Source organism: Megalops cyprinoides, chromosome 2 (genome assembly GCF_013368585.1).
Source record: "Megalops cyprinoides isolate fMegCyp1 chromosome 2, fMegCyp1.pri, whole genome shotgun sequence".
NCBI lineage: Eukaryota > Metazoa > Chordata > Actinopteri > Elopiformes > Megalopidae > Megalops > Megalops cyprinoides.
The window spans coordinates 11,865,204-11,987,099 of NC_050584.1; the positions used below are offsets into that span (position 1 = coordinate 11,865,204).

The window sequence follows — 121,896 nt, forward strand, 5'->3', positions numbered from 1 at the left end:
AAAAACAGAACTTATACTCACCAGACCAGGCCCACTCCACAAAAGGTTGGCCATTGTCTCTTCTTTTTTCCTTTAATATTATTAACATTTGTCCTCTTTTTTGTCCCTTAATATTATACATAATCCCTTCTTTTTGGTCTGGCCTTTTTGGTCTGGTCTTCAGTATCCAAAATTAAGAAGTAACAACGTGCAGCCAAAAGCTGAAGATTTCAAGGTATTACTGCCAAAATACACATGTCAAAATATTTACCCAGATTGCTGTAATTCAGTAGTTAACTGTGGTACATCCCTAAACCATGCAAGTGCAACATTATGTAAATTAGGACATAAAAAGCATATTGCCAGAAATCTACCCACCATTTATTAAATCCTGGATCACTCTATTGTACACACCCAGTTCTCCCCTCACTAGTCACATTTTAAAGCAATAGTAAAGAGAGTAATTTTTAAAAAATATTACAAAGTGAGGCAATAAGCATTTCAGGGGGACCAGAATTGCATAGATCAGGTATCGTTATTAAGGGGTCATTGGTTAACAGAACCACTTTTACATGGGAGAAAGCTGTCCAGCTCTCAGCTTTCCTCAAAAACATAATATGAACAAAAAGGATCGGTTTTTGAGGTATGTTTGTAATGGTGCCCTTACGACATCATTTCATTTGTAATACCAGTATTAAGTCATCTTTTAAATATTTTTACCAGGAGCATTTTGTTAAAGGCTGAATGGGTGTAAGGCTGTACCTACAGAGTTTCAGTTTGAATAATGTAAGCACAGATTCACTGAGAGGCGGCCATTAAGTGCTGGCCTCCTGGGCAGGCACACATTAATACTTGTGTGGACGGCTTTCACTCCCAGAATAGAGGGCTCATTCCTGCAGCCTGATATTGACTTGAATCTCTGACCACTGGTTTCATTAGTAGTGTGACCTGCGATCGAAGGTCTGGGTGTTGGATGAGATCGGCGTGCAAGTCTTTGCTGCCTAGGCTGGGTGGAGCGTGTCTGCATTCGGTCTGTGTTTGGTGCTGGTTGTGGGAGAGGGGTGTGTATATGGTGTTGGTTGTGGGAGAGGGGTGTGTGTGTGTGGTGCTGGTTGCAGGAGAGAGGAGTGTGTTTGGTGCTGGTTGTGGAAGAGGGGAGAGTGATTGGTGCTGTTTGTGAGTAAACGGAGTGTGTGCGGTGTTGGTAGTAGGAGAGGGGAGAGTGATTGGTGCTGTTTGTGAGTAAGGGAGAGGGGTGTGTGTGTGTGGTGCTGGTTGCGGGAGAGAGGAGCGTGTGTGGTGTTGGTTGTGGGAGAGGGGTGTGTGTGTGGTGCTGGTTGCGGGAGAGAGGAGCGTGTGTGGTGCAGCTAATGGGAAAGGTGAGTGGTCCTGGTTGAGTGAGGATAGTCAGTGCTCTGTGATATGCGATGATGTTCCAAGATATTTGAGTGTGTGCTGCAGGCAGTTATGGCTGATGTTGAAGGCATTTGTGGGGTTGGCTGGAGTGTCTGTCCTCAGGATCTCTCCCAACAGCGACCTCAGGAGCCACCTTCAGAGAGAGAGAGAGAGAGAGACAAAGAGGGAGAGAGAGAGTGCCTTCACTCTCCCTTATATGCATACACCAGTATTCACTTCATATGATAAAAGTACTCACATTTCTTTGTCAGTGAATCTGGTCAAGTTTTCTTGAACATGACAATCAGTTCTTAATCACTGATCATTTAAACTGTGACAGCTAAAAATCTGTCAAATTAATGGCATCTTAAATATCGGTGACTTTCACATGGTATACAGCGGCATACATTTGTATACCAAAAGTAGTGATAAACATATCTGTTACACCAGTATGTCCCTCACCATATTTCAGGTATTTTTAACCCCCCCCCCCCCCTCCCCTGCAATGCCCCCCCGCCCCTTCACACATATATTACCGTCCTAAAGTCGGTGTCCGTCTTTTAGTCAGCCAAAAAAAAACTCACCCTCTTTTTCTCTCTCTCTTTTCCAGGGGCCGAGGGCGATCGACATCGTGGTATTCCCCTTACTAATAACCCCCCAAACTCCCTTACTTTGAAACCCCCCCCTTCCCCCCAGAAAAAAAAAAGAAATGAAAAATGCCCCCAAAAAGGAAGAACAACCAGAAGAAAAAAAAAAGACAAAAAAAGAAAACAAAAAAAAAAACCCAAAACTTCTCGTGGAGAGACAGACAGACTGGCCGCGGGTGTGCGATTGTGTGTGCGTGCGTGTGCGGAGGTGGTGCGGTCACCCTGGTAAGGTATTAATGGCCATGGGGGAGATTTGAAAAGATGATGTAATGTCAGGCTGCAGATGTGTGTCCTCGTCTGGCTGTGACGCACGCCACACAGTTTGCACATGCTCACACAGAAAGCAACAAGTGGGGATGGAAGAAGTATTTTTTATCATTTGTATGGAATTGAAATTTCGAAGGCGTTATGTTGTTGGTATGGGTTGTTGGTATTGTATCACCCTTCTTCTGTTCTTTGAACAGTTACTGCTCACTCATCCTCCCCCTTACACATTGCCTGTGTTCATCCGTCTTTCTCTTCCTGATGCCATTTTCCTGTCATCTGTATCCAGTATCTTCTGTGCCTGCGTTAGTCAGACAGTGCCATGCTCAGTGGGTTACACTTGTCTCTGAAGGGGTTTCGGGGTTTTGTGTTTTTTATTTATTTTATTTCGTTTTTTTTTCTTGAGAGAGTGACAGAGAGAAGGAAGCCTGATGTACCTCAGTCTGATTCACCTAGAATGCATGGCCTGTTTTTTTTTTTTTTTTTTTTTGCTTCATGTCTTCTCCCTCCAACTTCTCTCTAACCCCCCCCCCCCCGCCCTTAAGGTTATGCTGCTCCCTCATCCCTCCCCATCCCTCTGTCTCTCTCTCTCTCTCTCTCTCTTTCTCTCTCTCTGTGTATTAGACCACTTCTTGTCGTTTCAGGTTTCAGGACCAGTGGAGGCTGACTACCCCTCCTCCCGTGGCCGCGGCGCCCCCCACTGTCTCGGCAGCGTCCCTCTCTCTCTCTGCTCCCGCTATGCACACTCACCCCATCCTGTCTGTGTGGGGGGGTGGGGGAGGGGGTCAGGCGGACCACAGGCCCACCGCGGGGGGGATTTACTATAACAACAAGCGCTGAGCTGCACACACGAGGCCCGCACACAGCAAACACAACACCACACCAACCACACATATTTATATAGAGAGAGCGAAGATAGCAGCTGCTGTTTCAATTATGAGAGAGAGGAAGGCAGATACAGAGAGGGGGGGTTCCAGAGCCCTGGCCCCTGCTCCTCAGCATAGAGTGCAGTCACTGCACTCTGAGGACTCACAGAGGGTAAAGCAATGAATTATTTAAAAGTGAGGGGGCAGGGCTTTTATTTCGGGAGGGGAGGGGAAAGGGGGGCGGGGGGGGGGGGTGTGGAGAGGTTTTGTGTTTTTGGGACAGGGAGGGAGGGAGAGGGTTTGAACAACAAACAAAAAAAAAAGAAAAAGATGTTTTGCTTTTTTTAATTTTATTTTTATTTTTAACCCATAAAAAAAGAATCTGTAATTAGAAAAAAAATAAAATAAAAAAAGACCTTGTGTAAAAATGATCTCGGTGTGAGTCTGGTAGTGTTTGGCTTCGGTTTCATCAGGAACAAGCCACAAAGAGGAGCTTTATTAGAAAAGTGACAAATGTTTGTGTTGCTGACTGCAGGGGACAGAATGTTCTCCTCTGAACGTCATGATTGCTAATAGAAATACAAGTTGCTCAAGTACGTTAAGAGGCATGTGCCTGAAAGGCTACAAGAATACAGTCTACACATAAGTGGCACCAAACAGGGTTCTTGCCAAATGTGAATCTTTAGTGAAAGGATTAATAAGAATTGAAATGGATTGCAGTTGTTGCAGTGAAGTTTACTCTGCATTGAATATGAAATTGTGGTCTTAAATTTTTTGCGAAATACTTAATGCATTCCTTTCACACACGTTGTATGCACAGACATGCTGTTGGTGCAGATCCTCAGTTCGTTTTGGGTTGTGAGCATGATGGGCAGTTTGTTGGCAAAAGCAGGACGTTAACATTGCCAAGCTTCAAAGAAAATGACATCGTGACTTTGCAGGAAAGATGGATGTATTTCACTAGCTGGAAAAAATCACATTCCATTACCTTTCAGGGATAGCAAGATGCTTGACATCTAACTCAATGACCACTTTATTAGGTACAACTGTACACCTGCTTGTTGATGCAAATATCTAATTAGCCAATCATCTGGCAGCAACTCAATGCATAAAATGAAGACATAGTCAAGAGGTTCAGTTGCCGTTCAGACCAAACATCAGAATGGGTAGGAAGTCTGATTTAAGTGACTTTGACCGTGGGATGATTGCTGGTGCCAGATGGGGTGGTTTGAGTATCTCAGAAACTGCTGATCTGGGATTTTCATGCACAACAGTCTCTGGAGTGTATAGAGAATGGTGTGGAAAAACAAAAAAACATCCAGTGAGCGGCAGTTTTGTGGGTGAAAACGCCTTGTTAATGACAGAGGTCAGAGGAGAATGGCCAGACTGGTCCAAGCTGACAGGAAGGCGACAGTAACCCAAATAACCACACGTTACAACAGTGAAAAGCATTTCTGAACGTACAACACGTCGAACATTGAGGTGGATGGGCTACAGCAGCAGATGACCCCTCTGGGTACCACTCCTGTCAGGTAAGAACAGGAAACTGAGGCTGTAGTGGACAGGCTCGCCAGAACTGGACGGTAGACAATTGAAAAAACATTGCCTGGTCTAACGAATCTTGATTTCTGCTGCAACATGCAAATGGTAGGGTCAGAATTTGGTGTAAAGAACATAAATCCATGGATCAATCCGGCCTTGTGTCCACGGTTCAAGCTGGAGGTGGTGGTCTAATGGTGTAGGGAACATTTTCTTGGCACACATTAGGCACCTTAATACCAGTTGAGTTTAAATGCCACAGCCTACCTGAGAATTGTTGCTGACCGTGTGCACCCCTTTATGACCATGGTCTACCCAGCTTTTAATGGGTATTTTCAGCAGGATAACACCAGGCCACAAAGCACACATCTCAAATTGGTTCCAGGAACATGACAATGAATTCAGTGTTCTCCAATGGCCTTCAGTCACCTGATCTCAATCCAATAGAGCACCTTTGGGATGTGGTGGAACAGCATCAATGTGCAGTCGACAAATCTGCAACTGCGTGATGCTATCATGTCAGCATGGAGCAGAATCTCTAAAGGATGTTTCCAGCACCTTGTTGAATCTATGCCACGAAGAATTCAGGCCGTTCTGGGGGCAAAGGGGGTCCTACCCAGTATTAGAGAGGTGTACCTAATAAAGTGGTCACTGAGTGTATATTATCTGAACAAGGCAATATGGATCCCAGGGACATCGTACGTTTTTGGGCACATTTGGCAGTGTCGAAGTGTCACCTTGCTGACGTTTCATGAGAAACAATGGGGAAGTCATGGAAATCTGAGGGAAAGCCCTCAAACTAGGGGTAACTGTAGTTGAGAGCACATAGCTTGTGGTGGCCCAATGTCCCATTAAGACACTGTTGGTGGTTAGATATTCTAATCGCCAGTATCTCCAACCAGCAAGCAATCCCTCCATAGTTGTCTTTACTTTACAGCATAGCCAGATGACATGGGGCAGACTTTGTGATGATAAAAAATTAAAAGTATTTGCTGACCATTGGAACGCACTTATACTGCATATAAAACCTGTCAGTGAACTGTGCACACTTTTCACTGTTTTGTTGCTGACCCTTTACCCTAAAATTGGTGCATATATATTTTCTTAAAATTTACATACAATATTGGGTCCAACTATTCATGTGGACAAAGGTGCAAACCAGTAAAAGCTCAACATAAGGTACATATATTTTCTTCAAAACCTAAGTAACAAATTTGCATAGGAAGTTTATTAACAGCACCATAAACATGAATGAGTTTTAAAGACACCAGAAATAATGTTAAACAGACTGCAAACGACCTGGATTTTATTTATTGTGCCATTTCAAAGAATCTGCTGGATGTTCCCATAGCGATCTTCTGTGACCTGGGGTCCGTCGTGTTACACTCCTATCTGTGTTTCTTGAAAGCTACAGAGGAGAGACAAATAAGGAATTTAATCAACGGATGACACTGAGCCACAGCAGCCTTGCACTGTTAACTGCAATGGAGACCGATGGGCTGACGGTCACTTCCTGACCTCTCTTTTTAGTCTTCTTCTTCATTAGTTTCTTCTTCTTCTTCGGCCGAGGGTTCTCAACATCCTAAGGGAAGGCAGAGGTTGAACGAAGAGGACGGTACCATTTTCATGCACCGAGAGCAGAGTTTAGCGGAAAAAAAAACACATTATTCGTTACAAATTACTTACTGAAGAAAGATGACATTTAGAGTGAGCGGCCCTGCCTAGCCTCTAAACCACGAGTCTAGCACTTCAGAAGAACGTCTGCACGTATGTCGTTCCACTGTGATCTGTACTCACCTGTGCCTCCCCTCCGGTCAGGGCTGTGATGTCACTGAATCGTGTGATGCTGTTCAACTGAGATGACATTCCCAGCGTGCCCCTCTTCCGTGCGGTCTTCTCTCGTCGGGGCACGGCCAGACGCACCATCATAGACTCCTCGTACTCCTTCCTGGGGGTTGGGGGGGGCACACGGGTCATTTTTGACATTTGGAAACCCCGGTACAGAGGGACACTTCATTTAAAACAATCCTGACAACCAAGCCTGCGTATGACATTAAAACAGTGTCTTTTTTTATATTTATTTATTTATATTATTGTCGTTTGTATTTTTCCAGCCTGGGTGAGAGTGAGTTCCGATGAAAAATAAATAATGCTTGCAGACTACCGCCCACATAATGCCCGTGACATTAATGGGACACGTCTCTGGCGGCGGGAGAACGTTAGGACCGCCTCTGACCTGTGCAGCTCCTCACGGCTCTGCCGCTCCGTCTGGAAGTCCCTGGAGTCGCGGATCTCCTCGGGAGCATCGCTGTACTGCTGCCGCAGCTCCTGGATCAGCGTGCTGCGCAGGGCGGCGCGCTTCTGCCTGTCTGCCTTCTCCTTCTGTCTGTCTGCCTCCGTCACGTCTCCCTCTGCAGGCAGCGGCGGACAGACGAGCACACCTGTGTAAGCTGCCCGGCATGCACCTCCCCCGTCCCTCTTCACTGGCGCCTCAACTGGGGAAACTCTGGCTCGCAAAGCCCACATTTGCAACAACGTGCAATCTGCCTGTTCTCGTCGTCAGCCAAGCTGGCGCATCACAGACCCTGGCAGGCAAGGCTGGTACTCAAGAGGACTCAAGTGTATTCAGATTCTTTTCAAGCTTACATCTTTGTAATGACTATTCCACGCGTGCTGTCCGTTTCTGTTTTTCAATGGGGTGTCATGGCCGACATACATGATTAAAATACAGAAGTAAACAGTGAAATATTAATACACTTACCATAATGCATCGCAGCAATTCTTGGGGGCACGTATTTCTTGCTGACACCAGAGGATTCTTTTTTCCCAGAACCCTTTGTTGTTCCTTCTCCTTCATCCTCTGACTCTTCAGATTCACTGAGCTGAAAACATTGCAGACAAAAGAATAAATATGAAAACTATAGTAGATCACGGAAAAATTTCATATTTGGTTTGATTTTTTTGATGTAAGATAAATACAAACAGTGGATATGTTTGTTTTAAATTCAGTTTTACCTTTTGAGATTTGGTTCTGTCAATAAAATGACAGTTATTTACATAAACAGTAATACAGACAGAGGAAAAAATAAAGGCTTACTTTGCTGATGAGATTCTGAGGGTTGGGGCGAAACTGCAGCGGATCATTTTCAGCTAAATGAGAAACACATGTGTATTTTCAGGCATGGAGAGAGAGCAAAGGAATGCATTAATGTCATTCAATCAGAGGACCAATTTCATATGGTGTATGACAGAGTCTTCACTTATCACAAGGAATACATTTTAAAAAGTTATCTAAATCGCAAACGCAACAAGCATGTCTTACCTAAGCTCCCAGTCAGTGCTGTGCGCACTAGTTTGTCAATCTGGTATCGCAGCTTCTGATCCAGGGGACGCATCTTTTCCAGGACCTAAGAGAGAGAAAATACATTAAAATGAGACATGACATATATGTGAACCACGATTTTTAAATATGTTTTGTTTATCTAATGCTGTGAAAACAAAACAGATGGCGTCTTACTGTTCTGATTGTGACCAGCCTGTGGATGGCGCTGTTGTCTTTTATGCTCCCTCCCTCTGACTTGATGCTTATCAGGTGTGTGACATCTTGAAGGTAGAACAGCAGCAGCTGGTAGCGCAGGTCCAGAAAAGACAGCCCCTATGAGAGAGGAACATAGAGACAAAGGTGGAATACATGGGGGGAAAAAAACACACCACCACTGTTTTCAGACTTTGGGAACATGGGAACATATACAAGGAAAGGAGAATCTAAGATTATGTGCATTAATTAACAACGTCCTGCCAGGTGTCTGAAAAACTTTCATTCAAGCCTAGAGCTGTAGACCTTACACCACACACATTCATTTATTAGTCTTTTCTATTATTCTAAAATATGGAAAAGAGTAAAAAAAACAAAAACCCTTCTATGAGTAGGTGTGTTCAAACCTTTGACTGGTGCTGTGTGTCATAAGTATGTGTATGACTACTGTGAGGTCCTCATCTTGCTGGACTCTGACTGCTTACCTTGCTAGTTTGGCATGCTCCATCTTGGACTCTCTTTATCAAACCTTGCACATGGCTTGTCACTGCAGCAACCTGAAGTTGAATATTCCACAGGACATTGAAATTTGAAGAATTTGAAGTAACTGCAGTTATTAATCTAACTGATCTGATGCAACAAATCTACATGGTGAGCTGAAAGTCAGGAGTGGTGAACAGCGCTAACATTACACGTTTTTAAACCTCGATTATTTTCTTGAGCCATACCATTAACACCATCGTAATTACCTCTAGCAAGCTAATTCTTTACAAATAAAGACTTACGACATAAAAATATAAACACAAACCTGCTCAGTGAGACTGTTCAATAGTTGCACTGCACGGGGTAAATCACTATCCACAAGGTCCTGAATAACGACAAGACAATTTATTACAACATGTGATCTGTCTACTTGTGAAGATTATTACAGATAACTTGAACTGTAACTCAGACATAACTCAGTACAGTTTTACCATTTCCCCAAAATATCATTGTTGTAATTAAAAGGGTACTTTTGTCGCGATAAAATTTAGCTAATATCAATACCATCACAAAACATTACTAGTTAATGTATGGCTATGTATCCCGGGAGCAAGAGAACCCTGTCTGTTACTCGAGGAACTGCCGTCAAATTTCTTACCTAGCTAAAGTTAGTTCATTTTAATCAATCATCTATGGACCCCATTTTAATTTTTCCCTAAATTATTTCTACAGTTACACGGGATTTTGACAATTAACTACCAGCACAGTATGAAAAAGAACAAATCACAAATACTCACGCTTTCCACGACGGGGGCCGCCATTTTGATGGTACACAGAAATCCGGAAAGGTAGAGCAAACGAATAGGGACAAACCTTGCGACAAAAGCAAAAGCGTTTTAATGTTAGGTTTCCTGCTTTGGGGGATGTTAGTAACAATTTTGACATGTTCTTTTTTTTTTTTTTTACAGTGAATAACTTTTTATTGAAAGGCGATACATTGATTTCAGAAAATTGCGCTGTCATCTGCTGAACATCGCAAATTGCAGGTTAGGCTAAGTTTTAATACACGAAATTAACAGACTTGATCAAATGATCAAATGAAAATCATACGTGATGTCACCTTTTCAAATTTCACATAGGTTGTATACTATTAACAGATTATTACAATAGACTCCTAGATCACCGTTCGGTAGATTTAGTAATTCAATCATTTTTCTTAATTTGTCTCATTGGGATAACATTCTTGATTCTCTAGTCTCTATTCCTCTGAACACAATTATTCCCAGGATAGTTTTCTGACATAACCCTGCAATTTAGTCTTTCCAAAAAAATTCAAATGAACTGTATTACAAAACTACATTTCCATCAGTTATAATGCATGTCATGAACCGAAACTGAACGATTTCATAATACAGAAGAGCAAAGGTGTCAAAATACATTTATAATTTGCTTATATTTGACAGACACGAAGGGGTGTTGAAACAAATCTCTGAGGTTCTCAGGGTGATATCAGAATGAATTAGGAGGAAAATAAACAGCAATAAAAACTGTATATATTGATCTTATACCTGTTGTTGTAATACAACCATTTGTCAAATAATTGTACGCTTAACTTTTCATATGGACACAGTTTCAAACTGCATGCCATAGACAACCCATTATTTAATTACAGGAGTGAACTACAGCGTTACATTACATTACTGTCATTTAGCAGATGTTCTTATTCAGAGCAACTTACACAAGTGCAACTAATGAAGCAGTATGAAAAGTTGCACCATATCTCTAACATCACTAACCACATATGAACAAGTGTCAGTGCCAAACATAGCGCTGAGATCACAAGTGTGTGTCCAGATCAACATGCAAGTGCAACACAGTATGCATGGCCTGAGGACTATACCATTCCAGATACAATGCTAAAACATACCCTGGAGTAAACTTCCATAGATGTAATTACATAAAACCCTGAAGTACACTTCCAACGTATATAATTACACATAAGGGAGATCAAGCTTAGGTAGGGAGGCTCCGATGTTGCCTGAAGAGGTGGCTCTTCAGTCTGTGACGAAAGATGGCCCACCACTTGGGGACAGGCAGTGGATGCAACCTGTGATTGGGGTGCAAGGTTACAAGGCAGGGGAGAATCAAGCCTCCTGAAGAAGCTGAGTACAGTAGTCTGGCCGGTGTGCCGGGTTGGATGATTAATTGAAGATATGAAGGAAACATTCCTTGCACTGCATGGCAGGCTGATACTAGCAGTGAAGGGAGATCGGGAAGGGTGAGACATGGGAGAATTTGGGATCACTGTGGACCAACCGAACAGCAGCATTCTGAACAAGCTGCAGGGTCTTGATTGCACATTTGGGGGGGGGGGGGGGCGGGGCGGGGGCAGCGAGGACAGAGCTGCAATAGTCCAGGAGAGGACCCGGGCTTGGACTATGAGTTGGGGTCTGTAGGTGGTGAAGACGGGGCAGATTCTTCTGATATTGTATTGGAAAAATCTGCAGGTCCTACTGATTATTGCTATGTGGCCTGCAGTGTCAGATCACTATCAAGTGTTACTTCAAGGGTATTACCAGGCTGGGAGGCTGACACTGTGGTGTTTTCCGGGGAGACGGTCAGGATAGAAGACTTAGCTGGATTATGCAGAAGCTTGTTCTTGGCCAAATGGAGTCTCAGGTGATGGTTAGACATCCACAAGGTATCATCAGCTAGGCAAGTCAAGACACACAAGGAAACCTATTTATCAGACAGGGGAAAAGAAAGGAACATTTGGGTGTCATCAGCATAACAGTGCTATGACAAGCTATCAGAATAAATTACAGAGCTAGGTGATCTTGTATGCAAGGAGAATAGAAAAGGTCTCAGGGCCGAACCTTGAGGGACACCTGTAGAGAGGCTCTGAAGGGTTGATATGGCATCTAGGGTCTATAGGAATTAGGACAGCAGATTTTGAGGCTGCCTTTGCACAGAAAAGGGCATTTGTGGGAAAAAAGTAGAGCCATTTCAGTGGTGTGGCCAGCTTTGAGGCCATACTGATTTGGGTCATGCAGGTTATTCTGTATGAAAAAGGTGATTAAAGGTAGCATGTTCAAGGGTTTTTGAGATGAAAGGAAAAAGGTAGACGGGACAGAAGGGTCAAGTGTCAGTTTCATGAACAGATGCGTGACACAAGCTACCTTGAAAACAGAGGGGAGTTATTGGTAAGTGATGTAATGAATATGAGAATGTCAGATGCTATCTTATGGAGAAGAGGGTAGTGGGTCCAAGCAGCAGGTAGATGAGTAATGAGCCATCAGGAGTTCGGAGGTGTCTGCGTTTGTGAGTCGGGTTAATGTGTATTGTGCAGCATAGGTAGTGGAGGGCTGTTGACTGAATGACTGGATCATAGGTTGAGGAGTCACAGAGGGTGACAACTTTCTCCTCAAACTCATAGGCAGTGAGAGTGAGGGGGGGGGGGGGGACAGAGCAGGAATGAAGAAGTAGAAAACAGTTTGTGGTGGTTAGTGGATGATTCCTAAATGTTAACAACAGTAAATGCAAAAGCAGAATGTTTTTCAAAGATAAGTTTCCCAGTGTTTCTTTTTGTAGGTATGAGGGCTTTATAAGTCCAGATGTGTAACCCACATATAATGGGGTATGAAGTACAGATCAGAGTATGAAAAATGCTCTGATCTGTTTTCCTCTGTACGGCTTAATGGCTGGGTCCTTCAGGGGTAACTATGGGACAACATCAGTACATTGAAGATGTACACAGTCAAATCATTACAGCCAGTCTCACATCTCCTAAATTTTAGCTTTAATATTTTAAACTAAATATAGAAATTAATATTATTATCAATTATTTGGATCCAAGATTGATACCCCCCATTAGGTCAGACCTACAATACTCGAGAATCTTTCCATTTGATATATTTTTGTTGCTTTAGGACTACACTGAAAAGCCCTTCGCAAAAAACTCCAAAATTAATAATTTTGCAATGCATGTGCATGTGTGATGCTAATGAGAAAATGCTGAATTTTAAGGTAGTACCTAGAAATTTAGTTCCTTTTAAGAGAGAGGAGTGCTGAGAGAGATATGAGAAAGGGTTGCAAAACATACTGGTCAGGTAGTGAAAAGCGGATGAAAATCAAGATGCGAAAAGAAACTTGGAAAGAATATGCACCACAGTGCGGGTAGTGTCTGAAACTGACAGTAGCAGATGAACAGCAACATACTTATATCATAACAGAGAGAGAGAGAGAGAAAGAGAGAGAGAGGGAGCGGGAAGTGTTTGAGGAAGTTATGTGTGAAAGAGTTGCCTTGCCTCAGAACAGCACTTTTAAGCCGAAGACAGAGAGAGAGAGAGACATTGAGAGGAGAAGACAAAAACTGAGAAAGAAGGAGAGGAAGAGAAAACACACTGCAGAAGGGGTAAGTGTGTCCTCTGTGGTTAGATTTATTCTTCAGTTGCGCCTTCTTTAGAAAAAACAAAAACAACAACAAAAACAAACTTCAGGCTAGTTTACAAATGTATTAAATGGTCTATAAAAACCACTTCCCAGACTCTAGTGGATTCAATGGGTTGTGTTGTCCTGACTGCAGTCACAAGAGGTGTCTATTCTCACATAGTATAATACTGCTTATAGATACCTGAAGTAAAGTTGTAGGCATAAAAGGAATATCATTAAATATGACTGTGAAATACAGTATATGTGAGCCGAATTATTTTTTAATTTGGATGGATCTCGACCTTTACCTATCCCAATCATTCATAGACACTTTCTACTCTATCTACATACTTCTTTGAAGAGTACATATTTTGTTACAAGGATGGTTGCTGTCATGAAACATTGTGGAAATGACATGCATATTTAATTATTTTTAAAATTATTTTGGAAGCGTCTCCAACAACACTGTAGTGCTTTATTGTGGCAGTACCATTATTACTACTATGGATTTCAGACTTGCACCGACTCCCTATCTGAATTTCCAACAGATGTCTGAATCACAGCCTTCTGTCATCCAAGAGTGCAGTCCCCTGCCGCCATACCTGTTCTCCACCTTCGACCATTCCTCTCTCCCGGCTGCCACCCCAGCTTTGAACCCCGACTCTTCCGCCCCAGCCCACAACCCATCCGTTGGTCACATGCCGCGGACAGGTGGGGCACCATACAGCCAGCCCATGGGCGTTCAGGGGTCGATGCGGACGGCAACAGACAGAATGGCAGGGCAGATTATGGGGTACCCATACTTGCCCTACTCCCCATGTCTAACCACCCCCACCACTGAGAGACCTGGACAGCAGAGTCACATATTACATCAGGTGAGTGTGTGTGTGTATGTATGTCTATGGCACTTAAGCTCACCAGTTGCTTATCTATATTCTTATGTAGTAATTTCCCTTTCAATTAAAACTAAATATACCGCAACGTGCTATATGCAAGTTGTTTTTCAACTCGTCTTTTTTATGTTTCTTTCCCCGCATTTTCTGCCACACACACAGGAGTTCTCCTCCTTTTTACCTCCTCCCCCTCCTTCCCTCCTGCGTCAGCCCGTGCAAAAGAAGAGTGTAAGTAAGGACAGCATAGAGTATCGCCTTCGCCGGGAGAGGAACAATATTGCCGTGAGGAAGAGCCGAGATAAAGCCAAGCGCCGTGTGCAGGTCACCCAGCAGAGGGCAATACAGCTGCAGGAGGAGAACCGAAGGCTTCAGATGCTGATTGGGCAGCTGACGCAAGAACTGGACACTCTTAAGCTCATCCTGTCACAGCGCCACCTACGGGAAAGGGATGAAAAAAGAGACGGAGAGGAGAGTTGAGGGGATGGAGGATGAAAAAAGGAGGAGAAGAAAATCATTTCAATGGAAGTGTGGCCATCTCTGATAGAGGGGGTTTGGAGTTGTTTTGGTATGGAAAAGGTGGAAAGCAAAATCTTCTACATGTTTTAGTGTTTTATCTGAAAAGGTGTTTTCCAGATCAATGAAGGGAATAGGACAATGCAAGTGTAATGACTGTTGCAAAAGTGCTTTTATAACTTCTACCCACAGTGTCTGAATCAGAGAGAATTGCTTGTCCAAATGCTAAAAAGGTGTGTAAATACAATTTCAGGCTTCTGTAGAAATTTGTACTTTGGTGGAGATTATCCATGATTATTTTGATGTAGTTAAATACATTTTATTTATTTTGTAAATATTTATTATCGCCCTCTTCTGCAATTCTTTTCATTTCATGTCATATCGTTCGTCATTTTCATTTTAAGCATTACAATATTTTTCCTTTTTTAACATGGCTTCTCTGTATACTGGTGAACATATATTAATGACAGCATTTAGATTAACAATAAAAAACAACAAAAGCTTTAGTAATAAACAACAACAATATCAATAATACCAAAAAGATACAGATTAAATACAGTTTGTTTCATTACATTGCTCCTGTTCATGTTTGCAATGATTCACATTCATTGAATTGTGTGCTTAGGCCTCTTTACAGTTCATTCACACTTTTTGAAAAGATCCTCTTGGCCCCTTATTTTGTGTGCTGTATTCCATCGTGTATGCCTTGGTAACCGTTTCTTCCATTTGCAAGAGTTCTGGTCCTCAGATTTCAACCATTTTCATGTGAATTGTTTTGATTCTGTGATTCTTGATATTCTAAGAAGGTGTTTGTCTGCCTCTGCTGCGACATCCAAGGCGGAGATATCCTAAGAAGACAACTGCTGGCTGGTGATTATTCGGCATCATTAGCTTGCATTGATTTTTGTATGTCTGACCAACAGTATTTAAGTCTTGGACAGGAGTAGAATATGTGGGTGTGGTGTGCTTCCATTTTGCCATTGTGTCTCCAACATTGTGATTGTATTTTGATTGAGCTGTGGGGGTTATAACCTGTCTTTGAAGTATGCTCTTAGTTTGCAGTTTCGTATTTATTTCCATTTTTTCAGTCTATGAGTGAAAGTGGGAGTGATGGTTTCTGCTTAATTTATTCCCCCGTTTAATTTCAGTATTTTAATTTCAGCCTTGAGTCTTCCTTGTTGGAATTTAGTAGACATCTCCAGTAAAGTGTTTCCTACATGCTGAGAGAATACATTCCATGAGAAGTGTGCAACAAAGTTGGTTGGCGACATGTGATAGTCCTTGCCTCCGTTTTTGGCCTGCTGCCACCGTAAATGAGGAGCAATAAAATGACAGATAAAACGAGATTGTGCCTATGTGTCACGTCTTGAAATAAAATACAGCTTTTTTTATCCCACCTTCTAAATGTCATGATTACAATTTTTTTTGTGTTTTTCTAACAGTGTTTTTTGAAATGTAAAGCAAAAATTGAATCCGCTGAAAATCTTCTTAGGCTGCCGGCTGAGGTCTTGACCAAATGAGTAAATATTCAGAAGTTGATTCTGGATTTTTCAGCTTAATTTCATAAGATACACATTGTGGTGCCAAATCTTCAAGCAGGTAAATCAGGGCATTACTTTGCTATAATATTTGGATAAAATAATTTGATGTTTTGCATAAGATTAATTACTACACTAATTCATTAACATCAATTTCACAGGCTGTATGATATCCTTTGTCGGATTGTAAATGCCAATGAAAACTTGTATTTTATTTAAAATGATAAATCTAATATTTATCATTTGTAGTTTTAAAATTGTAGATATAAATTAAACATTAAACATTTAATATAATGTCAGACCATTACTTGGGCAGCTAAACAGCCAATCTAATTTTCCATGACAAATGTAAATGTGATGTGACTGTAGGCAATATTAAAACAAAAATATATGATGGACTGAGACAGAATCTGGCCGGGACATATAAATCTTCCATGTCAAAAATTTGTCTTTCTGGACCATAATTCAATAGTTCAGCTCAGGTCTCTTTTGGGAAATTCCTGTAACATAACGTAACATCAGAGGCTTCTGGGTAAATTTGAAAATTGACATTAGGGTCAAAGAGGTTCACCGTTTTGGTGTCTGTTTTACATACTGGGGCTTGATAAAGAAGTCAAAGATAGATGAGTGGAAGAAGAGCAAAAAATCTATGTTGTTATGTATTACATTTCAACTAAACTGTAGCATTTATGAACAATAACTTGTAAAAGAGGGAAGTGTTTAGATTTTACACCCATACAATATCGCGATAACTTCAACAACCATCTATAGTGAAGGTGCTCTCTCTGCTGCTCTTTCTTGCTTTCTCTTTCTCTCAGGCCGTTACAAACAGACACAATGACAAGGATGTTTTTGGGGGAAGAGAGCAGGGTCAACTTAAATGGGACGGGTAAGATTTCAACACAACGTGGGACAGAGAACAAGATAGCATCAGAACAAAGGAGTGCAAGAGCCTTCCTGTGGGTTAGATTGCAGTCAAGCAGTGGCAGACAGAGAAGGAGCTGATATACAGGCACATACAGCACTGACATTCATTTAAAAGAATCGCATCCATTAACCAGTGACTTTAACATTTAAAGGAACGTACGTAGTTGCACCTTTGCATTTGATACTGCCAAAACGTTGCTAAGGTGCATGGTTGTGCATGGGACAAAAATTTTTGTACTTCTGTGTGTGTGTGAGAACAACAGAGAGGGAGAAAGAGGAATAGAAAAAGAGAGCGAGAGAGATCTATTCTATGGAACGGGTGTTTCTGCTCTTTCTCTCTGTGGGGCAATCTGCGGTCCCAGGACTGTAACATCCTCATACAGTTAGGAAAGAGGCAATTTCATCTCACTGTGTTACTCAACACTGTGTAAGTTAGAAACCAGAGATATAAAACCTCAGCTGAGGACCCGTGAACTGAATATGTATATATACAAAAGTTTTTGAAACAGCCAAAAAAATCTCAATTAACAGCCTTTTCAAGCAACCATTTCTTATACATGGAAGTGGTCAACAAAGTCATAAACACCTAAACTATATACTGTATCAAGTTCAAAGCAGAATAGTGTTTTTGCCCCCATGGTAACCTAAAGCTCAGGACAGACAAAGCCATGTATACTATAGTCTATATAGAGGGTGATATAGGGTGAAGTTGCATCATAGTGCAACTTCAGTTCAAAAAACAGTCAGAGCAGTAAAGTTATAAAGACCCTTGGAGTACTGAAAATCTTGTGTGAGCAGGTATAGAAAGAGTGCTATATTAACCCACTACACCTCAGTCTATTCCAGAGAATTTAAACACATCATTTCTCAGTCAGGCAACAGTCACATGGTTCCTGTGAACACAGGAAGGATCAGGTCAGGAGGTATTACAGGCCCAGAAGAGAGTGTGGTTTTACTTTACGCTCATAAGTACAGTTTTGTAAATTCATAGCATTAAAGTCCATATGGAGGACTATGTGGACAGGTCTGTTGCCTCAGAGAACAAGAACAAGAAAAAAAATATTTAATATTTTCTGTGTGTCAATATAGTTAATGTCAAAAGTAATTTTTGGGAAAAATTCCTATGCCAACAGGTATGGATTTGTTTAAACTGCAGAGAAGTATTCATGTGCAGAATTTAATAATAAAAAACCATGATGTAGTGAAGGTTAAATTCCCATATCAGATTTAAATGACCCAACTTCCACCGTTTCCCCTGCTGACAGGTAACACATTTTTGCCACTCTGTGTCTCTATGGCGGCTGTTGGCTTCATTGACTCAGATGATGAGAAAACATTTGTTACTGATGGAGCAATATTCAAAAAGGCTGGCATATTTGTATTCTGGAAAATCAATTACCATTTTCATGTTTGTAAAAATACTGCATATATATCTGTATTGTGGTAATAACATCACTGTTACAGTAATGACAAGAAAGGGCTATAACACAAAGAACGTCTTCCACAAATTTGCTAAAGCAATAATGGAAAAATTCTAATATATCCCTTTTCTGAAATATCCTTTATTAAAAATCTAGCCAAAAACAAATTTATACTGAATAACATTGTCATCTGCTACTCCATATGCTTTTCACAACAAAGAAGAGAGAAAAGGGGCTCAAACATTTCACTCTAAATTAGGTTAACTTAATCAATCATGCCTTGAGATCTTACAGTAATCAGCTACATCTGAAATATGTTTGAGAGAGATATCCTACAGTCTTATTCAACAAGATGTGCATAGTTGTTTGTATAAATTATATGTTTATAATACATGTAATATCAGAATCATACATCAGTGACATATTGAGTGTATATGATTAGCAGGAAGTATATGAGGAACAGGGGCAAGGGCACGCAAGTGGAAATGGTGGTAGCAGACAAGAGAGGCTTCCTAAAACACTTAACCAGTTGGGCTTTCGTGTATTATCAATAATGCCCTTCCTAACTCCTGGGCCAGTTCTCAATTTGCCATCACTCAGCTCTTGACACAGTTAAGTTTGGGAGGCATACTGTGCGTTGTAACACAGGGTGGAGGTGTGTGCGTGCCATCAAGTACACTAATACTGCACTATCTTTGCTAGTTAGCATTTCCATGAAGACTCTTGTCAACTGATGCTGCAATTGCCCAACCACACGTATAAAAGGGTTAAGTATATTGGGATAAGCAGAAGCACAGTTGTCTCTTTCTGCAACAGGATGCTTAAAAATCTCTAAAGATTAGTTAAATTTCCAATAGAATGGGATTGTGAAAATGTAGTCCAAATGGGGTCAAGCTCTTGGAGCACTTAGAGAGTGGTGTTGCCCTCTTCTGCACAGCCTGTACTGCCCCATCATGATTCTGGTTGTGAACATATGGATGTGAATGGGTAAGAATATATTAGAATGACCTTGATATTTTGTATCTATAAATGCTTAAGAATAGGCTTTAATGCATTGAGAGGTTTGCATTGCAAGTGCAACACTGGTCAAAATTTGGATTGTAATTATTTAAATACAGATTATGCCTTCCAAATTACATGTATTAAAATTCCTCTCTTTGATAAAGTTGGTCCTGGTTTTTCCAACGTTTGCTCCATCTGCATTAAATAATATTTGCCTAAGATTTGTGCATCTCTTTGTTACTTGAGCAGTCTGGTCACCTTGGCTATCTGCAAAACAAGGTGCTGTTATCTGCTGGGACCCCAAGAGACAGATCAGTGTTTTGTGTCACCTGGCAGTTAAGTCTTTGAAAAATGTGCACTTGGCAGTGTATTTGTGCTAAAAAGTTTCCATTTAATTTGTTTCACAGTTTTTGTTCATTTCTGTCCCTTACTCAATTAGAGAAACTGCATCAGTTTCAGTTATGATGAACTGGCTGTTTGATGAACGATCAACTGAACCAGCAGTCGTTCTTCCATTGAAAGGAGTTTGAAATCTTTGTTCCACAACATATGACTTCACTTTTGTTTCACCCACTTGATAACATACTTTGGGGCTGACATGACAAGCTATTATGGGCCATGAATTGAAAAATGAATGACAACTGGCCACTACAGGAATATAGTCATGATTACCCAGGGTGATACCTTGACTTGGAATGGTCAAAATACAAAAATTACAATAACAGATTTCCCAGTATTAGAGACATAACTAGAGAAACAGCAGCAACTGACCTCACTAATACTGGTGAGGATATATGGCTACTACGAGCTGGACAAGCAAAGAGATATCAAGGTAGCTGTGATCACTGCTTGTGTAAGCTGGACCCAATATCAATTACCCCATCTCAAACCCAAATTTATAAAGTGTGTGTCATCAAAGGTGACATTTTTACTGACCCAGCTAAGAGCTGTCAAATACCTGTCAACAATCTTAATCATTTATTAACATTTATAAATAACATTTATTAACGCACTGCAGTATCTAGTCAACAACTTCGTTACAGTTGCATTTCTAATGCGTATCAGACTTTTTTTTAAATTGTGTATCGTTTTTTGTTATTTTATTTTTTGGATGTGTGACATCCCTCAACCCTGTTAGTCTTACTGTCAGAAGAATACAGCAGCTGTTCCTCCTGCATCTTCTCATAAACGGTGATAACATAGTTCTAGTCTGACACCACTCTGTGCACCATTGTCCCCTCTCGGCTCAGGGACATGAGCAGGGCGACGGCTGAAGCTTAAGGTCACAGTTAGCAATCCTTGTGGTCCCATTGAGGTCTATCAAAGGTAGTGGAAAAAGCAGTCAGATCATTATTTTGCCGCGGGTTCCATTTCTGACAGTAGAAAAGGGGCTATGGGCCTGCAGGGCCGGCACTGGGGCCAGGATACACTGGTCTGTATCATTGTTTGCTTCAGTTATCTGACATGCATCAGGCCTGACAACATGTCTGGGGACAACCATGCACTACACTGAGATGCTCCCTGAGTTTGAGCTGTCAAAAGCAGCGGGAGTTTTACACACTCACTCAGTCCACTGTGGACATTTCCCCTTATATACAGGGCGACTGGGTAACTGGTAGTGCACCACCTCATATAGAAAGTTAGCCGCACTGCACAGTTGATGCGACTGGTAAACAAGGGCATATTAACTGCCACTCTTTAATCTGCCCAAACATTCAAAGTATAGAAAAGCGACAGTTACACGATAGTGGTCAGTACTTTTAGGACAACCAAAAAAGAGGAAATTTCGCAACTGAAAATCAGATGGGAATATGTTGCTAAATCAGATTTCTGGAGAAAAAGTATTGTAATGTTAAAACAGGAGGCATCTTTTCAGTCAGAATAACAAACAGAAACAGTGTGATACAAATGAGTGGTTCATGATACCTTATTAAACATGTTGTGCCAAACAGAAGTAATTACAACATGACACAGAATAAAATTTCATCAGATATACCTGAAATAATAATATTTGATCATTTCATGGAAGATGACACTATTTGATTTGGGAACTGCAAGCTGGATGAAAATATTTGAGAATTAGCATGAGTGTTTCAGTTAAAACAAAAAAAGGCATCGCTTATCTTCCTGTGTGTGTATCTCATATTGTTAGTCAGTCAATTAAGCCTCCCTGGCAGGTACCCCCTTTAGCTTAATCTTTAATTTTGTCAAACCATTACAGAATTTAGGAGACAGTTAACAGCCTCTCAGGGGCTGAACCTCTGTGTCCCTGGGGCTACAAGAGGACAAAACAGCTGACCTGTTTGCTAAAGGTACGCTCACACTTGGAGATGCACCTTAGGTGTACAGTCATGTACAAACATGTAAGACATGTGTAGTGTTCCATTCTTTTTCCCCAATGTATTATGAGGTCTGTCTTAAAGAGGATATTATATCTGACAAAGATGAAGATATGATGTGTTTCCAGTTTAAGGAGGGTCTGATAAAATGATTATATTCAGAATATTACAACCTCTTTATATCCAATGCTTCTGAGCAGCTGACCCATGTTTCATAGCAATGTTTTAGCAGTTTTTAGTAGTTAAAACTTTTGGAGCTCAACAGTTTATATGTATTCATCTAACAGACACTCATATCCCAAGTTCAAACAAGATTTTACGAATTTAGAAAACAGAAGGAGCACGTTTATGAAAAGTGTTTTCCAGCAGATTTAACAAATCTTCTTTGCATAAGGATAGAATGATGTTAGACACTGCGTTTTTTGCCATAAAATGCCTTTTCAAGTTGACGCCGAGCATATAAATGAATTTACAATTTTCGTGGCGCTAACTCCACACCGACTTCTCGACCAGCGTTCTCACCCTCCGCCAGCTCGACAGTTATTTTTGTCGCTCTGTCTCCGCCGTGTGGCTACAGGCTGTTCCTGCAGCGTTAAATGGTGACGTCATTAAACCGAAGGTATCCGATTGAGCTCGTGTTTCCGAAGGATCCCCGTAATGTTGTCGTTCTTTCCCTGTGCCCCACTGAAACCGGCTCTACCAGTGCCTTCCCCTTTAAAATCATGGTGTTGTAAAATTCAACTTATTTATTTATTTATTTATTATATGTCGGCGGACATAAACTTGGGTCGCAACAACGTTAGTAATCAGCGACGGCAGGAGTCCAACATCAACCTGTCTGTCTGCACAGCAAAACGGATACATATGCAGTATGACTGTTGAGAAATGAGATAAGAATGTATTGCGGCGGTAGCTACAGTTTCTACAGCTGAATATTCTGGACTCTTTCTAGACAAAAGGGGTGGACGACAAAATAATAGACAAAGCCGACCGAGAAAGAGACGCGGAGAGAAAGGGAGAGTAAGGGGAATGCAGTGAAAATAAGCTGAATTCGGAGTCCGGCTGTATCCTTCTTTTCTTTTTTTGACCTTCTGAAAATTTCCAAGTGTATGGTTATGTCAAAGTAACTGACACCGACGTGCGGTTCACATCTGTGAATTTATCTTAAAAATAGCTATTTTCCCCTTGACGCATACAAGGGTAAGTTAGCTGCTGTGGTTAGCTTTTTTGCTCCATTGTTGTATGTATCATTCTGACTTTGTGGAGAAAGTGTTTGTTGTGTTTTCGTGGCGACAATTACGTTTCGTATGTTATGTGACTGTCACTGTTGTCAGTTGTGTGTCCGTGTCTGGTAAGTGCTGGTGACAGTCATTGTGAGTGTTACTGCAATAGACTGGGCAAGTTACAGTCTGAATGTAAGTATTATGTTAATGTGTTGTTGTCACTTGTGTTTTTTCCCTTATTGTGGGAGCGATCCGTCTAAAGAATATGTTGGTTCTCATACTTCTATCCAAGTATCCATTTGCAGTGCCTTTACTGTCTGGAAATGCATTATGTAACACGGTGGAATTTCTTCAAAAGCACTTCCTGGCCCTGTGGTGGTCCATTATTATAGCATTATTATGGTGGCAAGGACCCTTAAAAGCCACATTCGACTGCTGTGTGTGGTAGTCAGTAAGTGTGATGAATATGGACAACTCTGTTCATTTCCCTACTTGCATTAGGTTGTTGGTGCTACAGTATGTATGACCTGATAGTGTGTGGTATGTACTAGTCCCATAGTAAACCTCAATTGATATTTTCTGGGTCTGCTGTGCAGACAAGAAGAAGTATGTTCTCCTGAATAAAGTTGGGTTGGTAGTGACTCTTGACATCTGTTTTCTCTCTTCCACAGATATTTCCTTTTTCTCTTTCTGGAGACTGACAGAGGAAGGGAGAGAGGGAGAGACACAGACAGAGGTCTATCTTTCTCTCTCTCTCTCTTTCTCTTTTTCTCTCCAGGCAGACGAAGAGATCGCCAGAGTAGCACAGCAGGCAGACTGCCGGGCTCTGGGACACCTGACGGACAGGCAGACCACAGCGCCCGTGCACCCCCCCCCCACTCCGCACCCTCGGTCATGACCTCCCCCTCGTCACCCCTCCCCTCCCCGTCCCCCTGTCCCCCGCCACCTCCGTCCCTCCCGTCCTCCCCCACCCCGTCGTCTCCCGCCCCCTCCGCTCTCCCCCCTCCTCCCTCCCTCCCCCCCACTGGGGAGGTGATGATCCTGGCACTGGGGCGGAAGAAGCAGCGCCTGCTCCTCTGCCTCTCGGTCCTGCCCAACCTCTTCCTGTCCTTCCTGCTGTCCTCCGACCCCCTGCTCACCCTCTCCTCGCCTCACCACTGCCGCCTGCCCGTGGCCTCGCCGTCGCCCGAGCTCCTCAACTACTCTCTGCCCTGGGAGAGCGGCGCCCGGGAGGGTGACAAAGGCGGCTGGTCTCAGTGCAAGCAGTACCAGTTCGTCAATGGCACCCAGTCTGGCGTGGTGAACTGCGAGGATGGCTGGGACTACAACGTCACCGAGGGACTGAGGAATAACATCGTTACAGAGGTAACCGTTACTTCAGCTGTCACCGCTGTCTGCGGTTTTGAATGTTTTATTGTCAGGTTATATGACAGAGTATTGGTATTGTGTGTAGATAACAGCTCTATACCAAGACATATGTGTATTTCTTACTCTGCAGTCATCGATATTAAAGGGAACAGCACCAGTACAGTGCACCAAAGAGTATGGGGTTACTTGTGAATGTGAGGATGCTCATGTTGCAGAACCAGTTGTACATCTCATTTTAGGAACTGTAAACAAGCAGTTCTTTTGAAGTGTATATATGAAGGTATTGTTTATATGTGGAATTTTCCAGAGTCCCAGTGTGAGTTGAGGTTACATACAGAGTGGATTACATCAAACTGGGATAATACCTTACTGTCTGACTACTTTGTGCTTTGCATTTCACTTTTGCCTGAGCTGTGTGGGTGGAAAATTAAACGTCAACAAAGACACATGTTAATTAGTTCTTTCCTCTTATATCCGTACGAGCTCAGTGGAGTTACCTCCTACATCAAACCTAATCTAATTATAGTGCTACATAGATAAAGAACACCTGGAGATGTTTTTTGTGGTCTGTCAATTTTTACTCTAATTGTAGTAATTAAGAGTGCAAACGTGTTTACAGAAGTATATTCAGTGTTTACAAAGGTATTTCCTGTATGAAAAGTCAGCAGACCTAATGAGTTGAAATGGGCTCTTTGCAGGGGTTTTCTACTGTATGTTACTCTCTCTGATGACTAGTTTTACTCTATGTAGTTGTGGCCATGACTGCTATTGTCTTACATTTACTCTCTATTGTCATGGCAATGGCATTTTGGCATGGTTTATTTAATGGCCATTAACGCTTCTCTGCTGTTGTGGACAATGCGTTGACAGTTGATCGTGTCTTTAAGAGGATGAGTTTGCCGCTTCACTTTGCCTGACTTGGACTCCATTCAGAAGTCGACCGTTTGAAATAATTCTTTTCCGAGGGGCCAGGTCACAGCCATTGTCTCTGCACTCTTTTGAGATCAGCCAGCGCCCACACCTCTTGATGTCACCTTTTTCATTTTCCACTGCGGAGGTATCTTACATTTACATTTACATTTATATCTCCACTGCAGAGATATCTTGGTTCCAGACATTCCTTTTGTCCTCCAAGCCCCCCTAGTTACATGTTATGTAGCGAAATGTCCACAAGAGTCCCTCAGAGGAGGGCCTTCCATCTGAAGCAGTCTGGCCGCAAAAGGAGGATCTGTGGGTCACGACCCACCAGAGACAGGAGTGCGGGGTCCTGTGATGCAGCATGCATCTGGCTCGGCTTCTTCATGCTGGGGCGCCACCATTGCTGGCTCGGGAGAGCCGGTGCGGAGCTGCGCTCAAACCGGCACCCTAATGTCCTTGCCCTCACAGCAGGAAGTGAGTGAAAGAGGTGAATGTGCGTAAAACATACATTTCTCACTGTCAGTTCAGAAATGTCTGGGTAGAATCGGCTTGCCCTTTGATGAGGAGTTCAGCAGTGTTTTCCCTTTGAAGGGTCTGTTGTGCTGTTGATGAATCACAGGCGGCACTCGACTAAAAAGGGGGAGCTGCTTCGAGTGTAAGCGGCAGATTTCGCGGAGGCCGGGTTTCGACTGTGCGGCAGTGACATGGAGGTCCCCGCCTCCCCTGTCATGCTTGAAAGCATTAGTTCCGCAGACAGGGATTTGTTACAGTATGCACTTTGAAAGGCATGACATTTCTTCTTGCAGAAACGATCCACTTTTGGTGTAGGAAGAAGGGGCAGAACTGCAGCGGCAGCAGCCGGCAGCATGTCGCACGGTGTGATTTATTCACTTTGCAGATGTCCATTGCATACCTTTCTAGATATCACACATTGCCCAAGCTTTTAATACTGCTGGGCATTCGCCGTAGTGTTCGGGGGAAACGCACTGGTACTGTTCCAGGTGCCATCGTTCTTACCAAAGTAATAACAATAATTACGGTAATAATGCTCATAATAGTAACAGCATCTTTCATTGATCTCAGAAGACGTTACTCTGAGGGGAGGAAAATACACCTCATCCACCATCAATATGTCGCAGCCACTTTGATGATGTATGGCAGCCATTTTGCACCAGAGTGATCACCACACATTAGTTGAAGTGGAGGGGCTGAGATTTATTTAGCCTATTAAACTGAGGGATGATTATATGGTCAGATTTAGCAAGCTAGAATGTTAGTTTGGGCAGAACGCTTAGCTAAACCCCTACTCTGCTGCACTAAGAGGCCTGGGGTCCTTAATGGCCATTTAAAGGGGTGCTCCTCTCTAAAATTCAGAATTCATGAAATGGCTTATAATCTTGAATATAGTTTATATTGGACTGAATTAGATTTTATTTTTTGTGACGGTAAGTAAAGATATCCAAACTCTTGAGTTTCTCCTGTTTTGTTTGGGTGTCTTGTAAATGAATGGCTGTCTATGAGGATTGAACTAGATCCAGGCAATAGTCTCTCAGTATGTTGATTGTGGTAGTGCTAAGTGCTCAGTCCACATCTTTTTAGGATGAATTCCTTACAAAGTGGCATAAGTGTGTCTATGAACATACTATTTTTTGAACGTCTTTGAAAACACAATCAGAGGTCGGAGAGAGTTGCATGTATGCGCCCGCAGAGGTTACAATCCAATTTTCATTTTTTAAAGGTTTTACCCAAAAGGAAGACTGTCCTCTACTGTCTTACCAGTGCCATTTCTACTGACAACCTGGTTATCCCTGCTGGGCTCCCATCCAAGTACTAATTAAGCTCTGCTCTGCTTACCTTTAACTGTATGACAACAGAGGACCACAGGGTGTTTGCCTTCTCTTCCCCTTGGATATGTTCCCGTGTCTGGCTGTCTGAGCAGCACATCGTGGGTTTGTCCCTCATTGGTCAGCCATCTGCACTGATGTCAGCCTCACTCTCTGCACGGTCAGCTAAACATGCAGTGATCTCACTCAGCCATTTGAAGAGTCCGACGTCTTTTTCAGCATGGTCACACTGGGGAATGGGTGATTTGTCTGCCCCTATGAAATTCTCTGCAATTAGTAATAGCCGTTGGAGTGCTGTCCTGTCATTTAGAATTGTAGATGTGCCAATCTGACGTATACCCTTCCACTCCTGTGCATAGGCTCTGTATTAACACGGCAGTGTACAGGACCTGCTCGTGGAGGAAAATGGAAGTCTCTCTTTAGAAGTTTATCGTGCTAGGTTAGACAGTTTGTATTAAGTGTATCTAAGCGAATGTGATGGAAATCCCTCAGACAGCTCGTAAGACTGTCCACCCCTGTTTAAGTGCCCTGAGAGTGCAATGTTTGAATGGCGTGTCCATGGCAGTGCATCGCCTTGCCTTTTTTCCTCATGGAAACCCAGTAGTGGAGTGAACCACCTGTTACTGTCAGAGCAGCAGACTCTATATCTGTCTTTTGTTTAGACCTCACCTTGACTCCCAGACTTTGGACCAGTCCTACACCTAGCAGCTATGCTTCAGCGAGTTCTGATATTGTGCAGTGTAGCTATTTCAGCTCAGTAACTATGTGTATGACAATATTCAGCTTGTGAATGCTGTCCTTACAGATCATTGTCTGGTACCATGTAAAGACAGCCGTAAGGTAGTGTTGCTTTGAAGGTAATTATTAGGCCCTATGTTTACTTTGGTATGAAGCAGATATGTTCCCCTAAAGGATAATTGTTTATCACTATGTTTTCTTACCATTTTTCAGTGCTGTTTTAACCATTAATGTCTGTTTACTCCAATTGTGGCTGCTCTGTAACCCGTGGTGGTTGTTGTTCTTTCTGTCACCTGCATTTGATGTAACATGCTATATTCAATTCATTAGCCTCGTGAGTCACTCAGGAGAAGAGTACCTGCAAAATGAATGAATGAATTTTTTTTAAAAAAATCCTTAGCTTTGGCTCTACTTCGAGGATTGTCAGAACCTCTCTGTCGACATTCCAGTGTGTAATGGCAGAGTAGAGAACAGGGTAAGGTAAGGGAGGTGCAGGGATGCCAAATCAGCAGTATAGTCACTCTTTGTACTGGCCGGGCAAACTGGTTTGGTAAGGTGCAGTGGATGTTTTTACTTCCCTCCAAACGTTCCATCCATGTGACTTGTTACGCTGTGAAATATTGTTGTCTCGAGTGCTGTGTGGTTTGTCGGTCTGTGAGCCCGGGCTGATCGATGATAGGTGACAGCCCTGTACACTTGAATACTCTGGGGTCAGTTATATTATGTATTGTTAGCTGCAGCTTCCGTACTGTATAAAGAGACCTTATCCCAGTCCCATCATTGCAGAAATATGCTAACAGCAGAAGCAGCGGCGTTATTAGAGGTCGCCATCGTGAACGGAGCGAGGCTGCCGTGCTAATAAAGACAACGATTCCGGTAATGACAGTCATTGTAAAGTGATCGTGCAGTGGAAACAACAGCGTTGTGCGCGGTCGCGGTCGGACAGAAAGTTGCCGGCTCCCCCTTTGAGGAGTATCGTGTGTTACTGAATTATTGATCAGGTCTAACAGATACACCCCCCTCTCTCCCTCTGTGCTGTTCTTGCCCGCTCTCTCTCTTTCAGTGGGACCTGGTGTGTGGTCAGTACTGGCTGGTGCCCGTGGAGGAGGTGTGCTTCATACTCGGAATCCTGACCGGCTGCCTGGGCCTGGGCTACGCTGCTGACCGGTGAGGGGGAAGGAGGGCTAGAATTTTTGGGATGAGGGCCATAAGAAAGGAACAAACTGTGCCACTTGCTGTCAAGTCTGGTTCATGTTAGTCCCCCTCTATGCAGCCCTGCTTTCTTCTGAATGGCATCATTTTGTACTAGCCGTCAGCCGAGCGGTGTGCAGTTGGCTGTGGAACTGGATTAATATTTTCTAATTGAATCGCTCTCTGTCTGTCCGTCAGGCTGGGCAGGCTGAAGACTCTGCTCACCTCCCTGACCCTGTCAGTGATTTTTGGGGTGCTGGTGTGCGTCTCTCCCTCGCCTTCTCTCTTCATCATCACGCGCTTCTGCCTGGCTGCGGCCACCGCTGGAGTTTACCTCACTCTGTACATCACCCGTGAGTGAGGGAGCGCGGCCTGGAGGGGCGGGGGTGGGGGTGGGGGGAGCGGCACAGAGTAACGATAATGAAGGGCGGGGAATGGAACGGGGCGGAAGAGAGAGCGAATGAAAACATTCTCTATGAAAAGGATGATGAGGATGAGTAAATTGAAGGGAATGCTGGCACAGGTGTTAGGACTGCAATTCATCTGCATTCCTGCTAATCACTGTGAACTGGATATTGTATTAATAAATGTAACTTTTAGACCTAATCAGGAAACACTGTTTTAAAAACAGTAGTACTGCTGTGTGTTAAATATTTGAGTTTAATCATTTGATGTTAATGTAAAGCTGTGGGGCTGTCACAATTACAATTATATTATCTCTGTTTACAGCTATGTATGTATGTATGTATGTATGTGTTTATATGTCTGTCTGTCTGTCTGCTAACCACTTGGTCCCAGTCCTGTGTTCACTGTCCTGTTTTTTGACAAGACTCGTCTACTCCATCAGCACAGTTTTCTTGTTTTTCTCGCTTTTTAATTGACAGGTCTGGAACTCTGCGACCCATCGTTAAGGTTGCTGGTCACCATGGTGGCTGGCCTGACAACAGTTGCTGGGGAGTTGCTGCTGCTGGGTGTGGCTCTGGGATGTCAGTCTTGGAGGGGGCTGCTGGGAGCAGGGACTGCACCGCTCTCTCTGTTCCTGAGCTATGGGTGAGAGAGCATTAGAGCCTCGTGTGAAGGGAAGAGAGAACACAGTTTTGGGGTGTGATTGGTTTGTCAGTCTGTGCTAAGCCCTCGTTAGTGTCATGATGTGTTGATGCTTAATTCATTTGCAAAGGTGTGTTCGTGTCACACGTCTAACATGGCCTTACTGTCGCTGCTTCCACATCACCTTTTCTTCCTTTCTGACTGCCTAATTGGCATGACAGTAATACAATTTATTTAACAAATCATATGCACAACTGACATGGACTGAAAATTCAGTTCTGATTAACACCACCCCAGAATGTTAATGCTTTGTAAACCACAGTGAAAGAATGTAAAGTATTTTAATAGTCTCAGCGCTTACACGGCCTCCCCCTCCCGCTCAGTGTGCCCGGGGTGTTTCCCGAGTCTCCTCGCTGGCTCCTGCTCTCTGAGAGATCCACAGACCTGCATTCCTTCAGCGAGCGGAGAGAGAGAGAGAGGGATGATGACAGCTTCACAGGTACAGACAGGCAGAAGGGATTTATCTGTTTATTACAGATTTTTTTTTTCCTGGTGTGAATATGTCAGGTTGAATTTAAAAATATCAAGCTGACATAATTGTTTTTACACTTTGAAACACGTACTCAGGGAACGTATTGGATGTTTTAACATTTCAAAATGTGTAGGCTGGACGTGGCTAATGTAGTTTTTAAAGACAGATGCTTATTTTTTCTGTCTAAATGAAAGGCACGGTAGTGATGGGGTCCATATTTTCACAGTGCACTTTCAGTGTCATGTGTGTTGTTCGCCAGCATCGAGCTATGCTGACACCTGAAGTGTGTTCTGTACAGCTATTTTAAGGACATTGATTTCCCTCTGCAGAATAATTCCATTCTTCCTAACGAGCACCACACAGTTCTATATGTGTTCCAGACACAGGACCTTTCTCACATAATCTGGTCCAGAATGTTCTACAATGCATCTGTTGCCCAGTGTACATATGAAACATTAGAACAGGTGCCTGTTGCACACAGAAAAAAGTTTCCACCCTCCGTTGACACTGACATTTCTGGCAACAGCATGGACATAGCTTGTTCCCTGTTCTTTTTTGGCAGTTTTTTTTTTTTTTTTTGGTTTGTGTCCGAAGGGAATGTTTCTCTGGAATTTTGTACCCAAGGTAGCGTTCATAGCCACAAGAGAAAATATGTGACAGCTACACCCTATGTGCGTGTGCAAGGAAAACACGAATGTACGGAATGTCGAGGTCACGTGACGCAGGTGGACTATGTGAATGTCATGAATGAAATGTTTTACGTCTGTGTGTAGAAGAAAAATCCAGCACTGGATGCATGTGTATATATTTTCCCATATGTTTGTATGATATTCTGTTGTCACCTTGCACTGCTGTATAAGATTGTGTTTTTGTGTACACAGAGCTAGAGTCGGAGCCGCCCCCCTCTGGACGGCCCCACCTGTCCTTCCCCGAACTTTTGCACAGCAGGAACATCTGGAAGAACATGTGTGTGCTGGGATTCACATCGTAAGTCACCTTCACGCGTGCTTCGCTGGAGTAGTCGGGTCTCCTTTTTTTTTCTCTCATCAGAGGGTGCTTGAGACACTGTCTTTGGACAGTTTGTTCTGGTGTGTAACAAACTTCTCTCTCACTATCTGTTCCACCTTTCAAACATCACTGTACTGGGCATCACTTTGTGAGTACACTTTCACTGTCTTGTGACTTAAATTCTGGGAATCAGAATCATAGGTTCCTGCCTGGTTCTTGTTTGTTGTTTTTTGTCTGACATAAGCTCTCTCCATTACTCTGATTTCATGGACTTTAGTTATAATAAGTGGCCCTCTCTCTCCCTCTCTCCCTCTCTCTCTCCCTCTCTCCCTCTCTCCCTCTCTCTCTCTCTCCCTCTCTCCCTCTCTCCCTCTCTCTCTCTCTCTCTCTCTCTCTCTCTCTCTCCCCCAGATTTATCTCTCATGGGATCAGTCACTGCTACAGTTCTTTCCGTGGTGATGTCCGAGGCACCGCCCCCAGTTTCTATTGGACTTACCTGCTCTCTGTCTGTGCGGGTGGCGGAGCCTGGCTGTTGCTATGGGCAACTGTGGACAGGTGTGGTCGCCGTGGCATCCTGCTTCTGGCAATGACGATGACAGGTTTAGCCTCTCTTATTCTGCTGGGACTGATGGAGTGTAAGTAGGACTTGATTAAACTTGAATAAACATTTAAAGCAGTTTTTGGTTATCCTGATCATCAGTACTTATGTGTACTGCCCATGTTGAAAGTGTGCCCGTTTTTACAAAGTCACTGTCGCCACCATGTGGCCACTTTGGTGCATTACATTAAATTTAATACATGTGTGTGTGTTGCCTCTATCTCGCCTGTGTGTTGTGCTTGCATGGTCAGTCTGTTTCACAGAGTGAATGTGGCATTGCGTCTCTCTCCGTGTCTCTCACAGATCTCAGTGAGTCGGCCATAACGGTGTTCTCGGTGCTCGGTCTCTTCTCGTCCCAGGCCGCAGCTTCCCTCTGTATCCTCTTCACAGCCGAGGTCATCCCCACAGTTATCAGGTAACGGTCTCCGTCGTCTCATCCTTTTTCTCTCTGTCGTGCAGTTACATTACCTCTGTCTGGCAGTACTTTAATGTTTGCTTTAGTCGTGCCTTTATCAGACATACATCTGTTATAGTATGTGTATAGTATCTTGTGTGTATAGTATGTATCTTGTGTGTATAGCATGTGTATAGTATACTATACCATTCTCAGTGTTTATAGTATCTCACTGTCATTGTTCATATGGTTTCTGTCTTAGTGTGTATACTATCTCAGTTTCAGTGTGTATACTGTGTCTCTCTTAGTGTGTATAGTATTTCCCTCTTAGTGTGTATAGTCTCTCTGTCTCTCTCTCTTAGTATGTATACTATCTCAGTCTCAGTGTATAGTGTATAGTGTGTCTCTCTTAGTGTGTATACTGTCTCACTCTGTGTATATACTGTCTGTCTCTTAGTGTGTATGCTGTCTCACTCTGAGTGTGTGTAGTGTCCCACTCTCACAGTGCATCTGACTCTCCTTTCTGCAGAGGCGTTGGTGTGGGTATGGTGATGGCCCTGGGCTGTGTGGGTCGCCTCAGTTCCCCTCTTATGGACCTGCGTAATCACTATGGCTACTTCCTGCACCACGTGGTGTACTCGTCCCTGGCCCTGCTGGCCGTGCTCTCCATCCTGCTGCTGCCCGAGAGTAAGAGGAAGCCCCTGCCCCAGACGCTGGCCGACGGGGAGCAGTACCGGCGCCCCCCGCTGGGCCGGAGGAGGAGGGACAACGTACCCCTGCTGGCCACACCCAACCCAGAGACCTAGTACCTGCCCGTGCTTGTCCGCCACAGCCATCCGCCAGAGTAACGGCACGTCCGCGCAGAACAGAGAGGGGCCAGCTGAGCCGCCGGGGGGGGGGGGGGGGAGGGAGGGGAGGATGGGGACGGGCGTGGAACTGCACAGTCTACTTCTGACACTCCCCATAACATATCACTTTCTGTTTATTAATAACATCGACGGGTCACGCGTCATCACGGTACGTCAGAGATTGCGCGGGTGTGTGTAGCCTCAGCAGGGCCTCGTAGAGCGGTCTCGCAGCGACACGTGGCGAGCTACACACTGCTTACCCCCCTCAGCACTAACAGGTACTGCCCTGTCTGTGCTACAAGCCATGCCTCAGAGGATAACACTGCTGCTTCGTACCGCATCACCTCTACACAGGGCCTCACTGACATACGTACGATATGTCAAGCATTGGATAAAGCATCAGGAAAGTGTACATAAAGAGCATCAGGGTGGAGAGCCTTTTGACTTTCCACCTGCTAAAACCCTCCAAAGGCAACATCAGAGGACACAGGGATCCCGTGGTGTAAATATAGTAGACATAGCCGGCAGTTCATGCGGGAAGACTCATCCAGTAGAAGCCCTGTATACACACACAGTTTCTGTTCTGTCTATGAAGGAGATGCACGCTGCTTCTTACTGGAGGTGCAGTGCATAGTGCTGAGTATACGGATAGCACTCAAACACTGAGGGTGGTTACCGGGCTCACACAACCATCACCTTAAGTCACTAAGGCTCGTCATACCAAAAGCTGCACCTTATGCATGAAAGGCTGAAAAACCTGAATGCTGAGCAAAAGATTCTCACCACTTGCGAGTGTTAAAATACAGTTCTCTAAGTTTTTCAAGCCTGCTGTCTGAGAATAAACAATCATGTGTCTCTTCACGGCAACAGTAATGTCTTATTGTTTCCCCGTGTTCAGTTTAAGTTCACTACTCTGTGCCCTGACTTTCTTGCATAAGGTGGACCTTGTGGCATAAGAGGCCGTTTTCAGTGCAGAGCTGAAAAGCCTTTTTTGTGCCTGTGTTTCCCAGGTTGTGACTCTGTTTGTAGCAAGTCAGTCAAAATTCCTTAAAATCCAAGTCTTTTTGCAAAGAGTTTCAATGATGATTGGACATAATTAAAAATAAACAGCAAATGGAAAAATTCACCATAGAAGTTTAACAACATTTGAACATTGTGTGTAATCTCAATAACCTTTACAAAGGTGACAAAAAGTGGATGATATCCTCTTCATTTGGTTTTTAAAAATCCGTAAATCCAGTTCCCGTGATGTCATAGGTGGAAAATATTGTGCTTTTTAGAACCAGTTCAGGTGTGTGGTTCAAACTAATATAATTAGGTAAGTAGCTATCAGACAGTGACTGAAGAAGCTAGAGCAAAAGTATAGCTTTACACCTTGTGTACTTATAATCTTTTCTTGCCAAATGCAGGCATCTAATGACTATACCTGTACTAATGACTTTGAAGCCATGCATTGATAAGGTACATTTATTCAGTTTCTCTCTGTCTGGCAGTTTAACGGCTCATCTTGTTCTCCCTAGATCAGCTCCCCTGCTAACCAGCATAGATAACAAGTTCTGTTCTAACATTTTCAGTCAATAAAATGGAAAGAGGTTCATTCAGACTCAGAAATCCCGTTTTCTGTCTGGTCTGATGGAAAGAAGAAATATGACAAAAGGGAAATGGCTAAAATCAGCTGGCCTGTCCACTTAGGACAAGTGTACTAGCCAGCATGTTTGCTAATTAACAGTATCTAACATTATCTGAAATGTATCTGAAATTGCATGGTTTGATATTTGCTGAAGTCACCTGTCCTCTTGTCAGTTAAAATTAATGACTGGTAAACATTTTCTGTGACTAGCCTAATCAGATAATAAAAAAAACGAGGATTTAAATTTGGTCAGGTGAAAATTTGTACAAGGAAAAGTGGGTTGAAAATGCATTCATTTGTGCTGATGGTACCAGTTAGTAACCAAACCCTAGCTAAATTAACTATTAGGTTTCCATGATGAGCAATCTGTACCACAGAGAGCACAGTTTAGTCTACCCATGACACCCTGTTTTCATTGTGCTCTTACTGGGATGCACTTGAAATTTGACTTTGTTTTGATTTATTCATTGAAATTTTAATTTATTCATTTAAATCACTATCATACTATCATACCGTTATCCTATTCTAATGTAATATATTTGTATATACAGCATATAACATGATTAACTTGGGTGAGACTTGGAATTTAAGAGAAAGCGCTGGTACGAAAATGCAGAGTGTGTGCAGAATTTCAGTTTTTGAAGTATGCTGATGTGCCGTGACTTTAACCTTCATTTAATGTTGTCTAGACTCGCTGTGCCTCGGTTGAACCATGTAAACATCTGGAGGAGAGCCATTTGTCTAGGTTCTTCCCCAGAGGAAATCATTTGAAGTGTCTCTTGACACAGGTTAGAGTGAAGGTGTAAGAGAGACTCCATTGAGTCTAGGGTGTTTGTTGGATAAAGGCGGGCACCTTACCTTCATCAGGTCCTCTTTCTGTCGTCTTCATTAGTTTCATTTCGATGCGCTCATGTTCTCAAAACCTTAATAATGATTAATAATGATGATAACAGTAATAAGGTTGTATTAAGTATGACTACAATGGTAATTGTTACAATAATATTAACCATGAAACAAGCGATGTAATTATGTTAATAATTCTCTGATCTGACTTAATTGAAAATAAAATGCGTAGAAAACTGGCTTTGCCCCTTGTCTCGTTGTCAGTGGGTAATGTTCACACATGTAGCGACAGTGTACTGCTTTTCAATAACGATGTAAAACATATGCAACCAGAAAAGTGCAGTACTATATTCATATTTCTCTGTTAGTTTAGGCACAGTCAGTGGCCTCAAGAGGGAGCAAAATTTCCAATTGTGTGTTGACAGACCTGGAATCTCCAGAATGCAAAGAAAAATAATCAGAATAAAGGCACCCACGTAACTCAGACAGTGAAGCGGAGACTGACCGCTAAGGGCTGTGTTCAAAACCATCTGTGTTATTTGTCAACGGTCAGTGTCGGAGAATGCGCAGGGGTCCTTCAGTGAAATCTTTAGGGGTACGCCTGCCCTTAAGTTGGCATCTGCCCCATGCGGTGTGCTGTGGGAATTACAGTGTGAAAAATATCTGCAGCCTGTGTCCAAGAATATCAGAGGATTGCACTCACCTTGCTTTGGCACTCTTGCGTGAGCACACCGGGCATGTGAGTGAGCTTAACACAGTCCATTGAATGTGAAGAGTAATATTGTCTGCTTCCTTTGTTCTTTGTTCTTTTCTCTTTAAATTTCTACAATTTCTTCTTGATTTCCTGTGATCCCCTAAATCACCACCAACCTCCTTGAAACTGATCTTTTTTATCACATCTTTTATCCTTTCAAAGTTGAGGCAGCCAAAAAGCTATCTCTTCCAACTCCTACACTAACATGGTGATAGTGCTCATTTCCGTTGTAGACACGCTACAGTACCTATTGTGACAGACTGAAAAGGAAAGTGAATGGCAAAATAACAAAGGAGACAATGTGAAGAAGGAAAACGATGATGTAAGCATATAAAATGTTTCTCTCCATTTTTCAGCTACCTCTGAACAGGCTTGGACATGAGTAAATGTGGAGGTTTTAGAGGCATAAAAGCTCAGTAGTTACAAAAGCCACACTATGCATTTGTCCACATTATGTGTCCTCTATGAATCCAAGGCCAGGTCTTGGCTAATGAAGTTACATTTAAGATACTGATTTCAAAAGGCAGCAGCTGAGCTGCCTACTTCTCATTACTAGTCAAACCACAGAAGTCAAATCTCACCACGGTTCTCATTGGTAAGTTCTCGGAAGCATGTCAACAGGTATTAGTTGTGTGGCAGGTCACTTGTGATTCAAACCTTGGTGCCTTATGGATGCTAAGTTCACATTTCCTTGACTTTGGTAACTTGCCTTGCCTCTTGCATGTATCATTACAACAAGCAGCCCGATGTTGGCAAATAACATAATGCGTGTAGGTGATACTAAGCATACAGAGGTCTTATATTGGCCCAGAACTGGCTTGCTAAAATTCTACTAAAAAAGCTTATTAGTAGCATTTTCAAGGGGGCAGGATGTTCATAGTCTTTGATTTGTATGTATAAAAGACTATGGATATCTTGCCTCCTTGAAAACACTAGTAATTACTGGCTCATTTCAGCATCTTACATATATTGGAACCCAACCAAACCACCTCCTTTTCAGTAAAACTGAGTGGGCTGAATGAATAAAGGTCTGTACAAGGAAAAATGAATCATATAGTATGTAATGTCTATCATCATAGCATATAAACACAATACAGTCCATCCTTCCAGAGAAAACAGCGCACTATTGTTGAATAAAGTCTGTACAGGTGACCATATAAAACTGGGTAAATTCCGCTCAGCAGGTCAACAAAACAAACAGTCCTTTTGCATTATTTAACAGAGTAAATAAATTAATCTTCCACTCAAGCTTGATACACATGATAACCATATAAACTTTAATTCGCTTTGTGCGTATGGCTTTCATTCAAATGAGGTTTTAGCTGATGTTTTAGACAGCTGTACATTCAAGACTGACATGTTTTCATCAGGTCCCGTCGGGTTGCAGGGCTTTGCTGTCTCGGTCTCAACAGTATCAAGTATACTTTATATATATATAGCATATGACAACATTTTTGACACAAGGCGTCTGTTAATTCTGATGACAGTTTAATTTATGTTCTGCAAAGCGTGCTGACAGGAGAATAGAACAGATATTGTGAGCAAAGAGGGGAAAGAAACCTCCAGCTTAGGACACAAAGTATGGTATGGCTGGTGTAGTGAACTATCTCCCATTGTTATAATAAGTCAGGTTTGAACAGGTGGGGACTATTTTGAACTCTTGAGTAAGGTAGCCAGGATAAATATCCAGCTGTATAAATGGAAGGCAAGTAAAATGTATGCTATGTAAGTCATCCTTGATAAACAGAGTAGGGAATAATGGGCAATCATATAAATATTAACTTTTTCATTACTTCATCTAGAAAGATTGTGTTCTGAGATCCACAGTAATTGTTAGTTAATAAAGTACATATATTGATATAAAACATCATTCATTAGGGTGGGAAAAGATGGAGAATTCCCAGTAGTGGTCAAAGGATGGCATGCATGCTAAATACCAAGCGAATATCCCATTTGTTCTTGTCAGTCTGACAGTGCTCGTGAATCAATATGGCACCTCGTTGACCCATGCTCCACGGTGTCAACAACTTTCAAACACCCTTCTTTGTCTTTTAGATCTAACTTAAAGCCTCAAATTCGACTTTCATTCTTAAGTGGTAAAATCTAAACTTATGTTTCTCTCTCATGTTGACCTTGGGTGTATTTTTGCACTTGCTGCTATCCCAGTGTGCTAGCCTTCAACATGAAACCCCTGACAAAAGCATTACTTTTTCTTTCTTTATTCAGTAGAGCCATCACCAAAAAGCTTTTTACAACACATTCATTTATATGACTGTTACAATGGACTGGAAAAGTAGACTTTGGTAGAATAGTTCAAAAATACTGATTTTGTTTATTATAGTTTATCTTTTAAGTAAATTATTTGAATATCTGTTTAAAGAATAATTCTGTTGCAAATTCTAATGTAGTTCAGAAGCAATATCAGCTCATTTGCAATAGAGTAACAGTATCTAACCATGAACCATGAAGAAATTCACACAGAGAAATTCGGTTTCAGTGATTATTGATTTTTTATTTTTTAAACACAAGTGAAGAATTTTTGGCCACTGGGTCTTCATAATTATAACATAGAATACTTGAAGTTGTCAAAATCCACATGTGGAAAGCACACTCAAATAGAATTATTAATACTATGTTCATGAGTTACAGGGATTTGTCTTGTAAAATAAAAGGAGTATACCATAATGTGACAGTGTAGCATAGTGGTTGAGGAGCCAGACTTATAACTGAAAGGTTGCTGGTTTGATTCCCAGGGGAATTGTGGCCTTGGCTAGCATTCATCAAAATATAGCTATGCCGCCTGTTCAATCACATATTCAACACAAAAACAAATATTCAACAGTATAATAGAAATTACTAATCTTCAAATGACACTTTGAAAACAAGAAAAATAACAACTATTTACTAGGGGGAAGTGAGTAGCTACAAATCATTTATCTTCTATAAAACTACAGAATTGCCATAATAATTAAAAAAAAAATCTTATTAATTCAAGAATTTAGTTCTTGAATTGTGTGATCTTTTTCTATAAAGTCCTTTGCTATGGGAGAAGCTGGATATCCATGAGATCTGTATGGAGAAAGTAAAAAGTAAACAACATAGCATGTAATACAGGATTTAATACTGTAATTGACTTTGGCAGGGTAGAGAGACATATAAGTTTGAGTGGACCATGGTATAACTGCCATTCCTGCTGGGGAAACAACCCCTAATAAAAGACTTAATCTATGATTTCAGCTCATCCAAGCTTGTTTATTATGTTTTGAGGGTTTTTATAGCTGAAAACAGGGACAGGAACTGTAATAGCAGTAAAAATAGATGAGTTAGATACAACAGGATAATATACATGCTTACATAGTTATTTGAACATTTTTATATTAGGGGAAGCGCAGTCATTTCAACCCTGTCTTTTTATAACAAAATGTATTTTTAGATGTTTTAAAATCATTGAATACATTTATTTCTAATCATTATTTATGACTAATCTGGAATTCATCTGTGGACCATTTATAGGGTCCAAACCATAGTTTGGGAACCACACTGGGTTTGAATCGCACTGGCTTTGGTATAGCCAGTCATGCAACAATAAAAAACAATCTCAGAAAATGAGTAGTTCAGCTGCACATTTTAACTGAAGTTCAAGGTGACCAGAGCTGCTTTATTCAGTCAAGTATATTGAGTTTTGCATGATGAAAATTAATGTCTTTCAACACAGACTTAATTAAAAATGAAATGTTGCCTCATTATCTCTGGTCTTTTCTTTATGCCAGAGTATCACCACTTAAGACTGTGTCAATGACAATACTAGCACTCTTTGGTGATGAGAGTGCAGTCATGTGGAAAAGTGTCTACTCAGACCAAAACCTACTGCCCTCCTGCCCTCCTGCCTAACACCTTAACAGTCACAGCACATTGTCATTGAATGATAGTTTGCTTCAACATTGTTGGTCTTTCAGCTATCATTTAATAAAAATTTAGGAACATGGTGGGATGTAATTGTAGCACAGAAGCAACTTTATATTCACCATGAAGCCGCTGAAAGAAAAGAAAGCCAAAATATGGTGCATGACCGATAGCAGACAGCTTAAATCCAGTCAAATAAATCCACATGTTGCTGACCTTTGGAGGTCCTGACTCATTGTGCTCATTAAAGATGCTGTGACATGTATTACACAGAGAGGGGGGTTCCCCAGTGTGCTGACCAAATTTCACATCGGGCCATCTAATCACCCACCAGCTTAATTGACTAAATATATTCCTCCCTCCCCACCTCAGCTGATGTACTGAGTGATCTGATACCAAAATGGTCACTGCAAGGAAGAACTGTTCAACTGTCTTTAACACCAGTAACGTAACTGTGACAGAGATGTCACCACTCAAGAAAGGAGAATATAGGCGGTGTTAATGTGTCAACACGCAAGTGATTTTGTTGCTGACCTTTTCGGCATGCATTTATCTTGGAGGCATCATATATCCCTTGGTGTGTTGTTTAGCATGTAGCCTAAAGATGTAACCACCTGGGGCCTTATATCAATCAGCAGATTGTAGATTCATTTCAGAGCAAAAGGAAAGGAAAAGAAGAATCAGATTAACCAAGCTGATAGTTTCTGCATGGTGCTCTACTGATGTGACAGTGAAGGGAAGAGTTCATTTGAGCACAGAACAGAGTCTATTGTTTGCACGAAAGCATTCGCCCTGATAGGCAAAAGTAATCTTGAATAATAACACAGTGAATAAATGTGCACTTGAGTTGTAGATAATAAGGGTTGTGTTCTAGAAAGACAAAGACCAGGAAAAGGTAGGTGAAAGGAGTTGGAAGCAAATGCAGATAAGATAGGAAGCATTGCAGCTCATGAAAAAGACATATCAGTGAAGGGGATGTATGGAGGGCCAAGGGGCAGAGGCCAGCATCTGTACTGTATGTATATGATTCACAGAAGAGACAGGCAGGACTACTGGCCACCGTGTCAGACAGTCACAATGCATTTGGTGAGCAACAACAGAGAAGCAGTGGCCCAGGAAAAGTCCTGGATGGGAAACTGAATGGGTCACCCAAAGGAGACAGGGAGGGGCAGGAGGGGACCATTGGCAACATTGTCCTTGACCTAATAGGGCAACGCACCCAGAGAGTATATATAGGACCACTGCCCAGCACTTGGTCCCGCAGAGCAAAGTTCAACAGCCTGCCCTGGTTTTGGTATGAATACGATGTTAGTCTGTATGTCTGTCCTACATGTCCCCTCTGTCATTGTGTGCTTGTGTGTGTGTGTGAGTGTATGTGAGTGTGTGTACAATTTGTATGGTTGGATGGTGCTCTAACATCCATCTTGCTGTTTGCTCCTCTGTTACTGACCTATAAAGATGACTGCATTCTTCAGTGGGCTCCCTGTCAGTGTCTAACTGTCATCATCTCTTGCCTAAATAAATGTGAATACCATTTACTGGCTAACCATTGTAATGGTTGTTGCCTATCTATCTGTCAGTGTCAGATTTTTTTGTGTCATCACAACTTCCTCACTGCTTACCCCTAGCCCTCTGCTCTCATTTTTTGGTGCTGCCTCAACGTACACGACACTGGTCAAAGGGTAAACTGGAGGTCGCCAGTGTCTTCTCAGATATGAGGGCCTTACTACATGCATTAACTCCTCCCATGACCACTAACTGCCTTCAAGACACACAGTGAGAGATGCCGGGGATTGTGACCCCCCCCCCCCCCCCCCCCCCCCCCACTTGTGCAAGTGTCTGGAGATGCACACTTGCCCAGGTGTTTGGAGATGTTTCCTCAGCATGAAAGCAAACTTTGCCCCTGAGGATCTGGACAGTGTGAAGCACCCATTTCCAGCTGAGATGGAGATAACGTGACTATCGAGATGCACAGCTAGAAGGTTAGTGACTCTCTCTCTTTCTCCGTCAGTGTCCAAGTGTATGTCTGTGTTTCACTGCAGCAGTATTTCTTGCCAGTCTGTCAAGTGTCAGAATGACCTCAATGTCAGCATATCTGAAAGCAAACTTCGTAAATTACACGTGTGGCGTGTTGCCTGCCTGGTGACCAGTTAGGAGACCTTCCAAAGAGTGTGGGCAAGCTCCTGGCCAGAGAAGGGTTAACTGAGTGGCCATGGTTTATGTTGGAACTAATGACGAAGGTAAGAGCAGAATTGATAGTAGCCAGTATGGGATCATTAAATGAAACGATTTCTGCTTTATTTCTATGTTCTTTTCAAAACCAAGCATCACTTCTATTCAGTCAAGTCAATAGACGTATAGACTCTCAACCCACATCAAGGGGGTTTGGATGCCTTGGAATATAATGGTAAGCCAATGCCCACCTTACTCTTGAATATTCCCTGTATCAAAGATTTGGCAGAAATAGCCCTAACAAAATGTTTAAAAGTTCAAAAATGATTTAAATGTACAGGATAAGGGGACAGCAATAGACAGCGCAATGGCATGCACTTATGCCAACCTGTTGGTGGGCCTTTTAGAGCTGTCCCTATCCCATATAGGGCTGTGTGATGTTGTACAGTGATGTTATACAACTGGCTGCTTTTCACAACCTCTTGAAAATAAGTAACAAATGTCTAAGGCTTATCATGGATTTTATTCATTCTAGTATCAACTTGGTCAATGTTATGATGAGCACCTGAAAATACATATATTTATTTTGTGTTATCTATACTTGACTATTTGATGCAGGCCATATTTGTTGAACTAGCAACAAAGATTAGGAACAGAACCTCTACAGCTGTCTTTGGAATTCTTCTGACGCTACATGTGGGCCCAGAGAAAGACGATTTTACACAGATGTTTACTGTAAGGGTACAAAAACTAAAATGGAGAGAAATAGCAAGGTCACCTGTACATAAAAGTAAAATGAAATGTGGATGAAATTGCAGTAACCTATCCAGTAAATCCTAGCAAGGATTAATTGGGTGAAATTACTGGTGGAAAAGAGAAGGGCCTTAATACACCAACATGATATCGGCCACTGGTATCAGATCATCTTAACACAATGCTCTGACAGAACATCAAAGAAGCCAGGCAGGAAGTGTAACTTTAATGTCCTCTCTGTTAATGGAAAATATAAATTGGGTAAGCTCATTTTAATAAGATAAGACAACATTAAAGGAACATTGACTGGGTAAAACTTTAAATTGTATGCTCAACATACTGTACAAAAGTACTGTACACAGTAGCTGAAATGCTGTATAAAAAGCAATGCTATACAAAACATATAACAGACAGTCCAGAGGGTAATAAGTTAGCATTTCATAAAATATATGCCAATGTTTAAAAAAGAAATAAGGACTGGCTCTCAAGTGGCTCAACCAGTAAAAGCACTACCTGTCACAAGCGTTATGGCCCAGATTCAATCCTAGCTGTGTTATCACCTGACGATGATCAGGCGCCCATAGTGATGCATAGCCCAAAGTGAACTGGCTTGGTCCGGATACAGGGGAGGGTAGGATGGCCTGGGGTTTGGTCAGTTAGCAGTGTTAGACAATACAATTCACGGAGGAGAGTACTGTATTCTTCTGGACAAACTTAAGATAAATCATAAATACAGTTTCCAATATTGTCCTCTCTAACTTCCAATATTAACCTCTCTAACGTCCTCAATATTGTACAAGAAAAAGGTGCATTAGAGAAGAGGTTACTCAACAGTGACTTTGTTGAAAGCTTCAACAGGGAAGAGACCACATATTTGCCTAAGATTAGAGATGCTAAAAAGAAAAAACAAAACATCAATGAAATATGTCAACGGGCCCCAATGAGAAAGAGAGGAGATGGTACTACAGACTACTGAGTTTAAATTGAATCCTGTGTAATAATGAAATATTTTGAAATATCATAACCCTATTATGATGGTTAGGTATATATTATCTCTGAAAAAAGAGTATAATGGTCATTGAGAGTGACCATGACCTTGATAAGAACATCAGAAGCAAGATAACAGTAAAGTGGTGGAGCAAACAGTTGGGCAGTTACTGAAGTATTACAAGAAGGTTTAAATAGAACACCGAACTTGGCAGACACCTGGGAAATGAAATTCAACGTCAGATTATACTTGGGTGGAAGAGCTTACCCAGGTTCATCCGAAACTAGATTTGGTGTCACAGAAAATGGGATATTGAGATACACAGAAAAGCATTATTGACAGATATGTGACAAATATGTTACAAATCAAAGTTTATATTAATGTTAAACAAAGCGTTTGTGAAACCACATTTAGAAAACTGTGTCTAATTTTGGACACTACACATAATAGGGTCATAGGAGCTCGTCAAAAAGTAGACAGAAGGGCAACGAGATTGGAATTCATTAGTGTCTTCTTATCTGGATTTTGTTCCTACGTACGAACGTATTTCATGTCTCCTGACACAGCACCACAGATGCAAGTACACACATTTCAGCAAGATGTTTTTTGTCATTCCGATAAACAGTAAAAAGTTAAAATAAATTACCCTTTGCAGTTGAAATACAAAAACGCGATTCAATTTGCAACGAAAATATAGTAGGTAACTAACCAGTAATCCTGAGCAGAGCGTGGAAGGAAAATTAGCAATGGTTTCGGTCGAGCGGCATTCATTAGTGCTATTCTCGTTAATGGAGCGCACTATCGGCTTTTAGTTTTTGGACACAGCAGGAAGCATGATTTGGACACAACAGAGAGGGTGTGCAAGACAACGTTGGTGTGCTGGGTGGTCGACAACATGGCCATGAAACATAGATGCCACCAGATGGATGGCAGCGAAAGGATCCTATGCTCGAATCGCTCCAGGGAATTTCTTCACGATTCAGACTCGCATAGAATTGATGAGCGTCTTTGATTTAAGGTACGAATTTCACGTATCCGTGCACCTTTTATTAGGGTTTACATCTGTAAAATTAATTTCCTCATACTTTTTATATGTCGGATATGAATTTCATTGCTAGACAACACAAGGACAAACTTCTTAATCTAAAATTTGATTTAGATAACCCTACTGTACTGCTTTCAAAGTCGTGCTTATTTCGACCAGTGATTTACCGATGTTCCGGGCAGTCCACTGTTCACAATACTAATATGTTTTTTCTTGCATCCACCTCTGTAAGAATTGATTACATTAAAAATCTAACTTTTCCTCCTTCTCTTTCGGCAGCATCGGCTATAGCTGCGACTCGAAAGTCAGAGTCCAGTCATATTGGATTTTTGGACCGTTTATTAGACCAGCGTTTCCCAACCCTGCTCCTGAAGGCACACCGTCCTGCATATCTTCTGTCTATCCCTGCTCTACCTACCTGACTGAACTCATCAGTGGCACTTTTGATTAGCTGAGCACACCTGATTTAGTCAAGCAGGAAGGATACATAGAAGATATGCAGGACAGTGTGCCTCCAGGAGCAGGGTTGGGAAACACGGTATTAGACAATGTGCACGAGCACCTAACTTTAGAACAGTTGGGATTCATCATCGGGAGATGATGGGTAACGAGGGTATGGACAAATTGGGCATTTCAGGACATTTCATGAATCCAACGTGACTTTTTCGGACACGTTTTCCAATGAGCAAATTATTATGATTTCAACGAATGTTTTTATGAACGAGACCTTAATCCTTTTGGTCTCAGAAGAAAATGCAAGGGGATTTGGTGAAGGTTTTTAAAAGTTTAAAAGGGATTAACAAAATGGACAATAGAATATGTATTAAGATGAACTCTGGGAGAATAACAACAGCAGGTAGAACTGAATCAAAGAAAATTTTCTTTCTTTAAGATTTTCACTCAGAGAGTTATCATTGCATGTAATACTTGACCAGTATTGATACTGGAAGCAGAAACCCTGAATGGATTGCAGAGAGATTCTTAGTGGATAGTACAGCAGATCATAGGCAGTATGAGGCTTGTTAAAATTATTTAACTTACTGTGTTCAGATGTCCTGTGCCCATATGTATGACCGTTGTGCAGATAAGAATTGTAATTTGTGTCTCACGAATGAATTTAGAAATCCCCTACGCACCAGAAAATGGGGATTTGCGCGCATGCACACTAGAAAGCAGCCAATTTTGACAAATACGGATTGCTCTCAACCTCCATGTTAGAGCACGGTCATGTTCATTTGCATATAGAAACACCCCTCAATTAACCATATATGGTAGGTAAACGTTCATTTAAAGGCCATACGAAAATAGGTTGCGGCACCAAAACATATAAATAATACAACGCACTTATAAGGAAATATGAGAAACCTTTCAGAAACAGAAATATAGGTGTTAGTTAATGAAGTGGGGTCCAAACAATAAGGACGTTTTGGATCACTTAATGCAAGCAAAATGAAAAAAGTGTTGCGTGGGGGCCTGCTTTTGTAGGATTTCAAGTACGAACAATACGTTAATGCTGAAATTATGCATGAAAAGTTGTATCGTGTCTATTGACTGTTGACTGTGTTGTGGTTTCCCTATTGTATCACTTGGTACCATTGTAACAACCACCCTCTACTATAAAAACTATGTGCGTATCTCAGGTTGCTCTATCTGTGAAAGTTAGAGGGTGAAGGATTAATGCACAGGCATGTTGTGGTGCATTTTCCTGAAAGATTGAAATCATTTACAGAAAAAAGTATTGGATGGATGTCAGACTGGAGTGTTTAACAGAAAGCATTACAAACATGCAATGTACAGTTTGTTTTATCCATTGTAATTAGTGGTACACATGTATAGTATCACTATAGTAATGAATGCTTGACATCGGTTTTCAATTTCTGAACTCATACTATTGATAAAACACTAGACTGTATTATCTGTAAGTGTACACACAGCCATTTTCTCTTCAGGTAATACAGTACTGTTATTTATGAGCGTTAGACAAATAATTACTTACCTCGGACCCTCCAGAAGTAATACAGCAGAACTGAGAGCTGTTGCTCAGAGCAGATCATCTTCAGGGTCTCTTACTGAAGGAGGCTGAGTCTGTGTGTGCCAGCAGGAGTCACAGGGAGGAGTGAGAGAGGCTGGATACTAATTAAGGACTCAGTGTCCCTTGGTGTGAATCTTCACTCAACTGAGTTACTACTCTGATTACACATTTCATTCAGAGGTTTCAATCACTACAAAACATCCTCCACTGACACAGGTCTTCCTCCTCAGGGAAGGTGAGGTAGCTGAGGAGGATTTTACTTTGGCCTTGTCAGTTGAGAGTGAAAACAAAGAATTTATATTATTATAGTTTACATCTTAATAATAGAGGAATATTTTCAACCTAATGTAATATAATCATGTGAAATTATTTTGCACAACACTGGAAGGACATAATTGAAAAAGTATTACTTGTTACTTCTTGTAGTTTTTTTGGTTTATCATTGTAGGTAAACCTGAAATTAAGAATTAAAAAAGAAGTATCATACAACAGTTATTTCAAGTAAGTATTCGTTATTATATAAATCTAACTGCAAAGCTGCATCATTGCCATATGCTGTCCTATATGTCCTAAGTGGCTACAGCCATTCTCTAAAAATGTCTACCATACTAATGCAACTGACACAAGAGGTGAGATAAGGTAATTCCAATTTGCCCCTCTGATCAATAAAAAGAACACTCCATGCTAAAAAAAGACAGAACAGTCTTTACAGATGGTGACAGGTGAGCTGTGGTGATGCCTTTTGTCGGGGTGAATGGATGAGTGATAGAACGCTTAATGCAGGAGCGATATGGACAGCTGTGAGTGGGTGCTCGAAAATGAGCCAAGAATGGGAGGGTCAAGGGCTAGGCTCATCAAGTCGTTAAGTACTGAGGAGGGGCTCTCTCCATTAGTGAATTGTAATTCTTTATCAGCAAATTTACCTGTTTAGAGTGGATACCTCAATGAATTATTTAATCTTTTACATACACTGTAGTTGGGACCTTATGTTAACTTGAAGGGTTTCTCTCTGAATGGTTCTTAACAGCAGTAAGTTATTTCACAGCCTTGTTAAGCATCTGCCACTGTGACACTTGCCTCTGTGGAAAGGCTGTCAAAGTGAAAATGATCTGAGCTCTCATCACAGTCCCTTGGTGCTTGGTTTATGTTTTGACTTTTGTTAGCCTATAATTTGGCACTTCAGATATTATAGCTGTTAGGATGATTCATATTTTATTGGCATGATCACTTCTATGGAGTAGGATCTTCCAAGATCAACAGTGTAACACAATATAGTATCTAATTTCATAAGGAATTAATAATTGTGCTTTTAAATTGTGTCTTTTAAATGAATTTACTTTCAAATAATTTCTTTTTCTTTTTTAAAATTCTTTTTCTATGCTTTTCCCCCTTTTTGTGAATATTTTGGAAAGGCCAACTATACTGTAGGCTTGTCTCACCACCACAAACACTGCACCCACATAGGAGCACTGAAGTGAATGCAGATGCAATCCCCCCGTTCACTGAAATGTAGCTACCAGTCTGGCTATTTTCGCACTGCAGGTCACCTGGTGCCCTGCAGTGGAGTGGAGGATAGGCCCTCCTCTGCTGACATTATCCGAGTAGCTCACATGCAAGCGACTACTGAACCCTGTCCCTGGTGGAACAAAGCCAGTTTGTTATAACTCTGTGAGCTCCGGTTCATTGTCAGCTGATAACATAGTTGTGATCAAATCTGGGCCATATAACATAGCTTGCGCTCAAATCAGTTTTGAAAAACCACTCCTTAAAACTGGTTTGCAGTTATTTATATGGATATATGGTAAATGTATAGCATGTAATATTGATTTGACAACTTGTTGAAAGCAGGTTGTGTGACACATAGCACAGCAAATTATAATGGTATATTTTATATTGTTACCCCACATAGTAAATATAGAGAGAAAGCATAATCTGCACCTCTTCATGATGTTGAATATATCCATTTTATTGATTATACAGGACATAATTCTGTAAATAAAACATTACTCATACACACACATACACAAACTGCTATATCTTACCTTTGCATAAAGTTTTGTGGACAGCTGTACTTTACATGAAAGAAATACAATAAGGTCAAATGCATGTTATATTTTGTGCGTGGCAAAGTTCTCAAAAACAGATTCCCATTAATATCTGAGATCATTTGCATTTCATATTGAGCATACAGTTTAGGTGGTTTGTGATATGATGACATTTTGTAAGTGAAAATAGTCTTATCACAGCAGGTTTAATCTTGTTAAAGTGAAATATCATAATGGAAATAACACTGTGGGACTTTAAGGACACCAGCACTATGTGAAGCCTGGTAAAAAAAACCCCTCCTGTTAATGAGAGTTAAATAGAAAATGTGACCCATCATTTTTGTTGTGTGACAACAGCATATGGAGGATGTTAACCACCATCATCACTTTCTAACCACTGACCCTTGAACTGGCATTTCATACCCCACATAAGACAGTGATGAGACCAAGTATATGTTCGTCACTCTGTCTTTTTTTATGGGGAACAAAACCTTTACCGGCAGGTCACCTGCTACACTTGATCCTACACAAATGGCAATGACTGAATGTGCCTCACAAGCTGTGCTTCTCAATCAGCTGAAGGCACTCAGAAGGAATTTCACAGGGCTATCTTTGTGCTGAAGGACAACCAAAAGGAAACAATGCAATGTCAACAAGATGGAACTGAGGGTAGAGTTTTCACTGATAGGTGACCTTGGCCTTGCCTTGGTCCACATTAGGAGACAGCTGCAGCCCTGCATTACATTAGCACTGTCGTCAAGTGTGTCCAAGCAAAGATCTGATATTTGTGATATTTGGCGCTTGCTGCCCAGTTTATCCTGCTGATTTAACAGTCTGTATTTAGACTCCAGGCTATTGGTAACTTTTTATTGTTGCTGATGCTCCCATGAAGCCTGGGTTATAGAAGCCTGTAACATGATCACTATACATTTTAAATCTGACACAAACACTTCTGAGCCACCAGTGTAAACGTGATTATTTTCAACAGATTCACCGAGATCTTCATTATCTTTTTTTCAGCTATGTACCTTCAGAAATACATGAAATTCATTTTGAGCATGGTCAAAACCATGACTTTCAAAATGCAGACCTGTTCCAAAGCATATACAGGATGTGGGCCTGAAACAATTGTCAGATATGACGAGGTGAGGACCATATCACCCAAGATCCAGTCACAGAATTCTCCGTTGATAGGCAATGGTTTGCTGAAAATAAAGAAGGTAACAACAGCCAATATCTGCCCACTAAATCTTTCTTCCCAGTAGAAACAGATTTCCCTGGGGATTCCAAGCTTCAGTCCTGGAATCCCATAGGATTTAAATTCAGAACCAACTGTTATTCTGTTAAAAGCATATAACTATAACTGCTTCACAAATAAATATTTGATCATTAACATTTCTAACAACATTAGTTACCTATTAGGTGTGAAAGCTTCTGGTTTAAGTGTTATCATTTTTCTTGCGATCTTAAGGAAGACAGACATTTGAAAATTACTACACTTGGGATTATTCCAAAATATCCCATATATGGAGACAGCTGATATTTACCATATTTATTTATTATTATGTTTCCTTAAAGGTTGCAGTTATAATTACTGTTTCTTGAATATTGTACAGTATTGGTGACTGACACTTATGTATTTATTTTACCAAATGTGTCCTGTAATTGATTCTGTAGTTCAGCTGTGCATTACTTTGGAGGAGGATGCAGTCATGTGTGGTACTCTAGGGTGCATGTACCTGATGTGTAGTTTACTTTCTAAATGCTGGATGCTCCTTTCTGTGCCCAGTGTGACATCTGTCTGAAAGTCACTGCTACAAGGAATCCCTAATATGGATCAGGATGAAAACCTGGCACTGGTAAGACTCTCCTCTGTGATTTCTGTATTGCACCCCTTCTCTCTAGATCTGATTGGTCCTGCTCTTGAACACACATTGCATACAACAAAAAGACAGCCACTGTACACCCCCTCCATCCTGCACCCCATCTGAGACAAAAACATTCCACCTCCATATTTGGGAGAGAGGCAGCCTTTATAAAAAGAGAACAGGGTTTGGAGGCAGACAGGTCACTGCAGAATTAGACGGTAAGCTGTGATGTAAATTCACTATGGGCCATTACCTCACACTTACTCAATAAATGTAGATACATCACAATATTTCAATCTAAAACCAGCACTCAATAAGAAAAAGTGACCAAAATTTTGCACTCTCTCGTCTCCAGAATCAGTCCCCTAAAAAGTTACTTTCAAAATTTCTTTGAAAGGACTGAGACTGTCTTTGTTCTGTCCACAGGGCTGTCACTCCACTGATCTTCACTGCTGGGGTCACATTAAGGTAAGACCCACCAGATTCAAAATAATTGTGTTCAAACAGCTAACAGGAGTTTTTTTGTTAAGAGGTTAGGCATTGTATGTCTGGGGACATGGTACAGTTATGCAGGGTCATTATTGTTGAAATCGGAGGTAAGACACTGGAGTTCTGAAACTTACCTGATTTATTTCGGCAAATACCCACCTGTAGAAGTGAATAAAACAAATAAGTAAAAAAAAAAAAAAAACCATCAGATAAGCACCCTACTACTCAACATCCTGTCTTCAGAGTGAATCATAAATTGTTTAGTGTACATGCTTTTGCATTTACAGTCTAGTTGATGCAAAAATAACTGTATATGAAATTACTTTGTGTAAGGTAAAGCATGGGAGATGCCCAGATGAAAGAGTTTGGGGCGGCAGCCCCATACCTGCGAAAGTCGGACAAGGAGCGTCTGGAGGCCCAGACTCGCCCCTTCGACATGAAGAAGGAGTGCTTTGTCCCTGACACTGACGAGGAGTATGTCAAGGCTACCGTTCTTAGCAGAGATGGAGACAGAGTTACTGCTGAAACTGAGAGAGGGAAGGTAAGGTTTATCAATCTTTGCTAATGAGCAATGATAGCAATACATAACTGACATCTTGCCTGAGAAATTTAATTTTTTTAATCAAAATGACATCTAGGATGTAGCCAATATTACCTTTGCACCTGGCAAAATTCCTTTGTAGCCATTTAAAAAACAAAACAAAACTGTGTAAGACAATTGACAGTTCAGTAGGTTCAGTAGTGTCCTGGATGTTGGTCTTTTAGGGAAAGATTTTAAGAATTTAACAGTGATCTCCTGAAAGGTGTTGCACTCAGCCATATTATTAGTCATTCTGAAATTAAACTTTAATTATGCAATGCTTGTCTTTGCTGCTACTGGTGAGTCTGAATTGGCTGTTTATAGATAAATGCTGTGATGTTTTTATTTGAAAGCTTGGATAATGTGCTGTCTGTTGTCATGTAACTATTTCTGTACTATTTCTCAGACTGTAACTGTGAAGGAGGCTGAGGTCCACCCTCAGAACCCGCCAAAGTTCGATAAAATTGAGGACATGGCGATGTTCACCTTCCTGCATGAGCCTGCTGTGCTGTATAACCTCAAAGAGCGTTATGCAGCCTGGATGATCTACGTACGTGTGTTTATTTATTTTGCAAAGGCTCTTATCCAGCAACGTACCAAGGCCTGTATGGTGGACACATTAAACTCACAATACAACAGCGACAAGCACATAGTTAATGCATGGTCAGTAAAAATGTAAGCGTCAATCTTAAAGACAGTGCTACAGTAGATGCATACAGAAGTAACTTTTTAGTTACTGTAGTAACAGTAACAGTGTTGACATATCATATTTCTATTATCCTTAAGAATACCACCAGCATCATACTAATGTGCTCATAGAACCTAAAGATGAGCTATAAGAATGTCATGACCTCATGGCTCCTTACAAAAGGCTTACATTTCTTTGCATCGTGCTCACACACAAAGTGCCAATCAGTGATAGGATCCAGTTTCACCCATGGTTTGGTGTGATCATGTATTTGGCATTAGGTGGAGAATACACCTAGCCAGAGACCACGCTGGGATGTAAAATCTGATGGTTAACTAACAGTAGGGAGCTGTGCCTGGGCTGCCCAGTAGACTGGCAGCAGGGTCTGGAGTATGATGTGAGTTGCAGTCAGAAGGTTTAAGACCAGCCAAGCAACAGTGTTCTGAATTAGATTAAGTGGTCTTTTGGTGCTAGGTGCAAGCAAGCCAGCAGGGAGCTGCAGTAGTCCAATAGTAAAACAGAATAGTAAAAATGACCTTGGTGAAAAATGGACTCTCTTATGTACTTGAGGAAGACCTTGTAGAACTAGGGTATCAGAGGTATATTTTCTGTGATGGAGAGCTTGAGAGAAATACATAGGTTACAAACACATTGGTTGTAACATTGGTTGTTTGCACTCATCCAGAGTTAGTGAAAGATGTAGAGAGGCTGAATTTAAAGGTTATGGTTCCTCATCCAGGTCTCAGCACATACAGCAATGTGAGGGGACCAGTGAGTCAGAGAATGCTTCACTCATCCTCACTTGATATAAACACCCTTGAATAATAACGCTGAAATAAGTATGTCTCTGATATTTACTGTCAACTTTAGGTTTCATTTTCTGTTTTCCTTTGGAGTTGGAAAAAAACAAATTAATATAATCTACAAAAATGGTAAATATAAAATCTTGAACAGCCTCAGTCTCTGAGAATCAGTCGTACCTTCTCTTGCAGACCTACTCTGGCCTGTTCTGTGTCACTGTCAACCCCTACAAGTGGCTGCCAGTGTACAATCAGGAGGTGGTCGTTGCCTACAGAGGCAAGAAGAGGAGTGAAGCTCCTCCTCATATCTTCTCCATCTCTGATAACGCCTATCAGTACATGCTGACAGGTAAACTCACATTATTAAGCCTGGATGAATAATATAATTTTTTTGGAAGGGAATTCTTTCAGATTTGTTCTGTCTCCAAAATTGATGTTCATGGGAATTAAACTGGTTAAAAGTTTAAATATGAGAAACTGTATGGCAGTGAAGTCTACATTATGCCAACCATATCACTCTTTTCTCTTTCAGACAGAGAAAATCAGTCTATTCTCATCACGTAAGTCTGCCCTTCCTTTTGTTGTGGTTTCAGTTTAAATCTGTATTTCATCAAACCTAATCTAGTGTACTGTGCAATCAGATGACTTTGATTTTTGATTCATGTAGTTCTGCTTCCATAGCCATGATGTATACCTCAGAAAATCTGCCACCATTCACAAATTTTGTAATTGCATTTTGATAAGAAACTAACTGAAGAAGACAGTAAGGGTCTGGACTTAGTTTAAAGCAATGTAATTAGATTAAGTGGCTAATTAATCACACACTACAGTTCACGTATCTACATTTTAGTATGTTTTATGGTGTAAAAATTAAAAATGATTAAATATATGAGCAATAACAGCAGGGACAGAATTATTTTGATGCCTTGGCTCAAAATGCAGCTAAACTGGTTTGCAAAATTGCTAAAAATTGAAGATTAAAATAAAGAAAGAATACAAAATTTTTCATTTTCAAATGTTTCATTTTCGAATGAAGAAAGAATACAAAATTTTTCATTTTCAAAAGTAACTGTATTTCTTCTGTATTGCCATTTTTTAAGCAAGCTGGCGGTGGCAATACAGAAGAAATACAGTTACTTTTGTCTCTTATGGTTTGACTGTGATGAGTATTAGGTATACAAGTGAGCTGAGCCAGCATGCTCATAGTCACTCTCTGTTGTACTAGAGAAACATGTAACCACATATTACTGAGGTGGCCACACTGGTGATATGGTGACATAGAATAAGGCTGTAAATCCAAATGCATTGTGTGCAGCGACCTCCTCCGGACTAAGAAATCTATCTGCCACATTTTCCTATAATTCAAATGAATAAAAGAGGGTTTTCTCTCCAGTGGAGAATCTGGTGCTGGGAAGACTGTGAACACCAAGAGAGTCATTCAGTATTTCGCAAGTATTGCAGCTGCAGGACCCAAGAAGGACGCTGCATCTGAAAAAAAGGTGGGTCTGACTTGGCATTTACCCTTGTCATAACCCAAAAGCAAGTAATACACAAGTCATCCAGATATTGGTAATCACTACACAATGTATGTCTGCTTAACTGCTGTCTTGCCTGAAAGCCTGGGTGTTTCTTCTCAGGGCACCCTGGAGGATCAAATCATCCAGGCCAACCCAGCCCTGGAGGCCTTTGGAAATGCAAAGACCATCAGAAATGACAACTCCTCAAGATTTGTAAGTATCTTATGGCTGCCTCTGCAAAGTACCTATTTATGTTTTATGTACAACTAATAAACAGAACATATACTATGCTTTTTTTAAAGGGCAAGTTCATCAGAATTCACTTTGGGGCAAGTGGAAAATTGGCTTCTGCTGATATTGAGACTTGTAAGGAAATCCGTCCTATATAAAATGTCCTATATTACTATACTGGGAACTACTTCAGTAATCACGCCTTTGATGCCTGCATGGTTTATTCCTTTCCAGATCTTCTGGAGAAGTCTCGTGTGACTTTCCAGCTCAAGGCTGAGAGAGACTATCACATCTTCTACCAGATCTTGTCCCAAAGGAAACCAGAACTGCTGGGTGACTAGAACATTGTTTTATATACAAGGGGTTTCTAAACAGTTCTATACTGCAGCTTACATTCACACTAACAGAATGAATCTGACAACTCTGTTTCCTATTCAACAGAAATGCTGCTCATTACCGCCAATCCTTACGACTACGCCTTCATCTCCCAAGGAGAGACGACAGTAGCCTCTATTAATGATTCTGAAGAGCTGATGGCCACTGATGTGAGTTACAAACAGTGGTGTAATGAATATACCAAATATACTACATAACCACACATACAAACTAGTCATTCCTATCTTTGTTGTTCATTGTGGTAGATAGATAATTCCTAATATGAACATGATGATTTAGTCAAATTTCAGCAGAATTTCTTTGTCTCACATACAGGAAGCCTTTGATGTGCTGGGCTTCACTCAGGAAGAGAAGAACAGCATTTACAAGCTGGTTGGTGCCATCATGCACTACGGCAACATGAAGTTCAAGCAGAAGCAACGAGAGGAGCAGGCAGAAGCTGATGGCACTGAGGGTGAGTTTGGCTGTTGCCTTTGATAAGTGCATACAGGTGTCAGGGCTGATGTTTAATGCAAAACCATATTTACTAAGAAAGTACAAGTCTTACCTGAGCCAGTTCTGTTGTTCCTGATGGAGATGTTGACCTTTTCATCCTTTCCCTGCAACATTAACATCGACATTTACTGAAAGAGAAAACACTTTTACGCAAATGATTTGAATATCAATGACAGACCAGTTAATTTAAATAGGCTATAATAAAAGATTTACTCTTAGAAATCGTTTTCAGTTGTATTAATAAAGACTGCTGTCCCCAGAAAATACAGTATCTCCCCCCTAAATGTTGAAAATAACAGATTTTCATGATGAAGTCCAAATGAAATGTGAAATTTTTAGATTTCATCAGGATTTTGACAGAATTTATATTGTCAGCTGAACTGAATGTGCAGTAGGTATTTAAAACTATAAAATGTGTAATGTCTCTGTAAAATGTATCTGTAATTCATATAATTTTTTGTATGTTCCAAAAATTAAGGAGAAAAATCTTGAATTTCAATTAAAACAAATACAGAACAAATTGTATTACCTAATGTTATACATTTGTCTTATAGATGCTGATAAGGCTGCCTATCTGATGGGTCTGAATTCTGCTGACCTCATCAAGGGTCTGTGTCATCCAAGGGTCAAAGTAGGGAATGAATGGGTCACCAAGGGACAGAATGTCCAGCAGGTAAGAGTTAGACAGTCTCACTTTCAACAAGGGAGAAATAACTGAAATAATTCAGGGCATGCTCATGCAAAAAATATGTTGAGAATTTAGTATAATCCAATACCAAAGTAACCTTTTTAAATATTTCAGATATCTAGCTACTTGTTAACATTAATGAATAGTAGTCGTGGGCTGCAAAATGTAGAATGGTCACTGAGAAATATGAATTTTGAGGCAGCTAAGGAGTGGAAAAAAATGTTTATTCGTGACTTTTTGCTTTGTGGAAGAAGTGACAGTACAAAACACAATTTATCCATGAACTTTTTGTGACCATCCTACAGAAAAGTGTTTATAGTATCAGCAGAAGAATAGAAATAAGGAAGAGAAGAAAGCATAATTTTTCCCTTGACAGTTGAATTTCCATGTGAACTGGGACCATGCTATGACTCATCCCAGAGATGAGAAAGGATTACGGCTACTAGTGCAGAGTCAACTTTTACTTTCTTTGAGAACATCTAGACTACTGATTCTCAATCCTGCTCCTGGGGCCCCCTGCTCCGCACGTTTTCCATCTTCCCCTGCTTTACCTACCTGACTGAACTCAGGAACATTTGATTAGCTGAGCACACCTGATTTAATCAAGAGCATGTTAATCATTTCAATCAGGTGTGTTTGGAGCAAGGATAGATAGAAGACATGCAGGATACGGGGGTTCCAGGAATAGGATTGAGAAACACTGATTTAGACTGATGGTGTTGTAGATAAGAAAAAGGGAATTGACTGCAAAAGAATTACAGTGAATTTATTTAGTGGTACATGTGTATGTTTCCAGGTAGTGCAGCATAGACAGCAGTGATCTGTTGAAGTCAATTATGTTTCTATAAAGAAACCATTGCCGGCTAATGGGAGAACTGTGCTATGCCGCTGTTGGGATCTGTTTGGATCTGTTTGGATCTGTAGCTTGGACTAACTGCAGATTTTGCTTTATAAATGGTGTATTATGTTTTAAATGTAACTGGTTATACAGCTGTTCATGAATAAGGGGATTCTTCCCATTATTGGTAAATTGATAGCATCTGCAATTACACTCAATCTTTCTTTGCAGGTGTATTATGCTGTTGGTGCTCTGTCAAAGGCAGTGTACGAAAGAATGTTCCTCTGGATGGTGGTGAGAATCAACCAATCTCTGGACACCAAACAGCCTCGCCAGTACTTCATTGGTGTGCTGGATATTGCAGGATTTGAGATCTTTGATGTAGGTTACCAGGGAATCTTGTTTACTACGCTTAATTATTAAGTACAAACAACTATATTTATTAAAGGGAAATGCATAACCTTTAAGTGGTAAAGAAAATGTATTAAACTGTTTCACTGTATTTTATGGTTTGCTTACTGTATTTTACTTCTACTGTAGTTCAACACCTTTGAGCAGCTGTGCATCAACTTCACCAACGAGAAGCTGCAGCAGTTCTTCAACCACCACATGTTTGTGCTGGAGCAGGAGGAATACAAGAAAGAGGGTATTGAATGGGAGTTCATTGACTTCGGCATGGACTTGCAGGCTTGCATTGACCTAATTGAAAAGGTGGGTGAGTGGTGGTGGCATATCTGATATTGCTTTCTGCTTTTATCAATGACAAGTTTCTTGTTATCTTATCCTCAACTCACCATTGTACTGTATGGGCAAAAAGATATGTGCTAGGCACAGGCTAGAGAAGATTTTCTTAGGTGCATTGTTTTGCTATTATCACAAGTAAAGTAATTGTTTAATTTTAAAATAAAAAATTCAGATTAGATTGCACAAGAATTATACATCTTGCACCTTACTGATGCATTAGCATTTTGGATTTCTTTTGTTTTCCTCCTTCAGCCCATGGGTATCATGTCTATCCTTGAAGAGGAGTGCATGTTCCCCAAGGCCACCGATGCCACCTTTAAAGCAAAGTTGTATGACAACCATCTGGGGAAATCAAACAACTTCCAGAAGCCCAGGATTGTCAAGGGGAAACCAGAGGCCCATTTCTCCTTGATTCATTATGCTGGCACTGTTGACTACAACATTATCAACTGGCTGGTGAAGAACAAGGACCCCCTGAATGAGACTGTTGTTGGGCTGTACCAAAAGTCTACTATGAAGTTATTGGGCATACTTTTTGCAAACTATGCTGGTGCAGACTCTGGTAAGAATTACAACAAAGTTCTTTTTAAAAATAGGTATGAAGACATAGTATGCAAAACACTGCGGAATATGAATACTAAGGGCAAGTACAAAATACAGAAGAAAACAGTGCTGTTTATTTTGCTTAGAACTGACAGTTGAATGTCTAAAAGCTGATACTGTTATTTACCAGGACCTCTCATTTGTGTAAGTAATCCCAGTAACATGCCTGCATGAAATTTTGGAATTGTTGAAAACACATTAAAACAAATACCAATGGAACTGCAACACGTTTTAGCCATAATTTTGCAATAGATAGTATAACTACTAGATAGTATAAAGTCAAAATTTATTGAAAGTAATTAATAAAAATGACTGAAAGTAATTAATAGTAATGAGTAATTAATATTATGATATTTTTTGTAGCAATGGAACAGCAATCAGGAGGTGGTAAGGGCAAGGGAGGTGGAACAAAGAAGAAGGGTTCCTCCTTCCAGACTGTGTCTGCTCTTCACAGGGTAGGCCTGCAAGATAATTATATTCTTTAATCTGTTCAGGTCATGTGTTTCAAACTTTCATCAGATAAGGTGACTTTATTGCACAAGACCTTAATGAATAAGGTGGGTATGATGGAAAGTTTTAAAGTTGTTTCATTTTACCTTTTGCGTGTTCTTGTCACAGGAGAACCTGAATAAGCTGATGACAAACTTGAGGTCCACTCACCCTCACTTTGTGCGCTGCATCATCCCCAATGAGACCAAGACTCCTGGGGCCATGGAGAATCCACTGGTGATGCACCAGCTGCGCTGTAACGGTGTGCTGGAAGGCATCAGGATCTGCAGAAAGGGCTTCCCCAACAGGATCCTGTATGGGGACTTCAAGCAGAGGTAGAATGATTAAATTTGATGTGTCGCTGATGTTGTTATCATTTCCTTTGATAGTGCTTATAGTTAAGCATTCCCCATTACAGATACCGCATCCTGAACCCTGCTGCTATCCCTGAGGGACAGTTCATTGACAGCAGGAAGGGTGCAGAAAAACTGCTGGGGTCTCTGGATATTGACCACAATCAGTACAAGTTTGGACACACTAAGGTAGCTACAAAAGTATACATATTATGAATTAGTGAAAAGCTTTACACATGAGATAACTAATAAAATTTTACATTTCAACCCTTAAATGTTAATCTGACAATGCAACCCACACTTGAATACTGGAAATGAATGAAAAATATTGAGCTTTGCTTCATTTAACATACACGTTCTAACATGAGTGAAGGATTGTATATATATATGTATATTCATATTTGTGATGCAGTTTTATTTACTCAAAAAAACAGCACAAGCAATGTGAAATAGCTTTTATACATACTCAAGCAAGCACATATTTATCTGCATCTCCAAAATCATCAACCAAGCAGTTCTTAAGTAAAATAAATTCCCCCTTAACAAAAAATTGAGAGATTGCTCATTCTGAGACACTGAATCCATTCAAAAACATTCAAGGCCATACACCACATTATGTTTTTGAACATGAGTTTAAAACCAAAGTAAACAGATGACCTTCCCTTATAATATAATTCTGCAATGCTGGCCCATCACTTCCTACAGGTATTCTTCAAAGCTGGTCTACTGGGTACTCTGGAGGAGATGAGAGATGACCGTCTGGCTCTCATCATCACTGCAATCCAGGCCAGGTCCCGTGGTCTTCTCGCAAGAATTGAGTTCCAGAAAATTGTTGAACGAAGGTCAGGATACTGATGCTTAAATCTATCAGTTCCATTTCAGGTATTGAGAGTGTTATATCTAAAATGTATGTGTGATGAAACATAGGGACGCCTTGCTTGTGATCCAATGGAATGTCCGTGCCTTCATGGGTGTGAAGAACTGGCCCTGGATGAAGCTCTATTTCAAGATCAAACCTCTGCTGAGGTCTGCTGAGGCTGAGAAAGAGATGGCCAATATGAAGGAGGAGTTCCTGAAGCTTAAAGAGGCATATGCTAAATCTGAGGCCCGCAGGAAGGAGCTTGAAGAGAAAATGGTCTCTCTTCTCCAAGAGAAGAATGATCTGCAGCTTCAAGTCCAGGCTGTGAGTTTTGGATTTGTTAATGTAAATGTGTAGGTGTGAGTCTGCAAACACAATCACTTCATCCCTACTCTCTGAATCACATGACTTGACATGTCCATAGGAACAAGATAATCTCTGTGATGCTGAGGAGCGATGTGAAGGGCTGATCAAGAATAAGATCCAGCTTGAGGCTAAAATCAAAGAGCTGACAGAGAGACTGGAGGATGAGGAGGAAATGAATGCAGAGCTAACTGCCAAGAAGAGGAAGCTGGAGGATGAGTGCTCTGAGCTGAAGAAGGACATTGATGATCTGGAGCTCACTCTGGCTAAAGTAGAGAAGGAAAAGCATGCCACTGAGAATAAGGTTAGTGTCTTTACATGTCTCAAATGTAGAAGCAGATGGTTTGTGAGACAGTCCATTGACTCTCTGATTTGTGTTTTCAGGTGAAGAACCTGACTGAGGAAATGGCAGCTCTGGACGAAATCATCGCCAAGCTGACCAAGGAGAAGAAGGCTCTTCAGGAGGCTCACCAGCAAACCCTGGATGACCTGCAGAGTGAGGAGGACAAAGTGAACACGCTGACCAAGGCAAAAGCCAAACTGGAGCAGCAAGTCGATGATGTGAGTACTTTTCCTTGAACTAGAGTTCAGAAAGAGGAAATAGAATGCACTGTAAAATCAATTGTTGCTCATTTCTTCCATTCCATCTCCAGCTGGAGGGATCACTGGAACAGGAAAAAAAGATTCGAATGGATCTTGAGAGAGCAAAGAGGAAGCTTGAGGGAGACTTGAAGCTTACTCAGGAGAATGTAATGGACCTGGAGAATGACAAGCAGCAGCTGGAGGAGAGACTAAAGAAGTAAATGAATGTTCTCTTCTAAAGGGATACATCTTATTGAGGTTGAAGTGGTTACTAAATCTCCCACTTTTTCTTATTTCAGAAAAGACTTTGAGATCAGTCAGCTAAATAGCAAAATTGAAGATGAATTGGCCTTGGCTGCTCAGCTCCAGAAGAAACTGAAGGAGCTGCAGGTAAATATGTTAAGAAAACTCACCGAATACCTCACTACTGTTACAGTATCTTCATGATTTCATGACAACCTAAAATTTTCCATTGCACTAGGCTCGCATTGAGGAGTTGGAAGAAGAGCTTGAGGCTGAGAGAGCTGCCCGTGCTAAGGTGGAAAAACAAAGAGCAGACTTATCCAGAGAGCTGGAGGAGATCAGTGAGAGGCTGGAGGAGGCTGGTGGGGCCACAGCTGCTCAGATTGAGATGAACAAGAAGAGGGAGGCAGAATTCCAGAAGGTGCGCAGAGACCTTGAAGAGGCCACACTGCAGCATGAGGCTACAGCTGCCACACTGAGGAAGAAACACGCTGACAGTGTGGCTGACTTGGGAGAGCAGATTGATAACCTGCAGAGAGTGAAACAGAAGCTAGAAAAGGAGAAGAGTGAGCTTAGACTGGAGCTGGACGATGTGGTGTCCAACATGGAACAGATTGTTAAGTCTAAGGTAAATTCATAAAAACCTGTTTCATTTTTTTTGTTTAATTCAGTCAGCCGCAGTGCTTTATTTAAACAAATGTTATGTTTCCCAGTATAGTATATTTCAGTTTTTTCTTTACTCTTCAAGACAAACTTCAAGTCAGCTGCAACTATTTAATTAGATGTTATGTGTCACAGTATAGCAAATTTCCATTTTTTATTCACTCTTCAAGACAAACTTAGAGAAGATGTGCAGGACTCTCGAAGATCAGATGAATGAGTACAGAACCAAGTTTGAGGAAGGTCAACGCAGCATCAATGACTTCACTATGCAGAGAGCTAAGCTACAGACTGAGAATGGTATGTATGTTCATCTTTACAAAACAGTTCTCTAAGGCTATGTTTATGAAAATCATATTCTTAGCTGTTTTTATAAACCACTCCAGGGGAGCTTGCCAGACAGCTTGAGGAGAAAGACTCCCTAGTCTCTCAGCTGACAAGAGGAAAGCAGTCCTACACCCAGCAAACTGAAGACCTCAAAAGACAGCTGGAAGAGGAAGTCAAGGTAATATATTTACAGTAGCTGACTCTTAAAATAGCCTGTGAATTCAAACATTATGTATAAATCCTCAATCCTTAAACATATAATTACAGACAGCCTGGCCTGTACCCTTTGTTAAATGTCTCTTCCAGGCGAAGAATGCACTGGCCCATGCAGTTCAGTCAGCTCGTCATGACTGTGACCTGCTGAGAGAGCAGTATGAGGAGGAACAGGAGGCCAAGGCTGAGCTGCAACGCAGTCTCTCCAAGGCCAACTCTGAGGTGGCTCAGTGGAGAACTAAGTATGAGACTGATGCCATCCAGAGGACTGAGGAGCTGGAGGATGCAAAGTAAGGATTGAAAGCAGGATGTATTGTTACCTAATAATCATTGCAGTAAATGCGGTGAGAAGAATTAATTGCATCAGCCTGGTTGATTCCTCTTTGTGTTTCATCCAGGAAGAAACTGGCTCAGCGACTGCAGGATGCAGAGGAAGCTGTGGAAGCTGTGAACGCTAAATGCTCCTCCCTGGAGAAGACCAAACACAGGCTGCAGAATGAGATTGAAGATCTCATGGTAGATGTGGAGAGATCCAATGCAGCTGCTGCCGCTCTGGACAAGAAGCAAAGGAACTTTGACAAGGTGCTGTAAAATGGTGGAAATGGTGATGTTAATCTTTTCTGAATTTATAGCTATCGAAGTACCTTGTTTTGAATGTGACTCCTTGGTACAATCCCATCAGGTCCTGGCTGAGTGGAAGCAGAAGTATGAAGAGTCACAGAGTGAGTTAGAGAGCTCCCAGAAGGAAGCCAGATCTCTGAGCACTGAGCTCTTCAAGCTGAAGAACTCTTATGAGGAGTCTCTGGATCACCTGGAGACCATGAAGCGGGAGAATAAGAACCTGCAAGGTTAGGGAGTAGTCTTTACTCATACACTTTTTACAGACACAAACAACTATAAATTTATAAAATTGTAAGGCCTGCAGTTAACTGTGGATGAACATTTGTTTTGTTACACAGAGGAAATTTCTGATCTCACTGAGCAACTTGGTGAGGGAGGAAAGAGCATTCATGAACTGGAGAAAATAAGGAAGCAGCTGGAGCAAGAGAAAACTGAGATCCAAACTGCACTAGAGGAAGCAGAGGTGGGAATCTGTTGAAAAAGCATTTCTATGTTTGTGTACTTTGTGGCAGAAAGCAAAATTCTGTATATAACTTTGAATGAGCTAATTCAATCAAAAGAAACATATTGTGAGATTAATGTAAATTTTTTCTGACAGGCATCTCTAGAGCATGAGGAAGGGAAGATTCTGAGAGCCCAGTTGGAGTTTAATCAAGTAAAGGCTGACATTGAACGCAAACTGGCTGAAAAAGAGGAGGAGATGGAACAGGCCAAGCGAAACCAGCAAAGAGTAGTGGACACCCTGCAAAGCTCACTGGAAGCAGAAACTCGCAGCAGGAATGAAGCTCTCAGGCTGAAGAAGAAGATGGAGGGAGACCTCAATGAGATGGAGATACAGCTCAGCCAGGCCAACAGGCAGGCAGCCGAGGCCCAGAAGCAGCTCAAGGGCCTCCACTCTCACCTGAAGGTATTTTAAGACTTTTTACTATGTTATTTTCCGCGTGAGCAACATTATCTATTTATGGCAATTACAGTCACGTCAAGGGCATATGTTATTGAAAGATGGTATTAGCATTTTGTTTTAGCCATATTGTTTTGTATAGGTAACATTTGGATCAAAGTAGGATTACACTTAAATATAAATCCCCTCTTTAAATCCCCTCTGTTCCAGGATGCTCAACTGCAGCTGGATGAATCCCTTCGTGCCAATGATGACCTGAAGGAGAATATTGCCATTGTCGAAAGGCGCAACAATCTGCTGCAGGCAGAACTTGATGAGCTGAGGTCTATGGTAGAACAGACTGAAAGAGGCCGCAAACTGGCTGAGCAGGAACTGCTGGATGTCAGTGAGAGAGTACAGCTTCTACACTCACAGGTAAGATGAAAAAAGTGGCCCATTGTGGTCCATTTGATGGTGTATCTTTACAATTAAGATATTCTAACTACCTGCTATATTTGTCTCTTTAAAGAACACCAGCCTGCTCAACCAGAAGAAGAAGCTGGAGGGTGACACATCCCAGCTTCAGACTGAAGTGGAAGAGGCTGTACAGGAGTGCAGGAATGCTGAAGAAAAAGCCAAAAAGGCCATCACTGATGCTGCCATGATGGCAGAGGAGCTGAAGAAGGAGCAGGACACCAGTGCTCACCTGGAGCGCATGAAGAAGAACATGGAGCAGACCATCAAGGACCTGCAGCACCGCCTGGATGAAGCTGAGCAAATCGCCATGAAGGGGGGCAAGAAGCAGGTTCAGAAGCTGGAGGCTCGTGTGAGTGTCAAGTTGCTTATGTCAGTGAAAGGAATATTTACGAAAAGACACATTGAATGACGAAGGTCAGTTCTTGTGGACAATGGTTGCATTGTGTGACATTTACAGGTGAGGGAGCTGGAAAATGAGGTGGAATTAGAGCAGAAGAAGAGCAGTGATGCTGTGAAGGGAATCCGTAAATATGAGAGACGCATCAAAGAGCTCACCTACCAGGTACTGTCTGATTGTGCTTTGTTTGGTGGGCTGTATATTTTTCTAGAACTAATTCACGGATTATGATACCTACACACTAAAATCACAGTGTAGCTATGACCATGTACCATTTATTGTTTTTCTCTTTGCAGACTGAGGAGGACCGTAAGAATTTGGCCCGTCTGCAGGACCTGGTGGACAAGCTGCAGCTGAAGGTCAAGTCCTACAAGAGGACTGCAGAGGAGGCTGTAAGTGTCCCCTTGTGTTCAGCACACTGATGTAGCAGCTGCTGGATGCATTTGACAGCAGTATCTTTAAGGCCAGGCTTTCATTGTGTGCTGACTGTGCACCGCGACTGTGTCTCAGGAGGAACAGGCGAACAGTAATCTGACCAAGTTCCGCAAGATGCAGCATGAGCTGGATGAGGCAGAGGAGCGAGCCGACATAGCAGAGTCTCAGGTCAACAAGCTGCGCGCCAAGAGCCGTGATGTGGGCTCAAAGGTTTGTGGCTTCTATTCTTTACTGAATCAGAGTAAGCAATCCCACATTTTTCAAATTACACCTGCAATAGTATAGTAATTAAAGTTCACACACTACTGAGTCCTTTAATGTAACTGGAAAGCACCACACTGCCTATTTTCATCTTTTGGCACTTTGGCAGTGTTAACCTTCTTGTGTAGTGGGACATTTTTTTGCAAAACGCAATATTTTGTAGATAAAAGTATTGCATTATTTTCCAACATCCAAACTTCCTACAGTATAATGACACAACACCTATGGTATGGTAAAGAGGTCATGGACGCATGAATTATACAGAGTGTCTCTGGGTATCTCGAAAACCCTGAAGGCAAGTTATCAAAAAACCTGAATGCCTTGTCTTGTGTTGTTTAAACTGGGCAGTTAAAACATAAGCAACCACACACCTTTATTACTTCATTATCTCCCTATTATGCACTTTGCTGCATTTCACTGGTTTGCAGTTTACTAATCAACCAACAAGATTTCTGGTAACTGCCAGAGCGTACCATGAAGAATGTGCACTACATTTTTCGAGCCAAGGGACAGTCTTACAGCTAGAGCTCTTGTTCAAGTTCTCAGTAAATACTTAATCAGAAAGGCAGATGCTGGGTTTTACAGAGTATTTCAGAACTTACCTTACTTGCCTGTGCCTTGTATCTAAAAACTTACTATATGATGTGCCAATGTACTTTTTTGAGCTAGCACAAACTCTTGTGCCTGATTTCTTCAGCATAACACCATCTTTTTATTATAGAAGACCAACTACGCATCAACAGAAACTCACTTCGGATTTTTGTACACATCATAACTATTAAGCTGACATGTTTTAAAGAGGAAACTGATAATTTCATAACATGTATAACAAAAATTCTAATAACATCATGTAGAGTGGTTTGCTATTTTGTATTTGAGGTAGTGTATTTAGAAGAAAGGACTTATTGAAGTCCTATAAATTGTAAGTAATTCTGTGGTAGATATGGATTTTGTCAATATTGCAGCACTACAGACTGAGACTGTGGGGCAGAGATGGTGTTGGGTGTGCTCCATAGTTGATAAAATAAAATGCAGTTCCCGTTCTCCTCGGAATTTTCTGAGTATGCCATGGCATGCTAATGGAGGAATAACACTGAAAGAACCTGATGTGAGACTTACTCTAGCAACAGCACTTACATACTTTGAATATTCTGAGTAGTTTTATACCAGATTATTTTTCCCTCATCTGAGTTTCAACCTCTCTGTCCATCTTTCCCTCTTTCCCCTAACAGAAAGGGCATGAAGAAGAGTGAAGCTCTCAGATGGACCTTTCTGAAACCTCTTGACTTGCTGTGTTGTAGTTTTCCCATGTCCCCTTTCCTGTAATTCTGTAGAATAAACTTAATTTGCAACTGAACATTCATGTGCTGTTTATCCTATTTTAACAGTGGTGCATCACTGGCTTTCATTTTTCATATATATTCATTTCATTACTTCTGTGATTTGCATTTTCATTTTAAGTGCTTATTATTCATAGTATGGGTTTTAAATCTAATATTTCAACAAATAAAATTTACATCTAAGTTTCATCTACATTAAAAGTTACATCTAAGATTCATATAGAAATAAATACATTTAGGTATTCTGAGCCCCCGAGCTTGATGCTAATTCCACAATGTGCATACCTACAAACTTTCATATAGATAAATTCTCACACTATGCAAAACTAAAGAAAACACCAGATTGGTGAATTTGTAGTTAGTTTACTGAACAAAAGTGACCATCTGTAATACTTCAAATGACCATATTTACAATTAAAAAAAAAAAAAACATGTCAACTGACCTGTTGTCAGGTAACTTCTCAGATATTAGTTAGGGACTGTCAATACAAGTTAATACAAGTCAGATGTACTAATACTGTTAGAGTTAATGTTAATGTTAGAGTTACAGTTAAGTAAAGAGTGATTTTCCTGGTCAAAGTTAGTATTTCACTTTTGGTCCATTTTTATGGGTGTAATTTGTAATGAGGTGATGAACTCAAAAGGGGGAAGAACTTGATTTCAGATTGAAGCATGTCAAAACATTCTCAAGTGTACAGCTTAACTTCATATGCAGTCTTCTGTTGCATATTGACAATGAATGCATATGTCAAGGTGAGAATATATCACAAGAGAAGCTTCATAAAACAAGATACAGACAAGCAGAAAACTCAGTTTGCATCAGGAGATATCCATCATTAATATATATACTCGCAGAGATTCTTGAAATCAGGGATGAGTGAGATAAAAGAAACTATTAAAGGTTTTGTTTATATCCCAATATATGTATATATATATATTCAAACAGCAAGCAAGCAAGATAGGTGAAGTTATCTTTCATCATCTTACTAGCTTAATACCAATAGCAACTTTGCAAACTAATATCCAGTAGTTCTCCCTGCTTTCCTATTTTGAGAGTAACTTGCCTTTAAATTTACCAGTTCATACCCTTGTCATACCTTCTTCCAAATCTTTGTATCTTCTTCAAAAACATTTCAAACCCATTTATGTGACCACTAGGCACTTTTTCAATGCTTAAGACCACATGCATTCATGCATGCTCAATGAATTTGTCATTGGTGTTAAGACTGTAATAACTGGACCATAAGGAAGTTGTGAGATTTCCACTGATAAGCAAATATATTTATAATAGGCAGGGGCTTAAGTCTTATGAGCGGAACTGAAGCTACTAAGAGGTTGTATGTGTCCATTATCATTATAATTGGTAATACTGTAGTATTATTGTACTGCTGCAATGAATGGAACAATATCACAGTCCAGATATATTAATTTCTTTCTGGATTTGCTGCTACGAGTTAAGCCTCACTGACTATAGAGGCAATGATTACGAAAGGCTGACAACAGAGCAACACTACTGAAGCCAGTAACGTATGAATATTATGAAGTGATGTTTTCACAAAAAAGACTGAGTGGGAATCTTCTGTGTATGTACTTTATGGACAGAGGGATGGTTTTCACGCATTTAAGTCTTGCAGGACGTGAATTATGGCTGATTAATACTATAAGTACTCAATACTCTTATTTTCCATTTCATAAGCTTTATCATAAAATATTCTTAATAATACTAAAACTGATTATGTGTACCATAACAAATAATTCTTAGGCACTTAAAATTATGTATAACACACAACACACATAAATGGATGCGGCTGGAGGTGCTTTTAAGTTTCAATGGCAACTTGACATACAAATGATAAATGTGACATATAAATGATAAATGTGAACTCTCAAATCAAGTAGCGAATTTAGATCAATTTAGATCAATTAAGCAAGTATGTTCTCTACTGAACAGTGATGAACAGAACAAGGAAAAGAACAAGCAAGCTATTCCTTTTCTATGATGGACATTTTACTTATAAGGTAAAAAGCTCACCTTTATTTTCATCATTGCTATATTAGAAGATATAGCCTATCAATGGGTTAATTTAAATGTTACAAAGTCATGTTCTTCTGATTACAGGGTGGTGTGGTCAATTTTGAAAGTGAAAATAGAAATGAAAATAAAAGGTAAGGTCACTTCAATCTTTCCAACTTTTTGGGTAGAGTTGGGCCAGTTAAAATTTTATCTCTTTTCTCACAAACTGAAACTGTGTACTTCACACAGAGATATGTAAAGTAGGTAAATAGCAGCTTCCTATAAAGAGAAATGTTCTGATCCAGTATTCCATTTTCTTGTTTGAATCAATCTTTTTCTTTCTAATTTGAAATCTTTTGCAACATAAAGCAGTGAACAGTGACAAAATAATTTAATTTGATATGTGGTGTGTAAAGTAAACACACCCTTTAACTCTCCTGTACATACAACTTGTTGTTGCTAAAGTGCCAAATCTCAGTACCACCAATCACGCCTGGCAAAACTGTCTGCTCTGCAGTGCCAGACAAGTGCCACTCTATGTTGTATCTTTGGATTTTTAGAAATAGTAATTTTCCCTCAGATTTTCTTTACTATATAATAAGAGACACAAGTATCATATTTTTGTCCCAAAATCAAATGTGGGACCTTTTTGATTGAAATAATTTTTGCTGGTAAACTCCAAACTGCATCTACAAAGGTAACACATGCACTATGAGTACAAATAACGCTGAATACAGAGAGTGGTAAATGACTGCTTACCTGGCAGTAATGCTCCAGTAGTAATTGAACTGAGCACCAGCAACATCCCGCAGAGCAGATCATCTTCAGGGTCTCTTACCGAAGGAGGCTGAGTCTGTGTGTGCCAGCAGAAGTCAAGGGGAGGAGTGAGAGAGGCTGGATACTAATTAAGGACTCAGTGTCCCTTGGTGTGAATCTTCACTCAGCTGAGTTGCTACTCACATTACAAAGGTCTCATTCTGTACCCTCAAGTGAGGCTGTGAGGTGTCAATCAAAAATAGGGCAGCCTACAGTCTCCTTACCTTCAAGGAGATATGACACCACCGTTTCTTTGGAGATGTGGTTTTGTCTCAAGCTGCACAGATAGACAGTGCGCATGATCTTGTTCAAAATTTGATTAGAAAAATGACCCATCTCAAAGGTTGCAAGAACAGGAGGAAAACCTTCTCGTGGTACAGAACTGTGACAAAACTGCCCTTTGTGTTCTTAGAATAAAGAATATAACTGATCTCACAGGGAGGTTAGAAGAGATTCTGTATGTGTGAGACCAGCACCTAATTCAGCTACATTCATCCAAGTGATCAACTTCAGACATGAGGGGTGAAGACAGAGAGGTAAGAGGACTCTTTCACATGTGCCCTTTCAATCAAGAAAGACGCAAAACCCCTCTAATAATAGGCTCCTGAGGAAGATGGAGTGGAGTAGAGTTACAGGTTCCAACAAGTTCACTGTCAATTACACAGGTACCTTTGTGTTAGAGTGACAGGGGGCCTGCTGGTGAAGTGCTGACTGGAGGAGTATGATACCAACAGCTGGGAATGGAGCTGTCACTTAGGGACCAGGAATGAATGTTTTCTAATGACATTTTGAACTGTTCCATTTCAACTATGAAAGCACTTAAGACCCTTCATTAGTCTACAGAGCATGGACAGCAGCAAAAGGCAGAATCCAGTGAAAATTGTACATTTTAATCTAATTTGGCTAGCTGGGGTGTGATACAGTCTGGTTACATGCCATTAATTTTGGGGAAAATGCATGAAAATGAGAAAATACATACTGAATGGGTTTTTTTGAGAATCGTAATATCACAGTTTTGTTGGCCATCGATATTCTACCTCTATATAAGTTCATGAAAGACCATGCATGCACCCTTTGCTAGACGTCAAGCATTCTCCCAGTCAGAAATTCATATTCTTTATCTGCTTAGCTTGACAGAGTCCTTCCACTCATTGTCAGAGGTTATAATTGATCTGCAAATAGAATCCAATAGAGTCTCCTATTTCCACGGTAGCATCCTTAAATAGGCTTAACTCATGTAACAAAATGATATTCAACATAAAATTGTAACAATAACAGGAAACCAATCTGATTATTTTTGTTATTACCCTATGTTTACTAGTTATCTACATTATAGCATGCAACTCTCATACCATCAATGTTTGATGAACAGCATAATATAGCTGGTAGAACAATTTAAAAGTTGCAAAAATTGTGTCACACAGATTCCAAAAAATATGCTGCTGAGAGAAATACGCTGCTGATATGTACATTCATTGCCATTCAGTGAACTACTTATTACCATTGCAATGTTCACTTTAATTAATCAAACAAGGAAAATACTTACCAACATATCAACATGTGATGAGGATGGCATTTATTTCCTCAAATGGCCATGTATCACAACATTGCTCTTATGAAATGTATGGCTTATTTATGCACATTGAGACCTTTACAAACAGATCACCTGCCAGAAGTGATGCTAAATTGATGCAGTGTGACTGGAGTCTAGACCTCAATGTGCCCCACAAGCTGTTCTCCTCAATCAGTGGGAGGCACTCGGCAGGAATTTCACAGGGCTATCTTTGTTCTCAAGGACAACCAAAAGGAAACAATGTAATGCAGTGCAAACAAGATGGAGCAGAGGGTAAAGTTTTCACTGAGTGGTAGGCGACCTTGGTCCACCGACAGCTGAACCACACCGTTAGTTCTATCGTCCAGCGCGTCTGACACGTCTTTCAAAACCAAGTTTGCCAGACAATCCACTTACGGTGGCTGTGATTGTTGCATTGTGTTTCTGCAACAGAATTGTGTGGCACAAGCAATTTTGGATGGGTCAGTGGGTTGTTCTACCAATGCAACTATGACATTAAGAAAAAATATGGGTTTATTTTTTAATAGCAAAATTTAAGATCTAATGGGCTACCAACCTCATACACTTGGCACAAATGACCATACAGGTAGGTCATTTAAAAGTTTAAAAACACTGAATCTGCATGATTAATGAAATCAAAATAATACAGTATCCGTCCTTGGCAAATAAGAAAAAATAAAAGCTATTTAAACAATTTAAAATGGTTATTTTCAGTAAAGTCTACTGGAATCTATCTGCTCCTGTAAAATAGAGAATTGACAGTATACCTGAATTAGCTAGCTAGCAACTGTTGCAAAGAAATGAGTTCACTAATAAAGACTACATACTACTATAGGTTGAATTTCTAAATGGGCTGGGCTGAAGTAGAGCCACAATCCAAAGGCAGGTGAAGCTATACTGTTTTGTCAAACAGTTTTACACTACTTCTATTGCTAACATTGTGGTGATCACACTTGTGAGACATGCTGATGTCACTAGTGACAGTTTCTAGAAGGAATTTCTGTCTTGCTATAAGGCCTGGTCTTTGCTGCATTTTTGAGTAGGAAACCAGGGTTTGAGTCCCAGCTCCTGTGCTTGTTGCCTCCCCTAGACACCCCCCTCTCACTGATGTAAGGGTTGGATATGCCCACCTGAGTTAAGAGTGTAAGGATACGCTAAGGGAGAGTTATATAACAATCACTACTGTCAGACATGTCACTAATGAGAAGTTCCTGCAGGACCTCTTTCTGTCTACCATCTTCAAGGTACCAAATGCTAAGAGGAGGTTCTGGTGCTATCAATGCTCCTGTGCTGAACTATCAGCATTCCTCTCCAAAAATATCTATATTTATATACCAGCTATGTTTAGGGTATGCTGACTAGTTGGAAAATATGAATAAAAACTTTGGGCAATTTTCTTACTAGGACTTTCTTATTATGACTATGTTTGGATAAATACAAGTCAGAAAAAAGCCTGAGCATTTCCAAGATAATGGAAAACTCGTTAATCAGGGGAATTCAATTTTAATTGGATAGAATGACTACCAAACAATACGTGAACACTGTGATGTATATATTTTTGTAATCCACGTCTCTGTGCTGTATATTTCAGCAGATAGTAATGTTCATCTGGCAAGTGCAACATTCCAATTCCCTAACATTCCACAAATGGTATGAAAGTGATAATATCATTTCAATCCAAAAACAACATCAGGACCTCCGCTACTTTTTGATGACTCAAAAATTGTTAAAAATGTGTATAAGTCATGATATTGTTGTAGATAAGCAATAATTTCAGTATCAATCTTTGCTAATGCAATTACTCTTAATGTTCTCTAAAAAGGGTATAAAACCAGTTACACACAACTAAAACCACAAACCACATACATAACCTTTTTTCTATGGAAAGTACTGATTTTAGAGGGGGGGGGGGGTTAACAATATTTCAACATTGTTGAAAATATAAATAAGCGGAAAAGTCCACACTTAAACAATGAACATTTAATTTGGCTTCCCTATTGAATTCCCTATTTTTATTAGATTTTTTTAGGATATGAATGCAAAAACAAACTTTGCTGTTGTTCTTATTCAACCCCCATCAACCCCAGAAACCTTTTGGTGGTAACTTCACTCACTCAGAGTTGTTACATATCTACTGTTGTTTGTGATACAAATGTTTTTCCAAATATTAATATACTGTGATCTGTAATTATAGATTTGAAAATTGTAATAATAAAAAAATATATTGACTGATATCTTTGTTCTCACCTGAAAAATGTACCATGTCTCCCATGTAACCTTCTTCCATGCCCTTTTCTTTTCTTCATTAATCCTAGAGCAAAAAAAAAACAAACACTTTTTTTAAACAAAATCACTACTTTTAACAAAGAAAGAAATTGAGAAAAAATATTTTAATACAATTAGGTATGATAAGAGGAAAACACTGATTACTTACCTCCAGCACTAATGCTGCAAAACTGCAAGAATAATCTTCAGGGTCTCAGGAGGCTGAGTCTGTGTATGCCAGCAGGAGGCACAGGGAAGAGTGAGAGAGGCTGGATACTGATTAAGGACTCAGTTACTGAAAGGTTGCTTACAAGCCAGAAGACAGGTGAAGGTATGAAAGCAAAATCATAATAAAGCAAAAGCATAATAAAAACAGACTTACACACTTACACAGACTGAGACAAATTATGAAATTACTAAAAGGTTATTAGCTTATAATAAAAACAGACTACTTACTTCAGACCCTCCTACAGTAATACAGCAGAACTGATCACCATCCCTCAGAGCAGATCATCTTCAGGGTCTCTTACTGAAGGAGGCTGAGTCTGTGTGTGCCAGCAGAAGTCAAGGGGAGGAGTGAGAGAGGCTGGATACTAATTAAGGACTCCAGGTTTAGTACTAGAAAGTCCCTTACAAGACAGAAGACGTAGTTACAAAAGCAAAAAAAACATGATTCTCCCCAGTCTCTTTTCAGCATGGCTTGAAAAGGTCATCCCTTCTGGCTCCTACTTTTATTAGATTTTTTTAGGATATGAATGCAAAAACAAACTTTGCTGTTGTTCTTATTCAACCCCCATCAACCCCAGAAACCTTTTGGTGGTAACTTCACTCACTCAGAGTTGTTACATATCTACTGTTGTTTGTGATACAAATGTTTTTCCAAATATTAATATACTGTGATCTGTAATTATAGATTTGAAAATTGTAATAATAAAAAAATATATTGACTGATATCTTTGTTCTCACCTGAAAAATGTACCATGTCTCCCATGTAACCTTCTTCCATGCCCTTTTCTTTTCTTCATTAATCCTAGAGCAAAAAAAAAACAAACACTTTTTTTAAACAAAATCACTACTTTTAACAAAGAAAGAAATTGAGAAAAAATATTTTAATACAATTAGGTATGATAAGAGGAAAACACTGATTACTTACCTCCAGCACTAATGCTGCAAAACTGCAAGAATAATCTTCAGGGTCTCAGGAGGCTGAGTCTGTGTATGCCAGCAGGAGGCACAGGGAAGAGTGAGAGAGGCTGGATACTGATTAAGGACTCAGTTACTGAAAGGTTGCTTACAAGCCAGAAGACAGGTGAAGGTATGAAAGCAAAATCATAATAAAGCAAAAGCATAATAAAAACAGACTTACACACTTACACAGACTGAGACAAATTATGAAATTACTAAAAGGTTATTAGCTTATAATAAAAACAGACTACTTACTTCAGACCCTCCTACAGTAATACAGCAGAACTGATCACCATCCCTCAGAGCAGATCATCTTCAGGGTCTCTTACTGAAGGAGGCTGAGTCTGTGTGTGCCAGCAGAAGTCAAGGGGAGGAGTGAGAGAGGCTGGATACTAATTAAGGACTCCAGGTTTAGTACTAGAAAGTCCCTTACAAGACAGAAGACGTAGTTACAAAAGCAAAAAAAACATGATTCTCCCCAGTCTCTTTTCAGCATGGCTTGAAAAGGTCATCCCTTCTGGCTCCTACTAACTTCTGGCATAAGGGTGAAATTTAGAAGTACTGGAGAAGCTGCTTACATCTTTTAAACATGTTTTAGGAGGATTCTGGAGCAATTATCAGTAGTTTCCAATGGACATGAACAATGCCAAAACACTGAAGAAAAGACAACTTTCCAAGGTCAATTTCCAGGTTATTGGATGTTTATGTATGCACATCATCCTCAAGAGTGATGAATGGTTTGCTTCTCTTCAGTTGTGACAGTAAGAGGTTAAAATCAGTTAAACCACTGGCCTCTCAAAAATGTTGATGAATACCCTGGATGTCTTGTATTATGCCTATATAAGAGAGAAAAAGGCTAGTGTTTCTTGGTGTGAATCTACACGCTGCCGAGTTATCTCTGAAATCACACACGCCTCACTCTGGTAGGGTTTCTGTCTTCTACTGGAACAGTGCTTAATGTTCCCCTGGTCAGCAAGTCTGTTGGTTGGAAACTGTGTCAGTTGAGAGAAATTATATCAGACAGATCCTCCAGACATAGACAATGGCCTGTTTTCTTCAAACTGAATTATATTTGCACATCATTAGGACACATTTGAAATCATTTTGTTTTAGCTATTGGACTAGGGTGTGCCCCTTTTTGTTGGTAAACACTGAAATGAAAATAAAAATGGCTCTACAATGGCACCTGCAACATGTGATGGAGTATTGTAATACACAGCTTCGGGATGTGGTTACTTTTACAATGTGAAATGAGTAGACTATTTGTCCTCCCTGTCTTTTAAAAGAAAACTCTCCACAATTAAAAGACAGATGGGGAGTTGGGTCGTAGATGACAGGAGAAGCAGGACAAGCTAACTGTGATGAGTGAAAGGATGACTGGTGGTAGAATACTCATCACAGGAGTGATACAGACAGCTGTGTTTGGGTATCAGTGTCGATAATGAGCTGAGAATTGGAGGTTCAAGGGCTAGGGCTCATTCAGGATGGGAAAATTAGGACCCTAAATTTACTGAAGCTTTGTCCACCTTTAACCTTTTAATCAGTCATTTCAGCTTGTGGGTTTCAACCTGTTAACTAAGACATCAGCATGTACATGATAACATGACTTTGGACTAAAGGAAGGGTAATTATGTATATGCAGACCATTTAACAGTATCTAGGTATTTGACAGTTTTCCTGAGAATTTGTCACTGTGGCACATTGTTGTGACAAGGCAGTTACAATGAAGACAATCGCAGCATGTGTCACACACACTTGACACTTGTGTTATCTGCTCAATTTTGCTGCTCTATAGGGAGATGCTAGAGCAATTAGGTCTTTTGACATTTGGCATTTGAATTCTAGTATATCAAATCTTATGTGCACCTCAGGTGCTAAATGAGATGTGAGAAATTTGTCAAGTTTCACGCTGGTTCAGTGTTACCCATTTGCTTCCCTAGAGATACATGACATAGTTTCCGTATTGAACCAAAGAAGTTTATAGATATAGTTTAGACATATACATATAAATATAGTTTATCTAATTTTTGCCATGTTTGACAGCCCTTTTTTGATCACAGGCTTTCCTGAAATTATTTTCATTGGCTAAATGTAGTTCCCATTTAGTTCAAGGAATACATTTTTGAAGCCCCTGATACCTTCTCAGACCTTATAATTGTCAGTCTCCATCCTAGACAGGTTGTTGGTGCTCTTTCTGCATTTGTAGTATATTGTAGCATGGTGTGAAAGCTCCATTCTGTAAAAACGCCAGCTTGAAGTTGGCCCACTCTAAGAAAACTCCACCCAGTCGCGACTTAACCCCTGATATTTTCCATCCCAACCTTTTCAGAAATGGCAATTATACATTCAAATTGTCTCACCATTTTATTGTCAATACTTATAGGATGGCTGAAGGACAATGAATGCATTCCTCTGATACACTAACATGGAGCGAACTGCTATGATAGCTACTATTCAGCTTACTAGCCACTTTCCTACCTAAGCTGTGCAAAAATAACTCCTTACTCACCAGTTTAGCAAATATATGGCCAGCTAGCAAAATGTACTTTTAGTTTATTCTTCTGTTCATTATTTTTAATAACAGGACAATATGTGTTGTTTATAGAGATATAATAGCACACATTGGTTTAATTTTATCAAGCATATAGTCTTCAGCTCTATAAAATGTACATACATGGGCTCCATAAATACACGGCAAGAGTTTCCCACTCATACCTTTAAACATTTGACATGACAAAAATGGAAAGACCACATGCTCTTCTGATGGTATGAGACCATATAGTTCATATGTAATTGTAATAACTTTTTTATTTATGCCCGTAAGAGTGACAATTGTGAAAAAATAAGATTTTTTAAGGATTGAAAACAGTGCATTCTTTTAACATATAATGTAGTTTTACAATAACAATACATCTTTTATTAATTATACAGCATATGTGAGGACAGTACACAAAGACTCACATTTATGCCTATATGTGCTTGACTGCAGTCTCTTAATCATGTGAAGGCTGTTAAAATAATTTTGTGGACTTCCATGATCCATATTAGGTGAATGGAAAGTTTTACAAGTACTGGTTTGATTTCAAAATTGTCATTTTTTTACATGAACATACTATTTAGAGGTGATAATTGTTGCATGTTATCACAAGATTAAGATCCGTGTGAAAAGGTTTAAGTAACTTAAATAATTGTTTAAATAACAGGACATTTTAGAAGTAACAGGACATCAAAACTATATTCAACGCCATGCCAAACTGACAAAACCAAAGACATTTTTAAGTTGCCGCAATCACTCACCAATTACTGACCGTTAAGCATCCCTAGAGTTTAACACACCTCATAAGACACTTGTCAGACCAAGTATATATTTGGCACTGAGCCTGTCTTTATGTAGAACAAAACCTTAACAGGAAGGTCGCCTGCTGCATTTGATCCAACATAAATAGCAACAACTGAATGTGCCTCACAAGCTGTGCTTCTTAATCAGTTGGAGCCACTCAGAAGGAATTTCACAGGGCTATCTTTGTGCACAAGGACAACAAGAAGGAAACAATGTAACAAGATGGAAGTGAGGGTAGAGTTTTCACTAACTGATACGTGACCTTGGCCTTGCCTTGATCCACATTAGGAGACAGCTGCAGCCCTACATTACATTAATACTGTCGTCAAGTGGGTCCAAGCAAAGATCTGTCACCGGTGACAGTTCTGTCTGTGATTCTTGCCACTTGCTGCCTGGTTAATCCCAGTGAATTAATACTTTTTATTTAGTCTACTGTTCATTTGTTATCTTTTATTGTTTGTTTTTTTTTGTTATCTTTTATTGTGAAGATGGCTCTACAAAAGTGTAGAACTTTAACAACATTCATGTACAAATGTGACACAACAAATGCTGCATTTCCTGAATAATGGTATATCAGTACACTGTCATTTAATATAATTGATAATCTCAGTTTGTTTATTTAGGTCTAACTTCATGCATACAGCAATGTTTCATTTAGATCACTCAATTAGTCTTAGTTTATGCTCAATTAATCAATATTAATTAAGTGTGCTTTACTACTTCATCAAATGTAAATATTTGTTGAACAAGGTATTTGAAAAGGTATGGACCCACACATATTTCTTACCATTGATGGCTATTGGGATATTGTTGTTATCATTGATGGGTATTGAGATATTACCAGACTGTAGGACTTATTCATATATACATTTACCATATACATCACATTATAGATTGTCATATGTAAACTAGTGTAAGAATTATTTAACTAGTTAATGCTTTCCATTTTTTTCAATTATTTTCCATTTTCTATTATCGCTGTTTTTTAAAGAAACTCACTCAAGTGAATGTTTAATGAAAATTCAGTACTTGGGATTGACACTTCTGCTACCCATTTTTTTTGGCTATGCAACAAGAGTGCAATGATGCTGTGATTGGGCAGAGTGGCGGTATCACCTACATTTATGGAGGTTACTATCTTTATATTGGATATGTCTTTCAACACCCATTAGGGATGTCCATCTCAAACCAACTTGTTGCAGCAAGAAATCCCTAATATGGGTCAGGATGAACCCTTGACTCTGACTTCTGTAGTGCACCTCTTCTCTCCACTTTTGATTGGTGCTACTCTTGCGCACACACTGCACAAAACAAAAAAAAAACAAAAAACAAAACAGTCACTGTTCAACTCCCTCCTGCACCCCAACCAAACTGAGACAATAACATTCCTGCTCCCTGATATCAGGTCCATATTTGGGGGAGTGGAACCCTCTATAAAGAGAGAACAGGATCTGACCGCAGACAGGTCACTGCGTAATCTGAAGGTAAGGTGTGATGGCAGACACTTTCTCTATGTTAGAGGGATATACCAGGCTACAATCCAACATCTCATACTTGCAAAACATCAGAAGTGTCACATTTTTGAGACAGATTCATACCACATGAAATAATATAGCCAAAGACTGGGAAGGCTTTATCTCCGGAATTCACTCCCCCAAACCCAGCTGCTTTGTGCCGAAGAAAATACAGAAGTTCTTTATACACAGAGACTGAAAGTTTCTAGATTTACTGCATATATTCTTTTTATCTCCACAGGGCCGTCAAAGTGCTGAACTTCTCTGCTGGTGCTCACATCCAGGTAGGATCCTTTCAGATAAATATCACATGTTAATCCTTTCATACATTGATATTTACTAATATCACATCTATTGTTTTCTGCCATGAACCTGTCAAATGAGGAGCATTTCTCTTATTTAGACAGAGTGCTTAATGATGCACTGGTCCAAAAACAAAAACAAAGCTAGTGCACTAAATTAAGATAAATCAAAACACTTTGTTTCATTAAAATTATTTTAAAAATTGCCCTATCGACTGTAGCAAGCAAAACATTTATGCATACGTTTTGAAGTAAAAGTTTTTTTTAAAAAACTGAGGAAAAGCAGAATGTTGATTAACCGAAAGTGTTTGTTGTTTGGCATTGGCAGTTCAGTTGTCTCTAAAAACTTGATGTGAAAAAAAATATTTCAAACAGCAAGGTGAAACATGGGAGATGCTCAGATGGCAGAGTTTGGGGCGGCAGCCCCATACCTGCGAAAGTCTGACAAGGAGCGTCTGGAGGCCCAGACTCGCCCCTTCGACATGAAGAAGGAGTGCTTTGTCCCTGACACTGACGAGGAGTACGTCAAGGCTTCTGTTGTTAGCAGAGATGGAGACAAAGTTACTGCCCAAACTGAGAAAGGAAAGGTAAGGTTTATCAATCTTTGCTAATGAGTGATAGTAGCAATACAGTATATAACTTAATTTAATTTGGAGTTAATCAAAATGAATTAATGAATTAATTTTTGATATAGCCAATGTTACCTCTGCAATTTCTGTGTAGGCACTGAAAAAAAATCCCCATTGAAGTATACTCAATTGACACTTTAGTGGATTTGAAAGAATACTGACCATATGCAACAGGATATTACAGGAAAATGCAAGGTCCTGAATACTGGTCTCTTCAGGAAGGATGACATAGTAATTTAATAACGAACTTCTGAGACATGTTGCACTTAGCCTTTATTAATAGTAAATATTTGTTAAATTTATTATTAGTAATATCTGAAATGATACTTAATTCCACAATAGTTGTCTTCCCTGGAGACTGGTGAGTCTGTTTATCAAGGAATACTATGAGTGACATTTTATTTGAAAGGTTGGATAATGTGTTGTCTGTTGTCATGTAACTATTTTGGCTCTTTCTCTCAGACTGTAACTGTGAAAGAGGCTGACGTCCACCCTCAGAACCCGCCAAAGTTCGATAAAATTGAGGACATGGCGATGTTCACCTTCCTGCATGAGCCTGCTGTGCTGTTTAACCTCAAAGAGCGTTATGCAGCCTGGATGATCTACGTATGTGATTTATTTATTTTGCAGAGGGTCTTATCCAGAGCAACTGACAAAACCTGTATGGATGGACATGTCACATTCACACCATAGGAGCAACAAGAACATAGCAAGTGCATGGCTAATAAGACTGTGGCTGAGCTTTAGTCTTAAAGACAATGCTACAATAGAAAAGCACAGCAGTAACTTATTAAATGTACACCTAGCATCTGTCCATAATCTATAGGAACAACATACCTGCATCATACTAAGGTGCTCATAGAACCTAATGACGAGCTATAAGAATATTAGTTCATAAGTTTTTGATTTTATTGCTAGTTTGTAAAAGTTTCAATGAGTGAATAAAACCTGCATATAGAGTACTACAGAATTCAGTCGTACCTTCTCTTGCAGACCTACTCTGGCCTGTTCTGTGTCACTGTAAACCCCTACAAGTGGCTGCCAGTGTACAATCAGGAGGTGGTCGTTGCCTACAGAGGCAAGAAGAGGAGTGAAGCTCCTCCTCACATCTTCTCCATCTCTGATAACGCCTATCAGTACATGCTGACAGGTAAACTCACATTGTTAAGCCTGCCTAAAATGGCATGGTGTTTTCTCACGTCTTTCCTTGAAGGAGAAACTTTCACATTTGTTTTGTCTTTGAAACTGAAGCTCATTGGAATTAAACAGACAGTTGTTTGCCTGACGGCAAAGGAAGCAGAACTTTAGGGCTTGAACATCCTAGAGATGCAGAGAAGTAATCTGAGCAGATAAGAAGTTATCAATATGTCATTTAAGCTAAAAAGAGACATGCTAAATATTCAATTAGTGATTACTTTTTAAATGAAAATTTTTCCAAAAATGTTGTTGCTCAGGGGGATGCAATAGACTGGTCTCAGTTTAAAAGAAGAGCACACCAACAGTTATTTTCGTGATTTTCATTTTTAAAAGGTTAAATATTAGAAACTGTACTTCAGTGAAGTGTATGTTATGTCAACAATATGATTCTTTTCTCTTTCAGACAGAGAAAATCAGTCCATTCTCATCACGTAAGTCGTAAGGGCACTTTGGTTCATCAAACTAAATCCAATGTACTTCAAATTTGTTTGAAACCAGATTTATGAAATTTTGTTCTGATTATACCTGAGCAAGTATGGCATCTGTCATAACTTTGTGATCACATTTTGATACAAACCAAACTTTAGATGATAAGCACCGTAATGAGCTATAGTAGCTACTAATAGCACTGGTAGAATTATATTATTACATGAAAATTAATACATGAAAGATAAAAATTGATTTACCATTATTTTGGTTTTTGGTTATTACAATGAGCAGCGTCAAATAATTGATCTGAACTGAAAAAGTACCTGAAACAATGTTAGTGTGAAATAACTTTGTTAACAGAAATAGGCTTAATCTAGCTGGCAGTGGCAATACAGAAGAACTACAGCTACTTCTGTTTCCCACAGTTTGTCTGCACTGCATATTACATGCAAGCTCTTAGTCATACTCTGGGTACCAGAGATACGTGTAACCATATATTTCTGAGGTGGCCACTCTGGTCATACACGGTGACGTAGAATGAGGCTGTAAATCCAAATGCATTGTGTGCAGCGACCTCCTCCGGACTAAGAAATCTATCTGCCACATTTTCCTATAATTCAAATGAATAAAAGAGGGTTTTCTCTCCAGTGGAGAATCTGGTGCTGGGAAGACTGTGAACACCAAGAGAGTCATTCAGTATTTCGCAAGTATTGCAGCTGCAGGACCCAAGAAGGACGCTGCATCTGAAAAAAAGGTGGGTTTGACTTGGCATTTACCCTTGTCATAACCCAAAAGCAAGTAATACACAAGTCATCTAGATATTGGCAGGACTATGCCAGAGACTGAATCACTACACAATCTGTGTCTGCTTAATTACTGTCCTGCCTGAAAGCCTGGGTGTTTCTTCTCAGGGCACCCTGGAGGATCAAATCATCCAGGCCAACCCAGCCCTGGAGGCCTTTGGAAATGCAAAGACCATCAGAAATGACAACTCCTCAAGATTTGTAAGTGTCTTATGGCTGCCTCTGCAAAGTACCTATTTATGTTTTATGTACAACTAATAAACAGAACATATACTATGCTTTTTTTAAAGGGCAAGTTCATCAGAATTCACTTTGGGGCAAGTGGAAAATTGGCTTCTGCTGATATTGAGACTTGTAAGGAAATCCGTCCTATATAAAATGTCCTATATTACTATACTGGGAACTACTTCAGTAATCACGCCTTTGATGCCTGTATGGTTTATTCCTTTCCAGATCTTCTGGAGAAGTCTCGTGTGACTTTCCAGCTCAAGGCTGAGAGAGACTATCACATCTTCTACCAGATCTTGTCCCAAAGGAAACCAGAACTGCTGGGTGACTAGAACATTGTTTTATATACAAGGGGTTTCTAAACAGTTCTATACTGCAGCTTACATTCACACTAACAGAATGAATCTGACAGCTCTGTTTCCTATTTAACAGAAATGCTGCTCATTACCGCCAATCCTTACGACTACGCCTTCATCTCCCAAGGAGAGACGACAGTAGCCTCTATTAATGATTCTGAAGAGCTGATGGCCACTGATGTGAGTTACAAACAGTGGTGTAATGAATATACCAAATATACTACATAACCACACATACAAACTAGTCATTCCTATCTTTGTTGTTCATTGTGGTAGATAGATAATTCCTAATATGAACATGATGATTTAGTCAAATTTCAGCAGAATTTCTTTGTCTCACATACAGGAAGCCTTTGATGTGCTGGGCTTCACTCAGGAAGAGAAGAACAGCATTTACAAGCTGGTTGGTGCCATCATGCACTACGGCAACATGAAGTTCAAGCAGAAGCAACGAGAGGAGCAGGCAGAAGCTGATGGCACTGAGGGTGGGTTTGGCTGTTGCCTTTGATAAGTGCATACAGGTGTCAGGGCTGATGTTTATTGTTATATGTTTATTGTTCTTGATGGACATTTTCATCTACATACTGCAGCATCAGAATATAGCTTTTAGCTAATGTTTGTGCAATGAACAGTTTATTTAGATAATTTCTTTATATTCTAACAGTAGTATGAAAAAGAAAAAATTACTTTTAAAACAAATACAGAACAAATTGTATTACCTAATGTTATACATTTGTCTTATAGATGCTGATAAGTCTGCCTATCTGATGGGTCTGAATTCTGCTGACCTCATCAAGGGTCTGTGTCATCCAAGGGTCAAAGTAGGGAATGAATGGGTCACCAAGGGACAGAATGTCCAGCAGGTAAGAGTTAGTCGCAATACTGGAATAGTAAGTGAAACTATTCAGGGCGAACATTAACATCTGAAATGACAAAAATACATATCATCTCTGTTTGCAGGTGTATTATGCAATTGGTGCTCTGTCAAAGTCAGTTTATGAGAAAATGTTCCTTTGGATGGTGGTGAGAATCAACCAATCTCTGGACACCAAACAGCCTCGCCAGTACTTCATTGGTGTGCTGGATATTGCAGGATTTGAGATCTTTGATGTAGGTACCAGGGAATCTTGTTTACTACGCTTAATTATTAAGTACAAACAACTATATTTATTAAAGGGAAATGCATAACCTTTAAGTGGTAAAGAAAATGTATTAAACTGTTTCACTGCATTTTATGGTTTGCTTACTGTATTTTACTTCTACTGTAGTTCAACACCTTTGAGCAGCTGTGCATCAACTTCACCAACGAGAAGCTGCAGCAGTTCTTCAACCACCACATGTTTGTGCTGGAGCAGGAGGAATACAAGAAAGAGGGTATTGAATGGGAGTTCATTGACTTCGGCATGGACTTGCAGGCTTGCATTGACCTCATTGAAAAGGTGGGTGAGTGGTGGTGGCATATCACAAGTAAAGCCCTTCCAATTGGTTAATTTTAAAATAATGTCAGATTAAATTGCTCAAGAATTGTTCATCTTGCATCTTACTGATGCATTAGCATTTTGGATTTCTTTTATTTCTCCTCCTTCAGCCCATGGGTATCATGTCCATCCTTGAAGAGGAGTGCATGTTCCCCAAGGCCAGTGATGCCACCTTTAAAGCAAAGTTGTATGACAACCATCTGGGGAAATCAAACAATTTCCAGAAGCCCAGGATTGTCAAGGGGAAACCAGAGGCCCATTTCTCCCTGGTTCACTATGCTGGCACTGTTGACTACAACATTATGAACTGGCTGGTGAAGAACAAGGACCCCCTGAATGAGACCGTTGTTGGGCTGTACCAAAAGTCTACTATGAAGTTATTGGGCATACTTTTTGCAAACTATGCTGGTGCAGACTCAGGTATGCGTATGTAAAGTCAAGTGATATGTTTTCAATTTAACTACAAACATATTTCTCAAGAAAATCTAGACTCAAAGGAGTACAAAACAAACATACATTTCTGTTTTGTATTTACTTCATCTGTTTGGTGAGACATTTTTTACTTAAATGGATGATTGAACATGATAATATTTCTACGGCCACAGAACAGGCAGGGGGCAAGGGAGGCAAGGGAGGTGGAGGAAAGAAGAAGGGCTCCTCCTTCCAGACTGTGTCTGCTCTCCACAGGGTGAGTCAAAGATTGGAGCAAGTTGGTCAGGACACTTACGAAATTAGTTGCTAACTATTAGCTCACTGCTGTCATGTTGAAGACATCATCTGGCGAAGAAATTACAGCTAAACTCACAATTCATGTTGAAGAACTCAAATGTTACAGCAAATTTGGTTAAGTCTTGACATTTACAGTATTTTGTACTTAAGTCCTTGCAAATATTTAAACAGCGGGGGAAAGTGATAGTGAGACCAGCTTGTGATTGTGTTAAATTTCGCCCTTTTCTCCTAACAGGAAAACCTGAATAAGCTGATGACAAACTTGAGGTCCACTCACCCTCACTTTGTGCGCTGCATCATCCCCAATGAGACCAAGACTCCTGGGGCCATGGAGAATCCACTGGTGATGCACCAGCTGCGCTGTAACGGTGTGCTGGAAGGCATCAGGATCTGCAGAAAGGGCTTCCCCAACAGGATCCTGTATGGGGACTTCAAGCAGAGGTAGAATGATTAAATTTGATGTGTCGCTGATGTTGTTATCATTTCCTCTGACAGTGCTTATAGTTAAGCATTCCCCATTACAGATACCGCATCCTGAACCCTGCTGCTATCCCTGAGGGACAGTTCATTGACAGCAGGAAGGGTGCAGAAAAACTGCTGGGGTCTCTGGATATTGATCACAATCAGTACAAGTTTGGACATACCAAGGTAGCTACACCAACACATATGTTAGGAATGGAAAGCTTTACACACAAGAGATAAAAATATAGTATATGTTTTCAAAGCCATTTATACCTAAATGTCAAACCAACCATATGACCAAATGCTAAAGTGCAATTTATATATGCACCAAAGGAGAAGTAATATGGGTTCACATTTGTGGTATTTATTTTGAATCAAAGATAATGGAAAGTACAGAAAACGGCTCTTACTTAAAGAAAAACACTTTCATTTTAATTTCCACTATCTTCAGATCACAGGTTTTCACAAAAGAACTGTATGGCACCTTTCCTAAAGGCATGAGAAATTCCTCTTCTTAAACCATCACTGAAAATGTTAAAATTCACTGTCATTGATAAAATGATTTTATGAGGCTGGCCTATCACACCCAACAGGTATTCTTCAAGGCTGGTCTGCTGGGTACTCTGGAGGAGATGAGAGATGACCGTCTGGCTCTCATCATCACTGGAATCCAAGCCAGATCCCGTGGTCTTCTCTCAAGAATTGAGTTCCAGAAAATTGTTGAACGAAGGTCAGGATACTGATGCTTAAATCTATCATTTGCATTTCAGGTATTGAGAGTGTTATATCTAAAATGTATGTGTGATGAAACATAGGGACGCCTTGCTTGTGATCCAATGGAATGTGCGTGCCTTCATGGGTGTGAAGAACTGGCCCTGGATGAAGCTTTATTTCAAGATCAAACCTCTGCTGAGGTCTGCTGAGGCTGAGAAAGAGATGGCCAATATGAAGGAGGAGTTCCTGAAGCTTAAAGAGGCATATGCCAAATCTGAGGCCCGCAGGAAGGAGCTTGAAGAGAAAATGGTCTCTCTTCTCCAAGAGAAGAATGATCTGCAGCTTCAAGTCCAGGCTGTGAGTTTTGGATTTGTTAATGTAAATGTGTAGGTGTGAGTCTGCAAACACAATCACTTCATCCCTACTCTCTGAATCACATGACTTGACATGTCCATAGGAACAAGATAATCTCTGTGATGCTGAGGAGCGATGTGAAGGGCTGATCAAGAATAAGATCCAGCTTGAGGCTAAAATCAAGGAGCTGACAGAGAGACTGGAGGATGAGGAGGAGATGAATGCAGAGCTAACTGCCAAGAAGAGGAAGCTGGAGGATGAGTGCTCTGAGCTGAAGAAGGACATTGATGATCTGGAGCTCACTCTGGCTAAAGTAGAGAAGGAAAAGCATGCCACTGAGAATAAGGTTAGTGTCTTTACATGTCTCAAATGTAGAAGCAGATGGTTTGTGAGACAGTCCATTGACTCTCTGATTTGTGTTTTCAGGTGAAGAACCTGACTGAGGAAATGGCAGCTCTGGACGAAATCATCGCCAAGCTGACCAAGGAGAAGAAGGCTCTTCAGGAGGCTCACCAGCAAACCCTGGATGACCTGCAGAGTGAGGAGGACAAAGTGAACACGCTGACCAAGGCAAAAGCCAAACTGGAGCAGCAAGTCGATGATGTGAGTACTTTTCCTTGAACTAGAGTTCAGAAAGAGGAAATAGAATGCACTGTAAAATCAATTGTTGCTCATTTCTGCCATTCCATCTCCAGCTGGAGGGATCACTGGAACAGGAAAAAAAGATTCGAATGGATCTTGAGAGAGCAAAGAGGAAGCTTGAGGGAGACTTGAAGCTTACTCAGGAGAATGTAATGGACCTGGAGAATGACAAGCAGCAGCTGGAGGAGAGACTAAAGAAGTAAATGAATGTTCTCTTCTAAAGGGATACATCTTATTGAGGTTGAAGTGGGTACTAAATCTCCCACTTTTTCTTATTTCAGAAAAGACTTTGAGATCAGTCAGCTAAATAGCAAAATTGAAGATGAATTGGCCTTGGCTGCTCAGCTCCAGAAGAAACTGAAGGAGCTGCAGGTAAATATGTTAAGAAAACCCACCGAATACCTCACTACTGTTACAGTATCTTCATGATATCATGACAACCTAAAATTTTCCATTGCACTAGGCTCGCATTGAGGAGTTGGAAGAAGAGCTTGAGGCTGAGAGAGCTGCCCGTGCTAAGGTGGAAAAACAAAGAGCAGACTTATCCAGAGAGCTGGAGGAGATCAGTGAGAGGCTGGAGGAGGCTGGTGGGGCCACAGCTGCTCAGATTGAGATGAACAAGAAGAGGGAGGCAGAATTCCAGAAGATGCGCAGAGACCTTGAAGAGGCCACACTGCAGCATGAGGCTACAGCTGCCACACTGAGGAAGAAACACGCTGACAGTGTGGCTGACTTGGGAGAGCAGATTGATAACCTGCAGAGAGTGAAACAGAAGCTAGAAAAGGAGAAGAGTGAGCTTAGACTGGAGTTGGATGATGTGGTGTCCAATATGGAACAGACTGTTAAATCTAAGGTACATTCACAAATGCCTGTTTCATTTTTTTGTTTGTCCAGTCAGCTGTAACTATTTAATTAGATGTTATGTGTCACAGTATAGCAAATTTCCATTTTTTATTCACTCTTCAAGACAAACTTAGAGAAGATGTGCAGGACTCTCGAAGATCAGATGAATGAGTACAGAACTAAGTTTGAGGAAGGTCAACGCAGCATCAATGACTTCACTATGCAGAGAGCTAAGCTACAGACTGAGAATGGTATGTATGTTCATCTTTACAAAACAGTTCTCTAAGGCTATGTTTATGAAAATCATATTCTTAGCTGTTTTTATAAACCACTCCAGGGGAGCTTGCCAGACAGCTTGAGGAGAAAGACTCCCTAGTCTCTCAGCTGACAAGAGGAAAGCAGTCCTACACCCAGCAAACTGAAGACCTCAAAAGACAGCTGGAAGAGGAAGTCAAGGTAATATAATTACAGTAGCTGACTCTTAAAATAGCCTGTAAATTCAAACATTATGTATAAATCCTCAATCCTTAAACATATAATTACAGACAGCCTGGCCTGTACCCTTTGTTAAATGTCTCTTCCAGGCGAAGAATGCACTGGCTCATGCAGTTCAGTCAGCTCGTCATGACTGTGACCTGCTGAGAGAGCAGTATGAGGAGGAACAGGAGGCCAAGGCTGAGCTGCAACGCAGTCTCTCCAAGGCCAACTCTGAGGTGGCTCAGTGGAGAACTAAGTATGAGACTGATGCCATCCAGAGGACTGAGGAGCTGGAGGATGCAAAGTAAGGATTGAAAGCAGGATGTATTGTTACCTAATAATCATTGCAGTAAATGCGGTGAGAAGAATTAATTGCATCAGCCTGGTTGATTCCTCTTTGTGTTTCATCCAGGAAGAAACTGGCTCAGCGACTGCAGGATGCAGAGGAAGCTGTGGAAGCTGTGAACGCTAAATGCTCCTCCCTGGAGAAGACCAAACACAGGCTGCAGAATGAGATTGAAGATCTCATGGTAGATGTGGAGAGATCCAATGCAGCTGCTGCCGCTCTGGACAAGAAGCAAAGGAACTTTGACAAGGTGCTGTAAAATGGTGGAAATGGTGATGTTAATCTTTTCTGAATTTATAGCTATCGAAGTACCTTGTTTTGAATGTGACTCCTTGGTACAATCCCATCAGGTCCTGGCTGAGTGGAAGCAGAAGTATGAAGAGTCACAGAGTGAGTTAGAGAGCTCCCAGAAGGAAGCCAGATCTCTGAGCACTGAGCTCTTCAAGCTGAAGAACTCTTATGAGGAGTCTCTGGATCACCTGGAGACCATGAAGCGGGAGAATAAGAACCTGCAAGGTTAGGGAGTAGTCTTTACTCATACACTTTTTACAGACACAAACAACTATAAATTTATAAAATTGTAAGGCCTGCAGTTAACTGTGGATGAACATTTGTTTTGTTACACAGAGGAAATTTCTGATCTCACTGAGCAACTTGGTGAGGGAGGAAAGAGCATTCATGAACTGGAGAAAATAAGGAAGCAGCTGGAGCAAGAGAAAACTGAGATCCAAACTGCACTAGAGGAAGCAGAGGTGGGAATCTGAAGGGTTTACATTTTTTTTGTATGCTGCAGCAGGAAGCAATAGTTGTTATATTCTTGGAATTGTATGCATTCCTATTATTCAACTGTTGTGCAATGTTTTTGACAGGCATCTCTGGAGCATGAGGAAGGGAAGATTCTGAGAGCCCAGCTTGAGTTTAATCAAGTGAAGGCTGACATTGAACGCAAACTGGCTGAAAAGGATGAGGAGATGGAACAGGCCAAGCGAAACCAGCAAAGAGTCGTGGACACCCTGCAAAGCTCACTGGAAGCAGAAACTCGCAGCAGGAATGAAGCTCTCAGGCTGAAGAAGAAGATGGAGGGAGACCTCAATGAGATGGAGATACAGCTCAGCCAGGCCAACAGGCAGGCAGCTGAGGCCCAGAAGCAGCTTAAGGGCCTCCATTCTCACCTGAAGGTATTTTAAGACTTTTTACTATGTTATTTTCCGCGTGAGCAACATTATCTATTTATGGCAATTACAGTCATGTCAAGGGCATATGTTATTGAAAGATGGTATTAGCATTTTGTCTTAGCTGTATTGCTTTGTATAGGTAACATTTGGATCAAAGTAGGATTACACTTAAATATAAATCCCCTCTTTAAATCCCCTCTGTTCCAGGATGCTCAACTGCAGCTGGATGAATCCCTTCGTGCCAATGATGACCTGAAGGAGAATATTGCCATTGTCGAAAGGCGCAACAATCTGCTGCAGGCAGAACTTGATGAGCTGAGGTCTATGGTAGAACAGACTGAAAGAGGCCGCAAACTGGCTGAGCAGGAACTGCTGGATGTCAGTGAGAGAGTACAACTTCTACACTCCCAGGTAAGATGAAAAAAGTGGCCCATTGTGGTCCATTTGATGGTGTATCTTTACAATTAAGATATTCTAACTACCTGCTATATTTGTCTCTTTAAAGAACACCAGCCTGCTCAACCAGAAGAAGAAGCTGGAGAGTGACACGTCCCAGCTTCAGACTGAAGTGGAAGAGGCTGTACAGGAGTGCAGGAATGCTGAGGAAAAAGCCAAAAAGGCCATCACTGATGCTGCCATGATGGCAGAGGAGCTGAAGAAGGAGCAGGACACCAGTGCTCACCTGGAGCGCATGAAGAAGAACATGGAGCAAACCATCAAGGACCTGCAGCACCGCCTGGATGAAGCTGAGCAAATCGCCATGAAGGGGGGCAAGAAGCAGGTTCAGAAGCTGGAGGCTCGTGTGAGTGTCAAGTTGCTTATGTCAATGAAAGGAATATTTACGAAAAGACACATTGAATGACGAAGGTCAGTTCTTGTGGACAATGGTTGCATTGTGTGACATTTACAGGTGAGAGAGCTGGAAAATGAGGTGGAATTAGAGCAGAAGAAGAGCAGTGATGCTGTGAAGGGGATCCGTAAATATGAGAGACGCATCAAAGAGCTCACCTACCAGGTACTGTCTGATTGTGCTTTGTTTGGTGGGCTGTATATTTTTCTAGAACTAATTCACGGATTATGATACCTACACACTAAAATCACAGTGTAGCTATGACCATGTACCATTTATTGTTTTTCTCTTTGCAGACTGAGGAGGACCGTAAGAATTTGGCCCGTCTGCAGGACCTGGTGGACAAGCTGCAGCTGAAGGTCAAGTCCTACAAGAGGACTGCAGAGGAGGCTGTAAGTGTCCCCTTGTGTTCAGCACACTGATGTAGCAGCTGCTGGATGCATTTGACAGCAGTATCTTTAAGGCCAGGCTTTCATTGTGTGCTGACTGTGCACCGCGACTGTGTCTCAGGAGGAACAGGCGAACAGTAATCTGACCAAGTTCCGCAAGATGCAGCATGAGCTGGATGAGGCAGAGGAGCGAGCCGACATAGCAGAGTCTCAGGTCAACAAGCTGCGCGCCAAGAGCCGTGATGTGGGCTCAAAGGTTTGTGGCTTCTATTCTTTACTGAATCAGAGTAAGCAATCCCACATTTTTCAAATTACACCTGCAATAGTATAGTAATTAAAGTTCACACACTACTGAGTCCTTTAATGTAACTGGAAAGCACCACACTGCCTATTTTCATCTTTTGGCACTTTGGCAGTGTTAACCTTCTTGTGTAGTGGGACATTTTTTTGCAAAACGCAATATTTTGTAGATAAAAGTATTGCATTATTTTCCAACATCCAAACTTCCTACAGTATAATGACACAACACCTATGGTATGGTAAAGAGGTCATGGACGCATGAATTATACAGAGTGTCTCTGGGTATCTCGAAAACCCTGAAGGCAAGTTATCAAAAAACCTGAATGCCTTGTCTTGTGTTGTTTAAACTGGGCAGTTAAAACATAAGCAACCACACACCTTTATTACTTCATTATCTCCCTATTATGCACTTTGCTGCATTTCACTGGTTTGCAGTTTACTAATCAACCAACAAGATTTCTGGTAACTGCCAGAGCGTACCATGAAGAATGTGCACTACATTTTTCGAGCCAAGGGACAGTCTTACAGCTAGAGCTCTTGTTCAAGTTCTCAGTAAATACTTAATCAGAAAGGCAGATGCTGGGTTTTACAGAGTATTTCAGAACTTACCTTACTTGCCTGTGCCTTGTATCTAAAAACTTACTATATGATGTGCCAATGTACTTTTTTGAGCTAGCACAAACTCTTGTGCCTGATTTCTTCAGCATAACACCATCTTTTTATTATAGAAGACCAACTACGCATCAACAGAAACTCACTTCGGATTTTTGTACACATCATAACTATTAAGCTGACATGTTTTAAAGAGGAAACTGATAATTTCATAACATGTATAACAAAAATTCTAATAACATCATGTAGAGTGGTTTGCTATTTTGTATTTGAGGTAGTGTATTTAGAAGAAAGGACTTATTGAAGTCCTATAAATTGTAAGTAATTCTGTGGTAGATATGGATTTTGTCAATATTGCAGCACTACAGACTGAGACTGTGGGGCAGAGATGGTGTTGGGTGTGCTCCATAGTTGATAAAATAAAATGCAGTTCCCGTTCTCCTCGGAATTTTCTGAGTATGCCATGGCATGCTAATGGAGGAATAACACTGAAAGAACCTGATGTGAGACTTACTCTAGCAACAGCACTTACATACTTTGAATATTCTGAGTAGTTTTATACCAGATTATTTTTCCCTCATCTGAGTTTCAACCTCTCTGTCCATCTTTCCCTCTTTCCCCTAACAGAAAGGGCATGAAGAAGAGTGAAGCTCTCAGATGGACCTTTCTGAAACCTCTTGACTTGCTGTGTTGTAGTTTTCCCATGTCCCCTTTCCTGTAATTCTGTAGAATAAACTTAATTTGCAACTGAACATTCATGTGCTGTTTATCCTATTTTAACAGTGGTGCATCACTGGCTTTCATTTTTCATATACATTCATTTCATTACTTCTGTGATTTGCATTTTCATTTTAAGTGTTTATTATTCATAGTATGGGTTTTAAATCTAATATTGCAACAAATAAAATTCTAATTACATCTAAGTTTCAATCGAAGTAAATACATTTAGGTATTTTGAGCCCCAGAGCTTGATGGTAATTCCACAATGTGCATACATACAAACTTTCATACAGATAAATTCACACACTATGCAAAACTGAAGAAAACACCAGTTTGTGAATTTGTAGTTAGTTTACTGAACAAAAATGACCATCTTTACTACTTCAAATGACCATATTTACAATTTATATAATTTATCAAAAATTCAAAGTTAATGAGTATCCAAAGAGCTAAGTAAAGGCTGGGGGTGAAGTATAAAAACTTCTCAGATATTAGTTAGGGACTGTTTTGGGACATTTTTCTGGAAACCACAAGTCAATACAAGTCAAATGTAGTTCTACACATAATGTTAGAGTTACAGTTGAGTAAAAAGTGATTTTCCTGGTCAAAGTTAGTATTTCACTTTTGGTCCATTTTTATGGGCCATGAGCTCCCCATTTGTAATGAGGGAGCTAAAAAGGGGGAAATTTTTATTTCAGATTGCAGCATGTCAAAACATTCTCAAGTGTACGGCTTAACTTCATATGCAGTCTTCTGTTGCATATTGACAATGAATGCATATGTCAAGGTGAGAATATATCACAAGAGAAGCTTCATAAAACAAGATACAGACAAGCAGAAAACTCAGTTTGCATCAGGAGATATCCATCATTAATATATATACTTGTAGAGATTCTTGAAATCAGGGTTGAGTGAGATAAAAGAAACTATTAAAGGTTTTGTTTATATCCTATTCACACTGCAAGCAAGCAAGATAGCTGGAGCTATCTTACATATCTTACAAGCTTACTACCAATAGCAACTTAGCAATCTAATATCCAGTAGTTCTAACTCACCTTTAAAGGGAATGTTGCAGCATGGTTTACCAGTTCATTGACAAACCCTTATCATACCTTCTTCTGAATTTGTGAATGCCTTCTGAAGACCTTCTTCAGAAGCATTTCTAACTCCTTCTGCATTTTAAAATAGCACTTTCACAGTGCTCATAACCACATGCATTAGCAACACCATTTGTCATTGGTGTAGATTGGGTGTGTATGTTCTTTCTGGACAGAGTGATGGTTTTAATGAACCACTTTAATGAGACCACTAGGAAACTTGCTGGGCATGTGGATTACAGATAATTATCAAATTATTCTGCATTTTATAAGCTTTATCATAAACTATTCTTAATGTTACCAAAGGAGATTGTATGTACTAAAACAAAGAATTCCTAGGCAGTTAAGATGTTAATATGTTGTAAACATAACATAACAACACACATAAACTGATGCAGCTGGAGTTGCTCTTAAGTTACAAAAATGGCAACTTGACATATCAATGTTAAACATGAAACAATGAAGATCAATGAAGATCTGCTCGTATGCTCTCTAGCCAATAGTGATGAAGAGAAGAAGGACAAGAACAACCAAGCTATGTTGTTCCAATGATAAATATTCGATTATAAGGTAACAAGGTCACCTTTATTTTCATCATTCTAATACTCAAAAGAAAATCTAGCCTATCAATACATTAATTAATGTCACAAACTCATGTTGTTCTGATTACAGGGTGGTTTGACCAGTTTTGACGATGAAGACAGAAATGAAAATAAAAGGTAAGGTAACATTTAACCTTTTACAAACTGTCTGGGTAGTGCTGGACCAGTTATCATCTTATGTGCTTTTCTCACAAAGTGAAAGTGTTTGCTTGACAGAGGTAAGTGTTCTTACCCAGTATTAAATCTTTTTCTTTCTGATTTCAAAACATATGCAAAATAAAGCAGTCAAAAGTGACTTTCCTGTACACAGAGCTTGTTGTTGCTTGTTGTCAGTGTAAAGGTAAGGAGCAGAGCCCTACTGTTGTAGGGCCCTACTGTTGTACCTTCGGGTAAGGTACTTAACCCACAATTGCCTCAGTAAGTATCCAGATGCATCAATGAATAAAACTGTAACCTATGCAAGCCACTCTGGACAAGAGCATTTGCTAAATGACAATAATGCAATGTACCAAGAGTCACACCTGGCTAAACTGTCTGATCTGCAGTATGAGGGTAATTACTGTGGTAGACCAATGCCACTCTGCATTATATCACTGTGTTTTTAGCAACAATCATTTTCCTTGAAATTTCCTTGAAATGAGACATCTGTATCAAAGCAAAGGTAGGACATTTTTGAATTAAAAAATGTTTGGTCCAAACCGCATCTACAAAGGTAACGCATGCACTATGAGTACAAATAACGCTGAATACAGAGAGTGGTAAGTGACTGCTTACCTGGCAGTAATGCTCCAGTAGTAATTGAACTGAGCACCAGCAACATCCCTCAGAGCAGATCATCTTCAGGGTCTCTTACTGAAGGAGGCTGAGTCTGTGTGTGCCAGCAGAAGTCAAGGGGAGCAGTGAGAGAGGCTGGATACTAATTAAGGACTCAGTGTCCCTTGGTGTGAATCTTCACTCAGCTGAGTTGCTACTCACATTACAAAGGTCTCATTCTGTACCCTCAAGTGAGGCAGGAGGTGTCAATCAAAACAGGGCAGAAAACACTCTCCTTACCTTCAGGGCTGACTTGACACCACTGTTTCTTTGGAAGCACAAAACACTTGTATGTGTGGTTTTATCTCAGTGTGCACACATATACAATGAACATCAAAATTTTAATGGATGAATGATACATTTCTGAAGGTTACGGAAACTGGTGGAAAAGGATATAAAGCAGGACAACATTCTCGTGGTGGATAACTGTTACAGACCTGTCTTTTGTCCACTTCTTAGAATAAAGGATACAGCTGATATCACTGGGAGATAGTAGAGACTCTGTATGCGTGAGATCAGCACTCAATCCAGCTGCATCCATCCAGGCAAAAAACTTCAGGCATGAGGAGTGAAGACAGAGAGGTAAGAAGAGGGTTCTATGACATGTGCCCACTCTAATAATAGACTCCTGAGGAAGACAAAGGGGAATAGAGTTACAAGTTCACAGTCAATTACACAGGTACCTTTGTGTTAGAGTGACAGGGCCCTGGTGGTGCGGTACTGATTGGAAAAGTGTGATACCAACAGCTGGGAATGGAGCTGTTTTAGGTGCCACTTACAGGACAGGAATGTCCTCTAAGTGACACTTTGAACTGTCCCATTTCAACAATGTAAGCGCTTAAGGCTCTTAATTGGTCTACAGAGAATGGAATAGCAGCAAAGGAGTTCAGTAAAACTGTACATTTTACTACGTTATGAAATTTCAGTAGCTATGGTGTAATACACTGTCTGGTTATGATACCTTTCCTTTGAGAAAGTGAATAAATATTGCATTAAATACATTTCGGAGGACAACTGAAAAGAAGTGTTCAAGAAGCCTAATATCACAATTTTTTGGTCAAAGATCAGGCAATGTGACAATGCATGTGCTCTCTGCTCGACTGCATTTTCCCAGTCAGAAGTTCATCTTCCTCAGCTGCTTGGCTAAGCCCCCCCATTGTCAGAGACTAAAAAATAATCAATAAGCAAACTTATCCAAGATTAACATCTGTAAAGAAACAATAATCGATATATATTCAAGTTATCTTTATATGACTTAGTTCAGAATTTTGGTTTGTTTAAGTGCAGTTTTTAGTTTCAGTTTCATTTCTTTTAAACAATGGCATCAACACTATTCAATAGTCGCAATAAATTCTGTCATGTAGGTTGTGAAGTTGTTGCTGATATGAACGTTCGTCTTCACTCAGTGAACAAAAACGCAGGGCATGTAACTTTTAAAACTGGAAAAACGTGGTTGCTATGACTTCTACTTCTTCTATAACATGATCTCAGGAATCACAAAACACAAATCACCTTAACTAAAGAATATTTAGGCTAAAAATTTGACAAAATATCACTGCACTAACTTCTATGACTTTACAACTCTGTTAAGCTAGTTCATCAAGCTTTAAGCTGTTAGCATCTGCTTACTCCATGGCAATAATCACTTTAATCAAATAAGGAGGATACTCATCAACATGTGATGAGGATGGCACTTATTTCCTCAAATGGCCATGTGTCATAACATCTCACTTATGAAATGTATGGCTTATTTATGCACATTGAGACCTTGAGATCACCTGCCAGAAGTGATGGTAAAATAATGCAGTGACAGAAGTCTAGACCTCAATGTGACACACAAGCTGTTCTCCTCAATCAGTGGGAGGCACTCGGCAGGAATTTCACAGGGCTATCTTTGTGCTCAAGGACAACCAAAAGGAAACAATGCAATGCAATGTAAACAAGATGGAACTGAGGATAAAGCTTTTACGGACTCATAGGTGATCTTGGTTCACCAAGAGAGAGAGCTGAAGTTCTCCCAGCACATTAGTGCTGTCATCTAGTGCATCTGACATCTCTTTCAAAACAAAATTTGTGACACAATCCATTTATGATAGCTATAATTGTTGCATTTTGTTTTTGAAACAAAATTGTGTAGCAGAAGCAGTTCAGTTCAGTTCAGCAGGTCTGTTATTCTACTAATACTACTATGACACTTTGCAACTGGTGTATACTATGCTATGCTACAATGCTACTAATAGATTCCAACCCTGGTATGGTAGATAATCTCAAATGAAATAACAAAAATTACACAAAGATGGGTGATCTCACAGAAACTGTGCAGCGACAGATAGCAAGGTATAGAACACACCATTAACAAGGGCCGTGCCTAGCGGGGGGAATAGTCAGGGAGGGTCAGCCTCCACCCTGATAATGGTTTTACTGAGTTACCTACTAACTATCATGTCTTTACATTACATTGTTTGCTTACTTGATACCCTTATCCACAGCATCTTACATTTAATTCACATTATACTTGGGCAACTGGTTTTGTGCCTTGCTCAACAAGGTTACAAGCCCACATTTCTACCACCTTCTAACATTGCTGATGTGATATCTGGTGCCATACCACGATTCGCCATCCCATGGTTTTGAATACTCATGCCAGGCTGCACTACCTGTGTGTAAATGTATGATTTATTTCAAGTCAATACCACTCAAATAAGGTGCAGTACATGATGATAAAGTTAAAATGTAGCCAAGTTTGATTTTTCTGGTCATGGTCAAGATTTCAGTTTTGGTTGCTATTTCCCAGGCTGTGTAATTCTGATGGACCAGATTCAGATGACACCGAAAAAAAAAAGAAAAAAAAAAAACTTAAAAAAGAGAGATATTGTATTGTAAAAAGCATCCCATGCAAGCCTGGTGGCTCGGCCCACACTGCCTGCTTCTGGTCAAGACATTTGTTAACTGTAGAGTTTAAAAACAAATGTTTGGCTGCCTGCAATGGGCTAATGCCATTGGAAATCCAGTACAATCCAACCCAATCCACGCACAGTTTTGTTTGTGAATGTGAAACAATTGTTTTATTATTAATATGTTGTGGTCTATATTTCTAGGTCACACACATTGTGTGAACAATGTGTGTATAAAACAGGTTATGGTAAAAATTAAGTGTAAAAAGTAAAAAGCTAAAAGTAAAAGCACAGATATGCATAATACACAAACACAAACAAATCACACAAAGTAAACATAACCTGCATTTTCACTAATATGTTTTCCTGCTAATATCTATATTATATCCCAGATATATTATCTTTATTAATCATATTATATTGGAATAATACATCTAGAAAGCATATACTCTACAGAACTGAGCTATAAAAAGACAGAAGGCTTCTGTAGTGAATAGCTGCACTGCTTTGACATGCCATATATGTTAAAGTCAAACTGTACCTGTCAGTCAACACAGCATATCACGCCCTTATCACCTGTTTCATGACAGCAGCTATGCTGAGCAGAAGGACTTATAGTGAAAAATGGCCTCCAAATATAATCACCAAAGGGAGATTAAAAAATAGATCATAACGTACACAACTTTAGTTACTGCGAGTTGCACTTGCTCACAAATATTAAATACAAATCACTTAATGTGAAGTAAATCTGACAGAGAATACAAGCCTTGATTTTTTTTTTCCAACAAAGGTATGCAGTCATTGACTTGGATATTACTTTCCTCTACCATAGTGAAAATACCGGCAACCTGCGGCTTCACAATTATGTTGTTGATATAAACTGAAAATTACTGAAAATATTAATCCATACTCTATAATACAGAATAACAAATACTATTTTATGTTATTTTATGGTAATACCCTTTTCCATACTTTTTAACAAGACAGACATTGAACAAATTATGAAATTACTAAAAGGTTATTAGTTTATAATAAAAACAGACTACTTACTTCAGACCCTCCTACAGTAATTCTGCAGAACTGATCACCATCCCTCAGAGCAGATCATCTTCAGGGTCTCTTACTGAAGGAGGATGAGCCTGTGTGTGCCAGCAAGAGTCAAGGGGAGGAGTGAGAGAGGCTGGATACTAATTAAGGACTACATTCACATTCTCAGGTTTAATACTGGAAAGTCCCTTACAAGACAGAAGATGTAGGTATGAAAGCAAAAACATGATTCTCCCTAGTCTCTTGGGCTGGAAAAGGCCATCCCTTCTGGCTCATACTAACTTCTTGAAAAGCATGATGGGACCCAGAAAGGAGTACCATAACTCTTCATGTCAGCAGTTGTTTACCTTCTCTTTTTGGAGCAACATACTAAATAGTCTATTCTTCAAACATGACAGTACCATTACTGCACATTCCCATAAATCTCCAACTTAGCCGCTCTTATTATCCGACAATAAAATTTTCCCTTCAGTGTCATCACTGTTGATTAAAAATAAATAAATAAATAAATAAATCAGTGATGTCAATTTGTTAACCAGGCAGCAAACTAACTTGTCAAAGCAGGGGCAAATAAACAAAGTGTAATTAAGAAAGAAAATTTTATGTAACTTTATTTTCTATTTTTTTATGAAACAATATTTTCCTTTGCAAGGACTTCTGGGACTCGGTTAGGTGCCCAGCCAAAGTTGGCTACAGCTAGCTACAAGTATCATATTTTTCTGTAGTTCACTAGCTCCCTCCTGTTTTTCAAGATTCATTCAATTTTAAAGTTTCACCATTCAGAAAGAAATCATGCTTCTTAACACCTGGAAGTGATAGCTAGCTATCTAGCCAATTTGATTAAAATCCATTTTTATGAGGCAGAAAAACAAAAGTGTTATAAAACTAGCAAATGTATTGGTATGACAAAAGAAAAAAACAAGACAACGGAGATAAATCAACAACAAACATCTGTTGTCTTTCTGCTAGACAGATGTCTAGTAGGTAACTGTTTAATACAACAATTTGCTCACGAACAAACAAGCTGATTTTTGTGACTCCTACATCATATCTGTGCCTTGGCCTTGCCTTCCATGAAACAAACTGAGGTGGGTTGCTGTATGACAAACAATTGGCATTGGCTATGGCAAAACAAAGTAGCACGTTAACAAGCTGGATACCTTACTACCTAAAGGTTGTGATGTATTTGTGCCTAGGTAGTGTTTCCCAAATAACAAACCAAGGTGTGTTGCTGTCTGGAATCATTACATTACATTACATTCATTTAGCAAACACTCTTATCCAGAGAGACTTCCAGCACGAGAAAACAGAAGTGCATCCATCCAAGTAAAGTGCATCCCTCCAAGCTCTGACTTCACATAGAGATGTACCTGTTAGCATATTCATGGTCATCAGGTGTGGGCTACAGCATGCTGAGTTTTTGTGTGCTGCTCAAAGGTACTTATCTATATAGAATCTGGATGGTCTGACAGTGGACAGAGATCATGAAAATGAACATTTTCATATGAAAAGTATTAATCTAAACAAACTGTAGCTAAATACCATTTTATTTCTTTATTTTTCCTTGATTTGGAACATAAAATGAGCTACTCCTGAAAGGGATAGATATATTTACATTGACATGCTTATCAGACAATCTTATCCAGAGCGACTTACAAACAGTAGGTTACAAACAGTTCATACATGTTATTCATTTATACAGCTGGAAATTTACTGGGGAAATTCTTGGTTAATCTGGCCCAAGAGTTGAACAGCAGAGCACCATTGGAGAATTGACCTGGCAACCATTGGGCTACGAACCCTACTCCCTACGACTACATCACACTGCTATGATTGCAAAAGGCTGATTAAAAGACTTTAATGGGGCGTGTTATCACTGTCACTTTCCAGTTTGCTGGATGATTACGTGTGCATGTTATTATTGAGAGTGATGAAATGTCTGAAATGTCTGACCTGGCCTCTGAACTGGACTGATAGACAGTACCCTGGCTGTCCTGTTACTTGTAACAGGAGTGACACAGACAGCTGTGACTGGGTGTCAGTGTCGATAATGAGCTGAGGATGGGAGGTTCAAGGGTTAGGGCTCAGGAGTTACATGAGGGTGGCAAAATTAGGGTCTGAATTTATAGCAACTTCATCAACGTGTTAATGAATTATGCCCCGTACACACTTGACATAATAACATGACTTTGGACTAAGGGAAGGGTAATTTCTGTCTTCTTTAGAAAACTCTACACAATTAAAAGACAGATGGGGAGTCGGGTCGTGGACGACAGGAGAGGCAGGACAAGCTAACTGTGGTGAGTGAAAGGATGACTGGTGGTAGAATACTCATCACAGGAGTGATACAGACAGCTGTGATTGGGTATCAGTGTCGATAATGAGCTGAGAATTGGAGGTTCAAGGGCTAGGGCTCATTCAGGAGTTACGTCAGGAGGGGGAAAATAAGGAAAATTATTAACATTGTTGTGACAAGGCAGTTACAATGAAGACATCGCAGCATGTCACACATGTGTCACTTGTTTCATCTGCTGAACTTTGCTGCTCTGCAGGGAGATGCTAGAACAATTATATAACAATATTTGTGATGTGCACCTCAGATGAGGAATTTTATTGAATTTTTCATTGGTTTAATGTTACTAATTTTCTGCTGTACAAATATGTGAAGTACTTTCCATAATGAACCAAGGAAGTTCATAGGAGGACCAAGTAATATACGTTAACTCCCTGCTGTGACCATCTGCAAAGTCTAATTTTTCCAGTGTTTAAAAGTCCATTTTTGATCACTTTTTTACCTTTAAGTTTTCCCACCCTGACCTTTTCAGAAACAGCAACTACATTCAGTAGATTCATTCAAGTAGATTCAGCCAGATTCATTCTATCTAGAGCAACAACAACAAGATAAAGAACATTCAACTCGCCTCATCATCATATCAACTATACTCACAGGATGGCTGAAGCAAAATGAATAGTCCTCTGATACACTCACATGCAGCCAACAGCTATGATAGTTACTACTCAGTTTCCTAGCTACTTTCCTGTCTAAGCTGTGTAGCCAACTATATGGCCAGCTAGCAAAATGTACTTCTAGTTCATTCTTATGTTCATTATTTTTAAAAACAGCACAAAATCTGCAATGTAAGGAGATGAAATAACACAAATTGGTTTAATCTGATCACACATATTGTGTTCAGCTTTACAAAATGTATATACATGATCTCCAGAAGTCCACTGCAAACGCACTCCACTCATTCTCTTCAGCATTGCATACTATGATGTCACATAAAATTTGAAACATGCTCTTCAGATAGTATGAGACTATGTCTATTATATGTAGATATAATCACTTTTGAATAATGCATACTTTACCTAAAGAGTAACAAATGTGTGAATTATGTGTTTTTAACAGCTGAAAACTCCATGCATCTGACTTGAACATATACTGCAGCTTTTACACAGAAAAAATATAGCTTTTATTAATTACACAGTATATGCATGGACTGTGGAGTTCTATGGATTAGGTTAATGGGTGGTTTCACAAACACAGTTTTAATTCCATATTCCAGGTATTTTTCATTTTCTACATGAACATAGTATTTACAGGTGGTAATTGTTGTATGGTGTTGCTGCATTACCATCAATATCACAAGATTTATTTTAAACTTGTCATGGGACACCAAGACTATGTTTCCCTCTATGCTGAGATAAAACCTCTCCCTATTAATCACAGGGTTTAAAATTAAAATCATTTGACATATGTTTTTTTTTCCAAAATGACACAACTAAAGACATTTTAAGTAATCATTGAGCATTTCTGGAGTTTAACAGACATTGGTGAGACCAAGTATATGTTTGGCATTCAGCTTTTCCTTATATGGAACAAAACCTTTATCGGCAGGTGACCTGTTACACTTGATCCTACATAAATGGCAACCACTGAACATGCCTCACAAGCTGTGCTTCTCAATCAGCTGAAGGCACTCAGAAGGAATTTCACAGGGCTATCTTTGTGCTGAAGGACAATCAGAAGGAAACAATGCAATGTCAGCAAGATGGAACTGAGGGTAAAGTTTTCACTAACTGATAGATGACCTTGGACTTGCCATGATCCACATTAGGAGACAGCGGCAGCCCTGCATCACATTAGCACTGTCGTCAAGTGGGTCCAAGCAAAGATCTGTCACCAGTGACAGCCTTGACACTTTCTGCCTGGTTAATCCCACTGTGTTAATACTTTTTATTTTGTCTCCCATTCATTTGGCTTCTGTTCATGTCCCCTTTGAAGCTGGGAAGCAAAAGTCTGGAACTTGCAAATGTGGCATAAATTCTTTGTGTTTCCCGAATAATAAAAAATATGGTATTTCATTACACTAACACTTGAAATATAATTCATGATCTCACTTCATTTATTCAAAACAGCCCTGTCACATCACTATCCCATTTTGTTATGGAATGAACTATGTGCATTCAATGTGCATCTAGTGTATTGCAATAGTTCACTCCTGTTGGCTGTAGCTTGCTGCACTTCTGTGTTGGGCCGGGTCCGCATTTGTGCTCTCAGCCTTGTGTATTTGACACTGATTTTTAGTCATGTGTGGATGCTGGTGTCCTTCTATGTGTAACATTTTGTGTCATGTTGTGGGATGCCCTTTGTGCTTGACTTTGGAAGTCAAATGTAAATGTGACATTAAATGTACTCATCTTTTATGTTGCTCTGGATAGCGGCATCTGCTGAGCAAAAAAATGTAAATGTATTCATGAGGAAGTTCACATATGTAATAATGATTAATTTAGATAACTAGTCTTCAATACAAAAAATATTAATGGTAATTATGCTATTATGCTAATCAATATTAAATGCTGTATTTACAAGGTTTATCAAATATAAATGTGTTGAACCATTTGTTTTAAAAGCTATGGACCCATACATATTCCTGACCTCACACATTCAGCCAGGACTCTGTCCAGTCACAGCTTTTAATATGCATTTTAATATTAAGAGAAACCATTTTATTTATTATACCTTATATCTTTACAATCTATAAGGTTTTAAGCTTGTTCTTAGGTACTGTAGATGGGTATCAGAATATTACCATATTCTGGAGCTTATTCTAATTTTAATCTTCAATAATTTTACAATAATTATTTTATGAACAATTTAGATTTGCCATTTTCAGATCATCGCTCTTTCTGAAAGAAATTCATTAAAGACAAGTTAATGTTTAATGAAAATGCTTCACTTTTTGTAATTATGCCATTTTTATGCAATTCTTTCACTATTCATCAAAGGTGCAGTCATGATTGGGAAGGGGGGGGGGGGGGGGGGTGTGCGGTGGTGCGGTAACTTTTATGGACATTACTATCTATGTTTGATATGTCTTTCAAAACCCATTAGGGATGTTGATCTGGAACCAACTTATTGCTGCAAGGTATCCCTAAAATGGGTCAGGATGAAACCCGGCATTGATAAGATTTCTGTTCTGCACTTCTCTCCACCTGTGATTGGTCCTTCTCTTGCATGCACAATGCATATAACAAAAAGACAGTCACCGTTCACCCACCTCCCCGAGCACCCCAAATGAGACAATAACATTCCTGCTTCCTGAGATACCAGGCCCATATTTGGGAGAGTGGAACCCTTTATAAAGAGAGAACAGGGTCTGACCACAGACAGGTCACTGAATAATCTGAAGGTAAGATGTGATGGCAGACACTTTCTCTATGTTGGAGGGATGTACCACGCCAAAATCCAAAATCTCATACTTGAAAAACACCAGAAGTATCACCGTTTTTTGAGATACATACATACCACATGAAATAATATAGCCAAAGACTAGGAAGGCTTTATGTCTGGAATTCAGTCCCCAAAACCCAGTCACTGTGTGCTGAAGAAAATACAGAAGTTCTTTATACACAGAGACTGAAAGTTTCTAGATTTACTGCATGTATTCTTTTTATCTCCACAGGGCTGTCAAAGTGCTGAACTTCTCTGCTGGTGCTCACATCCAGGTAGGATCCTTCCAGATAAATATTACATTTTAATTCTTTTATACCTTACTGACTTTAACTAATAGCACATGTACTGTCTTCTGTTATGAGCCTGTCAAATGAGGAGCATTCCTCTTATTCAGAGTACTTAATGACATATTTTTCCAAAAGCATTTTTCATGTTGCTCTAAAAGCAACAACAGAAAGCAGCAGTGATGTGAAGAATACCCAAAGTAATATAATTTCTTCAAAAAAGGAACATTAATAGTTTCTCTAAAGGGGGAAATAGATAGGCAGATTAATAGAAAGAGTCAGTTGATGTTTTGGCATACGCAGTTCAGTTGTCTCTAAAAACTTGATGTGAAAAAAAATATTTCAAACAGCAAGGTGAAACATGGGAGATGCTCAGATGGCAGAGTTTGGGGCGGCAGCCCCATACCTGCGAAAGTCGGACAAGGAGCGTCTGGAGGCCCAGACTCGCCCCTTCGACATGAAGAAGGAGTGCTTTGTCCCTGACGCTGACGAGGAGTACGTCAAGGCTTCTATTGTTAGCAGAGATGGAGACAAAGTTACTGCCGAAACTGAGAGAGGGAAGGTAAGGTTTCATCAATCTTTGCTAATGAGTAACATATAAGTGATTTCTTCCCTGACACATTTGTTATAGCAAAATGAAATTATGACAAAATGACATCTAGGATGTATATAATATGTACCAATATTACCTTTGCACTTAGCAAAATTCCTTTGTAGCCATTTAAAAAACTGTGGAAGTATACATAGTTGACGGTTCAGTAGGTTTGAAGGAATAGTGGCCTTATGCAACAGGACATAACAGGAAAATGCAATGTCCAGCATGCTGGTCTTTTAGGGAAAGATTTAACAATGGTCTCCTGAAAGTGTTGCACTCAGCCTTTATTGTTAGTCAGTGTTATGAAATGAAGCTTTAATTATGCAATGCTTGTCGTTGCTGCCACTGGTGAGTCCGAATTGGCTGTTTCTACATAAATGCTGTGATGTTTTTATTTGAAAGCTTAGATAATGGCCTGTCTGTTGTCATGTAACTATTTCTGTTCTATTTCTCAGACTGTAACAGTGAAGGAGTCTGACGTCCACCCTCAGAACCCGCCAAAGTTCGATAAAATTGAGGACATGGCGATGTTCACCTTCCTGCATGAGCCTGCTGTGCTGTTTAACCTCAAAGAGCGTTATGCAGCCTGGATGATCTACGTATGTGATTTATTTATTTTGCAGAGGGTCTTATCCAGAGCAACTGACAAAACCTGTATGGATGGACATGTCACATTCACACCATAGGAGCAACAAGAACATAGCAAGTGCATGGCTAATAAGACTGTGGCTGAGCTTTAGTCTTAAAGACAATGCTACAATAGAAAAGCACAGCAGTAACTTATTAAATGTACACCTAGCATCTGTCCATAATCTATAGGAACAACATACCTGCATCATACTAAGGTGCTCATAGAACCTAATGACGAGCTATAAGAATATTAGTTCATTAGTTTTTGATTTTATTGCTAGTTTGTAAAAGTTTCAATGAGTGAATAAAACCTGCATATAGAGTACTACAGAATTCAGTCGTACCTTCTCTTGCAGACCTACTCTGGCCTGTTCTGTGTCACTGTAAACCCCTACAAGTGGCTGCCAGTGTACAATCAGGAGGTGGTCGTTGCCTACAGAGGCAAGAAGAGGAGTGAAGCTCCTCCTCACATCTTCTCCATCTCTGATAACGCCTATCAGTACATGCTGACAGGTAAACTCACATTGTTAAGCCTGCCTAAAATGGCATGGTGTTTTTTCACGTCTTTCCTTTCACGTTTTGTCTTTGAAACTGAAGCTCATTGGAATTAAACAGACAGTTGTTTGCCTGAGGGCAAAGGAAGCAGAACTTCAGGGCTTGAACATCCTAGAGATGCAGAGAAGTAATCTGAGCAGATAGGAAGTTATCAATATGTCATTTAAGATAAAAAGAGACATGCTAAATATTCAATTAGTGATTACTTTTTAAATGAAAATTTTTCCAAAAATGTTGTTGCTCAGGGGGATGCAATAGACTGGTCTCAGTTATTTTCGTGATTTTCATTTTTAAAAGGTTAAATATTAGAAACTGTACTTCAGTGAAGTGTATGTTATGTCAACAATATGATTCTTTTCTCTTTCAGACAGAGAAAATCAGTCCATTCTCATCACGTAAGTCGTAAGGGCACTTTGGTTCATCAAAATAAATCCAGTGTACTTCAAATTTGTTTGAAACCAGATTGATGAAATTTTGTTCTGATTATACCTGAGCAAGTATGGCATCTGTCATAACTTTGTGATCACATTTTGATACAAACCAAACTTTAGATGATAAGCACCGTAATGAGCTATAGTAGCTACTAATAGCACTGGTAGAATTATATTATTACATGAGTAGGAGTGTTAGTAGACTATTTTAATACATGATAGATAAAAATTGATTTACCATTATTTTGGTTTTTGGTTATTACAATGAGCAGCGTCAAATAATTGATCTGAACTGAAAAAGTACCTGAAGCAATGTTAGTGTGAAATAACTTTGTTAACAGAAATAGGCTTAATCTAGCTGGCAGTGGCAATACAGAAGAACTACAGCTACTTCTGTTTCCCACAGTTTGTCTGCACTGCATATTACATGCAAGCTCTTAGTCATACTCTGGGTACCAGAGATACGTGTAACCATATATTTCTGATGTGGCCACTCTGGTCATACACGGTGACGTAGAATGAGGCTGTAAATCCAAATGCATTGTGTGCAGCGACCTCCTCCGGACTAAGAAATCTATCTGCCACATTTTCCTATAATTCAAATGAATAAAAGAGGGTTTTCTCTCCAGTGGAGAATCTGGTGCTGGGAAGACTGTGAACACCAAGAGAGTCATTCAGTATTTCGCAAGTATTGCAGCTGCAGGACCCAAGAAGGACGCTGCATCTGAAAAAAAGGTGGGTTTGACTTGGCATTTACCCTTGTCATAACCCAAAAGCAAGTAATACACAAGTCATCTAGATATTGGCAGGACTATGCCAGAGACTGAATCACTACACAATCTGTGTCTGCTTAATTACTGTCCTGCCTGAAAGCCTGGGTGTTTCTTCTCAGGGCACCCTGGAGGATCAAATCATCCAGGCCAACCCAGCCCTGGAGGCCTTTGGAAATGCAAAGACCATCAGAAATGACAACTCCTCAAGATTTGTAAGTGTCTTATGGCTGCCTCTGCAAAGTACCTATTTATGTTTTATGTACAACTAATAAACAGAACATATACTATGCTTTTTTTAAAGGGCAAGTTCATCAGAATTCACTTTGGGGCAAGTGGAAAATTGGCTTCTGCTGATATTGAGACCTGTAAGGAAATCCGTCTCAGAATGTCCTATATTACTATACTGGGAACTGCTTCAGTAATCACGCCTTTGATGCCTGCATGGTTTATTCCTTTCCAGATCTTCTGGAGAAGTCTCGTGTGACTTTCCAGCTCAAGGCTGAGAGAGACTATCACATCTTCTACCAGATCTTGTCCCAAAGGAAACCAGAACTGCTGGGTGACTAGAACATTGTTTTATATACATGGGGTTTCTAAACAGTTCTATACTGCAGCTTATATTCACACTAACAGAATGAATCTGACAGCTCTGTTTCCTATTTAACAGAAATGCTGCTCATTACCGCCAATCCTTACGACTACGCCTTCATCTCCCAAGGAGAGACGACAGTAGCCTCTATTAATGATTCTGAAGAGCTGATGGCCACTGATGTGAGTTACAAACAGTGGTGTAATGAATATACCAAATATACTACATAACCACACATACAAACTAGTCATTCCTATCTTTGTTGTTCATTGTGGTAGATAGATAATTCCTAATATGAACATGATGATTTAGTCAAATTTCAGCAGAATTTCTTTGTCTCACATACAGGAAGCCTTTGATGTGCTGGGCTTCACTCAGGAAGAGAAGAACAGCATTTACAAGCTGGTTGGTGCCATCATGCACTACGGCAACATGAAGTTCAAGCAGAAGCAACGAGAGGAGCAGGCAGAAGCTGATGGCACTGAGGGTGAGTTTGGCTGTTGCCTTTGATAAGTGCATACAGGTGTCAGGGCTGATGTTTATTGTTATATGTTTATTGTTCTTGATGGAGATTTTCATCTACATACTGCAGCATCAGAATATAGCTTATAGCTAATGTTTGTGCAATGAACAGTTTATTTAGATAATTTCTTTATATTCTAACAGTAGTATGAAAAGGGAAAAATTACTTTGAATAATTTTTACTGCAAATTGTATTATTTAGTGTTGTACATTTGTATTATAGATGCTGATAAGTCTGCCTATCTGATGGGTCTGAATTCTGCTGACCTCATCAAGGGTCTGTGTCATCCAAGGGTCAAAGTAGGGAATGAATGGGTCACCAAGGGACAGAATGTCCAGCAGGTAAGAGTTAGTCTCAATACTGGAATAGTAAGTGAAACTATTCAGGGCGAACATTAACATCTGAAATGACAAAAATACATATCATCTCTGTTTGCAGGTGTATTATGCAATTGGTGCTCTGTCAAAGTCAGTTTATGAGAAAATGTTCCTCTGGATGGTGGTGAGAATCAACCAATCTCTGGACACCAAACAGCCTCGCCAGTACTTCATTGGTGTGCTGGATATTGCAGGATTTGAGATCTTTGATGTAAGAGTTTAAAAATTACTTTAGTATACTTTCTTGTTAAGAAAACATGACTTGCTTTAAATTTGAAAAGAAAATTTGATAAAATATCTAATATTTTACTGCAGTTCAACACCTTTGAGCAGCTGTGCATCAACTTCACCAACGAGAAGCTGCAGCAGTTCTTCAACCACCACATGTTTGTGCTGGAGCAGGAGGAATACAAGAAAGAGGGTATTGAATGGGAGTTCATTGACTTCGGCATGGACTTGCAGGCTTGCATTGACCTCATTGAAAAGGTGGGTGAGTGGTGGTGGCATATCTGATATTGCTTTCTGCTTTTATCAATGACAAGTTTCTTGTTATCTTATCCTCAACTCATCATTGTACTGTATGGGCAAAAAGATATGTGCTAGGCACAGGCTAGAGAAGATTTTCTTAGGTGCATTGTTTTGCTAATGTCACGAGTGAAGTAATTGTTTAATTTTAAAATAAAAAATTCTGATTAGATTGCACAAGAATTATACATCTTGAATCTTACTGATGCATCAGCATTTTGGATTTTTTTTCTTTCTCCTCCTTCAGCCCATGGGTATCATGTCAATCCTTGAAGAGGAGTGCATGTTCCCCAAGGCCAGTGATTCCACCTTCAAAGCAAAGTTGTATGACAACCATTTGGGGAAATCAAACAACTTCCAGAAGCCCAGGATTGTCAAGGGGAAACCAGAGGCCCATTTCTCCCTGGTTCACTATGCTGGCACTGTTGACTACAACATTATGAACTGGCTGGTGAAGAACAAGGACCCCCTGAATGAGACTGTTGTTGGGCTGTACCAAAAGTCTACTATGAAGTTACTGGCCTTACTTTTCGCAAACTATGCTGGTGCAGACTCAGGTATGCTCATGTAAAGTCAAGTGATATGTTGTCACTTCAACTGAAAACATTTCACAAGTACATAAATAACAGCAAGGATATATTTCTCTTTTACATTTTGTTGATCATGTGCTGGGTCAGATGTTTTTTACTTAAGTAGATGATTGTGCATGATAACATTACTGCAGCCATGGAACAGGGAGGTGGCAAAGGAGGCAAGGGAGGTGGAGGAAAGAAGAAGGGCTCCTCCTTCCAGACTGTGTCTGCTCTCCACAGGGTGAGTCGAAGATTGGAGCAAAATTTATGAAATTAGCTGCTAAGTATTTCCTAATAATCCTGTAATGATGATGCCACTTGTCTCATGCTGTTAAACATGCACTGGTATGAAAAAAGAAGTGTTCCTACGGAAAAGGAGAAACTCAGGAGAACTCATAACCTGAAAAAAAAAATCAAATTTTACAATATTTTGGTTTTGACATGTACGTTGTTTTCTGGTTCAATCATAATATTTTGATGTTTCCAGCTTTCATCAGAAAATATATAGCACTAATAACTTAAAACACCTTGTACGATAGTGATAATGAGACTACATTTTGAGGTTGTTCAATTCTGCCATGTTCTTGTGACAGGAAAACCTGAATAAGCTGATGACAAACTTGAGGTCCACTCACCCTCACTTTGTGCGCTGCATCATCCCCAATGAGACCAAGACTCCTGGGGCCATGGAGAATCCACTGGTGATGCACCAGCTGCGCTGTAACGGTGTGCTGGAAGGCATCAGGATCTGCAGAAAGGGCTTCCCCAACAGGATCCTCTATGGGGACTTCAAGCAGAGGTAGAATGATTAAATTTGATGTGTCGCTGATGTTGTTATCATTTCCTTTGATAGTGCTTATAGTTAAGCATTCCCCATTACAGATACCGCATCCTGAACCCTGCTGCTATCCCTGAGGGACAGTTCATTGACAGCAGGAAGGGTGCAGAAAAACTGCTGGGGTCTCTGGATATTGACCACAATCAGTACAAGTTTGGACATACCAAGGTAGCTACACCAACATACAGTATATGTTAGGAGTGGAAAGCCTTACACACAAGAGATAAAAATACAGTATACATTTTCAAAGCCATTTATACATAAATGTTAACCCAAGTATATGACCAAATGCTAAAGTACCATTCATATATTCACCAAAGGAGAAGTAATATGGGCTCACATTTGTGGTACTATTTTATTTTGAATCAAAGATAATGGAAAGTTCAGAAACTTATTCAGTTTACTTAAAGGCACACACACATCTATTTTAATTTCCACTATCTTCAAATCACAGGTTTTCACAAAAGAACTGTATTGCACCATTCCTAAAGGCATGAGAAATTCCTCTTCTTAAACCAACACTGAAAATGTTAAAATTCACTGTCATTGATGAAATGATTTCATGAGGCTGGCCCATCATGCCCAACAGGTATTCTTCAAGGCTGGTCTGCTGGGTACTCTGGAGGAGATGAGAGATGACCGTCTGGCTCTCATCATCACTGGAATCCAAGCCAGATCCCGTGGTCTTCTCTCAAGAATTGAGTTCCAGAAAATTGTTGAACGAAGGTCAGGATACTGATGCTTAAATCTATCATTTGCATTTCAGGTATTGAGAGTGCTATATCTAAAATGTATGTGTGATGAATCATAGGGACGCCTTGCTTGTGATCCAATGGAATGTGCGTGCCTTCATGGGTGTGAAGAACTGGCCCTGGATGAAGCTCTATTTCAAGATCAAACCTCTGCTGAGGTCTGCTGAGGCTGAGAAAGAGATGGCCAATATGAAGGAGGAGTTCCTGAAGCTTAAAGAGGCATATGCCAAATCTGAGGCCCGCAGGAAGGAGCTTGAAGAGAAAATGGTCTCTCTTCTCCAAGAGAAGAATGATCTGCAGCTTCAAGTCCAGGCTGTGAGTTTTGAAATTGTTCATGTAAATGTGTAGGTGTGAGTCTGCAAACACAATCACTTCATCCCTACTCTCTGAATCACATGACTTGACATGTCCATAGGAACAAGATAATCTCTGTGATGCTGAGGAGCGATGTGAAGGGCTGATCAAGAATAAGATCCAGCTTGAGGCTAAAATCAAAGAGCTGACAGAGAGACTGGAGGATGAGGAGGAGATGAATGCAGAGCTAACTGCCAAGAAGAGGAAGCTGGAGGATGAGTGCTCTGAGCTGAAGAAGGACATTGATGATCTGGAGCTCACTCTGGCTAAAGTAGAGAAGGAAAAGCATGCCACTGAGAATAAGGTTAGTGTCTTTACATGTCTCAAATGTAGAAGCAGATGGTTTGTGAGACAGTCCATTGACTCTCTGATTTGTGTTTTCAGGTGAAGAACCTGACTGAGGAAATGGCAGCTCTGGACGAAATCATCGCCAAGCTGACCAAGGAGAAGAAGGCTCTTCAGGAGGCTCACCAGCAAACCCTGGATGACCTGCAGAGTGAGGAGGACAAAGTGAACACGCTGACCAAGGCAAAAGCCAAACTGGAGCAGCAAGTCGATGATGTGAGTACTTTTCCTTGAACTAGAGTTCAGAAAGAGGAAATAGAATGCACTGTAAAATCAATTGTTGCTCATTTCTTCCATTCCATCTCCAGCTGGAGGGATCACTGGAACAGGAAAAAAAGATTCGAATGGATCTTGAGAGAGCAAAGAGGAAGCTTGAGGGAGACTTGAAGCTTACTCAGGAGAATGTAATGGACCTGGAGAATGACAAGCAGCAGCTGGAAGAGAGACTAAAGAAGTAAATGAATGTTCTCTTCTTCAGGGATACATCTTATTGAGGTTGAAGTGGGTACTAAATCTCCCACTTTTTCTTATTTCAGAAAAGACTTTGAGATCAGTCAGCTAAATAGCAAAATTGAAGATGAATTGGCCTTGGCTGCTCAGCTCCAGAAGAAACTGAAGGAGCTGCAGGTAAATATGTTAAGAAAACCCACCGAATACCTCACTACTGTTACAGTATCTTCATGATATCATGACAACCTAAAATTTTCCATTGCACTAGGCTCGCATTGAGGAGTTGGAAGAAGAGCTTGAGGCTGAGAGAGCTGCCCGTGCTAAGGTGGAAAAACAAAGAGCAGACTTAGCCAGAGAGCTGGAGGAGATCAGTGAGAGGCTGGAGGAGGCTGGTGGGGCCACAGCTGCTCAGATTGAGATGAACAAGAAGAGGGAGGCAGAATTCCAGAAGGTGCGCAGAGACCTTGAAGAGGCCACACTGCAGCATGAGGCTACAGCTGCCACACTGAGGAAGAAACACGCTGACAGTGTGGCTGACTTGGGAGAGCAGATTGATAACCTGCAGAGAGTGAAACAGAAGCTAGAAAAGGAGAAGAGTGAGCTTAGACTGGAGCTGGACGATGTGGTGTCCAACATGGAACAGATCGTTAAGTCTAAGGTAAATTCATAAAAACCTGTTTCATTTTTTTTGTTTAATTCAATCAGCCGCAGTGCTTTATTTAAACAAATGTTATGTTTCCCAGTATAGTATATTTCAGTTTTTTCTTTACTCTTCAAGACAAACTTCAAGTCAGCTGCAACTATTTAATTAGATGTTATGTGTCACAGTATAGCAAATTTCCATTTTTTATTCACTCTTCAAGGCAAACTTAGAGAAGATGTGCAGGACTCTGGAAGATCAGATGAATGAATACAGAACTAAGTTTGAGGAAGGCCAACGTAGCATCAATGACTTCACTATGCAGAGAGCTAAGCTACAGACTGAGAATGGTATGTATATTGATCTTTACAAATCAGTTCTCTAAGGCTATGTTTATGAAAATCATATTCTTAGCTGTTTTTATAAACCATTCTAGGGGAGCTTGCCAGACAGCTTGAGGAGAAAGACTCACTAGTCTCTCAGCTGACCAGAGGAAAGCAGTCCTACACCCAGCAAATTGAAGACCTCAAAAGACAGCTGGAAGAGGAAGTCAAGGTAATATATTCACAGTAGCTGACTCTTAAAATAGCCTGTGAATTCAAACATTATGTATAAATCTTCAATCCTTAAACATATAATTACAGACAGCATGGCTTGTACCCTTCGTAAAATGTCTCTTCCAGGCGAAGAATGCACTGGCCCATGCAGTTCAGTCAGCTCGTCATGACTGTGACCTGCTGAGAGAGCAGTATGAGGAGGAACAGGAGGCCAAGGCTGAGCTGCAACGCAGTCTCTCCAAGGCCAACTCTGAGGTGGCTCAGTGGAGAACTAAGTATGAGACTGATGCCATCCAGAGGACTGAGGAGCTGGAGGATGCAAAGTAAGGATTGAAAGCAGGATGTATTGTTACCTAATAATCGCAGTAAATGCGGTGAAGAGAGCTGATTGCATCAGCCTGGTTGATTCTTCTTTGTGTTTCATCCAGGAAGAAACTGGCTCAGCGACTGCAGGATGCAGAGGAAGCTGTGGAAGCTGTGAACGCTAAATGCTCCTCCCTGGAGAAGACCAAACACAGGCTGCAGAATGAGATTGAAGATCTCATGGTAGATGTGGAGAGATCCAATGCAGCTGCTGCCGCTCTGGACAAGAAGCAAAGGAACTTTGACAAGGTGCTGTAAAATGGAAATGGTGATGTTAATCTTTTCTGAATTTATAGCTATCGAAGTACCTTGTTTTGAATGTGACTCCTTGGTACAATCCCATCAGGTCCTGACTGAGTGGAAGCAGAAGTATGAAGAGTCACAGAGTGAGTTAGAGAGCTCCCAGAAGGAAGCCAGATCTCTGAGCACTGAGCTCTTCAAGCTGAAGAACTCTTATGAGGAGTCTCTGGATCACCTGGAGACCATGAAGCGGGAGAATAAGAACCTGCAAGGTTAGGGAGTAGTCTTTACTCATACACTTTTTACAGACACAAACAACTATAAATTTACAAAATTGTAAGGCCTGCAGTTAACTGTGGATGAACATTTGTTCTGTTACACAGAGGAAATTTCTGATCTCACTGAGCAACTTGGTGAGGGAGGAAAGAGCATTCATGAACTGGAGAAAGTAAGGAAACAGCTAGAGCAAGAGAAGAGTGAGATCCAAACTGCACTGGAGGAAGCAGAGGTAGGAATCTTTTGTAAAGTGTTCATAGATTCTTGTGTATGTTGTAGTGGGAAGCAGTATTTCTTATATTCTTAGAATTATATGAATTCTCATTGTTCAACTGTTGTGAGTTGATGATTTTTTTTTTTCTGACAGGCATCTCTAGAGCATGAGGAAGGGAAGATTCTGAGAGCCCAGTTGGAGTTTAATCAAGTAAAGGCTGACATTGAACGCAAACTGGCTGAAAAGGATGAGGAGATGGAACAGGCCAAGCGAAACCAGCAAAGAGTAGTGGACACCCTGCAAAGCTCACTGGAAGCAGAAACTCGCAGCAGGAATGAAGCTCTCAGGCTGAAGAAGAAGATGGAGGGAGACCTCAATGAGATGGAGATACAGCTCAGCCAGGCAAACAGGCAGGCAGCCGAGGCCCAGAAGCAGCTCAAGGGCCTCCATTCTCACCTGAAGGTATTTTGAGACTTTTATTTTATATGCCAGTGACATTATCTGTTTGTGGTGATGTGACAACAACAATCATTCTCAGGGCACAGGCAGATGAAGTTTTCTTATTAGCAATATAAACATATTCTGGGCAACATGGTTTTATATTAGCAAACTCTGGATCAAACTTGAGGGATTACATTTCATTTTAAATCTACTCTCTACCAGGATTCCCAACTGCAGCTGGATGAATCCCTTCGTGCCAATGATGACCTGAAGGAGAATATTGCCATTGTCGAACGGCGCAACAATCTGCTGCAGGCAGAACTTGATGAGCTGAGGGCTATGGTAGAACAGACTGAAAGAGGCCGCAAACTGGCTGAGCAGGAACTGCTGGATGTCAGTGAGAGAGTACAACTTCTACACTCCCAGGTACAATGAAAAATGGTGGCCATCTTGTGGTTCATTTGATGATTTATCTTTACACAGATATCCAACTACCTATATTTGTCTCTTTAAAGAACACCAGCCTGCTCAACCAGAAGAAGAAGCTGGAGGGTGACACGTCCCAGCTTCAGACTGAAGTGGAAGAGGCTGTACAGGAGTGCAGGAATGCTGAGGAAAAAGCCAAAAAGGCCATCACTGATGCTGCCATGATGGCAGAGGAGCTGAAGAAGGAGCAGGACACCAGTGCTCACCTGGAGCGCATGAAGAAGAACATGGAGCAAACCATCAAGGACCTGCAGCACCGCCTGGATGAAGCTGAGCAAATCGCCATGAAGGGGGGCAAGAAGCAGGTTCAGAAGCTGGAGGCTCGTGTGAGTGTCAAGTTTATTTGCTCATACCTTTTTATGAAAGGATGAAGTAAATGATGCAAAGTCAGTGCACACTGAATGCATATTTAACATTTACAGGTGAGAGAGCTGGAAAATGAGGTTGAAATGGAGCAGAAGAAGAGCAGTGATTCTGTGAAGGGAATCCGTAAATATGAGAGACGCATCAAAGAGCTCACCTACCAGGTACTGTCTGATTGTGCTTTGTTTTGTGGGCTGTATATTTTTCTAGAACTAATTCACGGATTATGATACCTACACACTAAAATCACAGTGTAGCTATGATCATGTACCATTTCTTGTTTTTCTCTTTGCAGACTGAGGAGGACCGTAAGAATTTGGCCCGTCTGCAGGACCTGGTGGACAAGCTGCAGCTGAAGGTCAAGTCCTACAAGAGGACTGCAGAGGAGGCTGTAAGTGTCCCCTTGTGTTCAGCACACTGATGTAGCAGCTGCTGGATGCATTTGACAGCAGTATCTTTAATGCCAGACTTTCATTGTGTGCTGACTGTGCACCGCGACTGTGTCTCAGGAGGAACAGGCGAACAGTAATCTGACCAAGTTCCGCAAGATGCAGCATGAGCTGGATGAGGCAGAGGAGCGAGCCGACATCGCAGAGTCTCAGGTCAACAAGCTGCGCGCCAAGAGCCGTGATGTGGGCTCAAAGGTTTGTGGCTTTAATCCCATCTTGCACCAATGATTTCACTTACCAATAATCAATCCCACATTCTTCATCTTTGATTTGTTCATAACATAGCTGAATAACTGTACATGTCACATATGTCCATTGACTACTTACTGAATCCTAAAGTCTCTGGCATTTTAAAGGACCATACTACTCAAACTAAGGGTTGATTATGCTGGAATAGACCTTTCTTTTATCCATACAGCCATTTTTATTATCACATTGATGAAGGTTGTCTTGTATACCCATTGTCAGTTTTCTTGTTCTCTTTATTTAATCTGCATAGACCTTACTTAAATTTTTACAGTAATGTATGAATTTTGCTAATGGAAGTTACTGCATAATGTTGAGAAATTCAGTAACATCCCTTTCCTTTGTGGCAACCATACTTCTTCCACAGCCTCACTCCCTATGGTCAGAGAATATAAAAATAACTATCTAATGTCCTCCATTAATTTGTGGATTGTTAATCTATTGTGCCCAGGTGCTGTGGCTGCTTTGGCTGCTGGATCAAGAATGAAAGACTAACAACTTACATTGAATAATCGTCTTAACATACCGCTATTAACTCTACTATTAACTCCATGAAATTTCAGGATGAGAATGGATAGGAACTCGAACTACAATTCCAACATTATTGGTGAATAAAATATTTATAAATACTTATTGCATTATGTTATAAATACAAATTAAAACTACACCACTGTACTATACTCTCTGCCTTCCATATTACATCAATTTGATCAAAGTCATTGCTGGTTTCTATTTCTTTGCTAAAGCATTAAATTATGTGTTGCTTTGAAGTTTCAATTATTGATATAGATCATAAAACTGGATGGGGATGATAGATAAGCAAATGAAGGATATATATATATATATATATATATATATATATATATATATATATAGTACCAGTTTCTAAAACAGCATTCGTGTGTACAGGCTGCAGGGTCAGTGATCATTGATTTCAGCCACCAGGGGATGCCAAAAGTAATGTTTGCTACATCATTACATAACTGAATGTTAACATAACATACAACTCTCATACAGTTGATGACAAATATTCAATTTCACTTGAGCATGTCCAATCATATCTAATAATAATGGTACTAACAATCAGCAATTACTAATTATGTACCTACATCTACAAGGTATTATCCTGCCTCAGTACACTAATTGAATATAAACTGTAATTACTGTGAGTGAATCTGTCATACAAGGCTTTATTTTTTCTCATGCTCTCTGTGTTAACTTTTCTGTCTGTCCATCTTTCCCCTCACAGAAAGGGCATGATGAAGAGTGAAGCTCTCAGATGGATCTTTCTGAAACGTCTTGACTTGCTGTGTTGTAGCTTTCCCACGTCCCTTTCCTGTAATTCTATAGAATAAATGTAATTTGCAGCTGAACACTCCTGTGCTTCTTGTCCTAATTCAACAGTGTGAGATCAATGTCTCCCTCTCTGCACAGATATACTCAGCTGACAATAATGGAAATTTCTGTTGTAACAACTACCTTGAGGATTAGTGGTGAAATTTTCTAGTGTGTCACTGTTTTACCACTGGACAGCATTTTCCCTCATGTTTCATGTAAAAATTACAATTACACTAAAGAATAATTTAATTTATTAATCAAAATAGAGGGTAGGAAATTATCATGTCTGTTTTGAAACATTGAAGCACAAGTTCAATGGGAAGATTATTCTTACACAAATTGATATACATGGTTATTATATCCTTATGATTGTCTCTTTTAATAATCTGATTTTTCTAATTGGTAATGTGTATGGTTATAATAACATAAAGGAAAATAAGGATCTATTTGATACATTAAACACAAGTATTGAGCATCTTTTAGGTAGATTCTCAGATTTGAAAATTATTTTGGGTGGAGATTATAATACTACAGTCAATGATTGAATTGACAGATGGCCAAGCAGAGATAATGAGAACCCTCTTATGATTGATTTTATGAATGAAAGAAGCTTAGTTGATATCTGGTGAGTCAATAACCCTAACTCTAAAGAATTCACATGGAAGAACAAACCTG

General features: G+C 40.3%; 7 protein-coding genes across 10 annotated transcripts in view; 6 read left to right on the plus strand and 1 right to left on the minus strand.

The window, feature by feature from the left end:
• The window catches only part of pabpn1 (poly(A) binding protein, nuclear 1), a 10,652-nt gene extending 7,280 nt beyond the window's left edge, over positions 1–3,372 (plus strand). For 3 of the 4 annotated variants that reach the window (XM_036521445.1, XM_036521446.1, XM_036521448.1), the window contains exon 7: positions 2,930–3,372. In XM_036521445.1, the coding sequence (XP_036377338.1) occupies positions 2,930–3,125 (196 nt within the window). In that variant the 3' untranslated portion in view covers positions 3,126–3,372. Of the gene's footprint in view, positions 1–1,984; positions 2,069–2,929 lie in introns of those variants that run through there. The other variant, XM_036521447.1, reaches the window with a different exon arrangement.
• Positions 3,373–5,994: 2,622 nt separating this feature from the next.
• On the minus strand, positions 5,995–9,544 carry ngdn (neuroguidin, EIF4E binding protein). The gene is made up of 11 exons (XM_036522245.1): positions 9,506–9,544; positions 9,034–9,093; positions 8,711–8,782; positions 8,208–8,345; positions 8,013–8,097; positions 7,788–7,840; positions 7,452–7,572; positions 6,927–7,101; positions 6,488–6,638; positions 6,209–6,272; positions 5,995–6,098 (listed from the first exon to the last, which is right to left on the minus strand). The coding sequence occupies exons 1-11, from the start codon at positions 9,527–9,529 to the stop codon at positions 6,079–6,081; spliced, it is 963 nt and encodes a 320-aa protein (XP_036378138.1). The 5' UTR covers positions 9,530–9,544; the 3' UTR covers positions 5,995–6,078.
• A 4,143-nt stretch (positions 9,545–13,687) lies between these two features.
• cebp1 (CCAAT/enhancer binding protein (C/EBP) 1) lies at positions 13,688–14,509 on the plus strand. The gene is made up of 2 exons (XM_036554933.1): positions 13,688–14,014; positions 14,195–14,509. The coding sequence occupies exons 1-2, from the start codon at positions 13,688–13,690 to the stop codon at positions 14,507–14,509; spliced, it is 642 nt and encodes a 213-aa protein (XP_036410826.1).
• Positions 14,510–23,889: 9,380 nt separating this feature from the next.
• Positions 23,890–33,518, plus strand: slc22a17 (solute carrier family 22 member 17). Its single transcript, XM_036522786.1, has 9 exons — positions 23,890–24,360; positions 28,927–29,030; positions 29,253–29,407; positions 29,939–30,104; positions 30,485–30,600; positions 31,515–31,620; positions 32,053–32,276; positions 32,543–32,654; positions 33,163–33,518. Exons 1-9 carry the CDS (start codon positions 23,890–23,892, stop codon positions 33,437–33,439), a joined length of 1,731 nt encoding a protein of 576 aa, XP_036378679.1. The 3' UTR covers positions 33,440–33,518.
• An 18,199-nt stretch (positions 33,519–51,717) lies between these two features.
• On the plus strand, positions 51,718–68,100 carry LOC118769540 (myosin-7-like). Its single transcript, XM_036516673.1, has 39 exons — positions 51,718–51,732; positions 51,941–51,982; positions 52,337–52,544; positions 52,990–53,133; positions 54,264–54,420; positions 54,604–54,631; positions 55,465–55,570; positions 55,709–55,801; positions 55,891–55,954; positions 56,054–56,152; positions 56,261–56,364; positions 56,531–56,669; positions 57,265–57,383; positions 58,468–58,617; positions 58,777–58,947; positions 59,233–59,542; positions 59,947–60,038; positions 60,202–60,407; positions 60,491–60,614; positions 61,131–61,267; positions 61,353–61,608; positions 61,709–61,951; positions 62,032–62,208; positions 62,301–62,446; positions 62,529–62,619; positions 62,711–63,100; positions 63,306–63,432; positions 63,519–63,637; positions 63,766–63,962; positions 64,071–64,254; positions 64,355–64,520; positions 64,632–64,756; positions 64,892–65,200; positions 65,405–65,608; positions 65,703–65,999; positions 66,108–66,212; positions 66,344–66,439; positions 66,558–66,692; positions 67,976–68,100. Exons 3-39 carry the CDS (start codon positions 52,344–52,346, stop codon positions 67,994–67,996), a joined length of 5,832 nt encoding a protein of 1,943 aa, XP_036372566.1. The 5' UTR covers positions 51,718–51,732; positions 51,941–51,982; positions 52,337–52,343; the 3' UTR covers positions 67,997–68,100.
• A 12,641-nt stretch (positions 68,101–80,741) lies between these two features.
• On the plus strand, positions 80,742–94,857 carry LOC118769551 (myosin-7-like). The gene is made up of 39 exons (XM_036516683.1): positions 80,742–80,760; positions 81,032–81,074; positions 81,468–81,679; positions 82,184–82,327; positions 82,715–82,871; positions 83,322–83,349; positions 83,996–84,101; positions 84,259–84,351; positions 84,441–84,504; positions 84,604–84,702; positions 84,811–84,914; positions 85,081–85,219; positions 85,479–85,597; positions 85,695–85,844; positions 86,003–86,173; positions 86,323–86,632; positions 86,818–86,900; positions 87,177–87,382; positions 87,466–87,589; positions 87,997–88,133; positions 88,219–88,474; positions 88,575–88,817; positions 88,898–89,074; positions 89,167–89,312; positions 89,395–89,485; positions 89,577–89,966; positions 90,081–90,207; positions 90,294–90,412; positions 90,541–90,737; positions 90,846–91,029; positions 91,130–91,295; positions 91,407–91,531; positions 91,649–91,957; positions 92,162–92,365; positions 92,460–92,756; positions 92,865–92,969; positions 93,101–93,196; positions 93,315–93,449; positions 94,733–94,857. Exons 3-39 carry the CDS (start codon positions 81,479–81,481, stop codon positions 94,751–94,753), a joined length of 5,823 nt encoding a protein of 1,940 aa, XP_036372576.1. The 5' UTR covers positions 80,742–80,760; positions 81,032–81,074; positions 81,468–81,478; the 3' UTR covers positions 94,754–94,857.
• Positions 94,858–107,248: 12,391 nt separating this feature from the next.
• LOC118769557 (myosin-7) lies at positions 107,249–121,179 on the plus strand. Its single transcript, XM_036516697.1, has 38 exons — positions 107,249–107,287; positions 107,650–107,861; positions 108,350–108,493; positions 108,881–109,037; positions 109,447–109,474; positions 110,140–110,245; positions 110,403–110,495; positions 110,585–110,648; positions 110,744–110,842; positions 110,951–111,054; positions 111,221–111,359; positions 111,618–111,736; positions 111,834–111,983; positions 112,088–112,258; positions 112,545–112,854; positions 113,022–113,110; positions 113,463–113,668; positions 113,752–113,875; positions 114,297–114,433; positions 114,519–114,774; positions 114,875–115,117; positions 115,198–115,374; positions 115,467–115,612; positions 115,695–115,785; positions 115,877–116,266; positions 116,472–116,598; positions 116,685–116,803; positions 116,932–117,128; positions 117,234–117,417; positions 117,515–117,680; positions 117,792–117,916; positions 118,052–118,360; positions 118,562–118,765; positions 118,855–119,151; positions 119,248–119,352; positions 119,484–119,579; positions 119,698–119,832; positions 121,133–121,179. Exons 2-38 carry the CDS (start codon positions 107,661–107,663, stop codon positions 121,151–121,153), a joined length of 5,829 nt encoding a protein of 1,942 aa, XP_036372590.1. The 5' UTR covers positions 107,249–107,287; positions 107,650–107,660; the 3' UTR covers positions 121,154–121,179.
• The last annotated feature ends 717 nt before the right edge of the window (positions 121,180–121,896 follow it).

Coding starts and splice junctions, on each gene's coding strand:
- LOC118769540 (XM_036516673.1), top strand. CDS start 52,344: ATGGGAGATGCCCAGATGAAAGAGTTTGGGGCGGCAGCCCCATACCTG. Junction 52,545..52,989: donor CTGAAACTGAGAGAGGGAAG/GTAAGGTTTATC, acceptor ACTATTTCTCAG/ACTGTAACTGTGAAGGAGGC. Junction 56,670..57,264: donor AGAAGCTGATGGCACTGAGG/GTGAGTTTGGCT, acceptor TTTGTCTTATAG/ATGCTGATAAGGCTGCCTAT.
- cebp1 (XM_036554933.1), top strand. CDS start 13,688: ATGTCTGAATCACAGCCTTCTGTCATCCAAGAGTGCAGTCCCCTGCCG. Junction 14,015..14,194: donor AGAGTCACATATTACATCAG/GTGAGTGTGTGT, acceptor CCACACACACAG/GAGTTCTCCTCCTTTTTACC.
- LOC118769557 (XM_036516697.1), top strand. CDS start 107,661: ATGGGAGATGCTCAGATGGCAGAGTTTGGGGCGGCAGCCCCATACCTG. Junction 109,038..109,446: donor CTATCAGTACATGCTGACAG/GTAAACTCACAT, acceptor TTTCTCTTTCAG/ACAGAGAAAATCAGTCCATT. Junction 110,843..110,950: donor AAGGAAACCAGAACTGCTGG/GTGACTAGAACA, acceptor CCTATTTAACAG/AAATGCTGCTCATTACCGCC.
- LOC118769551 (XM_036516683.1), top strand. CDS start 81,479: ATGGGAGATGCTCAGATGGCAGAGTTTGGGGCGGCAGCCCCATACCTG. Junction 84,352..84,440: donor ATGACAACTCCTCAAGATTT/GTAAGTGTCTTA, acceptor CTTTTTTTAAAG/GGCAAGTTCATCAGAATTCA. Junction 89,313..89,394: donor CTGGAGGAGAGACTAAAGAA/GTAAATGAATGT, acceptor TTCTTATTTCAG/AAAAGACTTTGAGATCAGTC.
- slc22a17 (XM_036522786.1), top strand. CDS start 23,890: ATGACCTCCCCCTCGTCACCCCTCCCCTCCCCGTCCCCCTGTCCCCCG. Junction 24,361..28,926: donor GGAATAACATCGTTACAGAG/GTAACCGTTACT, acceptor TCTCTCTTTCAG/TGGGACCTGGTGTGTGGTCA. Junction 29,408..29,938: donor CCTCACTCTGTACATCACCC/GTGAGTGAGGGA, acceptor TTTAATTGACAG/GTCTGGAACTCTGCGACCCA.
- ngdn (XM_036522245.1), bottom strand. CDS start 9,529: ATGGCGGCCCCCGTCGTGGAAAGC. Junction 8,783..9,033: donor TGAACAGTCTCACTGAGCAG/GTTTGTGTTTAT, acceptor ATTCAACTTCAG/GTTGCTGCAGTGACAAGCCA. Junction 7,573..7,787: donor CTCAGAATCTCATCAGCAAA/GTAAGCCTTTAT, acceptor CAATGTTTTCAG/CTCAGTGAATCTGAAGAGTC.